The following is a 105,198-nucleotide window of genomic DNA, read 5'->3' on the forward strand; positions in this document are numbered from 1 at the left end:
AGAGTGAATGAGGAGCGTCTGTTGTTCCTTCTGTCAGTACACACACTCACACTGCAGGGGTGAAGGCAAGCAAATGCATTCCAATGACAGTTATAAGCAAACTAACATGATGCAGAAACATCCTTAGAGCTGCATGTCAAATAAATCATTACCATATTCCTCAGTACTTTGAAAAATTACACATTTATTCAAAAGAGTAAGTATAAACCTCTCCTCCTGTGTTTATCACTTACATTAAAATATAAAATAAAAAAGGTTTGTTCTCTGATGTGATGTCCAGTGGGACTACAAGTTAGTCTTGCTGTAATATGTTGAGTTTCTTATATTTTACGTCAAAATATTATTGTGTAATGTGATTCCAATTTCCCTGGAAAGAAAGGCTCTGCTTCCACCGAAAGCCCCTTCATCTTTTCGGTCCCCACTATCCTTTGTTTTCTGTTCCTCAATCACACGAACATTAATGGATGAAGTCCCAGACCTTCACGACCCTCAACATCCCAACAAAGTCAACTAAGTTGCCATACCCTCAAGGCAACCCCGGGATATATTACATGTTTGGCGATGTATTATGATTTTAGTTGGTTGAGGTTTCTGGTATACATTCATTCTACATAAGTCATTCACACATTCCAATCCAAAGCATGATATCACTCCCAATGTTAATATACTGTAGCCGGGTTAACATGGAGACTTTTTTTCATTCATTGAAATCATTCTGGAGCGGCACAGTGACGACTGGTTTGCACATCTGCCTTACAGTTCTGAGGACCCGGGTTCAAATCTGGCCTCTCCTGTGTGGAGTTTGCATGTTCTCTCTGTGCCTGCATGGGTTTTCACCGGGTACTCTATTTTCCTCCCACATCCCCAAAACATGCATGGTAGGTTAATTGAAGACTCTAAATTGCCCGTAGGTGTGAATGTGAGTGCGAATGGTTGTTTGTTTATATGTGCCCTGCGATTGGCTGGCAACCAGTTCAGGGTGTACCCCGCCTCTCGCCCGAAGATAGCTGGGATAGGCGCCAGCACACCTGCGAACCTAGTGAGGATAAGTGGTACAGTAAATGGATGGATGGAAATCACTGTGATTGAAAATACCAGGTCAACTGTTTACATGTGTCGTGATCTATTCCGGTCTGGTGTTTACATGTGCCACGACATTTAATCAGAACACCCGTTTTACAGATGTGTGACATGCGCAGATGTGTGTAAGCGTCACGTGATTTATCAAGACTGAGGTAAGTGTTCTATTCAGGTAATTGTTTTTGCACTTTTATTAGTGTTTATTAAACCTTGATAAAAACAAATAGTAGTAGTAGTTAAAAACGAGATCTCTGTAGCAGACCAGCTCTGTTTGGAAGCCGAAATATTTTCAAGTGTGTTAACGATGACATCACTGCACATTTATTTGAAGAGAGGCATGCGCTGGAAGAACGCAGCCTGACGACATTCCAATTGACGGTTTACATGACGTGATCGGTTTGGAGAAAAGGAATATTCTACCCCCGTGAAACCTAATAACATTCCATGTGGTTTCCGTATGTTTATTCTGAATTTGGTGTTTATATGGAGCATTTTTATCTGGTTTGGGCTTCTAACCCAATTCATATCGGAATATAAGGCATGTAAACGGGTTTCTGATTCATCATTGTCTTGTGTAAATGACCTTGACATCTTTCTAGTTAGAATATTTAAGTTTTGTTAAAATGTTATTGTATTAGCTATCCGTCCATCCATCCATTTTCTGAGCCGCTTCTCCTCACTAGGGTCGCGGGCGTGTTGGAGCCTATCCCAGCTGTCATCGGGCAGGAAGCGGGGTACACCCTGAACTGGTTGCCAGCCAATCGCAGTTGTATTAACTAACTCACAAATATTTGAGTTGAGAATCTTGCTAAGATAAATACTTTTGTCAAACCTCTCTGAGATGTAAGGGGTTATTCCATGACTCCAACCTCTTCACTTCAACGTAATTAAACCTAAACATGTGAATCAGTGTACAAAGCCATACCACAACTAATCATGTGGTAAATAACTTTAAAACCATTTTCCGGGAGTTCCATGCATGCCACAGCCATGCAGAGAAACAGGCAAAGAGCCTGCAGGTTACGCAACAGTCAGCACCAATGACAACACAAGTGAAACTGATGCAGTCAGACACAGTATGCAAAAGAGGAGCGAGGGTGATGGCGAGCTGCAAATTGACATCCTGGCAAAGCAGGAGGAAGTCTCAGGCAGACCAAAGCAGCTTAAATAAGTGCTCCCTTCCTGTGTGAGATTTGCCAGCCGACTGCATGGAAGTTGAATCAGATGAGGCAAATCAAGGTATGGAAGGGTCAACAAGATCATGTTGGCTGACTTGGGCTCTATTCTTCTTATCAGTTGACGGAAGCAAGGCTGAGTTTTAAAAAATGGCCTAACTGAACAAAAGCTCTTCTCAATTTCTATACAGAAAATGGGCCTTGGAAAAAGTAATCACATCAGTGAGTTGCTGCTATATTTTAATATTTAACTCTCTCTCTGTTCAAAACCCTCTCTTGCAATATTCTCTCCCATCACCATGGTCTCTGAGAGGAACAACAAAATGCAGGGAAGGTTGTTCATAGTTCTCTTGTCAGTTGTCGCCAATGGTGATGTAGTCTGTATTCTATCCCATCATACATAGCACTGTTTAGGAGCAAAAATATTGTGCCAAACTTCCATTTATCCACTTTCTCGACTTTTATCCTGTTGTTGGGATTATGGACCACTCTGTTGGCCAATGAATCAATTACAGATTGCGTTAGACACATTCAAACCCCTGAATCTACAATCTACATTTAAACTAAGATATTTTGGACTATTTTATGCGTCCAAATTTGTGCAAACAGTTTGGGGAGGGCCATTTCTGTTCCAGCAAGTCTGTGGCTGAGTGTCCAAACTCAGGCTTGGATAGATGAGTGTGGTTTGGAAAAACTTGAAGCTTCTAGCTCGAGCCCTCTGTGATAGCTACCATACTGGAATATTCCTGAAGAACTGATAGAATATGACTTATTCATACAGTCATACAGCAGTGGCAGTAATAAATGTATTACTGTCCCTGGAACACAAGGAAGCACTGCAAAGAGCATTGGAGTGCATTGGAGTGTGGACCTCCGTTGGCCTGACTTAAAATCATCATTATACTTGACTCTGAGTGCTGACATGCCATGTGTGAATATAAGGTGCCTCACTGTGCAATGATGGAGTCACTGAAGCCTATCATAATGTGTGAGAGTTTGTTTGCTTCTGGTCTTTTCTTTTTTGGTTCCCGGAACATTGGGTAATTTAATAATGACAAGAACAGGCAACATAAGCTGTTAAATTGACAGTGCATCCTCTTCTGCCAATCAAACACACGCACACACACACTCGTGCGCACACACAGAGCCACTGAGAAGTCAGCAATTTTTTACCAATGAGTCTGGTATTACTAATGCTGTTAATTTTGGACAGTTATGCTATAAACTTGGGTGGCGGTCTAATAAATGTGTTAAGTACTAGCATCGTGTAGTTTTCTTTTAAAAATATATATATGTATTTATATATATTTTTTCATGCAAATAAGAATAAGAGTAAATACAATGGGAAATGTGCATTTTAATTGTGTAGTATGGACAGTATGAACCCAGAATGACATCCTCGTTTACCAGCTGAAAAACGTCATGTTCCATGGGCTTTGTCTTTTATTCTGGAACACCTTTTATACTTGATTTTGGGTTGATCCACCCAACTGGAACGCTGGTGCCAATCATAGTCTGACGCCCTGATGTTGAATGTGTGAAGAAATACATTCATAATTAAATCTTATCTCTTCTCTTGGTGCTTCCAGGGATTTAATTGCAGTCAGCAGCATGTGATTCTATGAAAATGTTCACCTGATATGACAGTATCCTATTTTAACTTCATATTTTAATTATATAAACTGGACGGTCCGTGTTATGCGTTCTTTGACAGAATCAAAATTAGCAAGCTTCATTGAGTGACCAAGCTAAATGGTATAAAGAAAGTCATATGGTAGTGATCAAAATTCAAGGAAAATATTTTAATTCCAATTCAATGAAAAACATAATCCCATCTTCGGATACAAATTTAATAATCTCATTCCACTTAAATTAGTATCCATGTAAAGATATGAATACACTAATATAATTCCACTTTTGGCCATTACAATATTGAAGAAAAATGTCCAACGTTAAAGATATTGAAGAGTAAAAGCAAACAAACATTGCCTCACCCAATGAGAATCGGTAAGAGAATCAAAAAAGTAATCAGATCGATAAGCAGTATCGATAATGTAATCGGAATCACGAAAGTCTTATCAATTCCCAACCGTGGTTGCCATCATGCTTGGAATTATCTTTTTTGTTCCTCCCTAAAGAACCATCTGGGCTGCTTGTTTGATCTCCAAGCTACAGTGGCCTGCTCTTCCATACAGCCTATTCCTTTCTTCTTCTCATCGTATTTTCCCTTGACTCCCCCCCCCCCCCCCCCCCCCCCAAATATGTTGTTCCTCTAATTTGGTGACCCACTCTTTATGTTTTCTCATCTTCTGCTAAGGCTTGAAGAGAAATCATTACAAAATGATTGCAAGCTACATAATAGAATGGCCCAGTTGACATTTCCGCCACCACTACCATTATACTCCAACCTTCCCCTCCAGCATTTCTTTGTATCGTGTGCTTCTATTTGCTCAGCTTTTTCCTTCTCATCGTGTGATGGTGACTTTTGAGGGACCTGGTATTATAGACAAGCCTGGTTATTGACTCCAGTCCATAGACATTAATTTCTACACATATGCCATGTATGAGACTGCACCCAAAATCCAATGAGTGGGTAATGTCCAATAACACATACATAACTATTTTTATACTTTTATATACAGCCATTTAAATACAGTGGTGCTTTGAGATAAAGGTTTATTTTGTTTTGTGACCATGTACTTATCCCAAAACACTTATTTGTAAAAACATATTTCACTATTAAAATGAATGGAAATGCAATTCATCCGCTCCTGCCCCCCCCAAATCAGCGCCATTTTTTTTTTTTACATTTTTAATAAAAATTAGTAGCAGTATATTGTAAAATATAGTCAGAAAAAACATCATAGAGGAGAATTTAAAAATATTCGATGGTTTTATGTAGTGTAATCAAGCCACATTTTTTAATAAGAAAACTCTCATCTTCTGCAGAATATTCTTTGTCACTGTAGCTCTGTAAATTCACCGGCGTAATGGATCTTTTGTCCACAGCTTAAAATGGGTTTAAACACCCTTGGTGGATGTTATTTTTTGTGTATGTTATGTTAATTTTCAGTCTGTGTGACTGTGGTGTTTTCCATTTTAATCTTGATGGAGTCTATGTGGTTGTGTCAAATACACAAGTAATTCTCTTTGTTTTATGGTTACTCTGACAGTAACCTTCAACTGGTAGTGGCAGTCAACAGCTTAAATTTTCTTTTTTGAAGAACATTTACAAATTAAGTCAGCCAAACTGCAGCTTGTTGTGAAGTGAGTGGAGCAACCTACTGCCACACAGCACCCGTATCTTAAGTTTGGGCCCGCAAGTCAAAGCAAAATCTCAGCCGATTGACGCCTCGTATCTTGAAAAACTCGAAAGTCAGGTCACTCGTCGGCTCTGTGAATGACTGGCAACCAATCCAGGATGCTGCCTCTTGCGCAAATAAGCAGGGATGGGCTCCAACTCATCTGTGATCCTAATGAGGAGGTTTAAAGAATGGAAAGAGTGATGGACGGGTGTTGTAACTGTAATGCTTCTTACAATCACCTTTATATTATTGGACCGTCTGAGCATTGTACCCATAATACATGCAAAACCTTTGCTGCCTACTATGCCAAACAGTTTACTCTGCTGTTGTTATTAACTGTTTGGTGTTCTTCTTTACATTAGATGATTGAAGTCTAACAGAAAAAGACTCCAAATTCATTTGGTTAGGCTTCAGTAGATGACTTGAAAAGGCAACAAGGGAAAATTTAGCTTCAAGATCAGTTAAGAACACCTGATCGAAAGGACTGTTGTTCTAATATGTAACAATGATGCAGGTGAAAACTCATATGGTCATCTTGTCTCATTGAAGAAAATACTGTTTAAAATTAAGATTTTTGCTTAATTGTTTCTTTAACGAAAAATAAGAATGTTATATCTCTATGAGAGAGGAAATAAAACATATGACTCCATTTGAATTGCTACATTCATTGTCAATAACAACTATTTATTTACCAAAAAGAAAAAAACAAAAAGGCGCATCCACACCATCAAAGTTAGCCTTGAAGCAAATCACACTACACATTTACACTCACAATTACACTACAAAGACAAGGTATTTAATGATCAAACTGATCAACTTTATTGTTTTTAGCAAATAATCATTAACTTAGAATTTTATGGCTGCAACACGTTCCGAGAAAGCTGGGACAGGTGGCAAAAAGACTGAGAAAGTTGAGGAATGCTCATCAAACACCTGTTGGGAACATCCCACAGGTTAACAGGCTAATTGGGAACAGGTGGGTGTCATGATTGGGTATAAAAGGAGCTTCCCTGAATTGCTCAATCATTCACAAGCAAAGATGGGGCGAGGTTCACCTCTTTGTGAACAAGTGCGTGAGAAAATAGTTCAACAGTTTAAGGACAATGTTCCTCAACGTACAATTGCAAGGAATTTAGGGATTTCATCATCTACGGTCCATAATATCATCAAAAGGTTCAGAGAATCAGGAGAAATCACTGCATGTAAGCGGCAAGGCCAAAAACCAACAATGAATGCCCGTGACCTTCGATCGCTTAGGCGGCACTGCATCAAAAATCAACATCAATGTGTAAAGGATATCACGACATGGGCTCAGAAACACTTCAGAAAACCAATGTCAGTAAATACAGTTCGGCGCTACATCCGTAAGTACAACTTGAAACTCTACTATGCTAAGCAAAAGCCATTTATCAACAACAACCAGAAACTCCGCCGGCTTCTCTGGGCCCGAGCTCATCTAAGATGGACTGATGCAAAGTGGAAAAGTGTTCTGTGGTCTGACGAGTCCAAATTTGAAATTGTTTTTAGGAAATTGTGGATTTCCAAAAGAGGAAAAGAATAATCCGGACTGTTATGGACGCAAAGTTCCAAAGCCAGCATCTGTGATGGTAAGGGGCTGTGTTAGTGCCAATGAAATGGGTAACTTACACATCTGTGAAGGCACCATTAATGCTGAAAGGTACATACAGGTTTTGGAGAAACGTATGCTGCCATCCAAGCAATGTCTTTTTCATGGACGTCCCTGCTTATTTCAGCAAGACAATGCCAGACCACATTCTGCACGTGTTACAACAGCGTGGCTTCGTAGTAAAAGAGTGCGGGTACTAGACTGGCCTACCTGCAGTCCAGACCTGTCTCCCATTGAAAATGTGTGGCGCATTATGAAGCGTAAAATACAACAACGCAGATCCCGGACTGTTGAACAGCTGAAACGCTACATCAAGCAAGAATGGGAAAGAATTCCACCTGCAAAGCTTCAACAGTTAGTGTCCTCAGTTCCCAAACGTTTATTGAATGTTCTTAAAAGAAAAGGTGATGTAACACAGTGGTAAACATGACCCTGTCCCAGCTTTTTTGGAACGTGTTGCAGCCATAAAATTCTAAGTTAATGATTATTTGCTAAAAACAATAGTTTAGCAGTTTGAACATTAAATATCTTGTCTTTGTTGTGTACTCAAATAAATATAGGTTGAACATGATTTGCAAATCATTGTATTCTGTTTTTATTTGTTTAACACAACGTCCCAACTTCATTGGAATTGGGGTTGCAGGTGGCTTTTGTTGACTGAATGAAGCTGTGATCTATCTTTTAAATTCTCTCTGAATGCCTGAACAATGCCTGAATTTTCGCAAGTGAGTTTCCCGTCCCAGAGATAGTTGTGCAAAAGGAAGACAACAAAAGATGACGGCATATCATCTATCATGAGCAACACTGTTGTTGTAGTTTCCAGAGGGATTTGGATTCATACCTTACTTTAAATTACTGCCTAAATTTGAATACAGTTGTCAAATTAATTCATCATTGCACATGTGACACATTTAAATGACATAGATATTTTATAAGATTTTTAGATTATAGAAGTATGGGTTGCATCCAAAAACTGCTTTAATCATCACAAAACAAGATCAAGTTCCCTCATGGGAATAATTAAGAAATTGTTGACCATGGCATTTTGCAACATCCAAAAGCATTTTATCTCAGCATTCTAGCAGACAGACTTAATTTGGACAGACCATCATTTGTCACAATTTTCTAGTTTGGTATTGATTTTATTACCCATGTGTGCCATCATTGATTTATTTTTTCCCCTTTAACCTTAATTGCATTCCAGACATTTTGAACAATTCTATGCAGTTTTGAGAGGGCCCCATTGAACACGAATGAACAAGAACAGAAAATGTAATCTTCAACCTTAAATAGGTTTCAAAATGTACGTGCGTAATAGCCCTGTGTCAGAATATTTGTGTCCATAGTGTGTATGGGAATGCACGCTTTCCTTTCCTTCCCGCTCTCTGCCATAATCGTATCTGCAAATATTTATCAGAAGAGCAGCCAAATCTCCAGTAGTGCAAATCTACCCCATGGAGGTTCTGACACCTCGTTACCATAGCGCATGTAGAGCAGCCCATGTAGTACCCGCTCTACACGACATCTTCTACCAAAGAGGAGACAGACAAATAGAGTACAGACAAGAGAATAGGAAGCGAGGAAGGCTACATTGTTTGGCGAGAAGAAAAGAGATGCTTCAAACATCAATTTATCACACTTGGGCCCCAAGGAATTTAAAGAGCAGTCTTTGTATCGCTTCTCTTTGTATTTGGTTTCTTGTTATCTTTATTCGGTTAATTTATCAAGATGATTCAAATATTCCAAGCCCAAGCGGCTGTGTGCGTCTTCCTAGGCCGGGCCAGGGGAGACAACACCGGCGTGAGGCTGGCTGGTGGGGATGTGTTGAAGGTCCAATTCAGTCAGTCACGGGGGGAAAAAAAATAAAAAAAACCTTCCATTCACAAAAAAATATTTGAAATATACAGTAAACTGAGTAAGAGCTGTCCATGAAGTCATGTATGTTTTTGGTCATCTGCAAGCTTCTGTTGCACAATCTATTTAGGTATGTCATCTCAATAAAATAGAATACATATCTTCTAATTTCTTGAAATGTACCTGTGTATATAATAAAACTCCTTACCTCAAAGGCTGTCTGCAGCCAAGTTGGCATTGCACTCAGCAGTTTTAAAGGTATAGAAAATATTTGAAATTTAGAAATAAGACAAAGGGCGGCACCGTGGATGACTGATTAGCACATCTGCCTCACAGTTCTGGGGACCTAGGTTCAATTAAATTCTTTATAATTCTATTTCATTGTCATTACTATATGTTTTTATAATGTAGATTGTACTGTACATTGCTATTTTTCTCATTAAAAAACACATTACAAAACGGATTGATATTGTATATTAAATTGCTATTGCTATTTTTCTCATTACATTTTTTTAATAAAGTGCCTTTCAACAGCATGATAGCAGTTCGATTTTTTTTCATTCAGTGCAGTGCAAGTTCATTTTTATGTATTATTATATTCATATTCATTTATTTATTCAAAAGATTTGCACGCCAAAATGACAGTCCATCCACCCATTGATTTTCTATACCGCTGATTTTGGATTGGACACCTTGGACAGATTGCCAATCACAAAGCATATACTGTATAGACAGACAACCATTTACATTCACGTGCACATTCACATTCACAGGTCTGATTTGTGTATTTGCCTGACATGAGTGATGCTTGAGGACCCAAACTAAATAAAAAAATAAAAAAACAAAGCATGAATTAAAGTCACAGAGAGGGAAGAAAATTGTTGTAGGGTCAAAAGGGAGAAAAGCAAAAATCAAATGGGATGATTTTAGTGACATTGCAGTCTTCCAAAAGATTGACTGACTCTTCTTCCGACAACCCGAGGGTCATGTATGCCAGTTTTTTTGTTTTGTTTTGTTTTCCCCTGTTTGAACCGATGATGTATTTACACATGCACAGAAGTGCAGGGAGTAAACAGGCAAAAGAGGCAGGGAAAAGAGAGAGAAGCAGGTGTAGACACAGTGAAGAGAGAGAGAGACAAAGCAACAAGGAGATGAGACGAAGGAGAGGTGGGAGCAGGCGAGGGTAAAAGAAGGAAAAGAGAGAGGGCATTCCCAATTAATGGCAAAGGCAGTATGCTCCAGATAGAGACTAAAAGTATTGTTTCCATCCCCACCCTGTCATTTTTTTGTCTCTTTTCACAGTGCCTGTCATTCTTGTCCTTGTGTCACATTCCTTTTAATGTCATTTCTCTTCATTTAATTTCTGCAGAATCGTAGAAACAAGAGTCCTCTCCCCCTACCAACTACAAAAGCGGTGAGAAACAATCTCCTCACTCTTCGCTACTCTTTGGTGTTTTCGCTGGCTTTCTGTCTGGATTTTAATGGGGTCAATCAGGAACTCAAAGTAATATCCCAGCAAGAAGTAATTAAGTTGTCAAAATAGGGTTCTTTAAACCTCTGCCCACATCTGATGGTGCAATTCAGTCTCTGCCTCCTGCTGGCTTATTAGCATATTTTGTATTATCCATCATTAACTCAGAGTTGACACTGTCTCACTTTGCAGACAGCTGTGTATGACTGAGAATGTGTGTGTGTGTGTTTATGTATATATCTATGCAGAAATGTGTGTCTTTCTTCTTGAATTTATATTAACACTGGAATATTTACCTCCACCTAGATCAAAACACAATGTAACAGGTTATGTATTTGTTTAGATTTTTCTATAAATATGTTGATACAGTATGTTTATCATTTATACTTGACTTAGAGCGGAAATGTCGAACACACTGATAAACAGTTTCTTCTTATTTCATGTATTTCCCATAATACATAATGTAAATTAATTGGCTCTGTCCCCAAACTGTAATAATAATAATAATAATAATAACCTTTATTAAATATGTTGACAATGTTTTCAATAACATTTCAAGATCTTCCCCCCCCCCCCAAAACGCTATAAATAATTTTTTATTATTGAAGGTAAAATATTTATTTAGATATACATGCTGCAAACATTTTTCTCAGTCCAAACGTTCAACAATAATTGACAAATCACCCCGAAGTGTGAAAGTAAAATCAGCTTACAGTAGACCCCCGTATACCCACAGTTTGGCAGTTTTCTATTTTTTTTTTTGTTGAATTGTATTTTCTTTTTGTTTCTTTTTTCTTTTTGTTTTCTTCTTTATTTATTTGGGGGTTGGGGTCAACCAACCCCGAAAACAGCAGTTTATCCCTTATTCAAGATTTGTTGGGGTTTAAAGAAATAAAAATATATTTTTTAAATGTTTTTTATTTTCAAAGCAATTCCAAAAACATCTTAAGTTAATTGAAAACTTGAAACATTGTCCATATGTTTGATTTTTTAGTGTGGATGGTTGTTTGTCGATATGTGCCCTGCAATTGGCTGGGCCAGCCAATTTATCCAAATAAGGAAAAGCGGTATTGAAAATTATTCTAAAGTCACTTTATTTACAGTATGGAACAGTTCTAGGAGCACGCCCCTCAGACTTTAATACACATGTTCACAAGAAAACCAAGTGAACAGCCATTTATGCAAGAACTACTACTTAATTCTTTCTTTTTACTTTTATCGACAGAACCTGTTTTTACTCAACTGTTTCCCTTACGTACAGCATTACACCACATATCTACTGAAGGGTATTAGAATCTACCACAGTCTGGCATTATTGATTTTTTTTTTTTTTTATACTACATTATACCGAAGTACTACATCTGACACTGCAGGGCCCTCAGGGTAAAAAGAGGGAGGCCCAATATGAGAGACGAAGGGAAAGGAAATTAAGAGAAAATAAGGAGGAGAGTTGACAAGAAAAGAAGAGCAGCATTTAACTATAATCCGGTCAGCTACAGTTTAGTGTAATCCTTCATTATTAACATTTCCAGTCTAATCTACAAACTATCAAAGTGAGTGTAGGGGAATTTTCTACTCCAGTGGTTCCTTTTTGCACATTCATGAGTGTTGAAGTGTCATTTTCTCAGTCATCAAATATTAGGCAGTTTGACAGTTTGTCAGGCAATGAAAGAAGAAATAAACACATTGGAATTATAATTTCAAAACTCAAAAACCCCAGATTCCAAGTGATTAGTGGGGATAAACAAACTCTTGTGGGACAAAATAAATCACTGAAAATTGATGCATGCTTGTCACAAAGGACTCACAAAATATACACAGTCGCTCGGTTACCTACCTTTTCATCAGAAGAGTCAGTCAGACCCAAATTAAACAGTATTTTCCATTTCAAGATGCCCAAATTTTTCTTTTTGCACTCGTGTCGTGCTGTACTGATATTTTGGGGCAGGTGTCCAACTGAAAATCAACTTAAAAATGATAAATGCGTATCTTAAGTGATTGAAACACAGAGGTTTTTTGCACATTTAGAACAATATTTGCTACCTGTATAGCTAAATCCAAATATTAAATGTTGTATCTAAATCTCAAATCTAAATTCTAAATATATATCCATCTATCTTCTGTACCGCTTCTCCTCACTAGGGTCGCGGGCGTGCTGGAGCCTATCCCAGCTAACTTCGGGCGAGAGGTGGGGTACAGCCTGAACTGGTCGCCAGCCAATCGCAGGGTACATATAAACAAACAACCATTCGCGCACAGATTCACACCTATGGGCAATTTAGAGTTTCCAATCAACCTACCATGCATGTTTTTGGGATGTGGGAGGAAACCGGAGTGCCCGGAGAAAACCCACACAGGCACGGGAGAACATGCAAACTCCACACAGGAGGGGGCAGGATTTGAACCCCGGTCCTCAGAACTGTGAGGCAGATGTGCTAACCAGTCGGTCACCATGCCGCTTAAATATATATATATAAATGTTAAATATATATATATATATATATATATATATAAATCTTAAATGTTCAATCTAAATCCAAATATAAATCTTACATTTAAATATAAATTTTAAATATATATTTAAATATAATTATTAAATTTAAATGTTAGATCTAAATGTTTCAGGTCAAACAAAATATTTAGCCAATATGCAAATCCACACATGCAAAAAACGGAAGTACCAAAATAAAAACTGTGTGGTTGTAGTGTCAAATGTATAAAAAACATCTTATACAGGGAAATGGACCCTTGAACATAGATAACTACCTGAAATAGTAGCAGTTAGGGAAACTTGATTTGACGTACTTTCAGTGTTTAGTGTCACTTCTACGAAGAAGTGCCGCTTTGCCACAGCTCTGCAATGGGTTATGGCTGGGTGCCTCAGCCTCCTTTCTCAAACAAGAACCCTAGCTAGCTAACACAACCACCGGCATTGTTCGCAGTGCCTCTGCCATCGGCCCCCTTCCACCTTCAGCACTGGACAACAGAAGGATAAAGCGGCCATTCGTGTTGACATCACGGGAGCCGGGAGCGCAAGGAGGGAAGGAGGGGAGCGCTTTGTACTGAAATGACTTGGTGAAAAAAAGAACCACAGCAGCAGCAAGTTTTTTTATTTATTTATTTTTATTATTTATTTATTTATTTATTTATTTATTTATTTTTATTATTTATTTATTTATTTATTTATTTATTTATTTTTCTCCAGGTCCTCACCCACCTTGCTACTTGTTTTTCCAAAACCACCTCCAGGGCTGATGCCTGCTCTCTTCCGGCTGGCGAACAAGCACTCCGAGGCGGGCAAGCCAGTGGAGTTCAAAATTTTGCATTATTAACTATGAAACTGAACTTTGAACTAGTTCGCATAGAAAATGAATTTCCCCAACAATGTTAGTGGTGTTATGTATATATTTTTTTCTCCAATCAGATTTCAGCCTCTATGTGTGGCCATGTCAATGTAATCTGCCTTCAGACTCAGAAGTGCAGGCTCATGAAACATACTCACTATTAGCAATTGCTGTTTTGTTCTTTTTTGAAAAACAAATCAAATTTCAGATTCACCACTGTTGGCCTGTGCAGGGTTTGCATTTTCCATCCTCTGATTAGTTGAGCTAAATAGTCTTGCGATGTGCACAATGGGTGACCGGGGAGGATGAATAACGTGTATTGTTCGACTACATTTTCAAGACGGCCTTTTCAAGAAAATCTTGTGAGGATAGGTTGGCCAACATCATTGCTGGCTGGCTATTTTCAACCCAGCAAAGGATTTATTCTGCACTTCCAAAGCGGCACATATGAGCAACTAGCTTACAGGCAATAGCCAAGAAAGGAGGTGGATTTTATCTATAAATAATCAGCATCCCTGGCACCTCCTGAGGTCTGATTTGCTGACTCCATCTCTGTGCCTCCTTACAGAATTTTTCATAGCTACAGTCCATCTGAGATTTCTGTATATATTTTTGCATTGCTTCTGAAGGCTATTTCCTATTAAATCAATTTCATCCCTGTGCCACAAATTGAGCCTCTCCATGTAACACGATAGCAAGCACACATTCAAGACAAGCACACGAACACATTCAGGCATGGAAACAAGACATACCCACGTTTCTTTCCTCCTGCAGGCAGGTGCCTTGGACACAAATACAAATTGGACATGTCTGTAAGAAAACCAGCCCAGATGCCAGTTGTACAAGCCACTTATTCGGCCACACATTAGGAAATCCAATATGGATGTGTTAAATGAATCCTAGCAGAGACAGAAAGAGCAAGTGAGGTGAGGGTAGCGAGCGAGGAATACAGACAGGACGCGAGGCAGCTTGTTGATTACTCTGGTGTTTAACATGAGGAAATGCCAGAATGAAAACAGACCTCATATAACCTTGTCAACTGCCTTGTTAGTTTGGTGGTTTAAATTTCCATTTGTATAAACTGACTGGGGAATATGTGGCTTGAAGTTGTAACCTTTCACAGAGCAACAGTTGCACACACTCAAACATATCAACATTATATCAAGAAGTATGGAGACGTGGTACATATTGTTTGCAAAACCGCACGCATGGATTTATCTGTGTTGACCAAATGTCATCCATGCACATACTCAGTTGTTGCTTTTGTTGCTACCTTGACAATCTCTGGACTCAATTCCCTGTTCTCACACCTGTGAAGGAGAGGAGGGAAAAGCGATAACCACCAATTGCGACTGAAGAAGCAAACAATTGAGCATTTGCGTCCATGACAAGGTCACTGAATACCTGCCAAACAAAATCTATCACACTCCTTTTCCTGGCATAGAAGGGCATTCCAAGTTTAATAAATGGATTTGTGGCAACTCAAAATGGCAATTGTGTGTAAAAACGAAAAAAATGTCCATTGTTGTCAAATATACTACAGTATACTTGGTCTGCATGTTTGTACTGTGCAATGGAATCATGAAATATACTATATATAAAATGTTTCCTGCTTATTCTATTCAGAGTACAGTTTGATAAAATATGATTTCATGTACCTGTACTGCAATCCCAAATATGGTTGTGAACTGAGTAACCATGCCAAAACTTCGGCAAGACATGACTTCTCCATGACCTTTCTCTTAATAAAACACCTCATCATACACCTCTGGAGACATGCATTCATAAGCACCACAAGCTCTAAAGTAACGATAACAATAGAGCACAGTCTCTACTCTATGGGCTGTCCTCATTTGACAAACCTTAGTTTAATCACCCTCTAGAGGTAGTCAGAGTCAGAAGCTGCAATAATAAACGTTGCAGGCATTCCTGCATGACTGTGAAGGGACAAGAATAGCCCCTGAAGTCATAATCATGCCGTCACGATCAGACCTCCAGTCTTCAAGGGGGCAGTAGCTATGTGGACTGCTTGGTAATCACGATATTTCTATTATGTTTCTCTGCTGGTCATGCTCACTAATCATGGTATATTTCTTTATTTATCCATCTCATGAATGATGTTTTTCTAGGCATTCTTGTGGTCATTGTCATGTCAATTTCTTATAGACAGTATATAGTTATAGACAGGATTAAGTCTGATAATGACAGACACACCTGGTCAATAGGGTAAACATAAGATGATAATTATGCATGTAGTTTGTTATGGATGTGACACCTGTGTCCCACCTCCTTTGCCTATTTCTGATTGGACAGCTGTGCTAACACCGTCTGTTGTGCCAACACACGCGCGCACACACACAGGCTTTGATGCTGCTTCAGTTCTCGACACTCCCACATCTCTATTAGAAGATGAAGAAAGTTACCCACTGGATTACTTGTTGCGCAAAGGAAGGACAGACCTAATGAACAGAAGAAACCATATCCAAAATCTTTGGTGACCTGACAGCTTAAGTTTTTTCTTTCATACATTGATCATCATAAGCCAAATTCTCATTTCAATTTAATATGCTTCAAACTTCCGAAAATATTAGGTTTTGATCAGTGGCTGCAGAAAGACTGTCATCAAATTAATATGACATGCATGTCAACCTGCTAAGTGTGCTGCCCCATTGTGGTTACTCAGTATAAGGTAAACTAAGCAAACAAAACGTTTGTCACAGCAGCTTTTCTTAACGCAAAATGAAAGTTCTAGCTCAATAAAAGTTCTCTTTGTAGTTGTACTTTCATGAACTTACTTAGAGCTCCCATAGAGCACCACAACCTTTTCACAGTGCCTCCAATGAGAACTTGGCAATGTCAGCATTCCCATGAAAGAAAGAAAAGACAAATAAAAGGCAATTGATGTGATACAGAAGAAAAGACAAAATAATCTCATAAGCATCAAGGGAAAAAAACCATGTAAAATGTGAATTCTTTTGATAACTCAAAATATATTCACTGTTTTGAACGTGTTCTCCTTCAAAGTAAAGTCAAAGTGGGTTTCAGGGCTTCACGGTGAAGCTACTACTAAAAAAATTTCATGAATACAATTTAGGCAAGTAAGACAAAAGTTAGACCGTTATAATTTTATTCAAATGTTTCTCTCAATTATGCAATTATGTCCTCACACTCACCACAAGGTAATTTTATATGAACACATAACGAGAGCAAGAGCCGGGATGCTATAAGAATGCTTTAAAATACTTGTCATACTGAATGATTCAGCGCTGCCAACCTGTAGAAATTCACTTTGTCTGAATTTCCATATTTTCAAAATGTTGTGAAGAACATTACCGTGGGACAGTTATAGCGGTGTATGATCTAAATTATAGAAATAGTTCTGCATACTGTTCAATTGCACAACATAATCATGACTATAATCGTAATTGTTAATAAATTATGGCTTCAATATTTGCCATTTTAATGTTTTTATTGCATCAATCTGAATCAAAGTATATGAGATTTCAAAGTGCCATCATAAAAACTGTCCTTTACTTACTCTATTTTTTTTTAACCTTGGTTTAAAAAAAAAAAAAAAAAGTATATTTAATCAGATTAATGATATCTCAAACATCAAAACTAAAACTCAGCACTATATTTTTAAAACAAAAAAATAACATTGCTGATAGATTGAATTGGATAGTTTATGCATGGACAATAGTTTAGATTTCGATTTTGTGACTGTACTTGTATAGATGTCTTCTCTTGCATGCTATTTATATTACATATTTATATTTCCAATATCTACTATTGCTATTGAAATGATGGAAATTTCCCCATTGTGGGACTTATAAAGGTTATCTTATATTATATTACAAATATTTATTATTAATAATGATATACTTTTAGCGGCACGGTAGACGACTGGTTAGAGGAGTCTACCTCACAGTTCTGAGGACCGGGGTTCAATCCCCGGCCCCGCCTGTGTGGAGTTTTCCACTCCGGTTTCCTCCCACATCCCAGAAACATGCATGCTAGGTTAATTGACAACTATAAATTGCCCATAGGTGTGAATGTGAGTACGAATGGTTGTTTGTTTGTATGTGCCCTGCGATTGGCTGGCAACCAGTTCAGGGTGTACCCCGCCTCCTGGCCGATGATAGCTGGGATAGGCTCCAGCACGCCCGTGACCCTAGTGAGGAGAAGCGGCTCAGAAAATGGATGGATGGATATACTTTTAACCTGACCATGTTTGCCGATGACGTCTCCAGTGATGTAATGATTCATTTCCGTAATAAAATAGCATACCCCCAAGCAGCTTTTTCCCCCCTCTCTTTTCATCACTGTGGCCAGACACAGAGCCATACTCACCGTTAAATAAAACATTTTTCTCCCCCAATATCCAGAACAATCTGTGTTACGACCATAAAGAGTCACCATTCAGTGATTACATTTGGCAGCTCTCATGGTTCGTGAGAAAAAAAAAGAATCATACTATTAAGAAAAAAATAGAATCATACTATTAAGCAGCCTGCGGGAGACAGTCTCACTGTTAGTTTTAGCAGTCAGAACTTTTTATCTTATTTACTGTCAGGTACTTTACACTTATCACAATTACAACACTTTAAATATCAGGATATGAACTATCCACAGTAAAATTCTTTTCAAGGAGAATTATACTGTGGATATACCCACAAATTAACAAATTCCTAGCTCAGATGTTTGAGCCATGAATCGACCAATACATCTCTTTTTGTCTTTTGTGTTGACGATGCTTTCTGTTACCGTGTGGACACAGTGCTATAGCCACGTCATTTCATGGTGTGTTCTTATTAGTTGGTCTGCTGTCAGCAATCATAGCAGCACTTTGAGCAGTCTTGATTTTGAGGACATCAGAATGTTAGAGTCATAATGGTCGAGCTGCCACACTTTTTTATACATTAACTCTCTGCAGGCAATGTACATGCAAACAGCAAAATATGTGAGCTTGCTGACAGGGTGGATGATGACACGGTGGACATTTTTGGCATATGGTTGCATTTTATGAGCACATGGTGGACCTATACTTAGCAACATGATTCAGCCAGCCAGACTTTGTACTGTTTAACAAATACATTTTGAATTTCTGAAAGGGTTTTACATCCAACACGTAATATGATGAATATTACAAAGTTGAAATATTTACTCTGAAACGAGTCACTGATACAACCTCCACTGACGAAACATAAAATGCTGGTTGTAAATTCACTGAAAACACGGGGGTTACCCTATATGACAGGGTGCGCAGCAGGTTCAGGGAAACTCGCAAAAGGTCAATATGTTCATGAAAATACGATATACATAATGATACTTTTATCAAGGAACTTGTTGTGGACAATGAAACCATGCAAAATGTTTTGATTTAGTATAATTTTTTTAACCTCTCATTATACACACTGTAGTAAGTATAGCAAGGTGTGAGACTTAAATCACACATCAAAAGAAAAGATAAAATAAATGAAGGTAACACTTTTTTTGTTTGTACTAATGTTTGTGGCTCATGACTCATTTTGTGCTATCATTGCTGGCATTTTGTATGTAGTGTATGTAGCTTACCGCCATAGGTAAGATTTGTTTTTTGTTATTGTGGTCATCTATAGTTATGTAGCCGTGCTGTGTTCTAGTCCACATTACAATTTTAATTTGTAATGCATATTGATTTGTCACATTGCGATGCAGGGTCACAAAATCTTTGGTACTTGAGAATGCTATTGTTTGTGTTTCACACAAGCAATGTTTAAAAAAAAAAACTGTCTCTCAGATTTTAAAGATATTTTTGATGCATGCCTTTGTTTGCAAACCAATTTCGGTAAAGCTACAGTACATAGCTACTGGGAAAACGAACAGAAGAACATTTTCCTCCGAGGGGTGTTTTCATGGATTTCCGAGAGGCTCACAACAATTTATAGCTCGACTTCACAAATGGGAGAAATGAGTCTTTATAAGCAGAAAGCTTTACAGAGTTGATGGAGTTGAGAATGTTAAATGTTTAGATTGTAAATATTCATTCCAGAGATGCACACAGAGAAAAGCCTTTATATATCGATGTGGCAGGTCCACTGGTGAGATTTCATTTCTCCTTGTTTTATCAAAGCAGTTGCATCTTGTCCTCATGTATTTTTTATCCTACTCTCCGTTTTAAGTTACCATTCCCAACCACAAACATTGAAGGCCAAAGGAGGTCTTCTATCTGGCTCACATAATAGGAATGAATATTCCCACTGCAAGTATTCTAGGGACAATTTCCTGGCTGTTGAAAAAAAAATCAGATAAAGGAAAAACAATCAGTGAAAGTGAAAGTGTGTAAACATGCACCTGTCAGTGTTTTAAAGTGTGTGTGTGTGTGTGTGTGTTCACATTCTCATGAGCCTTTTCATCCACGTAGGCCGACATTCAATTTCCAACACAGGTATGTGTGCATTTGACAGTATTACACTTCTGACTATACATCTGTTTGCCCATTGGCTCAGCTGAATGCATCACCATGGTAATTTTGCCCTCAGAATGTTTTTCTTCCCCACAGACAGACAGGACACGGGAATATTGAGCGTTCATGTTAATGTTATTATTATTAAGATAGTCCCTATTTTACCCACCTCAAGAAAGTTGAACTTGTGTATAGCGGTGAAATCCTTCCATTTTGAGACATTTTCATAATGGGATCTAAAATAACCTCCATTAAATACAGAGTAGTGTTTAACACCATCTGTAATGATCTCAGTTGTTAAATGTCATTACTCTGTGTACTAGAAAGTAAGACAGCTGCCCCAGTCTGTCAGCAGGCTGGCATAAATTGACATAGTGAGCAGAGTGTGTGTATGGCATTGCAAATCATGAATTCTGAGCAGATACAGCCTAACTGCTGGACATAAGAGCACAGCCACTCCTGAAGAGACTCTTGTGTAGATGAGCTCTCAATAGACTCAATCACAGATTCAATCCACTTCAGATAATAATATTCAGGATATATGTCATTTGCTGCAAACCAGTGCCAATCGGTACTTTAAGATGACTATAATGCGACTTACAACAACAACAAAAAAATAATAATAAAAAAACAACTGTTGATGGTATGTGTGAGCCGTTAGATATGTTACGTGGCTCAGTGTTTCACCAGTACTGTGGACCCTCCACATTTTAACACAATTAGTCTTCATAAAACATTTAGTTACTCTACAGACAGTGTTTTAAGTAACATTTTACCAGGTATACAAATGTACCAGATCTTATATGAATAAGTTGGAACCAATAAAACCCTCTTAAATTATGAATGAGGAGGATCAATGAACTTGTCGCTTATACACCCCACAAATCTTTTTTTTTTTTAACAGCAAATGGCACACAAATATCAAATAAAACCAAAAATATAATGTAATGTAAAAACACAAAGCAAAATAAAAACAGTCCTTAAAATAACACTTTTGCCCAGTCAACCATCCACGTGGGTACTGATGAATTATACGGCACAAAACCCATGATTTTTTTATGAAGTACAATATTTTGACACTGCTGCAGTTTTTCTGCTTTAGAGGTAGTAAGTTCACTTCCAGTGTATATTAATCTCTTCTCATGTTCTTCTCTTAAGTCCCTTGTGGAAAATGATCCGTCTTTCAGAAAAAGTGCCACTATAACACACACCGAAAGAGAGAATCTTTCGATGTTGGCTGCAATGAGGTCTTGTGTAAATCAATGTCCAATATTTGTATGATATTTAAAGAACATTTTCCAGAATGTTTTTGGTTCGACTGTATTTGTTTCAATTTGTCAAGAGGAAAACTACCAAAACCCACAGTGTATTTATTTCAGCATAATTTCTCACCTGTTTTGGAATAAATGTTCCAGAATATTTTATATCAGCACCAGGGACTTTTACAAGCATTATGTCTTCCTATCCAGTCAACTGTGGAGATACCGCATGTACAGATGCTGAGATTAACTGCAGGTTTACTAGTGCAGATGTGCACCCTCTGTAATTCAGACATCAAACTGACAGCTCGGCAGCTTTATGTGCTCAACCAACTGTGCTGTTGCCACAGGTTCAGGCCCGGCTGCCTTGATGTGGCATGTACACTGCGGTGTTAAATAAATTAATAGATAAAGTGTACGCACGCACACTCACTCACACACACACACAGCTGTTGCAATCTTTTGCTGATCTGTCTCCTGATCTCCTGATGTCTTCTCAAAGTAAGGGTTCAATTATTACAACGTGTGAAAGACATCTCAAGATGTTGCATGTCAAGGATTTAAAAGCTTATGTCATACACACACTGTGTGTGTGCCATGCCTGCCTTTTAATTTAAACTATTTTCATTTGTGTCAGCTATATGTATGTATGTATGATCACAACCATGACAAAGAGGCAACTGACAAAGGTGAATGTAATGTAAAGCTTATAAATTTGAAGTTGTCACATACAGCTAGTTGTCTTTGACTGAGAAATAAGCATAGAATACAGGCGATATAAAGTACATATAAATGTGCAGTTCTAATAACGCTTCATGATTTTATTGATGTTTAGTGGGCGTGACTTTGTGCCACGAGGTCAAAATATATTTACAAGTAGCCCATACTATTTTCAGTTGTCAAATTATTATAGTGAGTGAAAAAAAAAATCATATTCAGTGGTACTCGAAGTAATATTGTTGGGCCCTTTCTTTTGACAGTTAAAGTAATCAATCGCTATCAAAATTAAGTGTGCATCGTGTATTGTGTATTCACTATGCCAAATGCCATAATAAATTGTCAACTAACTTGGTAATCCTGTGACACTAAAATTCACAACTAAAATTGTAATGTTCCAGACCCCCTGCGATATGTGAAAATCCACAATATAGAAATACTGTACCCTAATTAAATATAACCTAAGCATGTTTTTATAGCATTTATGGCACTTAATTTTCTTTAAACACATTTTAAAACAATACAAACACAGTTAAAAACAATATTTTGAGAGAGAGAGAAAGAGCAATGGATGTCACAAACAGTATAAAAAAAAGAGTAACAGCTATCATAAATAGCACCAACAAAAATCTGTGATTATAGTGGGACCACTAAGCATGAACCGCAATACAGCGGGTGATAACTATACAACAGTTCTAAAACTGTAGATAAAATTAGATCCAATGCAGATAATTATTTCAATCCCTCCATTTTCTATAGAACATATTGTGTTCAGAGTCATGACAGGGGCTGGAGCGAAAGGCAGATTACAACCTGACCAGCTGACCACCTGCATGAAAGTCAGGTATATGAGCCACTAAATGATAATGAATGGTAGTTATTACAGATATCTGATATCAAGGTTAGAACCTGCCATTTTTTTTTAATTAGAAATGAAAAAGTCCATCTTCTAAAGGTCAAGCTTTGATTACTTTGTCCTTACGTCTGTTCATGTTCCTCAGCCCTTTGTCAAGTCCTCCATCCAATTCAGGAACACACAAAATCAAACAAACGTGCACACAACATTCTACCTTGAGGGTGTGTGAGGCATGCAGTCGAGTCTGATAAATGCAACTGTCTACAAAGAGAAATAGGCTGGTGCCTTGACCTACCTCATGGCATGGACATCCTTCTCTAGACTGCCTTATCACCAGACAAATGGATACATAGTATAAACATGATTCTTTAAAAACCTACAACCACAAATAACCCATCAAGTATTCAAGTCATCCGGGATATGCGTTTTTTTCCGTTTTCACTGACAACATTTTTTATTTTATTTTTTTGTCTGTCAGAGCATCAGTTTTTTCCCGTACAGAAAGGTTTGAGTCTAATGTGAAAGGTTTTGCCAAATACTCACATCAGAAGAAAACTGCCGTGAATAGGCAGCTGCAGCTCCACGACATTTGTGAGGACTTTTAACGTTATGCCATTTGTTGTGGGCATTTTACTATTTTGTGCAGATGCTTGAATAAAAGGAATGCCTCCAAACAAAGTCAACAGCACAGGTCTGTGCTGGGGGAACTCATGGAGGTAGCGAGACGGCTACAAACGTCAACAGAATATGTCATTCTAATGAAATACAGTGGGACCTTGCATGTTATTGGTTCAGCATTTGCAAATTCAACTATTCACTGTAACTATTCACATTACCTATCCGCCATTATTTGAGTAACCCTTGCTTATTTGCAATTTTCTGATTCAACCTTCCACTTGCTTGCGTTATTATTGTTTTTCTTTGGAAAAAATCAAAACAATTATCAAATTATTATACAATTTACACGGATAATTAAACTAAAAGCTAGAAAGAATGGCCTGCCTTGGTTAAACACATTTATTCTGAAACTGATGAAAGAACGCGATCATTCCTTGAAGTTGTCGGTCAAATCAGGATACAATAGACAGCACTTTATCTCACTGAGAAATAGGGTAGTGAAAGAAATAAGAAAATCTAAAGCTGACTTTTTCATTACTGCTCTGAATAGTGCGAAGGGAAATTCAAAAATAACCTGGAATTATATTAAAAAACTATTGGGTGTCACACAAAATAACAAAACAAAACTAATGCAAATTCAATTAAATGGAAACATCCTGACGGAACCTCTAGTGATGGCTGATGCTTTTAACAACTACTTCATTGAATCTGTGTCAGAAATCTCTTCTAAGTTTGCAGTAAAACAAATGAAGGAATACCCTGCATTGTCTACAACGCAGTTCTTTACTATTACAAATATTACTGAGACCAAAGTTATCGATTTAATTCATTCACTCAAACCATCTAAGGCAAAGGATGTTTTTGGAATGGACACGAGCATGCTCAAAGATCTAGGTTCAACTCTTGCTCCTCCTATTGCCTCAATCATTAATCTTTCAATTTCATCTGGTCACTTTCCAAAGGCCTGGAAATCTGCTATTGTTACCCCTGTCTTTAAATCCGGTGACTCAACTTCTCTGAATAACTACCGACCTATAAGCATTCTTCCGGCCATTTCCAAAGTTGCAGAAAAATGGGTGTCAGAGCAGATTGTCCATTATTTAATCAGCAGCTCCCCCTCTCTCCACGCCATGCAGTTTGGTTTCAGATCCAAGCATTCCACTGAAATGGCTACATGCCTCTTCATTGAGAAAATAAAATCTTCTCTCGACAAGGGTGGAGTTGTAGGGGCGGTGTTCTTGGACCTCAGGAAAGCTTTTGATACAGTAAATCACTCTGTTCTTCTTACCAAGCTCTCAAAATTTAACTTCTCTCGCAAAGCTGTGAGCTGGATTGAATCATATCTGCATGACCGAACACAATCTGTATCAGTTAACAACTGCAGATCAGAGTCTCTTAGGCTAACCTCTGGAGTCCCTCAGGGATCAATATTGGGCCCCCTTTTATTTAGTCTTTATATCAACGATTTGCCCACTGTTTGCTCTGAAGCAGAGTGCGTAATGTATGCAGACGACACAGTTTTCTTTGTTCATGGTCGCTCCAAAGATACTGTTGCTGCTAAACTCACTAATACAATGTCCTGTGTCACAACTTGGTTGCAGGAGTGCTGTCTACAGCTAAACGTTTCTAAAACTGTAGGCATGTATCTCACTAAAACAAATAGAGTATCACCTGACCCCGACATACTTGTTAATGGAGAAAAAATGCAAATTGTCAGCCAATACAAATATCTTGGGTTAATAATTGATTCACAGCTTTCCTTTAAAGCCCATATTGACAAATTGTGTAAAAATATCAAATTAAACCTCGCAAATTTTCGTGCAATTCGGAATGAAATGTCAACTGAAGCTGCAAAAATTTACCTGCATTCGATGATTCTTAGTCACTTTAACTATTGCATAACCAGTTGGTCCCAGGCTGGTCAGAATGCAAAAAAACCATTGGAAGTTTTGTACAAACAAGTAATTAAAGTGATGGATAAAAAACCAAGGCACTATCATCACTGTGCAATTTTAAAAAAAATACAGTCTTTTAAACTGGGACCGTCTTCACATATTTGCAGATTTAAATTTGATTTATAAAGTACTGCATGATCTGGCCCCAGCTCCTCTGGCTGAGTTCATCAGCCAAAGAAACAGCTCTGAGCGTGTCACTCGAGGCTCTGTCAGAGGTGACTGTCTCATTCCTCTGCGCAGGAGCACTTTCAGTAAGTCAGCCTGGTCAGTGAGGAGCGCTGGTGAGTGGAACTCAGTACCTAAGGAGGTTAAACTGCTTACAACATACAAGGCCTTCACAAAAAAACTGAAAATGTGGCTAGTTAACACCTATAGCTGCCAACACTAAAAGACAAGTATGTTATGTTGTCTTTTTGTTATGATCAAAAAAATTATGGTTTTATTCTCTCTTAATAGTATAGTTTGATTATGTATCCTGTATTATAATGTCTTGTAGATGTATTTTACTGCTTTTTTACATCATGGCCAGGGGACTACAGATGAAAACTAGCCTTCTGGCTAATTCTGGCTTTTTTAACCATGTGTACTTCATGTGTTTTATGAAATTGCATTGTCCCCTTTCAAAAATAAACTGAACTGAATTGGAACCGTTTTGTTTGTTTTCATGGCAATTATAATGAACATCAATTATTTGATATGTCCCGGTCCCTGTATTTCTATATACCGTAGTAGGTCCATAATGTTGTTATTATGATACTTTAAGACTTACATTAGAACCTTCTTGGAAAAACTACAAAGTACTTTTCATTTCTCAATCACAAGCTAACAGGTTATATAGCAAATCTTGAAGCAACCACAATGCTGACTTTGGTCAAATTTTTGGTCAAAAAAATACAGTGGTAACCTGTTTTACTAGTTTATTTCATTACGTGAGCAAATTCAATCTACTTTTAAATATAATCTAATTTTCCCCAGTGAATTTAATTGAAATGCCATTTATCCATTCCAGGGCTCCAAAAAAATGGCAACTTTTACGTAAATAAAGTCTCATTAATTGATTTGATTGATTACACAATGTTAAACAGCATAGTATTGTAAAATATAGAAAGTTAATACAAGATAATGTAAAGAAATTAAGATGAGTATCACATACGCATGCACAGCGCCTTTGAATTTAATAACTCAGATGTTGGCTCGCAACATAAAGCAATAAAAATCACAACACAATACATTCCTTGACACTGGTTGTTAAAAAATAACACATTTTTTTAAAATATGGAAAAAAAGTGAATACATTTTTATTCTGGCTCATCACCATAAAACCTTTATTAACTGTACAGGCAATGTTTTAATAACAATTTAACATTCCATATATTCCTAATTACCATGCCAAGTTTAAAGAACTGTTACATGCATTCCCATGAATGTCAGTTTTATGACTGACACAGTAAAGACTTAAAACTAGAGAGGCAAACCAGACACCACTGTCACAGTTTAATCCCTTTAAAAAGGAAACTAGAGATAACAGCTGCATAACAAGAAGACGGACGGGTCTACTGAAACAAGTGTTCCCTCTGGCCGTAGAAATCATTGTTACCTCCTATCCAGTGGCGGCTCTCTGTCACATTTTGTTTCTTTCCAGTGTCCTCTTTTATCATCTTGCCATACCGTCCTTTCGCATCAGTTGCACTCCTTTTTTTCTTTACTTCTTCAATCTTCAATTTTTTTTATGTCCTCTTGTTTCTTCTCCACTTGAAAGTGCCCAGACACTACTGCTTTTTCTTTATTTGTGCTATCCGTTAGTAGACTGCAGATGGGACTGAAAAGGCAAATACCCATCCCATAACTCCGTAATGTATAAAAAAAAAAGAAAAAGAAGAAGACTTCAGTAATTGAAAGAGAATTCCCTGCATAAATCATCTATTTCTTGCAGTTTGTCATCAGGTTTTTGCACACATCATGATGCTTATTCACTCCTCTTTGCAGATTGTCTCATAATCCTTGATGTTTTGACATCGCTCGACAACTGGAAGCTTCAGATCCCTCAACAGATTTTCTATGGATTAATGATTAGTTGGCCCACTCCATGACCTTAACGTACTTCTGCTCGATCCATTCCTTTTTTGCCAGATGTTTTGAGTCATTGCTACGGTGATGAAACATCTAGAATACAGGGCAATGATTTTGTACGTGGTCTTCTTTTGTGTGAAATGCACATAACATACATTCGTGGGACATAAGTGACGACAAATCTGATTTCTTGACTTCTTGATTTCTTGACTTCTGGTTGATTGAAGGATATTTCATCAGCTATCAAACACAAATACATGCCATATTTATCACTTCCCAGTGATAGATAAATAAATGATCCCAACCCAAACAAGATTAAAAAAATAAGCAATATTACAGTTTTTAATGAACTAAAGGAGCACTAATTGTTTTCTGTAAGTAGCAGATTGCAATAGGGACGAACACTACACAATGGAAAAAGGAACAGTATTACAAAAATAATACTGGTAACAGAAGGCAAACTAACACAAAGAGTACGAAGGCCAGCAGCAGGTATGCTGTAGGAGGCTCCGCCCACCAACACTGCAAAACAAAATACAAACAGGCACAGAACCAGGGTCATAACAATAGTAAACACTATAAATGTATCAATAATGTCCTGCCAACTTACAATGATAAAATGTTACTTAAAATAATGCCAGTACAATATAGAGTATTTTTATGTTGGCAAAAAATTATCATATGGGGAAGATGTACGTTCTGTGTTTCAAATCCTAACAAATCAAAGATGAATTGTGTTTAACTTGAATAACACAACAATATCGTGACTCAGGCCCAGAGGGTTTGGTTCTCAAATTCAAATGATCATCTTTATAGATTGTTTTTCTGTTTATAATGGTCTAAAAATAGACACTCAATTGACCATCTGCTATACTGTGCTATTAATCAATTATTACAACAATGTTGGGGCTGTCTGACAGTAACTCCTAAACACGGATATATTCTGGCATTCGAACTCTATTCCCCTGTGTAATTTTATTAATGATACACACACACACACACACACACGAGAAATTGTCATCCTAACTCCGTCCCTGGGTGCGGCATATAAATCTTCCATAATAATAGTGGTGGCATTTCAGTAACAATGGGGATTACACAACAACAACGGCTGGATGGTTGACCAGCCAGAACACACAAATAGCAACAAACTCATCCACATTCACACACTAGACACAGTAAGGTTTGAAGTCTTGTAGTTCCAGAAGAGAAAGAGAGCTCTATGTAGAGAAACTCTTGCTTTAATCAGGTTTTAGTTGAAATGCAAGCTGGTATTGGAAGAAAAAAGAATTTTGACCATCCATTTTATATACCACATAAACTGCACACTATATTCAGTTGACATGGCTCATGCTTGCAATTTTAGGCAAAACTCCATACCTCAAAGTAGGTACTATGCAGTACTATTTTCGATCCAAGCATGCTGAGCCAATATTATATTAGGGAGATCTTTAACAACTGCTGGCCTTAGCTCTGGATGCAGCGGAGTTATACTCCACAGTCTCCAATTTGCTGCAGTGGTCCAATTTCTTGTTATCCTCGGCTTTCTCTTGAATATCCTTCATGTGGGCCAACAGACACATGCTGAGGAGTAAATACAGAAGACTTCCCTCGCCGCCACTGTTATTGTTGTTTTTTAGCGTGTCTCATTCTGGCGGATGCGAAAATTTCCTGTGACACTATTAGATTTGATATAAGATTCGTAGTGAGGTCAGCTGCGCTGAGCACAGTTACAGGTACTACGGAGTATGGTGGTTGCACAAGTTGCAGGAGGGATACTGGAACGCTTGCTGAATGTTATCCTTCTACAGGATATTTCTTTATTGTGTCTGGTCTTTTCTTCTTGTATTGTATATGATCTGATTTTAAGTATGTATTTCCGTGAATGTGTCCTCTTATAAACCAGAGTATGCATTGAATTTTCTCTCAAAGTCCAATTCTCAGGATCAACGTCCATCAGTCTGGATAAAAGTGGTTGGTTGTCAAGTGTAAATAACGTACTGTATGTACAATTCTGTAGGTAGCTATAATTCCTAATAAATGTGTCATTAAAAAAAGTGGTACTCCAAATAAATATGTACTTTTGTGTGTGTGTGTGCGCATGTTCCTTAAGCTCCTTCAAAAGTCAGATGCTGTTGATTTAACATGTCCATGGAAACTGTTTCACTTCCAAATGTGTGTGCTTCTCGATAACAGCCAACACTTGAGTAAGTGCAGCGTAATAGATGCAAATTCATCTTTCACATCAGCTGACTGTGATCCAGCTGAAGTACCACTTCATTGTGAACCGGTATCAACAGATTCAATTAGATTTGTTTCAAGTCTGTTTAGATAAGGGCATCTCTACTCATAGGGAATAAAATGCTCACGTCACCTTTCCATTCTTATTCAATACAGCTGATCACAAAATTTCAACATTTACTTACCAAATGGGTAAATATAATTTTGGTTCAATAGTATCTCCTCCTGCTTTCCGTAATTTCAGCTTTCCCATTTATCGTGTTTGTCCACCCTGTCTTCACTTGCTAAACAGTCCTTTATCATAATCTATTTCACCACAGGAAATTAATTCGTCAACTTGTTTATTTAAAGGGCTTTTCTACAATTTAAAACAGTTCCCATATGTTTGCGATATGCTTTAAAGGTCCCATATTTTGGATCTTTTAGACCTCCATAGAGGGACTCTGTCACATGGACTTAGTATAAAAGTGTAAATTTCATTTAAAAAATAAATAAATAAATAAAGTTTCCAGAAAAGCCCCCCTGGCAGCTACTTCTGTTTGACCCAGTTTTGTATCCGCATTGTCCATATTGGCTAACCCCGCCCCTTCCCTCTGATTGATTGCCTCCATGTAGAAAACCCACTTGTGAGAGCACGCTGGCTCGGGAGGGGTAAGAGAAGGCAGACATCTTCGCTAGTGACGTAAAAAAGCTTGAGAAATACAAATGACCTGATTCCAGGCCTCGTAAAAAAAACAAAAACGTCTGGAACTCAGGAATGCGTGAAGGATTTTAATTCATATTTCACATGTTTAATAAAGGCACCATAGAGACAGTATCACATCCCAAATACTAGAAAAAGTTGGTTTTCTAAAATATGGCACCTTTAATCAAACAACCCTAAGGATTAACAATCGCAGCATCTTTTTCAAGAGGAAATATGTATGCAGTTGAAACCAAAAGTTTACATACCCTACATAAAAATACGTATACGCTTTTTTTTTTCTCACTGTCTGACATGAAATCAGACAAAACCTTTCCTGTTTTAGGTCAATTAGGATTACCAAAGTGATTTATATTTTTTAAATGCCAGAATAATGAGATATTATTATTATTATTCATTTTTTATTTTATTTAGACAATGTTTAATCACTTTCTTCAAAGCCAGGGGCTTCCATCAAGTACATTTGTATTTAGGGTGCTCCTTGTAAGCCACTCCACCAATTTGTGCCACCAGCTCAAACACTTTTCTCTAATTGAGTACACACTTCGCAATATTTGCCTTAAGTCAACGAACAAGTTAGAACATCGGCAGCATTTGTCAGGTGTTTTAGCCTCACCAAAGCTGTTGTTTTCAACCATATGGTTTCACTAACAACAAACTCATTGGTCTCCCAATACCGCAGTCTTATTTCTTCTCTTTCAGCAGGACAAACTAGCCTTGCTTGTAAGAGAAAGGCTGACGCTGATGTTGCCTCTGTGTCTGCAGTAGCTGCAACATATTTGCATTAAGGGGATAGCAAAGGCTCAAAATGCTTGGGTGACGAGCAAAAGACTTTGCTCGTTTTAAAATTTTCACACGACCAAGCTGTTCGGCATGCATTTGTTGGCAATTTTAAGATCCCATCCAGCTGGCCAAGTTGACCCGATGCTACATGTCCCGCTCATTTGCTCTCCAGCTTGCTTCCTCAAATGGCCTGCACACATCCACACTGCACAACACTGGAATTAGCTCGCTAACAAAAAAACAAAAAAAAGTTATTTTACCCACAGTGCACAAATAGAAAAGTATGATTAAACGTCTACAATTTTGAAAAGGAGTAGGCTTGTGCAGTCAAAGTTTTGGAACAAGGAAGAAAATGTTGTATTTATCTTTAGTGTAATAGTTTATTTTTAGACTTGTGTTTCTTTGGAACCATTTGCAGCAATGCACCTCTGTTGTGCGTTCTGCTCTGATCAGATTAAACTGTTCAAATGCATTTGATGATTTTGAAGATACCAGCAATTCACTGCATTAATCTTTCAGAAGACCAAAAACAATGCAGTATTAAACTTATACTTACTCTATTCCTGGGCTGCCTGTGAGTCATAGGACTCATCAAGTCTAGAGTAATCAAGAAGGAAGAGTAAGACTCTCTTTTATCTCCTTCTAGCAAGTTAGACTAAGACTTATCAGGAACGTGTCATGACTAAATAAATGCCGCTGAATGTTGTAGAATGAATTAATAACTACAGTAGGTGTGAGTGTTTAAAACTGATTGACAGTCTTATGAAAAAATGTTCTCACCAAAAAAAAAACCATCCTAAATAAGTAAAATGTTATTGTACTACTATTTTATCACTCACAAGAAGCTATGTGTCTTTATTGAGTACAGATGTGAATTATGTCAAAGGTTGTTTGCAGACCATGTAGATTTTTTTAAAAATGTGTTCAATTCACCAGCCAAGGCTGAAGGTCCAAGTGTGAGAATCCTGGTGATCCCGGTTTTGCTTTTTGGCTGTGAGACTTGGACCTTAAATAGTGGCCTTAGACCTAGCTTGGACTTGGTTTCCAGAGGGTGCCCATGAAAATAAGTGCCTGTGTCAAATACAGTAAAATACGGTTGATAACATACTTTCCACCTGCAAGAAAACCAAATTAGATTAAAATACAACTGGATAAATATGATGTTAAAACTTAAAATTTAAAATGTTTTCCCAAACACAGATTCAGGTAGTTTTGACAGTCTAATTATTATGGTAATTCCCCATTAAATCTAACAAAGCTAAGGATATTCAAAAATTGGCATCCAACCAAAATACTATTATTCAGCCGTGCAGTCAATGCTTCTTTGCTCTCTCGTAATAAGCATTGCCTTCCAATTGGCACATGCTTAGACATCAGAAGACTGTCTTTAAGAAGTGTGGCCACCGAGGGCGGTAAATACTGACTTCAAAGGACATATGCTTTGAAACCCATTCGATTCAAATGGGATGCATTACAACAACACTTACTTCAAATGAGTCATCCTTCATAGATTATTGACTTCAAAAGGCGAGGTGTAGGTGAACTGCAATGCCAAACATTTAAATGAGAAGTTTCCTTGAGAACAATGTAACAAACATTTCTGCTTAAAACAAACAAATTAGCTAAGAGAGCAGTGAAAAGTAAAATTAGTTAGTAGTGTATGACCGTCAACAAGTCCCTCCCTATACAGTAGATTACTTAAACATGAATCATTGCCTTACTTGGCCTGTTCCCAATGCCCAAAGGGCCCTAATATCAAGTTAAATTACATTTTATACTTCCCTCCATCTTTTTAGTTCAGCACTTTGTCTTTTCCACAAATCCATGTCAATTATCCAATCCAGTCGAAGTTCTCTTGTCATCCCACTCGCTGCCCAACTCTGTCCAATCATCCTGTTTCCTCATCTGACCTCACCTCTTCTAAGTCCTATTGCCATCCTCTTGCCATCCTTTGGTGCCAGCTAGGTCTCATAATTTATCCATGTTAGAAAAAATTGCAAATCAATCTACTGTATCTTGTCTATTGGATAAAAGGCTGAAGAATTTGTTTTTTCTTTCTTTACTTTTTAAATTCCATCTATTTCAACATTACGATGTTCACACTTCTATAGTTGTTCACTTGATCTATGTTAACAGCTGAAACAACCTACATGCACACGGCCAAATCTTAAATAATTAACATGTTCAATATTTACGACCAAAAGTCTCCATGTGTGTAGGGGAGAGACGACGTCTCCCGAAACATGGAACAGAATGTACCCAATCAGAAGCACCCTGACTCAACAAAAAGAAATGACTGTAAATAAAAAATAATAATAAAATTGAAAAAAGCATGTCCTACCTGATGTCCTTTTTTTATAAAAAAAAAAAGTGGTGGTCCCACACGGCAAGTATTTTCCAAAGCAAGTCGTTTTTTTGTGGACAACACCATTTTACAAGGCTCCCAGCTCTGGTAACCTGCTGCAAAGGTGGAAGAGTTTCTTCTTCTTCGGTTTCGTGAGATTCACGTGTGATCACGCAAGATTTTGAGATTGGCGGTGGAAAATAAAATTTATATGGGTGGTGTTCTGAGATATTATCGGAGCACACCACACACAATATGACCAAAACTGTTAACTGCCAGATTTTTTATCTTCATATGCGGGGTTTGTCACAGATAAAAAAATCTTTTAAGATTTGAAAAATGTGTGTACCAGGTCTTAGAAGACGTTTTGCCTCTCATCTGAGCAGGCTTCATCAGTTCATGAAACAGGCTGTTAGGACAGAGTAGCCTGAATTGGTGTGGAAAAACTAAAGAACAAAAGTATTTATGCTCCAAGTGGAGGCACGTCTCAAACCATGAATGGTATTATTTGTGAAGGGAATACAAAAACCCTCAACATTTTGTTTTCAATTAACATACTGTACATGTTTTTAGAATGTGGGAGGAAATCATTGTACCTGGAGAAAACCCATCCTATCCAAACAGAAATAGCCACGCTGAGACTGAAGCCAGATGTGCCACCGTACACAGACAATTCAAATGTATGAGGTTAATTCAGTAGGACTGTTCATATGAATCTGGTGGTTGCATCACATCTGCGCCAAAACGTGCAGTATGTTAACTGAAAGGACTAATTGGCATCAATATGAGTGTGTATGAAACATTTGACTGATCAATCCTGGGTAGACCACACCTCTTGCTTTCAAGGATAGGATGCTGAACACCTGCAACTCTCCACAGGATAAAGAGCAAATGAAATGAATGGATGGACCGTCCAATGTGTATTGGCTCCTCCATGTGGCAACCGACACAAGTAGTTGGTGGTTTCATCTCAAGTCACATTTTTTGAATTTCCTACTGGCAAGAAAATGGCTGTGTGGGATTTGTTGTCGTTAGGCTGATGCCAGCGAGGGAGAACACGCTCCAAGAGCTGCCTTGCTGACCGCAGAGTAAGACACTGCCCATTATGGATGCATATGCACATGCACACAAGCCTGTGTGTGCGCTTGTGTATTCATCCATGGATTAAATTAAAATACAGTGAGCGGTGAGAGGCTGTTTGCAGGCGATTAGTCTGACCACCAGTATTCACTCTTTATTTCCCTTGGTAGCTAAACATATTAGACAACCCTCCTGCCTTAGAGCTGTATACACATATCCAATGGAATGCTTAAAGTTAGCAGTTTAATACAGGATACCCCATCTGTGAAAGAAAAATAGCAAGCACATTACAAGAAAGAATATTACAACAAGGGTAATGCAATCACTTAAATTCAAATGCACATTATTTTACCATAGAAATCTGCCATCTTAATCCCAGATCTGCTAAAGTCATTGGTCTGGAACAAATAGCAAGTGAAGGGTGACGAAGACGGAGGAAGAATCAGAAAATCCATCTGGAAATTCTACATGCTTGGCGTAACCTTTGATGGAAGCTCTCGATTAGCTCTATGTGCATGAAAGACAGCACATGTCATGACAGCAGGAGTGTCACGTGGATTAAAGAAATGTAGTGCAAGGAGTTACTCCTATTCTCGGTCGACCAATTTAGATAAATAGATGGAGGCTATTGAGGGAGTGTGAGCTAAATTGCTGTCTGAGCCTCACCTGTTCTCTGGGGCTGAAATTTATCTAGCAGGGACTGTAGACGAGGATAATATTGGGAATGTCTGAGCTGCTGGTTTTATCTTAAGGTCAGAATTTACATATCACAACCGCACATATATTATACACACATGCACAGTTATTCAGAACTGTTGGGAGTTATACAAATATTGATTGTAAAGTTACTTACTTTTCATTTCAATACATTTTTTTGCATGTAAACACACACACACACACACACACACTCACACAGACATTGTCTTGGACATTCTTACAGTCGCACTCTGTTATGTGACAACACTATCTGCCACCCACAGTAAGTGACCTGGGTTAAATATGTAATGACTGCTTGTCCCACACTCAGGATTAATGGACTGTGGAGAAAAGAGATAAAGGCAAATCATTAACACACTCGTACACACGCGCGCACGCACACATGCACGAACACACGCACACACGCACTCACAAGAAAACGTCATGAATAGTGGTACAAGGTTGTGGTGGCGATTGTTTTGCTCATTACAGAAACCACTTCAAAATGCAAGTTTTGAACCTAATTTAATGTGAATTTTATAGGACTGTACAAAACGTAATACACTGTATGAAGCAACTGTAAATGAATGTATTCAAGCTACAGTATCTACAAAACCCCTGAAACTTAAACAAACCACTTTGAAACTTGTTAACCGGTCGACAGCCAATCGCAGGGCACATAGAAACAAACAACCATTCACACTCACATTCACACCTACAGGCAATTTAGAGTGTTCAATCAACCTACCACACATGTTTTTGGGAAACCAGTGGCAGACTGATCGACCACTCATGAAAACAGTTGCCAAGTCCCACAAACTGGGGTTGTGTGGCAGCCTAAACGAGGAGGCTGTTGGTTCAAATCTTCCAGGGCCTTTTTTGTGACGTTTGCATCTTCCCACAGTCCAAAACCACCTACTGTATTATTCTAAACTACGCACAGGTGCGATTTTGAATGTGATGTTGTAGAGAATCTACACATCCAATTCTTTGTCTCCTGTCAAGACATAGCCGAAACAACACTTGTAGCGCAGAATGCATCTCATACCACTGGCTGGAAATTCGAAAGCTGTGAGCTTTGTAACACAAAAGTGTACAGGTGAAAATTGAATAGCACTGAGAACATGGTTGCAGTGGTGGCTGAGTGGCAAAGAATACCCCTCCTAGTGAATAAAATAAAACGAACAGGAAAATACAGTGATGACAATATCTAAACTAATGGATGGTAATGATCTGTTTGAGCTGTTGGCCTAAGAAACATTTTTCTTCAACTACCAAGGGAGACAGTGTTAACAAGGTTTCACATTTTTTGTCACAGTCATCAAGACTCATGGGAAATCTCCTTGACAACAAGACAATCTAAAGGCTGTGTTTTCCATCAATTGAAAGTATATATGAAACATGTAACTCATCCACTGGTATTTATCACAGCTCATTACCACAACAAGGAAAAGTAAAATCCTCTTACGCCAATGAGCTGTGTTTAGATTTACCTGAGTGCTCTTGGGAGAGGAACCTCATTCATTAACACGTACACATGCACACAAAAATACACGCGCTGATAGGTTAGACTGAGTCTTTAGATTCATCCCAATACCTGAGGGACTCAAACTCATTATGCTGTGGATATGTTTGGCTGGCAAGATGTTTAAGCTAAGGCCAAAGCTGTGAGGCCACCTGAGAATTTAGTCTTGGCACCTTCATTGTTGTTTATATACCCAGCTCAGGCTTGGGACCTTCAACAGCATATTTGATGCCGGTCTGATAGCCACAAAGTCATTTTGGAGCTTGAGAATCAGATAAGCTATGCTTTATGCATGTAGTGTACTGACTAAAATGTGTTGAACTGTATTTGTTTGAATTGCTGTTGTGAAAACTAGTTAAAAGTTTGTTTGGTTCTTTGTGTGGATGGATACTGGGGTGTCCTGCGTTCCGAGGGGTCTGTGAACATTACAGGGTTTTTTTTGTTTTAATGATTGATTGAAGGGGTGGTGGTCCAATGGGATTGGGGGAAGGAGGTGGGTCGTGAGGAGAAAGAGCGGGAGATGCGGCGGGGTGAAGAGTTTTTTTTTCGGGGGGGTCTGCACCTGGTTTTTCGACGCGAACGGATTTTTGGACTGTTTTCAACGCGAACGGACTTTTGACTGTAGGCAACGCGAACGGATTTACTATTTCAAAGCCAGGGTCCTGCCTGCTCAACGCCACCGGGCTGCCGCTTCGACGCTACGGGATCCAGTCGCTGTGCCTACTGAAGCGTTTTGAGGGCTCGTTCCTACGACAATCGGTTTGGGTTTCTTTTCCCCAGTGAACTGAGGGTTCAACGGTTTTGTGAGTACCGCCTTTGAGGGCTACATGCATAAACACATGGAGCACACAATTGAAAGGAAATGCACCTCGACTTACTGCCCCAGCACAAATACACACATGCACACTGGCAAAATAGGCACTGACCCAAATGTGTGAGAGTGATAAGTTGATGCTGACATCGCCCAAGGGCCGGTCCTAAAGCAAGATACACGTTGATCTTGAAAACTGCAGACAATCTCACCACCTTGTCCTGCTAGTCTTGTTGGGAACAAATCATAGGTGTATTGTTTTTTCCTTTGCTCCTTTCCTTATCATGAGCAACCCCCATCTGCACGATTGATTGTAATCCTGATCCTATTGTCAAATTTAACAACTCAAACTGCTATGCTGAAGTTGAAGGTTCAGCACTGAAGTCTCCACTATGGACTCAGACCCTCACAAATAAAAAGTAGGAACAATTGTCTTAAACCCAACAAGTCCAAAAACATTTCAAAGAAAGCTCGCTCTCTTTTTTTCTTCAAGCTAAATCAGTGGCACAGGTATGAACTTTTTCACTTTTTACTGATTTGAACAGTGTGAAACTAACACGACACACACACACACATACACGTGCACACGCAAGCTTAATTTATAGATTAAAACTTCCCACTTAGTCCTCACTCTGAATCTAATCTTTTATTCTATGCTTGAGGATATCCAGCCATCCATTTTCCGTACCGCTTATCCTCACAAGGGTTGTGGGCATGCTGGAGCCTATCCCAACTATCTTTGGGCGTCAAATGCGTAAATGTGAAATTTACGAGTTGAAGTAGGTACTGAAAAAGATGTAGGATTCCACCTATAGGTTGACTCAAAAACAATACTTCTAGTGGATCTACGATTAAGGCAGCGCTACCATTCCTCTTTTTTTTTCTTTTCGTTTTTTAACTCCGCCTCGAGACTATGATATAATGTCAACTTGATCGTTGTTCCAACAGAAGTGCAAAAAATTAACAGAAACGCAAATCCATCATTAATGTGCCGTCCACACGCATTGGCACATCTTGCACCTTTGTGACAACTTTTTTTTTAACTACTTCTTTTCAAACGTTACTTTGTTCCATCTCCAAAACAGATGACATTTTTATCCGTTTGTTTAATTTAGGAGAGACGGCCTCTATTATACGGTCCATGCATTCATATATCTGTATGATTTGGTGCAATATCAGAATTTTGTGTCATGGGAACATTTATTTGGACTGTAGCGGACACGCCATGGAAAGATGACACCCAGCACCCCAGTCTCCGACGAGACTCGCTCTTCCCGCCAAGACAAACAACCACGGGGTGGCGAGACTCAACTTCACATTCGCATGCGAAGTGAATCACCATCTATGATCATCAGAAGCAAGACACAGACATTGGCTTTGGCATGCCGACGCTAAGTGAATTACCACCACCCGGAGCATCAAAGTGGAGACCGAAGATCCCTAGTTCGCACTAGAACGCTAAATAAATTAACTTCCACCACCAGCCAGCCCGGAGGATTTCACCAACAAAGGCGTCTCCACCCTGCTGGGTACCGCGCCACTTGGCCAGTCAAGCTGGGAGTTTGGACAGAGCAACAGCGGCACCCACAGTCTTCTCCGGACTGGGAGTTAAGAAATTAACATGAATGGCACTGGTGACTGTATTTCTGCAAACTTGAATGTCTGATGTCGAATCTGTTGTCAACTGAACCAGATGAAATGTTTCACTCCACACCACACAAATGCCACCACGCAAATATTATAGGGTTCTCACCAAATCACATAACGCTTGAAACATTCGTTACAGGGATTAAAGAGGATGGACGTGGGACAACCAGGCGGCACGGTGGCGGACTGGTTAGAGCGTCAGCCTCACAGTTCTGAGGACCCGGGTTCAATCCCCGGCCCCGCCTGTGTGGAGTTTGCATGTTCTCCCCGTGCCTGCGTGGGTTTTCTCCGGGCACTCCGGTTTCCTCCCACATCCCAAAAACATGCATTAATTGGAGACTCTAAATTGCCCGTAGGCATGACTGTGAGCACGAATGGTTGTTTGTTTCTGTGCCCTGCGATTGGCTGGCAACCAGTTCAGGGTGTACCCCGCCTCCTGCCCGATGACAGCTGGGATAGGCTCCAGCACGCCCGCGACCCTAGTGAGGAGAAGCGGCTCAGAAAATGGATGGATGGATGGTTTTAAACCAGCGGCACGGTGGACGACTGGTTAGAGCGTCTGCCTCATAGTTCTGAGGTCTGGGGTTCAATCCCCGACCCCGCCTGTGTGGAGTCTGCATGTTCTCCCCGTGCCTGCGTGGGTTTTCTCCGGGCACTCCGGTTTCCTCCCACATCCCAAAAACATGCATGGTAGGTTAATTGAAGACTCTAAATTGCCCGTAGGTGTGAATGTGAGTGTGAATGGTTGTTTATTTGAATGTGCCCTGCGATTGGCTGGCAACCAGTTCAGGGTGTACCCCGCCTCCTGCCCAATGATAGCTGGGATTGGCTCCAGACCTCCCGTGACCCTTGTGAGGATAAGCGGCACAGGAAATGGATGGATGGTTTTAAACCACAAAATAATACCAAAATGGAAAATTAACACTCAGAGGCGGTCCAGCTCACCTTTTTGTGCCGAAAGTGGTGGGAAAGAAAAAAAGGTGGGGGAGGGGGGACCACCCCCCCGTTTTGGCTTGCTTCGGCCGGAGCTATGCTCTCTGTGTCAGCTCTTGTCTCACCCAAACGACTTGCCGAAGAATGGCCCAGGCAGGACGCCCACCTCACCAAGAGGTGACGAGGACACATCGGACCATCCCCGACTGCAGAGCATCCTGCAAGTGCTACGAGCTATCGTTTTTGGGGGCCTGAGCTCACCCCGGAGCGGGGATGGAAGCGGGCACAACACGCCCGTTCCGAACGTCTTACGAGCCGAGACACCCGGGCTCCGGCTGTCCTGCCTGGGAACTTTTTGGGCTGCTTTTTTCCTTTTTCTTCTTCCTTTCCGCCAAATCCACCTGTTCCCCATGTGGACTGGGCCGACTGGACACTCGGAAGCTCGACCTGCCTCCCTCAAATGTGTTCAAGACACCTAAATCCAACATTGCGGTCTACTAAAAGTATATAGTATATAGTACAGCATATTTGGGTTTAAATTAACGAGAACAGGAATCCCCAGCTATATGCATTCACTACACGCTTATTCTACCAATCTCACATCACAAGTCAGTTTCCTTTGCCAATGTTCGTCTGTACTTTGTTTGTTTTGTGTTTCTCTGTTGTTTCCCTGTAGATTCCCCGTGTTAGATCATTAAAATTTCCATAAAATTCACTACATGCATTGTTGTGTGTGTTTGGGTTTGAGGAAAGAAACCTCTGGCCGTCTAGAACTCTTATCAAAATTTCAGAAAGTGTAGCAACCTTCAGATTACGAGACTGATAACAACGTTTCTCGTGGCTTTTCCTAAATTTTATCCACATAAAAAGCGATGTGGTGCCCCTCTTCATAGATACAATAGCTTGATTTATAACAGTGTAATTTAAAATTACGCTGAACCGGAAGTAACGCAGGCGTCGCTTCCAGCCCATTCTTTTCTCCTAAATTAATTACATTTTTATTTAACCCGTATAGGCTCCAGGACCTCGTGTAAATTCTTATAAAATCCAAAGAATATTGTCGTATTTAAGTTGGCCTGACTCACGGGAATCATCTTGTGTACTGATGATTGTAAATTCTTAGATACTACCATCGATTACAGGCGTTTACGATCAATGGTAAGATGACACTCTTGGACTGCTAGTAATGTCTGTTGTTGAGGAAAATGAGGAAGTGCCAGGCCAGACCATCTGTCCTGCAGCTATTCTACAAATCCTTTGTGGGATCTATACTTGAATCAATATCAAGGCATGATTTGGAAGAATGAGCAGCAGCTTCCTCATACCTCTCAACAGGATTGCAAAGATCAGCATTAAGATCCTAAGGTGGGATAGGCAGTCCTTCACAGGAAACTGACACAAAAAAATACAAATACTATAAGTAGATGTGCACCTGCACTCCAAAAGTGCTGGAACACTAAGGGCAATTACTTTATTTTAGCTATAGACTTAAAACATTTGGAGTCGACATCTAATGATTAATATGAGATATTTAATATGAGATCAACACTTCAGAGATTATTTGTATTATATTTACATGCAGATCCGATGCACCACTTATATCATCATTTGGAATCACTGGGTCGAGCCTGTGCCTCGATCCACTGAAATCAGCATTCTTTTATTGGCCTCATTGCTCCAGTACTTTCGAGGGTTGTTACACTGTTATCAAATTAGGGTTTCATTGATTGTGTCTTTTTCAGTGGTTAAATTCATTTTACAGTTGTGTGACAGTAGAGAATGCCAAAAACATTGGTAATGTATTAATATTACAGTGGACATATTATGATACTTAAATGCCGTTAAGTATGTTTAGGTGTTACTTAAACTATCGGCCACCTCAACAAGGCACGGATCATGGTACACTCACCTCCTCCGGGAAGTGGTCAGTTCTGCCGGAGGTGGGTGTTGAAACTCCTTCTGACAGGCTCTGCCAGACATTCCCAACATACCCACACAATGCATTTGGGTTTGCCAGGTCGGACCGGCATCTTCCCCCATTGGAGCCAACACACCACCAGGTGGTCATCAGTTGATAGCTCCGCCCCTATCTTTATCTCAGTGTCCAAGATGTGACCACATGTCCAATGACAAGACTGCAAAGTCGCTCATCAAACTGCAACCAAGGGTGTCCTGGTGCCAAGTGTATGAACACACATGTCTGAACATGGTCTTTGTTATGGACAAGCCGTGATGAGCACAGAAGTCCAGTAACAGAGCACTGCTAGGGTTCTGGTCTCGGGGGGCTGTTCCTCCCGATGACACCAAAACAATGTATCCATGTAGGACACGTATTATGGAGACTAGTCAAATAAAGCCACATGCAGCTCATACTGAAAAAGCAGCTTTTTGCAAAGCACATCCATCTGATGCGCTCATTTTGAATTCATTCTTTTTCAGTCTGTCTCTTTACAGGTACACATACTGTCAGAACAGGCTTTTCTGAGCCCATAATTTGTGGCAGATAACAGCTCGTGGCACAGGCAGGTGGCTATTAGTCCTGATAAATTATGAATCAGCTTTATAACTGACTGTCTAGTACCTGCTGGAAATAAATTACGCTTGGGTTCCAGCACATTGGGCAAGCACACAATTCTGTGCATAATTAGTTTTTTTAAGTGAGTGGTGTGTTTGTATGGTTGCTGTCTGTTTTTCTCTGACTATGCTTGGAAAATTAATCTTTGTGACAAACAGTAAATTGTATGCATGCGCGTGTGTGTGTGTGTGTGTGTGTGTGTGTGTGTGTGTGTTTGGGGTTGTGAAAGTGAACCTGGCAATAACCATAATGCGTCTCTCCTTGTGGGGCCATCCTGATAAAGACAAATGAGCTGACAGCAAAGTGAATTGCGTAAAACACCAGGCAATATTTGCATTTCCAAACCACACACACACACACACACACAGACACTTACACACACACACACATACAGGACCTTATGGACTCTTGCTAATGCTGCGTTTACACTATGTTCTCGGCAGTCACAACAGCCTCGTTTACCCAATATGTAATGCACCATAGGATTTTGGCAATTTTTTTTCCCCATATTCAAGTCTTGCTCATTTTTCTTACAGTCAATCTTGTATCCGTGGCAGGCAGTGAGTGGAAGGGGCTGCTGATTGCTAGAGGCTCAAAGGCAAGCTATGGTGCAGCCCGCGGTCTACCACAGATGCCAGTACATCCCCTTCCAGCCAGTCATGTTCTGATGGGGTCCTTCATGTTTTTCACGTTCTGTCAAAGCTTTCTACAGATCAAACAGAACATGTCTGTGCCCACATTAGATCAAATGAAGCTCCTTCCAGAGTCCGAGTCAGAGCTCATCTAATCGGGTGACATTAAATCTCTTGTACTAAAACATGTGAAAGATCTCGTTATTCACATACACACTGCAGAACATGACAAAACTTGAAAGGACTGTGACATGCTGGCGAATAGATATTTTCCGACCAACGACAGACCCTGTCCAAATTTCATTTTGCACCCTATTACGTAGTGTCAGGTTTTGACAGTGAGAGACAACAGAACATCTATCCTCAACATCCCATGGCTGTGGTGTCCTTGAGCAAGACATCGATATCCTGAACTGCTCCCTGGACACTTAAGTAGCCCTCTGTTCCAGTGTGTGCTACTAACAGTGTGTTTGCTGTGTCCACAAATTTGATGGGGTGAAATGCAGAGGAATTAAATGTGTGTATGTGTGTTCACCACAATAAAAGATTATTATTCTTGTTGTTGCGTTACACCAATTTTACTATGTGGCATTTTTTGGGGGGGACAGTTTAAAAACATGTCCGGGCAGCCACGACAATCACAGCATGTCACCTTTTCCAATCCCCCCTCACATTCATCCCGTTTTGGCCACGATGGCCTTAAAACGTTGCTGCTGTGACCGCCGGTAATATAGTGTGAATACAGCAAAACTAGAGTCCATGGGCAAAGTCGGTTCATAGGTTCAAATGAAAAAGTAAAATTAGTGGAGACATTTAAAAGTATTAAAGGTTAATTACATCAATGCTGAGTGTTTAGTCTGTTTTCGTCTGAGACTGTCACCTTCGGTTTCTCAACACATTATTTACTTTCACTTTCTGTAAAAATCCAATTCATGACAATACTCTTTTTTTTTTTTTTTTTTTTTCAACTACAGGGTAAGGAAAACAATATCAAATGGCATCAAATGATTATCCTACAGTCCAAAAGCAAGTGCTATCATTCACCTAAATTGATATCATCACTTGGAGGAAATTGCAGAGGAAAGGTAAGATGTGGGCATACAAATTTGCTTACCAACACTCATTTATCTCTCACACGGACAAACACACACATAAACACACACACACACACACACGCACACAAAGACACACATAGATTGAAGTGATTGCTCACACCATTCAACCCTGACCTCCACAGTGATATCTGCTCCTTCTGCAGGGCACTTTCTCACCACGGATGTCAATCACAGGGTCACGTTGTGAGAAGGTTAGTGGCTGTCTGTCATTTCCGTCAATCTGCCTGCCCCCGGGCATCAAGCATGTCTACGCACTCCTGAATCTTCTTGATACCTTTGAAACCCTGGGAGCACACACACTATTATTTGCATGTTGTCTAGACAAAGAAAATGCATAGTGTTCTAACAAGTGCCATTTTAGATAAATAGCAGATCATCAGACTGATTTGTGAATACAGTATGGACTCTTACCAGATGCCTCTTTTTTTCTAATGATATTTCCATGAGCCCCCCCAATGATCTCCAGACCTAAAAAAATACCCTATATACACATACCTGAGATGCAAAAAGCCATAAACAGGAAGTCAAAAGTACCCTATTATCTTGTGCTCACCACACCAATTTGTAATATTTGGAAGAATGCTAAAGAGTGTTCCTGCCTCACCCTATTCTCTTCATGCTCCAGAAGGGTAATGGTGCCTTTAGTGCATCATCACATCCTCACTTTTACCTCTGGCAGTCTTCTCTGTAATTTGCACAGGAAAGTATTCAATACATGCACACATCTAATTAAGACAAAACAAATAAAACAAATCCACAGATATATATTGATGCAGAATCATGCATCATATGTACATGTAGAATGCATAGAGCCGCAATTTTCTCATCATTAATATCTGATAAAAAGCAATTTGCAGGTGCATGCCCATTTTCTTTTCCACAACAGCATGCATTCAACCATTTCTAACATATCAGTCCACATTAAAATCCCTTTTCATTCAAAATAGCTATTTACAACATTGTCCTTTGTTAAGTCATAAGTTATGTTTGTCTGCAAATTTGCACAGACACCTAACATATTGGTGCCCAAATATTTTGGCTGCAAATAGACGCCACAAAGCCTTATAAATATTTGCATGCATATTTTGATGTTTGGATTATGGTTTGGTCAGGCATATCTGAGCATATTTCCAGGTTCTAAAACACATACATATCAAGAAATGAAAGCCCTCTGTCTTTGTTCTTTTTTCATTATGAATGACATCACATAACATTAGGTTGCAGGGTAATGATGATAACAGAACAGTGGCACTGGTTTGCTGAGTTATGCATGAAAGGGCCTCTTTCAACCTTTTTAACTTCCTGATGCAAAGATCATATGTGCCTTTTGCTTTGGTGTTTTGGATTTTCCCAACCAAATGCGACACATGGAAAATCTGTTTACAGTGAACCTCCCTTTCTTGCATCAACTCACTTGCAGCAACAATTGCCGTAAGAAATAAATCCATCCATCCATCCATTTTCTGAGCCACTTCTCCTCACTAGGGTCGCGGACGTGCTGGAGCCTATCCCAGCTGTCATCGGGCAGGAGGCGGGGTACACCCTGAACTGGTTGCCAGCCAATCGCAGGGCACATACAAACAAACGACCATTCGCACTCACAGTCATGCCCACGGGCAATTTAGAGTCTCCAATTGAGGCATGTTTTTGGGATGTGGGAGGAAACCGGAGTGCCCGGAGAAAACCCACGCAGGCACGGGGAGAACATGCAAACTCCACACAGGCGGGGACGGGGATTGAACCCGGGTCCTCAGAACTGTGAGGCTGACGCTCTAACCATTCTCCCACCGTGCCGCCCCGTAAGAAATAAAAAACTAAAATAAGTATTTGCTGTACTAATATTGTTCACACTGACATTACTTCCACCAAGCACAAACCGTAAACCAGTAGGTTATGTTGTTGGTCGTTTGAATTTACAAATTTATATCAAGTATACATTCATTTGATGTGTGATCAAAGTTAAGCCAGTGCTTTTTTGTTTTCATCTTTTACCATGATTCACTTCTTTTTACACTTGTGTGACAAGTTAATAATTGAGTTCCTGCAAAAGAGAAAACTTGATTTAGGTATGCACTCCACAGTCTGACATCACTGCTGACAGTTTCATTTCGGTTCAAAACAACTCAGATTTACTGATTATATCCACCATTCAAATTAATGTGACATCCCTCCAACCCCCCAAAAAACAACTTCATTTTGACGGACAAGTAACTAGCTGAAAGCAATGCTCAGTGTCCTGTTGCACAAGCATGCATATTCACTCTGTGATGAGTTGCTGTCAGTCATGTTGACTGAGGAAAAAAACGATTGCTGCTTTAAATATTTCCGAGAGCTGGACAAGTGGTGATCCTTCAAAGTCACAGTTTCATGACTCAAAATGGCCTTCTTGTACATCAACGTCTCACCAGTGCCATAAACAACATGTCCTCACTTAGATAAAGCTTTATAGACCCTTCCTTGTGAGATTGTGGTCATAAAAAAAAATAAAAAATAAACTCAGACTGGACCAGCTGACACACTTAAAATGTCCAATGCAAGCACCTATTCTCTAATACTCATTCATTGTGACCTTACATTTCTTTAACATTAAACACTCAGGAATGTTGTATTGTTTTAAAATCAATATTACAGTGGTTAACTAGTTGTTACAGATGTTAATAATACTACAATCTTACTTAAAACAACAAACGAGTGGAGGTTAACCAGTGCCGACGAAAAGATTGGACTTTCCAGATACGACTATCTTTGTTTTGTCCTTAACCATAGCTAGTCTTCTTGTAATAGTCAGCCAAAGGGAAAGGATCAATTGAATTTCATCCCATGAAAAAGTCACATCATTTTGAAGTGTAGCGCAATTGTACAAGTGATGAGTCCCAGTTTAACAGTAACAACTAGATAATAAACTTTCAACTGTAGTGTGTATGAATAATACTGTAGGATCTGTAACCATTTGGTACTCACAGGATGCGTGTGTTGTACTTTACTTCCTATAATAATTCCAAACAAAGGCATCTGGTGTATATGACGATGTATATGATTTTAAAATGTTAAATATCCAAACAATAATTCCAGCTGTATCTTGCAGTGTGATGCAGACACAACTTAAATGTCATATTTCCAAATATATGTATTTCCCGACATGTATAATATCTGAGTTTTCATGGTGAGAATTAGTACATTCCAAATGTGAAATGATAAAAAGGCAAAAGTTAAGCCGCAGTGGCATCAGTAAGCTCTCACAAGGACACACCTCTCTGCGTGAGGTTCAGAACAAGCAGCGAGTACAAGGAAAGACATGCTGGATTAAGAGCAAGAGGCAGCTGTTATAATAGTAGGGGGCCAGTACCAAAGACACACGCACAGACACACACAAATACACAGACACACACATTAAAGATGCATTTGACTTGGTGAGGTGAAGCCTAGGGCTGGTTGAGATGGGAAAAGAATCCTAGCACAATATTTTTTGTTCTTATTAGTCGATATCAATATATATCACAATTTTAAAAAAAGTCCTTATTGTTTTCATCCTTGAATGTTTAATTTAAATGTTTATTTTCTGTCAAAAAATATATACAACTTTGTCACACAAATAAAACTTAGAAATGTGTAAAATCTGACCATGCAAAAGCTTTCAAATTTTCCAATTCCACTTGTTTTCAACCTTGCTTGCAGGTAGCATGTCTTTTGCGATACAATTTGTTCGTTGTTTCGGGGGGTTAGCCCTTGCTCCGGTCTGGGATTGTAAAGTCTTGCATTGATCGTGCACTAGCGGGTGGCACTGCTTCAGGTGGTAAAAAAAAAAGATTGGTGGTATTCTCTATCTTTATATGAACATAGATTCTTGTCAGACTTCAAAACCAAAATAACTCCACACTGCTGAACTTTTCAGCCGTTTGTTGTCCCCTCTGCTTCTGGGTTGTGAGTATTGGGCGAACAACCTAACGCTTGCTGAATTCTGCTTCATGATGATCGTAAGACTCCCCCACACTGAATGAAATGAATGCAAAGTGGCTATGAATGCTTGGCCAGCTACCCAAGATACTGCCATTTGCCAACAGCCAATCAGAGTGAAGCTGTTTGCCATATTTAAATTGAGAATATGAATGATCCAATCAGAGAAAGGCGCCTCAACTGTCAGGCGTTGGAGACCAACTACAATAGCTCGAAAAAAGGATTTTCTTGGCATTGTAAACCCAAATTATCATGTAAATCCGATAGAAAGACATCAAAGATAATGAAAAAAATATTTGTTTAAATGTGATGGAAGGGGACCTTTAAAAATCAGATTATTACTGTAAAATGAAAACCGATACAACAGTCTTCAGTGAAAATGACTAAGGCATATTTGTTTGGTGATTTGTTTAGCAGATGTGCCTACTAATGTAACCTACTTTTTTAAAATCTTTATGGTTCCAAGAGTGTCAAAGGAGGGGAACACATGGAGATGTATACAAACGTATTTTCCTATTTTGTTGATCGTTATTCAGTCAAATGGCATCTGTTTTGTTCACATCTGCACTGGAGATATACACTTAATCACCAGCCACGACACTGGGTGCATCTGCTGAGATCCAGTGCAAAATGTTTATCCATCCATCCATTTTCTGAGCCGCTTATCCTCACGCGGGTTGCCTATCCCAGCTATCATCGGGCAGGAGGCGGGGTACACCCTGAACTGAACTATATTAATTGCCCAAATGCTATTGGAGAGGTGTCCTTATCCTATTTTGGTCCCCTTCTTTGTCATCCTACTCTTCCCCTTTCTCTTGGCTCTCATTCTTCAATGTGTTCTTGAAAAGAGCTGACTGTGGTTTGGCGAAAAAATAAAAACATTAAGTGCAAGGACTAAAAGGTGAGTGTAGCACCACTGTATGAAACAGAAAAATATCAGCTGAAAATAACTGGACTATAATAAATTCAGGGCTGTCACTATCGAGCATTTCTTTTAGAATTCTATTGATTATTCCATCAATTAATTGAATAATCAAATCCATATTTATTTTGCATTAAGGTTTACTGCAAAACTTTTTTCCAATTAGTGTTTATTAACCGAGTATTGTTGTTTATTTGGTATTGTGTAATGATTAAACAACACCAAATAGGCCACAATTAAGCACTGTCACGTGAGAAGGAGTGATGTTATACTCACCAACGTTTTTAAAACTGAGAGCTACTTCTTGGGTACTGATTAACGCAACTAGTTTGATGTACACTTCTTAGGCTGTTGCAGGTTCAACTGGATATCTCCCTCTTCTCTTATTTCATGTCTTTCAAAAATCCAATCATGTTTCGCTTCAAATGTCATGAAACTCAACAGCGATAACGCTCAATTTCTCCTCATCAGAACAAAACCAAGCGTTCCAAAGTTGACAGCTCCACCTTCATTTGATAATTCCTCAGTCCCAGATTAAATTATGAGTCTGGGTGTCATCCTTGACTGCTCTTTCTTGTTTCACTCTCATATAAATAACATTACCGCACTTTCACCTTCGTAATAACAACCGGCTCCGTCCCTTCCACACACCCCACAATACCACGATTCTTGTCCACAGCCTAGTCACTTCCAGTAACAACTACTGCAATTCTCTCACTTCGTAAACTCCAGATGGTTCAAAACTGCAGCCTGGCTGATTACTGAAACACTGTGCCACCATATCACCCGCAGCAACTCCATTGGATCCCAGTTACGTGCAGAACAGAATTGAATTCAAAATTCTTTTACACCCATTCATGGCAATTCAGAATCTCGGTCCTCCTTATCTGTCCGACCTTCTCCATATCATCACTTCCTTTCGCTCCCTCCCATTTGTCTCCTGCCTTCACCTTGCTGTACCCCCTTGTTCATTTTAGCACCAAGGGAAGCAAAGCTTTCAGCCGTTCTGCTCCCAACTCTGGAACTCCATGCCACCTGCCGTTTGTAACATCGACTCTTTTCCTCTTTTCAAAACCAGACTCAAAACTCACTTATTCAAGACTGACCAGTCCTTTTCCTAACGTTGCAATTCTATTCTATTTTATTTTGCATAGTGATTTATTTTGTGTACAACATGTATGTAAGCATGTACGTATGTATGTATGTATGTATGTACAGTACGTTCATACATATTTACATAATTTTATTCATTTTCTCTCTGAGTAATTTTAACCACTATTTTATTGTTTAGTGTCCACTGTCAATGGGCTTTCTAAAAGGCGCTTAAAGTAAAATGTATTATTATTATTGTTAGTTGCAGGTTATTCATATTAAGGCTGCAAATTAAGATTTTTATTTTTTCTCAATAGATAAAACTATTATTTTTTTCCATAAATGTATTATGATTCAGTTACTGATTTGGTCCGGAACATACCAGAAAATAGGGCAAAATGTTGATTGTTGTTTTCCAAAGAAAAAGCAGATATTTGCAAATGTCTTATTTTGATTGAACACAGAAGATAACCAGGCTGCTTTCATGAAAGACTATGGAAATCAAAGAATATTTAGTGTTGAGAGGCTGAAATCAGGTGATTTGGACAATTTTAAGTTAAACAATGGCTATAAATGATTAATTGATTATCAAAATTGTTGAAAACAAATAGTTGGGTCTCTTGAGTACCTGTCTCAATGCTAAATCCAGTTCATAAAATACCATTGGTTGAAAAAAAGAGACTATATTTGTAACTAAAACATAAGGTTTTGATTTAAAATGGATGCACAAGTAGTTTCAATCAAATGCTGGTTATTGTTTTATTTTCAAAGATTTTAATAATAAATATGAATATGTCGGCCACAGCTCACTCCCAGACACTCATACGCAGATTTAGTGACCTCTCACACCATCCCACCAGGCCCTGCCTCTCAAAGGCTCATACATGTAGACACAGATTTTTTTTTTTTTTTTATAGATTTCATGTTTGCAATTAGCGGCATGGTGGACGACTGGTTAGAACATCTGCCTCACAGTTGTGAGGACCAGGATTCAATCCCCGGCCCCGCCTGTGTGGAGTTTGCATGTTCTCCTCCGGGCACTCCGGTTTCCTCCCACATCCCAAAAACATGCATGGTAGGTTAATTGAAGACTCTAAATTGCCCATAGGTGTGAATGAATGGTTGTTTGTTTGTATGTGCCCTGCGATTGGCAGGCAACCAGTTCATGGTGTACCCTGCCTCCTGCCCGATGATAGCTGGGATAGGCTCCAGCGCTCCCGTGACCCTTGTGAGGATAAGCGGTTCAGATAATGGATGGTTGGATGTTTGCAATTAGTTGTTTTTGTTCAACTACATTTACAATGTGTTTAAAAAAGTGTGTTTTATTAAATTGAGGTGTGTTTAAATATGTTTAAATTCTTTTAAAGCAGGGGTAAAACTAGGGGGAAAATGGTTTCTATATATCACAGATTTTTGCCGGATGTTTTGGAATGTATCACCTGTGTTAAAAGGGAGCTCACCGCACAATACAGCATTTATTTTTTTTATTTTTTTTTTAAACAAACAAAGTTTATGGCCTGGATTTAGCTCCCCACCCATAAAGTGTAAAATATGTAAAAAACTAAACCATCAACTAAAAAAAAATGGTGGGCTACCTTTTGACATGTGTCTGTGAGCAAGCTATTCTGAATTTTGCCAGAATTATGTAAAGTGGCTTAATTTACATAATACCTCCCACACACTGAGTTTTTTTCCACCCATTAGTTATCAGCTATGCTGGACAATGTGTCCGCGGCATGCCCCACTACAGATCCACACATACTTATTGACTTTTTTTTAAGTGCTCTTGAAATAAAATTGAGTTGAGTGTAATTTAGCGTCTTGGTAACAAGTGAAAGTACGATCTTCACTTGCTTTCGTACACTTTTTTAGACACTGGGTTTAACAAGTAGCTGTGCCCCGAGTTGTCATGGTTAACAAGCCTTACCCTGCATTTGCTCCGCAGTATTGGGTGCGCGGTTGAGTAGTGGATTTGCATGAGACAGGACTGCCCATTCAAAAAGACACATTTTAGCAAGACAAAAAATAGCACGTGTAAAGTGTATGTTTGTGTGTACTGTATATTAAATGTCTCCGTTAAATATACTTATTAAATGGATCTTTTACACGTTTATCTACATATATACTGTATCTAAGGATGCCATGTGAACTGTATCTGCCACTGTCAATAAACTGGTGTCTCCTATTACTAAGGTCAATATCTGTAACATATTAGAGTTTACAATGTTCAACATCAAACTTCCAAAAGTAATTTGACATATATCAGGATACATAACCAATATTGGAGGAAATTAATGATTACATTTGTGATAAGCACACGGTCATGGAGGAAGGTGTGTTGGTGTGTGTGTGCTAAACTAAGGTTGGATACTTCTAAATCCTCTACATTTGAACATTATTGGTGCATATGTTGCAGGTGTGTGTGTGTGTCTGTGTGTGTGTGTGTGTGGACGGGGGGTGGGGGCTGAATATAGGAAAGTGTGTTTGTGAATATGTCATAGCTCCTCCCACTCATTAGAGCAAGACACATCTACATGTGGCATTTACCTCTGACCTCTGCTCCACGGCAAGCACAATCACTGAAAGGCCAGGCTCCTTAATGGATGTCCATCACGTCCACTGCTTTCTCTCCTACTTGCTTTCTGACCATTTGTTCCCTTTTCAGCCCTCATTGTTATGCAGCTGTAAACTAAAAAATAAGTAAGAAAATGTAAAATGTTGTTTAAGTGAGGTGTAATTTAACTCCCGCTGATGGTTGTTGCACAGGAGCAACAAACAAGACTAAGATAGAGTGAACTAAACTGGAGGCCTGATTGGGTGCAGCCAGATTCCACTTAATTATTTTCTCCCACAATCGTTGCTCCAACCCTTCTCCCCATTCGTCAGCAGGTAAGAGACCGTACTTCCAGAAAGGGTGGGATGAAGAGATAAAACGAAAATTATACCAAGCGTCTTCTCTTTGACAAGGCATTGGAAGCAGTCACAGCCTCAAACAACTTTTCAAAAGATGGGGTCATTGGTCACAGAGAGGGGTTGGATGAGAGAAGAACTGACAGTTTCAGAGAGAAATCTGAGGTCACGGTAGATGAAGAGTTGAAGGGAGCTGAAATGAGTTCGAGAGTAAACCCAGTGTCCATGTTGACCTCTGAAAAGGAAGACTTCTTGTGGCGGCAGGAAGTCTTATCACTTACTTGGTCTGTGACTTGGACTAAGAAATCCACAAATATTTGAGAATCTTCTCTAAGAACAAAAGTGACAGATGTTGTTTTGATTGATGATACTTGTATGTTGGTTTGTTAGTTAGTGAACAGGATTAAGCCAAACTGCATAACCTATTTCCTTTAAACTTGCACTGGCACAGACATGTTAGTGCAAATACATATTTAAATGCAGATCAAATATTGATTTTGTCTTTTGAGATTGGAGTTTTAATGGAAATGTTCCCCCCACATTAGAGAACAAATCGTAAATTCTACTCTGTCAAATGTTGAGTACCGGAAAACTGGGAGTTCGCAAGTTTTACGACCTACGACTAGCAAAAGTGCATTAGACATCCTATACTATATATACAACATGCTCATCAAGGTCACCAGTCATGTTTGTCTTGCTCTGAAATCGAGCATAATCTTAATATCTTATGTTGTAAAATAGTCTGCTAACTAACAAATGGACGAATAAACACAAGTGCGGCACTCCATGATTTTTTTTATCCCTATTCAAAGAACTGAACTGTTATTTCTGCCGCAACATAAAAAAAGATACACAGTCTGAACCAGGGGCCTGCTAAAATATAGACAAACATGCAAACACGAATGTCATGTTTAATGTTAATTTATTTACGTTTAATTGTTTCTTAAATGTCTTCCTATTTCCTGTCAATTAACTACTATTGCAAAGCAGCCTTGGGTGTTATTCATTCAACCCTCCATTTTCTATACCATGTCCTCCTTAGAGTTGCGCGTGAGCTAGAGCCCTCCTTTTCTGTTCATTTTAATCGTATTGTCATAGTTGTATGTATTACATGTCCCTTTTTATTTTTTTGATACGTCTTTAAGCATGGTAAATCATGAGGTATCCATCATTGTCATAAGCCAAAAGTAGGTCTTTTTTTTGGCATAACAATGATACATACACTTTCACATACAAGAAAAATGCTCTCCATTTTCTGTTATTACAAGATTGTATTTCAATTAAAATAAAATCATGATAAAAGTACTAAAACAACATTGGCAGCTGAAATTGAATATGGGATACACAGTCAGTGTAGTCAGGACAGATAGAATAAAGGTACCATTTAAGTGGCGTGAAATATGAAAACCACTTGGAGTTCTGTGGTGCAGATAGACATAATTAGGTAACGTGACATTCAAAATTGAATGATAAGAATTAAACATTTTATTGACAATTTGCTGTGGTCAAATCTCTACAGTGTGCTTGTGCGTGACTTCTGTGAGGGCAGGGCCCTCTTTGTGGATGCTGGTGAAGTGAAAGATACGTTTTTTAATCAATCTGACAGAACAATGCCCCACTGTAAGAGGGCAGTGAAAGCTTGGTGATTAAAAAGCCACAATGAAATTCAGACCTGTACATCAAACATTAGCCAACTTTTAATAAAACCAGGATGCTCCAAAGGGAGGGAGAAAAAAACAAAAAAAACCTCTTGCCCTCCTCCTCTGCAAACCTCACTGGAAATCAGGATGAATGGGAAATGGGTCTGGGAAGAGCTGTGAGCATATTTAAGTGTGCAAAATGAGGTAATGCAATTTGCTTTTGTTTAACCCCGCACTGTAGGGTCTCTTGTTTTAATAGAGTTGTCGATTAGTTTTTCAATCTAACATAATGGAGCAAGTGATAAAGAATACTAGTGGTATCCTTATCGTGCCATTACACTCCATAGCCTGTCTTTCTTGCTCTGTCACACTATTCTCTGTCCTTCTTTTACACACTAAAACAATCAACGTAATCTATGAGCAATCTCCTGTAGTCAAACAAGAATTATTTCCCAACCTATTATGGGTGAAAAATGTGTTTTATTTAACCTAATGAATCATTCTTTATCTCATCAACAAGCCAAAATGGATTTTCTCTTCACATCTGTCTTGATGCTTTCATCAGTCAACTGCTGCAGTATGTGAAACCCTTAATAAATATTTGGCATTTGCTTTTATTGGCATTCCTGAAGGGGGGGGAGGATAATTTTAAGTAACATACACAAAAGGACGGGATGGATTGGATGTAATTGGCCGTGATGTAATTACATTTGAGTCATTATAGTGCAAAAGCTTGCACCGCAAATTAGCATAACTAATGAACTGCACTTAAATCAGACTTTCGCACAAATATGCTTCATCCTGTTTAGGAACGTTATTGTCCAGAATTTTTTCTTATTAGCGCAATCTATTTTGTTCGACACTCACTAATGATGAAGCATAGCAATGACTAACTGCCTTCCTCTGCTGGAATACCAGACCCCAACACATTTGTTCTTAAGTCTGTTTTTAAGAGGATGCCATAATTTCAGGGAAACCCTCGTTTTCCTTTATTGTTGTTGTATGGTGTAATGTTATGTGATATTGTGGCTTTCCTCGAAATTATCTTACAGTCTGTCTCATGCATAACTGCAAGAATACAGAAACGGTGTGTTATGATGCTGTTTTCTGCCTCAGATTTGAATAATGGGCAATAACTGCATTATGTTAAAATTTCAATACGTCAGTGTTAAGTCATTTTTTGTCATGCATTATCCCCACTTGAACGGCATGGAGTCATCTACCCAGAGGTTTAACTAGAATTCCCTCAAATAACCAGGCAGCTTTTCCTTTTCTTCCTTATATTTTTCAAAGAGTGCGTGAATGCGTCCGCCATCTTGCATGTTACCGTTACCATGACAGCCACGCTAAGAAATTGGAACCACTGTCACGCGCAGTGAGATCAGGAATGAAAGCATAAATCAAAAGCCCAGTCAAACTGGAAGTTGCCAACTGATTAAATGTTTTTCACACTCTGAAAGACATTTAATGAGACTGGTGTGTCTTTGGTCGTATTAAATGTTTGTCACACTCTGAAAGAGTTAAATCAGACCGCCGTGTCTGTATTTGCATGCATTGTCAGTGGTGAGTTCTCGAGACTGTTTTTGTGGACAGCCCTAGAGTGCACGCTGTAACCCACAATTAATCTGAATGACCGACTGATGCTCTCACACCCATGTCGACAAACAAATTAGCTATCTGTAAAACGACAAACCGGCGAACATCCTGGGTGTTATCCTACAGGGTGCTGGTGGAAATTCAGCTACTGTGGGTCGAAGACGATGGAGAGGTGGAAAGTGGGTTCTCCGACAGAAAGAGACGAGGAAAACACAGATCCTACAAGTGAATGTTGGGACTATGACAGGAAAAGCTCGGGAGTTGGTTGACATAATGATTAGGGGAAACATTGATATATTGCGTGTTGAGGAGAGCAGGTGGAAACCAGTAAGGCTAGACGTTTAGGGGCAGGGTTAAAATTATTTTACCATTGTGTAGATGGGAAGAGAAATGTAGAAGGGGTTATTTTAAAGGAAGAGTTAGGTAAGAATGTTTTTGAGGTGAAAAAAGTGTCAGCTCAAGTGACGTGGGTGAAACTTGAAATTGAGGGTTTTATGTATAATGCGATTAGTGACTATGCCCCACAGGTAGGATGTGACCGAGAAATAAAAGAGAAATTCTGGAGGGAGCTAGGTGAAGTAGTTCTGAGCATCCCAGACAGAGAGAGAGTCGTGATTGGGGGAGATGGTAATGGACAAGTAAGGAAACAGGGGTGATGAAGAAGTGATGGGTAAGGTTGGCAACCAGGAAAGGAACTTAAAGGGACAGATGGTGGTAGACTTTGCAAAAAGGATGGAAATGGCTGCCGTGGATGATTTTTTTCCAGAAGAGGCAGGAACATAGGGTGACCTACAAGAGCAGAGGTAGAAGCAGTAATCTGAAGGACTTTACTGACTGTAAGGTAGTAGTAGGGGAGAGTGTGACTAGACATCATAGGATCGTGGTGTCTAAGATTAAGAAGACAAAGGCAGAGCAGAGAACCATGAGGTGGAAGCAGTGAAAGAGTGTTGTACGGCTTTTCGAGAAGAGGTGAGACAGGCTCTTGGTGGACAGGAGGAGCTTCCAGAAGACTGGACTACTACAGCCAAGGTGATCAGAGAGACAGGTAGTAGAGTACTTGGGGTATCTTCTGGTAGGAAAGGAGTGAAGGAGACTTGGTGGTGGAATCTCAAAATACGGGAAATCATACAAGGAAAGAGGTTAGTTAAGAAGAAGTGGGACACTGAGAGGACTGAGGAAAGGAGAAAGGAATACATGGAGATGCGACATAGGATGAAGGTAGAGGTGCCAAAGGCCAAACGAGGCATATGATGACATGTATGCCAAGTTGGACACTAAAGAAGGAGAAAACGATATATACAGGTTGGTCAGACAGAGGGATAGAGATGAGAAAGATGTGCACCAGGTTAAGGTGATTAAGGACAGAGATGGAGATGTGTTGATTGGTGCCAGTAATGTGCTGGGTAGATGGAATAAATAGTTTGAGGAGTTGATGAATGAGGAAAATGAGAGAGAAGGAAGAGAAAAAGAGGCAAGTGTGGTGGACCAGGAAGTAGCAATGATTAGTAAGGGGGAAGTCAAAAAAGCACTAAAGAGGATGAAAAATGGAAAGGCAGGTGGTCCTGATTACATACCTGTGGAGGTATGGAATCATTAAGGAGAGGTGGCTGTTGAGATTTGACCAGCTTGTTCAACAGGATTCTAGCGGGTGAAAAGATGCCTGAGGAATGAGGAAAAGTGTACTGGCACCCATTTTTCTTCTGAGCTGGCTTCTTTTCTTTACTTTGCTGGACATAATGGCCATTTTCTTCGTGTTAACGCCTGTCGGTCCATGTACCACACTTACTACCACTCTTCCTGCTCCAGCTTCCTGCGCACCCGTACAAGCTTAACTTTGGTTTCTCCATGGTTGTCTGTTGACAACTGTTCATTATGTAATGCTTCCGTAGACCGCCGTTCGTGGCCCCACGCAGACGAATGGGGGTCAGCCTATCATACGCCCATGATGCACCGCACACTGGATAAAGGGGTTCAACATAGTGAGAGCAGACCGGGAAAGCAGGTTCAACCTCCACATCCTCGCTACAACAGAGACAAAACCAAGCCCACCAACTCAGATGCCCGACCAAGGCACCGGTGAAACCAAGCGCGCTGCTTCGCTGCAAACCAATAACATAACAACCGAAAAGAAACGCAGCCAGAGTGCCACCACTGTTAACGCTATTAGCCTAAATACCATCAAGACACAATGTCACCATGATCACGAATGGCATGCTGTGGGAAATTGGTTCATCCATTGATATCTTAATATCTCGTGCCCCTGAAATTAGCTGCAACTATTCTCTCTAAGGTCCTGTCTGGCTCCATTAAACCAGTCCAAGCCCACCTTGCCTTCTCCCTAGAAAGACGCAACAGGTACAATGCTCCCTTGAGAAATGTGCCTCATGTCGGTCCAAGTTTTTCTAACCAACGCAAAAAGGCAGCCAAAGCTGGGCCTGACTCTGCCTAAACTATAGAGGAGGTGCTTCTCGACCTGAACACCTTCTCCTAGCTCCCTTCTCCTACTTAGATATAGAAAGCCAATGCAATTGTTAGTTATTTAAGTCACGGCTCTTCTTCTCTATTTTCCCTACTTTTCTTTTTATACCCACGAGTTTTTCTATTGTCCGCCCATGTAGAATTCTGTACTTGGTTGCCCCTGTAGTTTCACTCACAACCTGCACACATCTACACGTTTAGGCAATGGGAACCTTGTTGTCCTTGACATTAAAGGGGGGTGGGATGCACCAACTTTGTAACTTGGATTGCATTGTTGCGTCCACCTGCTCCACGGTCTCTTACCACGCCTGGAGGTGTCGGCCGGATACACCTGCTCCCCTCTCACCAACCACATCTGGAGATGTTGGCTGGATCCTCCTGAAGATGATAATTTAAAATTACACAATAAGTCATGTTTAGATTCAAATGAACGACAATTCACGACAATTGTACCTTGAGACTAGAAAACTTTAGTTATCCAAAATTCTTTTTCAAGACAATTAGCACACAATGAAACTTTCACGCTCATCATAAACTCAGGTGGGTCCACCCCTACCCTTCTTGTTTGTCTCCCGGGAAGTTTAAAAGGAGAAGCTCTCGGCCCGCTCTGGAGAACCTCTTGTTCCTGCTCTGGTTCCTGTCCTCTCGGTGTGCTAGGTTTCGACCTAGCCAGCTCCTCTCAGGGCTGGCTCAGGCCCAAGTTTTCTTTCCTTTCTCTATTTATCTTTTATTTTTCCCCACCGCATTTTGGGTAAGTGCCACTGGCTGGCGTTACGTGCTGTCGTCACCGAGCGATTCTTGGCCGTAAAGACCAAAGTGGAACCCCTGTTTTGGCCGTAAGGCAAAACCAGTGGCCACACAAGTGGCAAGATTTGTCCGCAAAGCAGCCGCTTGCACCTAAACAGAGCCACGGTGGTGTGACCCGCCTAGCCAGACGGACCTCTGCACAATTTGTCCCAGAAAATCTATTTTTGCCAAAGCTGAACTTTCTTCTTCCTTCAAGTCGGTGCCCAGGGCAAACTTCCTGCTCTGCTGTGCTGCATCCTTGGCATCCATTTTGCTATTTACCAAATTAAATACAAATTAGTCCATCACATCTTGGGATTAATACTATAAATGGGAAAGTCTCAGGAATCTTACACTTGGCCCATGAAAGACGGTTTAGCAGGCACAATCATCTCTGTCACGTCATGTTTGCCTCCCCTTTAAGTAGAATATAGATTTTCCCCCCTTTTCCCTTTGATTGTGTGTTACTCTGTACTTGTCGAATTAGAAATTAAACCTGACAAAATACATGGACTGTGCTATTTGTGATTCTTGAAACAAAGATTTGAACCTCTAAAGTCGGAGAACCAGACAAATTACATTAATGTATCAACCCTTCAGAAATAACTGATTTATCACGGTTCATAACAAACAAAGCAGCATGGTTCCCCTTTTAACGATAAGAATCATATACAATGTAATATCAACACGTAGTTTCACTTTATCTGACTAGTAGTCGCAAGAGGTACTCCTGGCGCTCCTTCTCGTGATCGTACAACAAATTAAGTCCATTCATTGAAGAACCAATTTACACTACATTTTCAAAGTCCAAGCACTTTTAAAAGGTTTCCATGCCATTAGGTGAAAAAACGTTTAAAGAAACTAGCAAAAAGAAAAAACATTGATCACGTCTGATCAAAGTGCTAAATTATATAAGGTTGAACACTGACTTGGGAACGGTGTCAGTTCTTGTCTTGTTGTATCTCAGTGCTGCGTTTGATATAGTACATCATCACACACTGCTTAACAGGTTGGAAACGTGGTTAGGTCTAAATGGAACAGTCCTTAAATGGTTCAGGTTCTACCTGGAGGAAAGGAGTTATTTCATATCCATTGTAAGTTTTCATTCTCATCGAATGGCAGTGACATATGGGGTCCCTCAAGGGTCAGTTCTTGGACCCCTTCTGTTCAGCCTGTATAGTATATGCTACTCTTGGGTCAAATTCTTCAGAACATTGATGTTGACTATCATAGCCATGCAGATGACACACAGTTATATGTAGCAGTCTTGAGACTGATGTCACTGTCTAAAACAAATAAATAACTGAATGAACCAAAACTTGCTTTAATTAAACCAGAACAAAACCTAGAAGCTGTAGTTCTCGTCACGTTTGTTTGTGTTGTGGTACCCACCTGTCGTGCTGTATTTCGAAATCTGATATTCAAATTTATGGTTTGACGTGTCAGAAAATGACATTATCACTGCTATAGCCAACCCTAAACCCAGATTTGCAACTTGACTGTTGCAAAGTGATTGGCGCTCACTTTTACATTAGCTTTACCTTTTAATTTTATTTTAGCTGTATGTGTTCATCTGTATGTTTGTATTGTGTGATATGGACCCATCTACAGTATGTGTCTGAAATAAAGCTCTCATTCATTAATTCATTCAATCCCAACCCCACAAAAAGATGTATTCTGATCTTCTGACATCCACTCACTTTCATCTGGAAACGACTATTCTCAAATGTGATGCCCCCCAGAGCTCACAATATGGTGGTCACAATTTATGATAGCGAGAACCACCCCTGAAATGAATCGTCATAGCCAATCAAAGGTCAAAAAGATTCATTGAACTGAATGTGTTCAATTTGTAGCAATATCCAGTCATCTCACTTTTTTAACGCTGATCCAGTTCAGTGTCATGTACACAACTAACTCAACATTCTTACACTACAAGAATAAGGGATTGTGATTCATGATGGAAAGAAAAATGGGACAAATGAGTGTTGAAGAGATGACAACAACAATATGCAGGTTATCACTCAAATAAAATGGCTCAAGGTATAAAAGAACCAATAAACACATTATCTTGAGCATTATCTACAAATAGAAGTAATTTATTAATATATATATGTTTATGCTTTTATTTATATCTGTGCCAATGATTTGTGCACTTTTTTTTCTTAAATTAATGTCATCGACTACATGAGAAATGAGAGTGGCTGATATGAAGCTCGGCAGGGGGCTTTTATCTTGAGGTGACTCCAGAGCAGCCTGCGCCAGACTCCAACCTCTATATTAAATTGAATTATTTGAAGGCAAAGCAACACATGCATGAAAATAAATGCACACTTATACTTGCTAACACATAAACATGCACATACAAACAGGCTGCCTATTTATAACCATGAGTGGAGGAGGTACAACTGAACTGTGTTTTCATGTTATTTCAATTTAAAATTTTTAATCCCCACCTCTATTGAGCAGGTTGGTTTTGCGACTCATGTTTCCATAGTCAAACGTTGTAACATCCATCCATCCATTTTCTGAGCCGCTTCTCCTCACTCGGGTCGCGGACGTGTTGTAGCCTAATCCAGCTATCATCGGGCAGGAGGCAGGGTACACCCTGAACTGATGGCCAGCCAATCGCAGGGCACACATAAACAAACAACCATTCGCACTCACATTCACACCTACGGGCAATTTAGAGTTGTCAATTAACCTAGCATGCATGTTTTGGGATGTGGGAGGAAACCGGAGTGCCCGGAGAAAACCCACGCAGGCACGGGGAGAATCAGAATCAGAATCATCTTTATTTGCCAAGTATGTCCAAAAACACACAAGGAATTTGTCTCCGGTAGTTGGAGCCGCTCTAGTACGACAACAGACAGTCAATTGACAGAGAACACTAGTCTAGAACATGCAAACTCCACACGGGCCTGGCTGGGGATTGAATCCTGGTCCACAGAACTGTGAGGCAGACGCTCTAACCACCGTGCCGCAACGTTGTAACAGATACCAAAAATAAAACTAATCTGCAAACTCAACAGAAATCCATTCCATTCTACCAAACCACTACTACAGTTGTATGGTAGTGAAATAATGGTTCTACACACATTCACCAATATACACATACAGTCCTTACTTCTGTGAGATAACAGGAGCCAAGGCAGGCCGTATTCCGCTTCCCGATCAGCTCCACTGGGACAGCCAATATCTACTCTCCAATAGCTATGCTTCTTACTGAGCAGGTGGCAACACTACTATCGCGTTTGTTACAGTTTCAGTGCTGGTATGAACCTGTAGTGACAATGCAGTCCAGTGGCTCACAGTGTCCTGACAGGGCCAGTCAATATGAGAAGAATCTAAATGAATCTTTGAACGCAGGAATCAAAGTCTGTTCCTGACTTAATCAACTGTGCTGAGATTGACACACCTAGAAGACATTCTAAACAAACCCAGACCACTTCATCTATTTGGAATGTATCTTATACAGATAACTATAAAATAATATATATTGTACAATTCAAGAGTTCCCTGGTGTCTTGATAAGATTTCTGAGATATGATTTTGTCAAACTACCTTGAGGTCATGAATGACAACACACTTTACACCCCCTATTTTAGTCTTGCTGAATTATCCTGTTTTATGCAAGCTCTCCCTGCACCATATACTGCTGAGCCAATGACAAGTAGGGATTGCATTACCATGATGACATGTTGAGCCTCATTGAAAAAAGCTGGTGCAAACTCGAAGGCACATGGAATACCGGAAGGATTGTATTGTATTTGTCCTCACTGAGTCAGCACTTCATCACTAAGCCACTGATTTGTCAATCAATTGACTCTTTGTCAATTCGTGAATGCAGCACATGCAGCGGATACTTTTATCACAAATACCATCCCCCCTGTGTCGACAACTTCGACAATCTAGTAGGTGCCACTTATTAGAAGATAACATTGTTAGCTAAAGCTAATCTGTGTATCCAACAAAACAATGCAGCTCTTCTTACCCTTTGACGTTAAGATAGTGTTTCAGTCAGTAAAATCCAGTCAAGGCTTGAAAGCAAAGCTGGGAAACTGTCCTACTTTACTAACTCATGAACTGATTGAGACCGGACAAAGATAACTAAGTGTGAAAGCACACTTACATTCATTCCCTATCTGTCAACACCGTCTGAAGCCTACCTTAAATTTGGCAAGATGTTTTTTTTCCTTTGATACCCCATTTAGCCTGGAGTTGGCTGGTGCACAGTTCAGGGTGTACCCCGCCTTTCGCGCAAAGTCAGCTGGGATTGGCTCCAGTACACCCGCGACACAAGTGAGGATAAGCGGTACAGAGAATGGATAGATGGACGGTTGGATGGACGGATGGACGGATGGATGGATGGATGGATGATCCATTTAGCTGTTAGAGACAGTAAAACAGATGCATCACTCAGTGTAACTGCAACTTCCTAATCAAGTTGGATTGTGGTATGTTGTTAAAACATTTACTATGAATTAATTCTCTACTAATCCCCCAATGCATGGAACAATTAATAACATGAGTTAAGGAAACAAATAATCCCACCTTTAAATCTAATAAATCCTCCACTGTCATGTATTTTTTGCCATATGCAGCCCAACTGTTTCAGCTCAACGTTGATGGTGCTTTTTCCTTTTTACACCCTTTTTGTCTGGATTGAAGAGGAAATGTGACATTCAGCGTTCCTCGAATTCCTTACACAGTCTTAAGGAGTGACATAGCCTGACTTCAGTATTAAATCCATCTGAAAGGAACATAATCATAACAGTGGTGTGCAGCAAAGTGGGTTATTTGATGGTAAGAAGAGAGACTGAAAGGGAACAAGAGCCAGACTCATTGCAAGAGCTAATTCCACTCTTTCATGAGGGAAGAAAGCAAGGGTAAAGGAGAAGAGACTCAATGGGACTGATCAGTTCATTTCCATCTTATAACTTGTACTGGACAAGTACAACAGGGATTCATGATGATAATAGTATGTTTTAATGGTGGAAATCTAAGTGAGCCAAAGTGTGCAGCTGCAGATTGAGTTTTACACACAGACAGTCAAGACTTAAAAAGTCAGCACAGTCTTCACTGGTGCTAATTAAAGATGTGGAGGAGAAAAATAGGTGAAAAAGAAGTAAGGCCCTGCCTTGTGCGGTCTCAGCTGAATGGACTTGAGGAGCGCATTACCATGCCTCAAAGCAAAGATTCTAAAGTAGATCGACAGACTGCACAACAGCAAACATAATTAAGACCCAGTTGAATAGACAAGAGCAATGATTCATGGAATGCAAGGTTGGACAAGTCAACCAATAGAAAGTGAAACTAAGAAGATCGACTGTTGATACTCGAAGTCCAGCTCGTCAACTAAGAGTGTAAAACACTTTCATGTACTTTAATGAGAATGTTAAGAGTGACTGCTTGCTGAATAAATCACAAACAAAAACTAATGGTAATAGCTTCTCAAAACAGTCTCCAGAAAACAACTATTCACATCATCAAGACTTGATTTATTTCCCCAGGTAATGCACTGCTTAAATAATTTACAACCGCAATTCGAATGAAGTTGGGACGATGTGTTAAACATAAATAAAAACAGAATACAATGATTTGCAAATCATGTTCAACCTATATTTAATTGAATATACTACAAAGACAAGATATCTAATGTTCAAACTGATAAACTTTATTATTTTTAGCAAATAATCATTAACTTAGAATTTTATGGCTACAACACATTCCAAAAAAGCTGGGACAGGGTCATGTTTACCACTGTGTTACATCACCTTTTATTTTAACTACATTCAATAAACGTTTGGGAACTGAGGACACTAATTGTTGAAGCTTTGTCGGTGGAATTCTTTCCCATTCTTGATTTGATGTACAGCTTCACCTCTTCAACAGTCCGATGTCTCTGTTTTCGTATTTTATGCTTCTTAATGCGCCACACATTTTCAATGGGAGACAGGTCTGGACTGCAGGCAGGCCAGTCTAGTACCCGCACTCTTTTACTACGACGCCACACTGTTGTAAAACGTGCAGAATGTGGTTTGGCATTGTCTTGCTGAAATAAGCAGGGAATGAATGAATAAGACGTTGCTTGGATGGCAGCATATGTTTCTCCAAAACCTGTATGTACCTTTCAGCATTAATGGTACCTTCACAGATGTGTAAGTTACCCATGCCATTGGCACTAACACAGCCCCATACCATCAGCACTTGTTCACAAAGAGATGAACCTCGCCCCATCTTTGCTTGTGAATGACTGAGCAATTCAGGGAAGCTCCTTTTATAGCCAATCATGGCACCCACCTGTTCCCAATTAGCCTGTTCACCTGTGGGTTGTTCCAAACAGGTGTTTGATGAGCATTCCTCAATGTTCTCAGTCTTTTTTGCCACCTGTCCCAGCTTTTTTGGAACGTGTTGCAACACAAACAATAAAGTTTATCAGTTTGAACATTAAATATCTTTGTAGTGTCCATCCATCCATTTTCTGAGCCGCTTCTCCTCACTAGGGTCGCGGGCGTGCTGGAGCCTATCCCAGCTGTCATCAGGCAGGAGGCAGGGTACACCCTGAACTGGTTGCCAGCCAATCGCAGGGCACATACAAACAAACAACCATTCGCACTCACAGTCATGCCTACGGGCAATTTAGAGTCTCCAATTAATGCATGTTTTTGGGATGTGGGAGGAAACCGGAGTGCCCGGAGAAAACCCACGCAGGCACGGGGAGAACATGCAAACTCCACACAGGCGGGGCCGGGGATTGAACCCAGGTCCTCAGAACTGTGAGGCTGACGCTCTAACCATTCGGCCACCGTGCCGCCATCTTTGTAGTGTATTCAATTAAATATAGGTTGAACATGATTTGCAAATCGTATTCTGTTTTTATTTATATTTAACACAACGTCCCAACTTCATTGGAATTGGGGTTGTACAAACCTGAGATTAGTTGTGAAAAAATATATATACTGATGAAAAAGTGTACAGCAGAGATACAGGGAGGAGATGGCATTGTTAAAAGAAAATCCTTAGTTCATGCTTTTTTTTTGTTTAGGTTAGGTATGTTATTTTCACTACAGCAAAAGACTCAGACGAATTCAGTTAAAATAATATTCATGCCTGTAGGTGTTTATGTGATAAAAAGGGTGCTGCAAATGTACTGAAATATTTATGGGTAGATTCACCAGCTCCACAGGTCATGTGTGAACAATATTGAACACCTTCTACTGTGGGAGCAAATAAAGGAATCATCATCCCAAACAAATCAATGTTGTTGTTTTTTCTGTCCAACATTTGGAACATGAGGTTCTAAGTGGATGCGCACATATTTCATATTTTATATAATAGATTGTATTATTAATAAACATTCACTACAAGTAAACATTCACTGCAAGTAAACAGAAACATGTTTTGATTATACAGGTACAGTGAAACCTCAGGTTATGAATGATCCTTTTAAAATACTATCTACAGTATGTATGTTTTTTTAAATTTTTTTTATAGTCTAAGCGTCTCTTTAATTCAGACGACGAACAGTTAATGTCGGCGTAATCACGTCAAAATTGCTGTCCAATCTTTTTTTCTGTTGGCGTAAGTTCTGCCTTCGCACACTTGCTCACCTAATCACATATTGAACAATAGCAGAGTTGGATTTACAAATGAAAGCGAGACTAGGGAAGATGTCAGTGCCAGTTTCTCTGCTGACTTGCGAAACTTGCTAAACAAGGGATAAACAGTGAGAGTGGCTCGTAAGAAAATGCTAAATGTTAGTGATGGTGTTAGGACGCATTTGACATGGATGAGTCGAAGGATCTGTGCTATTGCTGCTTGTCACACAGTGTAAACCATTATTGGCTCTGTGCATCATGCACAAGTGGTGGCAAATATGATTTTAAAGCCAGTCGGGGCTGGTTTAAGGACGTTTTGCAAGCGACATGGAATTTCCAGTGTTATTAGGCACAGGGAGGCTGCGAGTTAAAATAAAATGGGCTGCAGAGGAGAAGGCTACCTCACATATTATGTTTTAATTGTGACGAAATGGGATTGATTTGAAACAACGAAATCTACAGCAAATTGAGTGATGGGCAGGCATTAGTTGAAAAGCATCACCCTAATGAAACTCTGGTCAAAAGAGCAATTAATCTTTTAAATGACAATGTGATGTCCCACTTTCTGAAATGTTTTATGAGAACAAAAAGACAAGTTTCCCTGGATCAGTTTGTTGTGCCAAAATAAACCAATGAATTAGCTAAAACGAGGGCGCGCTAACACAACCAGAGAACAGCATGAGTCAGTCCTCCCCCACTATATAAGAACTGAGCGAAATCTGTGGCTATTTGCCACAATTGCAAATTACTTAGTAATAATATCTTGACCTATTTCTATCATTACATCGTGCAGTTATTTCTACAACCCGGAAAATCTTCGCTTAAATGTGTTTGATGTTTTTTGGGTTATGGCACACGCAACGAGTAAATTGGATGGGTCCACTGCGAAGTGGCCAGTTTCTAGTGGCTACTACTTAAAAGCCACTAGTGGGCTCATGGACTGCCAGACCGGTATTGGGTCCGTCCACTACTCCATAGCCTCTCTACAGGCCCGGTGGGTAGATCCACACAACAGAGACACTTAAGGGAAAGGTAACTGTTTACTACGTTCGCTAGCCTGTGAGCTAATGAGCAAACGAGCTAAGGAGCTAAGGAGCTCGCTCTACTGTGGTGGGCGTCCAATACGTCAGCGCCTTGCTTCGTGTTGTTGTGTTTGGGTCCCCACATGAAAGAGTCTCTGTCAAACGTTGTCCAGCTACAGACACTGACGTTGGTTGAGAAAGCCTGGCTCTGTCTCTAATTCATTTGAGGTCAGGATTCTGTGCAGGCCAATCAAGTTAATCCACACCAGACCCTTATCATCCATGTCTTTTATGGACCTTGCTTTGTGCACTGGTGCACAGTCATGTTGCAAGAGGAAGAGGCCAGCTCCAAACTTTTTCTACGAAGTTGGGAGCATGGTATTGACCAAAATATTGGCTCCTTAGTTCCAGTGAAAGGAACTCTGAATGCTTTAACACAAGAGATTTTGGACAACTTCGTGGGAACAGTTTGGAGCTGGCCCCTTCCTGTTCCAACATAACTGTGCACATATGGACAAAGCAAGGTCCATGAAGACATAGATGAGGGAGTTTTGTAACCCACTTAGCAATATAAGTAAGTACATTAACAGTGTGGTAACAATCAATACATTAAATTTGGCTAATATTAGGACTAGTTGTCAGAAGAACTATATTTTTATAGAGCCATGTAAGTTGAGCATCAATAAAGACGCAAAAACTATTTAGCAATTGCGTATCAATGCATATATTCCTACAACAGAGGAAATAGAACAGTTGTATGAAAAATGATAAATTCAAAGCAGTAGGGCAGGATCCCGTCCGGGATGCCGCCCAAGCTGCACCCTCAGTCAATAGGCCGATCGTGACGCAGACTGTCTCTGATAGGCTAAATGAATGGTGCCTTCAAGTGCAACTGGAAAAATCATATTCATCACAACTGCAATCAAAATAGTTCAACTTTCTCCCCTTTCCTTGTTTTAAATATACTGTAGCTTTACACTTGTGTTACATTTTGGTGTGGATGAACTTGACCGGCCTGCATAGAGTCCTGACCTCCACTCTATAGAACACCTTTGGGCTGAATTAGTGCGCAGACTGAGAGCCAGGCCTTCTCATCAATATCACTGTGTGACCTCACAAATGCGCTTCTGGAAGAATGGTCAGAAATTCCCTGCACACACTCCTTAACCTTATGGAAAACCCTTTTCAGAAAAGTTAAAGCTATTATAGCTGTAAAAGGTGGACTGATGTCATATTAAACCCTATTGATTAAGAAGAGGATGTCACTTCTGATCGTATGTTCGAGGCAAGTGAGCGAATACTTTTGGCAGTATAATGTAATAGTGTGTTTTCTCTATTGCATTATATTTTTAACCACACACTGATAAAAAAAAAAGTATAACTTAGTTTTGGGGCTGGAACGGATTAATTGGATTTCCATTCATTTCAATGGGAAGCATTACCTCAGTTTCCGAACATTTTTGGGTTACGAACGGGGTCACGGAACAAATTAAATTAAAAACACGAGGTTCCATTGTACTTGTCTTATGCAAATGCAGATATTTAAAAAATAATAAATAAAATACATCCACACAGCTTTCATTTACCTTGTTTTGGCAAAAAAAGAATAATTAAGAAAGCAATCTTGTCTTTGTGGGATTTATTACAGAGAGAGAGAGAGAGAGAAAGAATCGGGAGTGAGGAATGGAGAGCGTGGGGTGAGAAGGAGAGACGGCTGGAGCTCCTAATGCTCCTTTCAAGCTCCAACACTCTCTCTGAAACCGGGCCCCGAAAAACACAGATTATAAATTTCTTCAGTCAGATCGAGTAAATTTCCCATGAGTAAAAACTCACACATTACATCCCCCAGCTGCATTCTTATCAGAGATAGGCCAAACAAAGAGCTGGCTGTTCTACACAGCAAAGCTAAAGCAAAGTGGACACACTGGAGTGAGTTATGGAACAATAAGAGAATACACTTTAAAGAATACATTAAACATCCATCCATCCATTTTCTGAGCCGCTTATCCTCACAAGGGTCGCGGGAGTGCTGGAACCTATCCCAGCTATCTTCGGGCAGGAGGCAGGGAACACCCTGAACTGGTTGCCAGCCGATCGCAGGGCACATACAAACAAACAACCATTTGCACTCACATTCACACCTACGGGCAATTTAGAGTTGTCAATTAAGCTACCACGCATGTTTTTGGGATGTGGGAAGAAACCGGAGTGCCCGGAGAAAACCCACGCAGGCACGGGGAGAACATGCAAACTCCACACAGGCGGGGCCGGGGATTGAACCCCGGTCCTCAGAACTGTGAGGCAGATGCTCTAACCAGTCGTACACCGTGCCGCTCAACTCCTCCTAAAAAAATAAAATAATAATAATAATTAAAAAGTCAGCCAGATTGACTACTGTCCTCAATGGAAGATACTCTACCTGTATATGTTAAAAAAATAAATAAATAAAAATTAAACTCTTTGCGCATAATGCCATGTTGTCATATAGACAAATAACCATTTACACCCATGGACAATTTGGTCTTTAATCAAGAGGAGAACAAAGAAGAAAACAAATGCCACAGGAAAGCCAAGGCTAAAATTTGAACCTCTAACCTCAGAACTGTGAGGAAGATGTGCCACCAACCTGCCATGGTTTAATTCATTCATTCATTCATTCATTTTCCATACCGCTTATCCTCACTAGGGTCGCGAGGGTGCTGGAGCCTATCCCAGCTATCTTTGGTGGTCGGCAGTCAATCACAGCGCACATATAAAAAAACGAGCATTCAGACTCACATTCACACCTACGGGCAATTTAGAGTTTTCAATTAACCTACCATGGATGTTTTTGGGATGTGGGAGGAAACCGGAGTATCCATCCATCCATTTTCTGAGCCGCTTATCCTCACAAGGGTCGCGGGAGTGCTGGAGCCTATCCCAGCTATCATCGGATTTGAGAATTTTTACTGATTTTACAAGATTTGAGGTCTTTGCATGATTTGCCTAGAAAGAGTTGCAGACACAGACTCCCAAAAGTCTTGGTTTCGGTTACCTCTGGTCTTGGGCAAGTCTTGGTGTGGTCTTTGAGCACAACACTAGACGATCCATCCATCCATCCATTATCTGAACCGCTTATCTTCACAAGGGTCGCGGGAGCGCTGGAGCCTATCCCAGCTATCATCGGGCAGGAGGCGGGGTACACCCTGAACTGGTTGCCAGTCAATCGCAGGGCACACATAAACAAACAACCATTCACACTCACGGGCAATTTAGAGTCTTCAATTAAGGGATAATTTGTCTGAATATCCATCCATCCATTTTCTGAGCCGCTTCTCCTCACTGGGGTCGCAGGCGTGCTGGAGCCTATCCCAACTATCATCGGGCAGGAGGCGGGGTACACCCTGAACTGGTTGCCAGCCAATCGCAGGGCACATTGACACAAACAACCATTCGCACTCACAGTCATGCCTACGGCAATTTAGAGTCTCCAATTCATGCATGTTTTTGGGATGTGGGAGGAAACCGGAGAGCCCGGAGAAAACCCACGCAGGCACGGGGAGAAGATGCAAACTCCACACAGGTGAGGCCGAATTTAAACCCAGGTCCTCAGAACTGTGAGGCAGACGTGAAAACCAGTTGTACACCGTGCCGCCCCCATGGTTCAATATAATTTTGTCCATGATTGTGTGTGATGTTTTGTATGTGATTGTTAAAAAAATATATACATTTTAATCTAAAACACATGATCAGATTTGTAGAGGATTTTAAACATTACTTAAAAAAAAAATTCAACTGATAATCATCAAAATTTGCTCCACATTAATAGCTGTCTTGGCTGGAAAATAATTACCAGCATAGATTTACCAGAATTCTGCTTCTTTACTCCTCTCTGATGAGTCATCAAATCGTGTTCTCTGTGAAATCTAATTCAGAACACGTCAGTGATTCAAATATTCGTGCACGTAGGAGCAATAGAATGGGAAAAGATGTTAGGATTGACGTGTAGGTGATGCTAAATAGTGAAATGAATGACAGTTTAAAAGTGATGACTGATGAACTGCAAAACTGTGCAATGCACAATGTAAATTGTAGTTGCACAGCAGCTTAAGAGCTGAATTCAGCTTGTTTAACAAGATATTTTCTGCCGCTTTTCATTATCCCAAAATATATTCAGACAAGGCGGCACGGTGGCCGACTGGTTAGAGCGTCAGCCTCACAGTTCTGAGGACCGGGGTTTAATCCCCGGCCCCGCCTGTGTGGAGTTTGCATGTTCTCCCCGTGCCTGCGTGGGTTTTCTCCGGGCACTCCGGTTTCCTCCCACATCCCAAAAACATGCATGAATTGGAGACTCTAAATTGCCGTAGGTGTGAATGTGAGTGCGAATGGTTATTTGTTTATATGTGCCCTGCGATTGGCTGGCAACCAGTTCAGGGTGTACCCCGCCTCCTGCCCGATGATAGTTGGGATAGGCTCCAGCACGCCTGCGACCCCAGTGAGGAGAAGCGGCTCAGAAAATGGATGGATGGATATTCAGACAAATTATCCCTTTCAATACAAATCTGCATAAAGAACCTGATCATATTTGGATTGTATGATTGTGCCTTATTACCTGTAGACATTCAGTTTCTATTGAGATGCAATCATACACAAATGTTAAAATGATTCATGTGTTTTACTTTTTTTTTTACATTTGAGGAGGAGCAACCTCAACATGGGTTTTAAGAGCTGAAGAATATGGGAGGCGGCACAGTGAAAGACTGGTTAGCACGTCTGCCTCACAGTTCTGAGGACCGGGGTTCGAATCCAGCCTCGCCTGTGTGGAGTTTGCATGTTCTCCCTGTGCCTGTGTGGGTTTTCTCTGGGCACTCCTGTTTCAAAATATGAAGACACTAATTTGTGTTTTACAATAGAGGTTCCACTGCATGGTTAAATTCAGACCTACCAGATGGTGTGACTCAAAACTGGCATGATCTTTCAAAAGACAGATTTAAAAAAAAAAACACAAAAAAACAGCTCTATAGCTGGATTTCATTAAGCTGTTGAAGTGTCTTAACGTGTTTCGTTAGTGTGTGTTCAAAACTAAATGTATTCCATGGCCACATATGCATTAAACGTAAAGCCTACTCTTCTATTATTATTATTATTATTATTATTATTATTATGATTATTATTATGTGTTTGACATCATATATAAAGTATAATAATTACCATGATTGCCCATGAAATCCTTTGCTGTGGAGTATGTCTGTCATGCAGCTCATCATTCTAAATCAAACCTACCTGTATCGTGTGCCAAGAGCAACCGTCCACACATCTTGCCATCATGTGGTTATTCAAGTGATGAGACATGAAGGGCGGTGAAGTGTACTGAAGCGTTGCAGTTGTCTCGTGTCCCAGTCCCTTCATGAGATGACAGCAGATTAAAATATCATGTTATAAAGACACCCGACAGTCATGTTTCAAGGTAGGAATTTCCTATGGGATCAATAAAGTATCTACCAAACCTAAGCTAATGGTAGATGGGATAGTGCTGTATACAGTACTTCGAGTATTTTAAATTTTTATTATGACATTTCTCTTAAGCAGTAACAGCGGGGATTAAATCACACTTTTCAGTAATATCTTTATGAATCTACAAATGTTGAATCGAGGCAACTCGATTTTTCTCATTTGCTGAAGGTGTCCATTAGCCATGCCGGCCAACCACAACAATAAAAATAACAACCACAACAATACCCTATCTACCCCCAGGGAGACTCCAAACCTAAAATTTAGAACTGAAGAAGCTTTTTGGTATAAAGGTGCAACATCTTCAACAAACAAGAAAAGTCAATTTGCTAATGAACACTTTTATTTTATTTGGGCATAGGCCACGCAGATGCTGTCACTTGTATTCATTAATTGAGTGTTTATGGTATTTCGACACCCATAACTCCATCAAGATCACCTATCAAAATTAAATAGCATCAACTTGCTCGCACTAATACTGGAAATTGGGTCTTAACAAACAAGACAACATGATACAGATTTCTTCAGAAAAAAACAGTGGAGATTTTGTGTATCGATGCATTCAAGGTCAGTGGTGAGTGTGTATATCTCTGCGATTGTATTCTGTATAACTCAGTAAGTAAATTCAAATAATCTATTCCAGGTTCAGGCAGCACAGTGGAATGAATGAATATATATACTGTGTATATATATATATATGTTGCAGACATGCCACGCAAAAGATGCCACCCGGCACCCCAGCCTCGCACTACCGCCGCTCCCTGCCGAGGTAGACTGTAACTCCAGATTCACACGCAGACTCTAAATGGATTAACACAATAAACTATCTTCAACAAGACACAGAAATTTGCTTTGCCATGCCGACGCTAAGTGAATCACGTCTGCCTGAGACTTCAAAGGGGAGACCCACGGATGCTGGGTTCGCCCCCGAACGCAAAGTTATTTAACTCCCTGCCAGTCGAAGGATTGGACCTGCAGTGACACCTCCACCCTGCTGAGAGCTGCCACTTGGGAGTTGGAACAGGCAACAGCGACACCCACGGGCGACGGAACGACACTACAGACAGGGGTTCATAAGACAGTCTGTGACTTGACAGTGGTTAGCTTTTGTTAACAATTTAAGCATTTTCTCTCGTCAAAAGACTCAAAGCGACCACATACTTGAGTGAACACTGCTGGCAGCAGGGACGTCGATGTGTCTGTGACAATAACCATTTTTTTTTTAAAATCAATGACATCATACAATTATATACACAGATTAAACATGATTTATTGGTACACAACAGTGTATGATAGCAAGTTAAGGTATAATACTAACTTTAATTAATGGCACAATATTTAATAACTTCAAAAATATTATTTTTGTTGATTTTTTGAAAAATTATGATTTCTGAGATACGAGGATTCCACACGACAGAAACCTTATCCACTTCCTTGACATCTCACGGTCCTTTCAATTTTTTTCACATTCTGCCATTTGTGTCCCGTTTTATCACGCTTCTCACGGCAAGCTAGTGTATATGGTACGGTAGTCGTTTCATCGCATTCAAGCACGGCGTGTTCTTGTGTGTGACAGTTACAGGCGTAGCGCACTAGGCTGCGTTGCATTTTATTTCTGGTTTGACACGCCGCGCACAGTCTGGTTATAAAGCCAGGCCCAGCAGAGTAGCTTCATTCGAGTCTTCCGTGGCGACAAACAAGCTCCAAAGCTTGAAAGAACTTGAAAAGCGTGTCAGACCTTGATCCGAACATGACAGACCGCATCACAACATGTCAGTCCAGGAGGGAACGTACTGGCATTCGTAGTAGATCGCAGACCGAACCGTAGTGCGACTTTGAGCCTCCGACTCGGACCCTCTTGGATACCATGATAGACCATTAGAAAATTTAGCAACACTTGTATATGGAGAAAAAAATTGCCAAAATTGCACAGCGCAGTATATTTCCGCCAAACAGGGCTGCAGTGGCCACCAGAAACGTAGGGTAAAGGTAATGTTAGGTATTTACTGAGCTGACGTCTTCCGAGATTAGATTTCATATGATATACTGACATCTTCCGTGGTGTCATACATGATGATGGTTCGACTTCCATGTTTTAGAACATATGAGTGACTTAACTCCAAATTTTCTTTGGATTTTGGAAGTTCCACTTTGTTACATGCGTGAAACTGATGTGCAGAACTCAAAATAAAACACCAAAATGAAATATGCCCAACAATACATTGCAGTATAATAAGTTGTAATTTTACCTTCAAACAACCAAATTATTTCTTATGCTATATTTATTTCGGTTTTATCAGTTATTTTATGACAGCATTTGAAGGATTAATGTTAATAGGAATTGTTCGCTGTATTAAATTATTTAATCAGCAGCTGCATTTATTATTTTTGGTGGAAACACATTAGCATTAATTGAAGTTAGACCAGACACTTTTAGAGGTCAGCAGAAAATGGCTTCATCAACACTGACGGCCATGCATTTGGCCTTTTCCACATTCAGATCCATAATGTTATTAAGTTACAGGAGTAAAATGTGTCTCTATGGCTCTTTCTTATGGCATTTTTTTAGGATTATGATGCATTATTGCAATGACCTTTAGGGTAAAAACACAGTTATGGTGTACGTTCCATCTTCTCTCTTGGTCTTGAAGGCACATGGTCATGTATTTTCGGGCCTGTGCAGATTCATGTGGTCCTTTTTTATGAGCTTCATCAGACAGAGTGAGGTCACGGTAAAGGTTACTGAGGTTCGAGCTTATAGCCTCATTAAATGTTTTATGAGAAAGACTGCGCAGTCATGCATATCATCTTCGCAATCCCTTCAATAAGATAGACCAGAGCCAGAGCCTAGACTCCCTGGATACTTCATGATGAAGCATCATCAAACAATATTGCCAAACAACTTGTCTTTCAATGTTATTTAATCACAATGATTAATGCAGTTCAATGTGTGCTATTCATTTGGAATAATAACTGTACCACAGCTGCATCTGCTGTATTTTATTACTGTAGGAGGTAACATACAACATACATTTGCACATTTTAAAAACTTATTTGTGCAATGTTATTTTTATTTTCATTTTTCAATTTTATTTATTTTACTTTTTGGGAGTCAAATTCACTTATTGTGTTTGCACACATGCAGTAAACCTGAAATCTGATTTGATCTGATGTGGAGAGAATGTTTTTTTTTTTGTAATTCTCTATTCATCTTTGTTAAATTTTTGGGAAAATTTTAATCATGGTCTTGTAGGGGCAGGGAACTAGAACAACAGATAAATATGGCAAAATGTGTCCTGCCGTAGACCTACCAGTCCTGCTAAACCATGACAAGAAGAAGGTCAGCAACGGTGAGGACTTTTGGATTAAAAATGCACAGTCAGTGTTACAGTAAAAACTGAATTAAAGTGTAATCCTTTTGTGCAAACTCAAGGCTGTTTTCCGGCATGGTGTCGATGGTTAGAAATTTGTACTGTACATCGACACTTTCTCTGTGAGACGCCTCTTAAAGCAGTCATTTAATTAGCCTGAGAAGATTCAGCTATATTGCAAGACCAAAATTACATCTGAAAAACTGAAAAGAAAAAAATAAAATAAATGCCAAGATGTAGTAAATCTAATGAAGAAAATTAAGTGATGTGCTTAAATGACAGAGTGGAGACTAAGACGACACCAGATAGATGAAGACATTTTTGTGTAAGACCCAAATGAGAGATTTCATTTCTTGCTCTGAGTCCCAGGCTCATTAAAACATATCACCGGTCGTGTCATGGGGGACCCAGCAGAAACGTGTCTGTGACCTATTCTGATTCTCGAAAACATTAAAAATATTAAGCGAGTAGAAGCAAGGGGATAAACATAAAAGACGAGCAGTAAGGACCAAAGAGTTGGGGGGGATGTTGAGGCAGACATGTAGTCGGCAGAGGAAGGAGTGTGCATTTTATGGCCTCAGATCTCTCAGCCTCCATCGACCCCCACTTTCTTCTCCTCTTGCTTGCCATGGGGGCTAATGTGCCATGAAATATGTACTGAACGCCAAGCTCAGGTGCTGTCATAAAAAGAATCGGAGGAACTCTGGTTTGCCTGTGTATGCGTGTGTCTGCCTCCTTGCACACACATTTTACCGTGAAGTGTAGTATAATGGACAAAATGCTAATGTGTTGCTTCAGGGAGCATTATAACAATTTTATGCCAGCATATGTGAATGACGTATTCCGATTATGGTGGCGGAGTACATAACCACAATGTGCTGAAATATCTTTGTTATGGCAACTTATCGTAGTGTGTGGTAAAAACAAAACTTGAAAACCGACCTGTTTTTTACTCTACCTAGGCAACTTCACCCACAATATGTCAGACAGACTCAAAATCGAAAAAGGTTCATGTCATTATTTAACACAACACTACAAATCTTTAAATGATGGCTTTGTTAATTTGAACAATTCTTCAAATACAGCGAACAGTTGTGGGCTTCTTTTATCGGGATACATCGCTGCTTTCCTTCATACACCCACACAGCAGATTCCATATTTCAAATGTAAGTATTGGGTTATTACTGTTGTCAGGGCTTTGGTGTGTTAGTTTTAATTAATTCATTAGAGAGAAGAAAAAAAAACATTCTACCGCTTTTTTATTTCTGCAATTTAGTCCTCCAATTTTTGATTGATGCATAGATACTACCGGAGACAAATTCTTTTTGTGTCTTGTAACATACTTGGCCAGTAAAGCTGATTCTGATACCAGAATTTAGGCTGACAGCATGATGGAAGGTGAGACTACATTGTTTGGATGGGAAGCAAATTGCGGCGGTGGTCATCACCCAACATACAATTCTTAAAAGTCTTTTTTACTATCCATCCATCCATTTTCTGTACCGCTTATCCTCACTAGGCTTGCAGGCGCCCTGGAGCCTATCCCAGCTGACTCTGGGCAAGAGGCAGCGTGCACCCTGAACTGGTTGCCAGCCAATTTCACCTTTTAATGCAAAACATGCTGCAGCGAGCACAGACACCAGCGCTAACATTAGTCAACAGCTCTAGTATGAACAACGCTAGTTTAACTGGCTGAAAGAGGAGAACAAAGTCACTTAGTTATTTTGAGGCCAATGGGTTTGTTGTTACAAATCAATCTAGAGTGCTTATCAAACTGTTTTGGCCTACATTGCAACATCATTTTTGTTCAAGATACCGGTAGAATGAAATGTATTGAGTTCATTTTGGATGGTAGAAATCACACTTCATATTAAACTGTTGGTGTGTTTTCTTGCCTGTTCTGAGATGACCTTGGAAGTACAACAAAAGAAAATATTTTTCTCATAAAGTGCTTCAGTAAACAAAGTATTCGAAAAGTTTCGAAACTCGAATTAATGCGTTTGTTGAATATTTTAAATATTTTCAGTTCAAAATGTAACTTAAAAACATATTATTCTACTTGCGCTTTGTGAAGAATTGTAGTATGTAGTGGCCTGATGAAAAATTATAATTTTTGATCGAATTTTGTTGTTTAAGTTCACCTTGAACAACTACCAAAATCCGTTTGAAACAAAATTTCAATACTTATATTGTTATATTTGTTAATAATCGTATTCCATTAAAGTGATTATTACTTGAGATTAAGTCCTACGGCGGCATGGTGATTGACTAGCTAGCAGTTTTTTCCGGGTACTCCAGTTTTCTCCCACATGCATCGTAGGTTAACTGAAGACTCTAAATTGCCCGTCGGTGTGAATGTGAGTGCAAATGGTTGTTTGTCTGTGTGCCCTGCAATTGGCTGGCGACCAGTTCAGGGTGTTCCCCGGCTCTCGCCCAGAGTTAGCTGAGATAGGTGCTAGCACCCCCGAGACCCAGTGAAGATAAGCGGTAGGGAAAATGGATAGATGGATCAAGTCCAACCACCAACCAGTTTCCACACATTTGCACATATAAAACCTGATATGTTAAATTTGTAGTATCTTAAAAGCATAAAAAAGGGTCTGTTATAATATGTGCCATTACTGTTAATCTGGTGTCATGAGGTAAGGTTGGCGATGGCACAACCAGAAAATATCCCAAATGCCATCCATTTTGCCATCAACACCATCCATCGTCATACATTTTAGAAAGGTTGACATGTCTCTCAGATGTGCCAATGAAGCATGAAATCCCTGATTTGTGTGATGATTTTCATTCAACTATTGAGTTGTAAATCATTTGACATTGAACATTAAATAATAAAACAAGTTTAAAAAAGATTGTTTGACAGTTGTTAATGAAAAATCTCCAAAAGAGAAACATTGATGGATTTTGTCTTTTGACGCTGTGCACCTCAGCCTTGTGTTGGATTCAATACAAAAGAGTGTATTTCTTTTCCAAAGAGAAATAAAGCCAAGATTGTGAAGAAGGCTGACCTCCGAATGGAATTGTAAAAGCACTGCCAGGAGTTCTGATGGAATGGACTGAGTCTAAATGACTAAATCATACAATTTGTAGCTGAGGACATGTTAAACCACTAAACTGAACATAACAGTACACTAAAGGATAGTACACTAAATATAATATGAGTTCACACTGGCCAGAAAATGTATTGAAATGGTTAAAAAAAAAAAAACCTCTACAAAAAGTTATGTTAGTAAAGTTTAAACACAAACAGTTCAGCTACAAACACCTGCTTACAAGCGCTTCGTTTTCACTCCTTATCCAGCCTCTTTTTTTTTTTATCACAGTCTCTCATCTATCTCCATTCTTGCAATAACTTGTTGTCATCCATCTTTGTAGTTATCCATCTGCCCAGTTATCCCTTAAGTCCCTATTCCCTATTCCCTTTCTCTTATCTTATTTTCAGATAACTCTCCTTTTCCTTCTGGCAACAAAGAGAAAACTCCAAATCACTATTGATTCTGCTCTCATGAAAAATACATTTTATACATTACGATCCAGTATCAGCCCTCTTCCTGTACCCCACTGTGTCTGCTCCTCTCCTCATCTCCTCCCTCTCTCATTTTATCCTTCCCCTTCCCTAACTCAATAGGTGAGAGGTATGTTCCCAATCCATACAGCTGGTAAAATTTCTGTCATCTGATTGATCAGGTTCATTAGAATGAGTGCTTTTATCAGAAATTGTTTCGCTTGTCTGTCTCCAGCTAATTTCGCCCTATTCTTTTTATCACTTTGTACTCCCTTGTTTCATTACTACTGTGGTTTTATTTACTATGGCACTCAGGTGTTTATTTCCACAAAACTGTGCTACCCAAATTTCCTTTAGCCTTTTTCTTCTTATCTTTTGTGTTTGTATGACCAAAATTGCAATAAGCCTAAATTGCACAAACCTTGAAAAACCGACATTGCCTGCCCCTAAACAACACACACTTTTTGGTCTGCCTTTGATGTGCCCCTTTGATCACGTATATTTTCATACCCCTTAGTTATTGCACTGGGTGGTGCCTATCTGAGCATATCGTTCTTATCGGTAACATAATTATATTACCAATATACACCATTAATGATGACATAGCACAGGTATCTTATTCTGATCACAACTTTGACATTTCTCAAATGAGCAATTGTATGTGACTTGGGAAACATTTCACAAATTCAGAGTTGAAAAACCCCTGTCAAAGACTTTTATGTGAGTAATCTGGTTAATCCTGGAATTTATTCGATACTTTTCATTGTTTCTGCCAAATTTGAATGGGAATTGGGTGACATACAGGCACACTTTTTGGACAAACAGCTGGCCAGGTCCCTTGTGATGTTACTTTGACCCGCCATATTGTCAAATCCAACACTAATCTCATGAATTTGCAGTATGTACACACACACCTGCACACAGTATACAGTAAGTACAATACAATACAGTATATTTACCTATTGTTTCAGACTGTAATTACTGAACTAATTTAATATAATCAACATCATATTTATATCTTGTCTGTTTCTATGTTCAGCAAGCTTTCCATTGATAGTCTTTTGAAAATAGGAAACAAATATTAAGAAAGTTATGAAAGCTTGAAACACAGATTCAACAAAAAAACTCACAACTAAAATCTTGACCCCCATTGACTTTGCATTAACATGTTTTGACCATAAATTGGTGCATTTTCACTGGTTTTAAAGATTCCTAACTTTCTTAATATTTCCATCCATCCATCCATCCATTTTCTGAGCCGCTTCTCCTCACTAGGGTCACGGGCGTGCTGGAACCTATCCCAGCTATCATCGGGCAGGAGGCGGGGTACACCCTGAACTGGCTGCCAGCCAATCGCAGGGCACATAGAAACAAACAACTATTCGCACTCACATTCACCCCTACCAGCAATTTAGAGTCTCCAATTCATGCATGTTTTTGGGATGTGGGAGGAAACCGGAGTGCCCGGCGAAAACCTATGCAGGCACGGGGACAACATGCAAACTCCACACAGGCGGGGCCGGGGATTGAACCCCGGTCCTCAGAACTGTGAGGGTGACGCTCTAACCAGTCGGCCACCGTGCCGCCTTCTTAATATTTCCATCCATCCATCCATTTTCTGAGCCGCTTCTCCTCACTAGGGTCGCGGGCGTGCTGGAGCCTATCCCAGCTGTCATCGGGCAGGAGGTGGGGTACACCCTGAACTGGTTGCCAGCCAATCGCAGGGCACATAGGAACAAACAACCATTCACACTCACAGTCATGCCTACGGGCAATTTAGAGTCTCCAATTCATGCATGTTTTTGGGATGTGGGAGGAAACCGGAGTGCCCGGAGAAAACCCACGCAGTCACGGGGAGAACATGCAAACTCCACACAGGCGGGGCCGGGGATTGAACCTGGGTCCTCAGAACTGTGAGGCTGACGCTCTAACCAGTCTCCACCGTGCCGCCTTCTTAATATTTGTCACAGGAAAATAATACTTATATTATACGGGAATAATATTCAAAAGATCTGTCTGCTAATTCTAATCTAAATCATTAAAGCTTAAAAAAATTATTCTCATACCTACATGTAGCAACCATCAAAGAGTAACATGAAGTACAGTAGTATGCATTCGAGCATGGTTGGCCTCTTTGTTGGAAGTTCCCCCTGAGCACTGTGCCCCCTCACTCCACTAGTTGTTCCATCACATCTGCAATAGAGCCTAACAAGATACATTGTTGTTATGTCAAAAACTTGATTTTGGACATCTATCCATCCATCCACTTTCTGAAGCGCTTAACCTCACTCGGGTCGCGGGTGTGTTGGCACCTATCTCAACATAACAGAATAATTGTGTTCATCAAACAGTTGAAATCACAAAGGTAAAAATAAATAAATAATGTTTTAATTCAATTTCGGTTTATGGCATTATTATTACCCAAGTCTGTGCTGGTGGCATATACGTGAGGGGGGTTGTATCCCAACAGCTGCTGTCAATCTCTCTAACCTATCTTTTGTCATTAGATTAAGATGCTTTGCACCAGCTGGCTTCATGTTTTCCCTGCATACCACATTTCCTTTTAGCAGGTTTAGCAGGGGCTTGTAACGCACTCAGTGCTGCCTAAATACACTCCTATAATATGGTCAACAAATTGTATGTTTAATGTAAAATAAAGTCACATAACGAAACATTTTGGCTGTTTGCAGAAAAGAGGGATCAACTACTCAATCTCTGTTAAAATATGTTCCTTTCACTGGCTAACAATATCAGACAATAACTTAACATTTATATTTCCCTAGTTTGTAAAGATAATCCTGCCTCAATGTGCCAAAGAGAAAAGGCAATTAAAATTGGTTTGGAATGGTGCCCTTACACCTTTACGCCTCCCTTATGCTTTCGAAAACCCAAATGAAAGTCGTATTTTTTAGTAGAAGGAGACCACAGGCTGGCTGTTTTAATATTAAATGGCTTGTATCCGCTGCATTTGTCTTGCAAAAGACATGGTGCATATGCACTGACACATTCACCATGACAACTACACAGTTAGTACAAGCACAATTTAGCCACAGCTGCACTGGAAGGCTGTGCTTTTACTCACATAACCTGTGTTGCATTACACAACTATGTGTCCATTGAGCTCTTGCACAACTAAATCACAGCAGTGCAAATAAGTGACACCAACATAATCTGGTACATGTTAAAATTATATGTGAAGGAGTTCTCATGTCTTCTTCGAGCTATGGCCCACGGCGTTTATTGTGCCGGTTCACAGCTGAGTGGGAACTGGGATTAAGAAACAGCACCTCCTCTGAGGGAATGGTTCTCAGTCGGAAATGGGTGGATTGCTCCCTCCAGGTTGGGAGACCCTATATGGAGAAGTCAAGTATCTTGTTCACAAGAAGTGAGAGAAGTACCAGACTGTAACCGTGAAGCAAAAAAGTGAAACTCACAATTTATCAGTCAATCTATGTTCCCACCTTCACCCTCAAGAGTTTTGTTAGTGGCCAAAAGGACAAGGTTACAGATACAATCAGTGGGAATGTCTGACCTCTGTAGGGTGTCCGTCCTCACCCTTAGAAATATTTTGACCAATTGATGGATGGATACTGTTGGTTGTTGAAGTACAAAGACTTCAATTTCAATTACTTAAACATACTTTTTTACTTAGGACTATCATCCCTCTAGGGAAATAGGCCACCAACAAGATTCCTCCAACCAGGCCAGTTCTGTGCAGTCTATCCATTTCCTTTCAGGTATAGCCAGACATGTGGACATCCAACGCCAGGTCCGTCACCAGATAATTCTTGGACAACCCTGGTTTCTTCTGCCCTGTGAGATACAGCTGAGTGCTAACCTTGTGATGTTCTGCGTTGGTTTTCGAAGAGTGAGACCTGGCCAACCCCAGCGTCTCTGCAATGTTTCCTGTTCTTTAGGCTGCTGACTTGTTCTTTGCTGATTGCATCTGAATAATGTATTTTTTTGTAAGCAAGAGTTCATAAATGTCTGGATTTTTCCAGTGATTGTTATGGTGGTTCTCCATATTCAGTGCCATACAATAGTATTGGTTTAACAGTTGCGTTGAAGATACATATCTTTGATCTGATCCTTGAAGTTCGATGAACGCCAGATATTTCTTAGCAACAACTATATAAATGATCCCTGAAAGTATAGTCTATATATAGTCTCTATATAGTCTATATATATAATCTATATCTTGTCAGATATTTCTTAGCTGGTTGAAGGTTGTTCTAGCTTTGCCAGCTCTTACTTTTACATGTGTCAGTCAGTGCTGATTTACTGTATCTACATTTCTTCCTTGGTAGATGAAGCTTTCCTCTTCTTCCAAATCTCTTCCATAAACTTTCAAATCATTGCCTATTCGACTGTGAGTTGGTACTTACACATATTTATTTCTAATTTCACTTACGCACTGTATAGGACAGGTAAATGTCAAGAATGAAACATGTTCTATCTTGAGCCAATTGGTGTGACCAAGGTGAATGATGTATTTCCAGACAAAATAAAATAGGGACACAGCATTATATTTCTAATAAATCCAATCTGCATGATTATATATCACAAATCCTATTGGAAGTGTAACAACAGGGCTCAGTTTTGAGCTGAATGACATTCAGCTGACTTCATGGTGATGCCAAAAGTGCGAAAGCTGCAGGCAATATTCCAGAGAGTCATTCTACCCGTATGTACTGTTTGTATCACTCCCAATTTTTAGGTTTTATCAGCTTCTCCAATCCATCCATCGGCACTTGTATCTTACTGCCATTTTACCTTATCAAAATATGACCTATACTTGTCAGTGTGTGCAGTCAGGATTGCGTGTTTGTAATTTTACCACAGAAAATACACATCAATGTCTTTTAACACATTCTGTCACCCCTTGCGTCAGACTATTCAATTACCTTTGGAAACAGCATCACCAGGATCCCAAGTGGCCCCAGGATTAATAGGAGGTGCAGAGAAAGAAAAAGACATTGGTCAGGAGTGAGAAACATTTGAGTGAACATATATGGTAGAAATATGATAGGCCAAAGATGATTATAAGAGAAAATGATTCAAGTCTGGACTTTAACTAGGCCACTCCAAAACCTTCATTTTGATTTTGTGAAGCCTTTCAGAAGTTGATTTTCTGGTCTGATTTGGATTGTTATCCTGCTGCAGAACCCAAGTGCGCTTCAAGTTGAGGTCACAAACTGATGGATGAACATTCTTCTTCAGGATTTTCTGTTAAAGAGCAGAATTCATGGTTCCATCAATCACAGCAAGTTATCCAGGTCATGAAGGAGATAAGCAGCCCAAGACCATCACACTACCACCACCATGTTTGACTGTTTGTATGCTGTTCTTTTTCTGAAATGCTACGCTACATTTACGCCAGATGTAACGAGACACACACCTTGCAAGAAATTCAACTTTCATCTTGTCCGTCCATATAACATTCTCCCAAAACTCTTGGAAATCAATCAGATGTTTTTTTTGTTTTGTTTGTTTGTTTGTTTGTTTTTCTCAAAAGTAAGACGAGCCTTTGTGTTCTTTATGGTCAGCAGTGGTCACCTTGAAATGCTACCATGGATGCCATTTTTGCCCAGTATCTTCCTTATTGTTCTGTCATGAACACTGACCTTAACTGAGGCAAGGGAGGCCTGCAGTTGTTTAGAAGTTGTCCTGAGTTCCTTTGTGGCCTCCTAATTTCTTTTTTTCTCTTTGAACAGGTCTGGAGGTTATCAGGCTTGGGTGTGATCAGCGAAAATTAACCAAGAATTGTGATTAGCCACAATTAATTCATGATTTAATAAGGGATGTGGGGTAAGGTGGGTAGGCTCACTACTTTTTCACACAGGGCCAACTTGGAATAGGGGGCCAATACTCTTTCGCGGCACCGTGTATATATATATATATATATATATATATATATATATATATATATATGTGTGTATAGAGAGAGAGAGCCAGAGAGAGAGAGAGAAAGAGAGGGAGAGAGAGAGAGAGAGAGAGAGAAAGAGAGGGAGAGAGAGAGAGAGAGAGAGAGAGAGAGAGAGAGAAAGCTTCCAATCGTCAGCACCAAACCTCCGTATAGTAAGAACAATATAATTGAATGTAAAGAATGTAATAGTGTGTGAATCATAACTAATTAATTATGGCGCCTTCTGATTTTGTGTGATTTGCCAATCAGGGGGCAGTATAATCCAGTCATGCAGACACAAACAAATAACATTTCCACAACTACTGTGACTCTGTAACCTGCAATAATATCAGTCAGCCAAATAGATGCTATTTGTTAGCCCATCTGTGGCATTTCCCATTGTGTTAGCATTAAGCTAGCTGACTTATATGGTTGTTTATACACGTATAATTCTCTTCATTTTATGTTTTGTTTGACAGTAAACTTTAACTGGGAGTGGCATTAAACAGCTTGAAGCCTCTTATTTGAAGAATTCTTTACTACCTGCAAAACTGGTACTTGTTGTGAAGTAGTTTGAATTGAGTTCACTGCAATATACAGCGCTCGTATCTAAAAATTTTGCTCACAAGTCAAAGCAAAAACTCATCCGAACTCTGTCTTGTATCTCGAAAAACTTGTAAGTCGGGTCACTCATATCTCAAGGTACCACAGTCATTTGGGCATATTAAGACTTCATTCTGTATGCTGTCCTCTGCCTTTGTTGTCATTATCTGTTGCTTTTCTTGTGTCTATCTAGCACGCCACATACTAAGTTATAAAGCTGATATAATGAGGGTTCCTCTGCTCATCTATGTGAGCCAGCAACATAGAAAGGCAGAAATGTTGAGGAAGGCACTTCTCTGCAATCATAAAGCGACAAGGCCTCAATTTTTTTTTTCTATTGAATTTATGACAGTCTGTGATATCTGAGTCGCTCTCCTCATCATCTTCTGCCTCGATTCTTCATGGGGAATTCCATGTCTCTGCATTTCCTTTGTGTTTATTTTAACCCTTTCTCCTTTTCTGTCTTCCTTAGGGTCCTTCGTCTCGATTCACCAGGCTCTTACTTGCTCCTCTCTGCTCATCTCCTCCATACCTGTCTCTCTGGTGCTTCTTCCTGCAGCAATCTGTCCTAGTGCTTGTTTCTAAAGCCCCAACCCTAGTGTTTTCCTGCTCTATAAGGCATAACGACCAACTTATGTCAGGGCCGTCTTAGCTTTTGGTGCTCTAGTACTTGTTTCTGCTTGTGTTTCTCCCGCTGCTTTGGTTTCTACCCTTAGCTTCTAATTGGTTTTTCTGAGTTTTGGGATTGTCTCTTTCCAACTTTACCCTCTCTCCCAGTGCATCAGGATTATCACTGTCAAAGAGGCTGGACTTCCTGTCCTGTATAAATACATAAATTTAAAAAAAAAAAAAGATAGATAGATAGATAGATAGATAGATAGATAGATAGATAGATAGATAGATAGATAGATAGATAGATAGTGCGGCACGGTGGGAGACTGGTTAGAGTGTCTGCCTCATAGTTCTGAGGAGCGGGGTTCAATCCCCGGCCACGCCTGTGTGGAGTTAGCTTGTTCTCCCCGTGCCTGTGTGGGTTTTTCTCCGGGCACTCCGGTTTCCTCCCACATCCCAAAAACATGCATGGTAGGTTAATTGAGAACTCTAAATTGCCCGTAGGTGTGAATGTGAGTGTGAATGGTTGTTGTATGTGCCCTGCAATTGGCTGGCAACCAGTTCAGTACCCCGCCTCCCTCTCGATGATAGCTGGGATAGGCTCCAGCACGCCCGCAATCCTAGTGAGTAGAAGCGGCTCCGAAAATGGATGGATGTATAAATAGTATAGTCGCAATGAGTGAGTGGCCCCATACCTGGCAAATAAGTCCCAGGGGTGTGTGTCTGCAGATACCCATCCATCCATCCATTTTCTGAGCCGCTTCTCCTCACTAGGGTCGCGGGCGTGCTGGAGCCTATTCCAGCTATCATCGGGCAGGAGGCGGGGTACACCCTGAACTTGTTGCCAGCCAATCGCAGGTCTGCAGACACATGGAAGTGAATTGACGCCATAGACCCGCTGCCCTCCAGAGATAGGTGTGTGTAGTGCATTCAAAGAAAGGGGATGCGTGTGTGTAATGCATTAAAATCTTGGGGGGCAGGCAGGGCGGAGGTGCAGGGTGTCTCGACCAGGAAACAGCACTGACGCAATGAAACCCGGTCCGACATCCGCACTCTCCAAACCCCTCACTGGCTCCCCAAGAAACCCTGAGTATATATGTGTGTGTGCCCAGATGTGACAAGTAAAAAAATATTTACAGTGAATGGTGTGAGTGTGCGCTAAGTGAGTGATTAAGAGGCATGGCTCCTGCAGGTCAGGCCCATAACACAGGTTAATGTATCGAATAATGTAAATGTGAAAACTCTGTGCTCTTTTCCTGTCCACATCTTGTTCATCACACATTCAGCTCAACATTGTTTTTAAATTTTAGTATGGTGTAGGAGATGTCAAATAGTGAAATGAACTAAGGATCTAATTGAACAAAGAAAAATATAGCAGAAGATTAGAAAGAGTGCGCAAACATTCAATCTTTTATGCACATTCTTATTGTTAAATCCAGAGTTTTATATTCAGGCCTGGTTTTACCACTAACAGAGCCTCGGCAGACTGTGAATGTCTGCATTATGCAAATCACTTCCTGGCCGCACAAACAAGCCGGGACCAATCAATGTCAATCCCCATTCCCTTGGCCAATCAATGTCATTCCTTCTTCTCCACAAGCAGGTTTAATCGAAAGCAAGTGTTCCTCAGGCATTGCATGCTAAATGAGTAGTGGTGGGAGAGTGGAAATTTCTCACATTCCAATCTGTAGAACATAACTTCAAGAATCACTAATGTACAATAAGAACAGATGAATGCAGGACCACGCCATATCTCAGAGAAACTTGAATTAGAAAATGTACAAACGAAAAAAGTCTAAGTTGAGAAATTGTTTTAACCACTACTGGGAAAATGTTAAAATATGTCTGCAATCTGCGCACGTGCTATGTGAATTTCAGGTGACATGTAACCTGCCTTCACTCATTTTTCCAATGGAGAAATTCCACTCCAACCCAGCAGTGAGCCGTTTAGTTGGTCTGTAACATCATGTTGAAAATGTTTCATTCCGTAACAGTCAGGTTTAAACATTCCAATTCAAGACTGAGGTATGTTGAAGATACATTAATCTTGACTGGTATCTCGGTGAGCTTCATCACAGATGGACCTCGCACTTCTCATCATCTTTTAACATTCCTCATGTTCACAAGGTAAAAAGAGGTTAACTGCTGTAAATAGTAAACCATGAAAACAATCTAACGCAACTTTACTAACTAGTGAAGAGGAGGATGGTAACAACAAAGTCTTACAACCTTGAATGTGAGTCTATTTAATTCACATAACACCCGGTATACAATATATATTTTATTTTCTCATAATCTTCTTAACACCCCTCGTTGAGGCTGGAGTCAGGAAACAGACTTGGAATCTTCCACCCCAGCAGCTTTTTGTCAACAGCTGGACGCAAACCCTGATGCTTTGGCTAAAACCCACATCCTTACGTATGAGTTACTACTGCCCCATTAGCATGTTGCCGGCTCCTATTAAACGCTTTTTTTTTTTTTTCGAAGACTACTAAATACAAAACTTAAAAATATACCAGCAGCATACCATCAAACACCTCAGCCTCCCCACAGTGACCGAGTAACACCCACTATGCATACTTTCACTAATTGTCTGCCTTTCCTTTCATCTCCTGAAGATGTGAAGCTCTTACTGCCTGGGTGGTGTCGTTAATTGTTAGGGAATTGGTCTTTTATGAGTAACAAAGCCTCTGCTATGGACTGCTTGTACGATTTAATCAGCAATCTTGTATTCTGTACCACCTACACACTCTGTGGGTAAGTGTGTAGGGATAAATTGTGGAAAGCAGGAAGAATCGTGGGTGATCAGGTACTGCTTTGTACTCACATATTTTTGGCTGCCTTTTATAGACTATGTATTATAAAGTAAGTTGTGGGAAGCCCCGCCCCGACTCACTGAAAAAAAAAAAATAATCACTACATTTTGATAAATTTCTTTATATTTTGTACTTCAGTTCAAAATGCTGTGATTGGCGGGTCCAGGGTGTACCATCCGCCTCTCAACCAAAAAGTTGGGATAGACTCCAGACCATAATGAGGATAAGCTGAAAAGAAAATGGATGGATAGTTTAAAATTCTTTGTAGCATTCCAACTCGTAAGATTACATGGAGGTCACAGGTTGTGTTGCAGTTTATCCCCTGTCTTTATCTTGCATATTTCTCCTCCCTATGCTCAGAATAATAATCAGGACAATGCAAATGTCATAAAAATTATTTCACATTTTCAGCTAATTAAAATTCATACCTGTGATGTAGACGGACAACTATTCTGCTATATAGCTCGTTGCAGCTCAGTGTTTCTCACTGCACTTCAGTGAGTTTCATTTTAATTTTGCAACATTTACATTTCAACAGAAGTTCAACTTCAGTTTTTGTAATCACCATCCAATAAAAAGCAAGTGTGATTTGTGGGAAGAGTGAAAAGCACATGAGCTAGCAGTCATCTTTTATACTGAAAGTGTTAGAAAGAAATCAGACTTACAGGTACATTATGTCTTTATAATTATAAAAATCTGATCGGGTGAAATGATGCGGCAGGGTGTTACCAAAGTGAAGATGACTCATTTTCAAATCAGTTCAGTTAAAAAACAAAATGTACGTATACATACTATATGTAAATCAATATAGCAAGAGATACAACCCCAATTCCAATGAAGTTGGGATGTTGTGTTAAACATAAATAAAAACAGAATACAATGATTTGCAAATCATGTTCAACCGATATTTAATTGAATACACTACAAAGACAATATATTTAATGTTCAAACTGATAAATTTGTTGTTTTTTTAGCAAATAATCATTAACTTAGAACTTTATGGCTGCAACACGTTTACCACTGTGTTACATCACCTTTTCTTTTAACAACATTCAATAAACGTTTGGGAACTGAGGACACTAATTGTTGAAGCTTTGTAGGTGGAATTCTTTCCCATTCTTGATTGATGTACAGCTTCAGCTGTTCAACAGTCCGGGGTCTCCGTTGTTGTATTTTACGCTTCATAATGCGCCACACATTTTCAATGGGAGACAGGTCTGGACTGCAGGCAGGCCAGTCTAGTACCCGCACTCTTTTACTACGAAGCCACGATGTTGTAACACGTGGTTTGGCATTGTCTTGCTGAAATAAGCAGGGGCGTCCATGAAAAAGACGTTGCTCGGATGGCAGCATATGTTTCTCCAAAACTTTAATGTACCTTTCAGCATTAATGGTGCCTTCACAGATGTGTAAGTTACCCATGACATTGGCACTAACACAGCCCCATACCATCAGAGATGCTGGCTTTTGAACTTTGCGTCCATAACAGTCCGGATGGTTCTTTTCCTCTTTGGCCCGGAGGACACGAAATCCACAATTTCCCAAAACAATTTAAAATGTGGACTCGTTGGACCGCAGAACACTTTTCCACTTTGCATCAGTCCATCTTCGATGAGTTCGGGCCCAGAGAAGTCGGCGGCGTTTCTGGATGTTGTTGATAAATGGCTTTTGCTTTGCATAGTAGAGGTTCAAGTTGCACTTATGGATGTAGCACCGAACTGTATTTACTGACATTGGTTTTCTGAAGTGTTCCTGAGCCCATGTGGTGATATGCTTTACACATTGATGTCGGTTTTTGATGCAGCGCCGACTGAGGGATCGAAGGTCACGGGGATTCAAAGTTGGTTTTCGGCCTTGCCGCTAACATGCAGTGATTTCTCCAGATTCTCTGAACCTTTTGATGATATCATGGACCGTAGATGATGAAATCCCTAAATTCCTTGCAATTGTACGTTGAGGAACATTGTCCTTAAACTGTTCGACTATTTTCTCACGCACTTGTTCACAAAGAGGTGAACCTCACCCCATCTTTGCTTGTGAATGACTGAGCAATTCAGGGAAGCTCCTTTTATACCCAATCATGGTACCCATCTGTTCCCAATTAGCCTGTTCACCTGTGGGATGTTCCAAACAGGTGTTCGATGAGCATTCCTCAACTTTCTCAGTCTTTTTTGCCACCTGTCCCAGCTTTTTTGGAACGTGTTGCAGCCATAAAATTCAAAGTTAATGATTATTTTCTAAAAACAATCAAGTTTATCAAGTTTGAATATTAAATATCTTGTCTTTGTAGTCTATTCAATTAAATATAGGTTGAACATGATTTGCAAATCATTGTATTCTGTTTTTGTTTATTTTTAACACAACGTCCCAACTTCATTGGAATTGGGGTTGTATGTTTTGGTGTCAGGGGATATCTCTTGCTATATTGATTTACATATAGTATGTATACGTACATTTTGTTTTTTAACTGAACTGATTTGAAAATGAGTCATCTTCAGTTTGATAACACCCTACCGCATCATTTCACCCGATCAGATTTTTATAATTATTCTGTTTTATTTATGTTTAACACAACGTCCCAACTTCATTGGAATTGGGGTTGTAATTAAATAGTTGGACCACAAAAACATTTGTTTGTGCATTGATGTAACGATATTAATTGAGTCACCTTTTGCATTTGTAAAGTCAATAAATACTTTTGTGTTGTTCTAGCATGCAGTCTGTGGCAAATGAATAGTTTGTGTTAAACAGCTAACCTGTTCAGGTCATGTGCGGAGGATGGCAATATGTGGTATTTTCCAAGAACAAACAGTCACAATTAGGCCAATAAAACACTCTGCTTAGAGCATGGCTTTTAATTATTGGCACGCCTGTCGCTTTTCTTGGTGGTTATAATTAACATTCTGGCCTCCGTGTTTGGTTTCAAAGGACTGATATAAAATGTTTCCCTTAAACTTTTATACACTACTCATGACAATATATATATATATATATATATATATATATATATATATATATATATATATACACACTCACACAAAGTCCCAACTTCATTGGAATTGGGGTTGTAATACAAATGAAATATCGCCAAATGCTCTTTTCAGCAATTATCATGTACTGTATAATGTATTTAGAAACAAATCTCTGAATTCTCTTTACTGGGTCTGTAAGTTTTTATAATGAGAAAATACCAAGAACCCATCCCTTTATGTGTACATACAGAATTCTCCATTAACTGTTGATTCCAGATTAAACAAATGGCATCTGCTAGGCTGCGCACTCAGTGGGAACATCCTACTTTGCCATTATATTCCTGTCCACAAATTACAGCTGCGCTAATGTATGTTGCAGTGGAAGCCCTAACAAAGGCATACACTGTGACAGATACTGTATAATAGAGAAAGTCATTTTGATGGAGTGACTGGGGTCAGAGGGATACTTGAACAATAACGGCCGCCACATACCACTGTGGACTGGTGGCTTACACTGGGGATTTATGGCTGGATGACACACATCCACTGTGTGTTTGTCCCAGATAAGAACATATTATATTGACTTGCATTCATTCGCTTGGGACGTATAAATAACCCTTTGCAACTTGGAGCTCTACCATGTGTAATTATACATTTTAGTGACACAAGTTAACTTAAACTGTACTGTCACAACGTGCTTTTATAGAAATATATTCTAGATGAAAAATCTTAAACAGTGATCACAGGTACCATGCGTTAAAGTATTTAATCATACAACTATTTTATTATTTATATCATATAAACAATTTGAATTTCCCTTATAAATATATTCACGTATTGACAAAACAAAAACAGACTTCAATTAAACTCACGTCTTTATGAGCCTCTTGATCATCTTTGATAAGTTTTATACTTTAACACATTCACTGCCATTGACGGCTTTAGAAGTCAAATATCCATGTTAACTAGGAAGGCGAATGAGTTAATTGGAGTCCATTTTAAGCATGTTAAATTCATCTGAGCTTTATGGCAGAGGAGCCCAAAAGAAATCTCTTTGGAGTGTAAGACTCATAAAAGACTGAATCAACAACTGAAGAGACACAAATGTGGGACTGTGACTACCTGTGCGTCAAACTGTGAGAAACATTATTCTGTGACAAAACCAAGACTTTAGTTTACACTCTGGAGAATTCTGGAGCTAAGCCAGGGTGACCATCAAGTTTTTAAAGATTACCATGTTGGTGTCCTATTGTGACCTATGTAGTCAGTAGGATACATTGCAGTTTTTTCTACATTAAAAATGTGTTTATGATAAAATAATTATAAAAGGAATGTCACACAAGTTACTGAAGATGAGTAAGGGACTGCAGGGGTGAAAATCAATCTCGACAAGAATGTTATCATGAACAAAAAACTGGAAATTGAGTATAGTGAGTGCTTTTTTTCAGATATAAAACAAAGTGAAGGAAATGTATTTATATAGTACATTTCATACACAAGGTACCTCAATGTCCTTTACATGATTAAAAGCATTTAAATAAAACACCTTATAAACACCTAAAACAAACAAAAAAATAAAAATACAATAAAAACAGCATACAGTGCAAGAAAGATAATTTAAAAGTGGAAATGCTCTAAAAACCTTGTGAAAAAAGAAAAGTTTTTAACCCGGACTTAAAAAAGAGTCACTCTTGGGACTGACATCACTTCTGTTGGCAACTTATTCCATTTGTGTGCAGCATAACAGCTAAATGCTGCTTCACCATGTTTGCTTTAGACTCTGTGCGCCACTATTTCCGTAGCGCTCAGAGCCCGACTGGGTTTATATTCCATTGGCATTTCTTTCATATATTCAGGCCCTAAACCATTTAGTAATTTATAGGACAGCAGCAGAACTTTAAAATCTATTCTAAAGATGACTGGGAGCCAGTTTAGAGACTTTAGAATTGGAGTACTATTTTCTGACGTCTTTGTTGTGGTCATAACCTGAGCTGCAGCGTTCTGAAGGAGGTGCAGCTATTTAATGCTATTTTGGGGAGTCCAGTCAGAAGACCATGACAATAGTCAAGTCTACTTGAGATAAAAGCATGGATGAGCTTCTCCCTGTCTGCTTGGCACATACAAACCTTCATTCTATGTTCACTGATGTTCATTCTACAAACCATTCATGTTCTTCAGCTGGTACAGTGGTTCTTAACCTGGGTTCGATCGAACCCCAGGGGTTCGGTGAGGCAGTTACTGGGGCACATTGGAGGACTCGACACACACCGTGTCTGCGTGCTTGCATGTATCCATAGAAGCCTTTTTGCACTGCATTTTGAATGCCGTGTTTGTGTTGTTCAAAACGCAACGCTGTGTCAAGGTGGGCGTTTACCATTACGGTGCTGCGCTTTTTCTTTATTTAACAACATTTCAACTATACACTTGAGTTGAGTAGCATTCCTGTGGCGTCAGACACCGCATCCAAGAATAAATAAGAGCCTAAAAAATGTACCCTTACCTATGAAACCTTTTCGAGGATTGTAAAAATAACATAAAGAAAAGTAACAGATTTTGTTGGGAGTTTTCACAACAAAGTCCGTTCCTCTGACATGAGAGTGGCACTGACCAAGGGGAATGGCAACAGCAAAATTTACATTTACTGACAGTAAATTTTAATTTAATTAAATATTTAGTTTTTTTGTGTGTGAAATTCAAGTTTTATTGGTTTTGTTCTTATAACACAGTGATTTTGTGTGCAACTGATGCATGGTTCATTGTGTGCATGACCTGGATGACTGAGAATCTACACAGACAATAAAATATAAACCTATTTTGAGTTTGAAATAAACCATATTTTATTTTTCAAATTAGGAAGGGTTCCGTGAACTCCAGATGAAACTGGCAGGGTTCCATACCTCCAACAAGGTTAAGAACCACTGAGCTGGTAGAAGGCTGTTTTAGTAACTGTTGAAAGTCAGGTCGAAATGTATCATTACACCAAAGTTTCAGACTTGGTCTTTGGTTTTTAAAGAGTGTGACTCCAGGTATTTACTAACAGCAATCCTCTTTTCTTTGCTGCTGAATACAAGTGTCTCAGTTTTGTCGTGGTTTAATTGAAGAAAGTTTTGGCTCATCCAGTTATTTATATCTGTTTTAAATGGTCACACAACACCTCAGTTGAACTGCAGTCATCTGGAGACACCGCTAGATATACTGTAACTGTGTGGCATCTGCATAGCTATTATAGTCAACATTAAGGTTCTGAAGAATTTGACCCAAGGGTAGCATATACAGGCTGAACAGAAGGGGTCCAAGAAATGACCCTTGAGGAACCCCATATGTTATTGCCATTCAATGAGATTGCCATTTAATGAGACTTCCAATCATTATGAAATAACTCCTTTCCTACCTGAAACATTTAAAAACTGTTCCATTTAGTCCTGCCCACATTTCCAACCTGTTTAGCAGTATATTATGATCTACTATATCCAAAGCCGCGCTGAAATCCCACAAGACCACAATTGACACATTTCCAGAGTCAGTATTCAGCGTTATATAATTTAGCACTTTGGCAAGAGCTGATTCTGTACTGTGATGAGTTCGGAAAACCTGATTGAAATTTGTCAAAAAGCCCATTTAAGTTCTATAAATTGCTGAGTTGATTATAAATAACTTTGGCGACAATTTTGGCTATGAAGGTGAGGTTTGAGATGGGTCTATAGCTTGCTACAATGGGAGCGTCCAGCATTCTCCTTTTTAGAAGGTCAGGTACTTTAAGAGTTTTAGGAGACTGAAGTGAGGAATTGAATATTTGCTCCAAATCAGGCAGCACAGACTTCGCAATAGTTTAGAAGTCAGATGGTATTGAGTCAAAGACATCTCTTTGATGGTTTTACCAGCTAAACCGTTTCCTCTACAATTTTATGGTCAACTATATCAAATTCTGACATAGTAATAATAGAGAGAGTTTTTCCTGGGTGGCTTCAAATGTAGCATCATTTTATTATTTTTACTGATTTGTGCTACTATTTGTTCTTGGTCACCTCACAATTGTCTTAGTTTTAAGAAGAGTGACAGCATTCATGACATTTGAGATTTTCCAGGTGAATTTATCCAAAAGTTAATTAAGTATCTCAGCATTCGCAGTTTGTGACACAGCTATGGTCTTCATAAACTCATTTATGTACCTTTAATAGACATAGAGGTTGCCTGAACCTTTGGGAGAATCAGTAATTCAAAGAACACACAAAAATGGTCAGAAATAGCATTATCCTTAATGTCAACTGATAGAATTTCAACATTCTTACAGATAACGAGATCTAAGATGTGACCTTGAGTGTGGGTTGGACTCTTTATATGTTGAGAGAGGGCAAATGTGTCCAGTATAGCATAGAGTTCTTCCAACCCAAAACAAATTTCTATTTTATTGTCAACATGAATGTTCAAGTGGCACGGTGGGCGACTGGTTAGAACGTCTGCCTCACAGTTCTGAGGACCGGGGTTCAATCGTGGAGTTTGCATGTTCTCCCCGTGCCTGCGTGGGTTTCCTCCCACATCCCAAAAACATGCATGGTAGGTTTATTGACAACTCTAAATTGCCCGTAGGTGTGAATGTGAGTGTGAATGGTTGTTTGTTTGTATGTGTTCAGGGTGTACACTGCCTCCTGCCCGATGATAGCTGGGATAGGCTCCAGCACGCCCGCGACCTTAATGAGGAGCAGCAGCTCAGAAAATGGATGGATGGATGGATGAATGTTCAAATCTCCTGTTATAATAAAATAGTTGTAGTCAGTACAAATAACTGAAAGCATTTCTGAAAAAAAAGTCGTAATGATGTCATTAATCAACATTGATTTGATCTGAAATTGAATAGAGCTATCTTGCAGAAATTGCTGGAGACAATGGTTTGTTAGGTTCACATTTTATCTGTCAACAAGGCCAATGTTATGTTTTGTTGCCACTGAATGACGTACACAGTAAAAAAAAATGTTGGCAGCCAATAACTTAAGCCCTTGTTTATTCTGTCTTGGAAAGATTTCTGCGCTCCCAAAAAAAATGCAGAAATTGTCAATGAAGCTCATGAATAGCACAGTACACAAATTTTTAGCCACTTGTTTAATTGTAAAAGCCTGCTCCATCGTTAAGCTCCAGATTGTACCATTGGGAGAGGTCTACTTATGATAACCTCACCATCCAACAATGACAAAATCCAGGGCCCCTGTGTGTATAATGACAGTTTTTACAGTTGGGTGCTCACTGGGGGTTGACTAGGCGCATGGTGGTGCTCAAGGGGCCGGGCCCCTCTGGTGGGATGGCACCTTGGAATGGGGGCTCCCCTCTCATGCCCCGTAGCTGTTCTCCGGGGTACCTTATCGTTCCCTTGTCAGGCGCCCCTATCTGCCCTCCTTTCCACCAAACAAGGGACACCGTCTCACCCTGAGACTGGGCGGGGACTGACTACATTGTGGGTCCTGCGGGATGGTGGGGGCAGCTTGCTCTCCTGGGGGTGGGGTGGGGGTGTTGGCTGGGGGGGTGTCATTGGGTCCCTGCGGTCCCCACCAGGTGACCGGTTGTCAGGGCGCCTCGGTGGAGCCGGCGGATTGCCCTGGGTCCCTCGGTGTGGGACATGTCCCGTCCGCCGGGTTGCTCTCAGGTGGACCCCTGGGCCTGATCCCACCCCTCGATTGATTGGGTGGGGTCCTCAGCCTCCGCGGTGCGGCCACAGCAATTACAGGACACTTCTGTCAGTCTTTGTGGATGTAAAACGGTGTCAATTCACTTGCATGTTTCCGCAGGCACACACCCCTAGCATTCTTTCACTGGGTGTGGGATCATGCACTTACTGCGACAAATAACTAATGAAAATGAAAATCTGTTGTGTATCCCCTCACTTATACTCTCGTCCTGTAGACTTTTATAATTTACATAATTAATCCCACCACACTTCAGTTGTACAGCCGGGTTCACAACCCTTGTCCTGCATGTTTCTTCTCCTGTCCTTGTCTTGTTCTATCTTGTCCTGTCGTTCCCTCACAGGGTGTAGCACTACAGCCCCATGCAACGCTCATATTTAATGTTTCATTGTTGTAGATAATGTAATGATTTACTTCTCTCATCCTGTTTACAATTAGTGCTTTGTCTTTTGTCCTTGTCTCTCTCTGTCCCTTCTAGAAAGTTTGTTCTGTTCGAGTGATCAAGTATGATTCTCAATAAACCTCGGAAGGTTAAAAACTCCTCTGTGACACAGTAAAACTGTTCTGGCATAAAAGGGATACAGATTTTCCATTCCATTTTTTTTCCCACACATTCACAAACGAATATGGGACAAAAAATTGCAATACATCATTGTTGTGTCCAATCTTCTCAGAGCTTTTTTTTCTTTCCTTGTGTAGTGTTGGGTCTGTTTCTGCATAAATGTCTTGAGACATCTTTTTCTGTCTTGGCCTTCTCACCAATCACATTACCATTTTATTACACCCCCCGGCTGGTAAGCCGCAGAGTTTTCTTTGCGTCTGGTGTCAATGCATTGTAAGTCACTGATCGCCTCCATGGTAGCAAATAAGATAGACTTCTTACCATGCTTCTTTCAATTGTCACGAAGGAGGACGACGTCAAAGCCATATTAATTGCCAGGCTATTTTTTACATGCAGTTGCAAAACATCGAAATAAGTGATTTGGTGATACAGCACACTTGTCACATACGTAGGTCTGGCTAGAAACACGTTTTTGCGGAGCGTAACCAATTTTGAACAACAAAATAACAGGCCAAGTAGTTTAGAGATATAAATGTAAAATAATACACGTCCACACAGGCCACCGCGTATTAACCGGAAATTAATTAGTACGTCACTGCACTGCACACGTCACTTCAGAACGTGGGCAGGTTAAAAAAATATTATCCATCCATCCATTTTCTGAGCTGCTTCTCCTCACTAGGGTCGCGGGCGTGCTGGAGCCTATCCCAGCTGTCATCGGGCAGGAGGCGGGGTACACCCTGAACTGGTTGCCAGCCAATCGCAGGGCACATAGAAACAAACAACCATTCGCACTCACAGTCATGCCTACGGGCAATTTAAAGTCTCCAATTAATGCATGTTTTTGGGATGTGGGAGGAAACCGGAGTGCCCAGAGAAAACCCACACAGGCACAGGGAGAACATGCAAACTCCACAGAGGCGAGGCCGGGATTTGAACTGTGAGGCAGATTTGCTAACCAGTCGTCCAACGTGCCGCCTATATTACGAATATTTATTATTATTAGTATTAATAATGGCGGCATGTTGATTGAAGACTCTAAATTGCCCATAAGTGTGAATGTGAGTGTGAATGGTTGTTTGTTTATACGTTCCCTGCGATTGGCTGGTGACCAGTTCAGGGTGTGTCCCGCCTCTCGCCCGAAGGTAGCTGGGAAAGGCTCAAGTACGCCCGCGACCCTAGTGAGGATAAGCGGTACAGAAAATGGATGGATTTGTAATATAAAATAAACTTTATTAGTCCCACAATGGGTAAATTGATATCATTTCAGCAGAAATTGTGGCTTTAGAAAATAAAAATCCATCCATCCATCAGCAAAGATGAATTAATCCATAGATACAGATATTTCTGATGATGGCACGTCGAAATCTCACATACTGGCACATATAATAGCTGCAACTGCTTCCGCTATTACAAGACTGATGTAATAAAAACATTAAAATGACAAATATAGAAATAATAATTTATTAACGATTATGATAATGACTGTCACAAGATAATATTCTTGACAAAATTTAGAAAATATGGAAATTGAGACAAATTTGGACAAATTGATCTGGAAGTGATTTTTTATAGGTTCCCAGTTCTGCTGTAAGGTATACATTGAAAACAAGTGGACTCGAATAATTTTAAATTATCTTAGTTTCTGTTGGACATGAAAGGAAATAGGAGCATGAGAGTGAGAGGAATAAGTGTTGCAAAAACGTTTTAAAAACCAAAGGAAAAACAACATCTGCTGAGTCCATCCTTTGATGCTCACTGAAGTAAGATCTCATGATGCACACTAAGTTATTGCATGATTTTCTGAAATCCCAGGTCTGATGTTCTTTTTTATTTTTATTGGTGGGACGGTCTCTGACTGTAGAGTTTCCATTGTATTTAATCAATGAATTCATCAAACAACAAATTGTTTTATTATTTAGGAGGAATTGGAGGAAATCTTGAGGCTGTATTGCAACACATCGCTCAAAATACAAAACAATCACATTTCATTCATTTCATTGCCTCGTTTTTTTTTAAATTCTCTTTCACACAGTTCTGTCATATTCCTCTCTTATTCTCTTAAACAGTGTATAATCCCTGATTAGAGAAGTGTGTTTATGCTCCACTGCACCAAATTTGTGTAGCTAATTATCTTGTCTGCTACTTAACTGTGACCAACTAGAAAGCATTCTCAACACACATAGTCGTGCATCATACTCTGCTTACACGCAAGAAAATGGATGCCTTCACACCAAATTATGTAAACATGCATTCACATTAACACTGGGATAACACTTATATCTCACTCTTTCTGATGAAATTATTTTCTTCAGTATTTCTTCAGCCACGATACATTGAAGATGAACTGCACACTTATCTAAAAGGACAGGACAATTAGCATATCATGTTTTTTGTTTGTTTATTTGTTTGTTTTAGTTAATGCAAATGGCCAATATATCTTGGAGCAATTATATTTTAGCTTTTTCAGGATGGGGTTTATGTCTCCCTAGTTGACCTTTCCTGTTCATGTTTTCTCACAACATTGGCTTCAATTCTGTTTGCAACATTTCTAGCATTCAGTGCATTACCCGAGGCAACTGTTGGCCTCTCGGTTCTAGTGGTGCTTCGCCCTGTTCCCTGGCTACTATTTGCACTGTACTATAGACCATTATTCCCCTACTGCAGCACATCATTCAGTCACGGGTAAGAAACCTGCAAAGTTCTATTCATCCATCCATCCATCCATTTTCTGAGCCGCTTCTCCTCACTAGGGTCGCGGGCGTGCTGGAGCCTATCCCAGCTGTCATCGGGCAGGAGGCGGGGTACACCCAGAACTGGTTGCCAGCCAATCGCAGGGCACATAGAAACAAACAACCATTCGCACTCACAGTCATGCCTACGGGCAATTTAGAGTCTCCAATGAATGCATGTTTTTGGGATGTGGGAGGAAACCGGAGTGCCCGGAGAAAACCCACACAGGCACGGGGAGAACATGCAAACTCCACACAGGCGGGGACGGGGATTGAACCCCGCACCTCAGAACTGTGAGGCTGACGCTCTAACCGGTCGGCCACCGTGCCGCCAAGTTCTATTCAGTAAAGTTAATTTTAAAGTTATCAGTAGATGAGCAGAAATATTAATAGAAGAAGACATTTGCCCTTGGACCTCAATCAGCAGCTGTAGGGCATTTAATAGCTAGAAGATTGGTCATCTGTTTGATTGAAGTCCAAACACCATCTAGAATCCAGTTTCTTATGATGTCTTAAGCATGTTCATCTCTCATTTGTGGATGGGCCATGGCAGGTTACCACAGCCCTAAAATATGTATGCATGCAAATGTATATGTTCGTGTTTCAGGCAGACATGTAGCTATACATGTAGCTGGTTTATACACTTAATATTAGCCCCTAAGCTCCAGTAAAAGGAACTCTTCTGCATACGAAGAGATTTTGGACGTTTCCAACTTTATGGCAACAGTTTGGAGATGGTTTTTTCTATTCCAACGTGTCTGTGCATTTGCACATTAGTGCACAAATCAAGGTTCATAAAGAAACAGATAAGAGAGTTTAATGTGAATGAACTTAGGTGACCTGCACAATCCTGACCTCAACCCTATAGAACACTTTTGGATGAATTAGAGACTGAGAGCCAGGCCTTCTCGTCTAACATCAGTGTGTTACCTCACAATTGCGCTTCTGGAAAAAAGGGTCGTAAATTCCAATATACTCCCTCCTACACCTTGTTGAAAGCCTTCGCACAAGAGTTTAAGATGTTATAGTTGCAAAGGGTGGCCTGATGTCAAATGAAACCCTATGGATTAAGAATGGGATGTCACTTCAGCTGTTAGTCAAGGCAGGTGAGTGAATATTTTTGGCAATATAGTGTATTTTTAACAACAAATTGAATTTGAAATCAGATATCATGGAAAATTGTGACACACAAATATTAAGTCTAAAACTATTGTTCACTTTATATTGAGAAGACATTTGGTGAGAACAAATGGTTGTAATATCTGTTAAATATAAAGAAAAAAATGCATGAAAAGAAAAACCTATTTAGCAAGAAAAAGTAGTAGACACACTTAAAGTGCTTTCGTGGGCTACATAAAGTCGTGCGGCGTGCAAGATTCATTACAATACTTTTGTTAAGTGCAGTTCAGCTGTATTTAACCTTTAAGCACAATACATTTAATCATTAAAAAATGCTTGTTTTCAAACATTTATTTTGGTACAATTTTCACACAACTTTTATGTGCAATACATCCATCCATCCATCCATTTTCTCCTCACTAGGGTCACGGGCGTGCTGGAGCCTATCCCAGCTATCATCCGGCAGGAGGCGGGGTACAACCTGAACTGGTTGCCAGCCAACCGCAGTATGTGCAATACATCTTAATTGAATTACTATATACAGTTTTTTTTTTTTATTCAAGCATAGTGTTAATGTTCCAACTGTACATAATATTACAGTGATTATAATATTAAATATACTTTTTTAGGAATAAAACCTGTGCCTTGTTTTTGATGAACACTTGGGCCTAAAGTATTTTTGGTCATTATGGTGGTATTTGGAGGGCCAAGTATTTATTTTCGGTGGTATTGGGATAAAATGTTTGAGAAGCCTTATAGTGTTTTAAATACAAAGGAGTCATCGCCAGATATTTAACTGAGATGAGTGCCTGTTCAGTTTCAGTTTCTTCAGCTTCCGCTTGGAGACTCTCCCTCACCCTCTCACTGTAACTGCCTGTTCCTCCTCGGCTCTTTGCTGGTCCCCCACCTGTTTCTCAGTCACAGCTGACTCAGGGCTGCAGGGAACGTTATGAGGTAATGGCAGCAGT

At 39.8% G+C, this 105,198-nt stretch overlaps 2 long non-coding RNA genes across 6 annotated transcripts in view; one reads left to right on the forward strand and one right to left on the reverse strand.

Moving 5' to 3' along the window:
• LOC133482725 (uncharacterized) overlaps nt 1–15,876 on the forward strand; it is a 21,170-nt gene extending 5,294 nt beyond the window's left edge. The window contains exons 2-4 of the long non-coding RNA XR_009789887.1: nt 10,411–10,455; nt 13,455–13,587; nt 13,718–15,876. This is a non-coding gene — a long non-coding RNA (uncharacterized LOC133482725). The remainder of the gene's footprint in view (nt 1–10,410; nt 10,456–13,454; nt 13,588–13,717) is intronic.
• An 11,079-nt stretch (nt 15,877–26,955) lies between these two features.
• Nucleotides 26,956–86,443, reverse strand: LOC133482705 (uncharacterized). Of its 5 annotated transcripts, none has more exons than XR_009789878.1 (6): nt 86,139–86,443; nt 74,125–74,244; nt 59,757–59,831; nt 45,466–45,546; nt 44,976–45,145; nt 26,956–28,298 (listed from the first exon to the last, which is right to left on the reverse strand). It is a non-coding gene; the product is annotated as an uncharacterized LOC133482705 (long non-coding RNA). The 5 variants fall into 5 exon arrangements; XR_009789879.1 differs by lacking the exon at nt 86,139–86,443 and adding an exon at nt 83,305–83,440; XR_009789880.1 differs by lacking the exons at nt 44,976–45,145; nt 45,466–45,546; nt 59,757–59,831; nt 74,125–74,244; nt 86,139–86,443 and adding exons at nt 32,437–32,574; nt 32,991–38,188 and having other exon boundaries at nt 26,956–28,016; nt 28,243–28,298.
• Nucleotides 86,444–105,198: the final 18,755 nt, after the last annotated feature.

Source organism: Phyllopteryx taeniolatus, chromosome 8 (genome assembly GCF_024500385.1).
Source record: "Phyllopteryx taeniolatus isolate TA_2022b chromosome 8, UOR_Ptae_1.2, whole genome shotgun sequence".
In the NCBI taxonomy this organism is placed as follows: Eukaryota; Metazoa; Chordata; class Actinopteri; order Syngnathiformes; family Syngnathidae; genus Phyllopteryx; species Phyllopteryx taeniolatus.